This window comes from Trifolium pratense, linkage group LG2 (assembly GCF_020283565.1).
Source record: "Trifolium pratense cultivar HEN17-A07 linkage group LG2, ARS_RC_1.1, whole genome shotgun sequence".
NCBI classification, from domain to species: domain Eukaryota; kingdom Viridiplantae; phylum Streptophyta; class Magnoliopsida; order Fabales; family Fabaceae; genus Trifolium; species Trifolium pratense.
The window spans coordinates 69,380,819-69,516,693 of NC_060060.1; the positions used below are offsets into that span (position 1 = coordinate 69,380,819).

A 135,875-nucleotide genomic window follows, 5' to 3' on the forward strand; every position below is an offset into this window, starting at 1 on the left:
TAGTATAGTGTTGCAGTTGTATCAATCGTTAGATTTAGAAATAAGTTTACTCTTTCTAAATATAATGGTCATAAAGCTGCATTCTCTTTCAAAATCTAACAATTCCTAGAGTTGCAGCATCATACTGAAGTGGTAGATGGTCCAAGTTTCATAGAATTTGTTGGGGTCATTTTATTTTTGTTTTTTAATTGTGATACTATATAATTTCATCAAATTAAGCTAAATTAGTTATAACTTTTGGAGACAATAAATGATGTGATTACTCGGTGTTTACACTGATTTTTGGTAAACAACCGCTAGTTTAAATTAATTACTTGAGAGATCAACTAGTAAATCTCGGGACAATTGTTCATGCATTTTGTTAAAGGAAACTTGGAAGTTTATCTTTAAAGACATCCTTATTTTATACAAGAACAATATGTTTAATTTATGAAACATATGTTAAATGTAATTAAAGCAAGTTCACTCGAACGAGGGAACTAATGAAAAGCAGAATTCGTAAATACTTTGAAAAGTAAAGACTTATGAAAAGTAAATTTGCATTTAGAATGTAAAAGTTACAAAGAAAATGTAAAGGTTCACCGATTCATACATCTTTCTCGAGTAACTCGTTTCTCGCCTTAACATGGATACTTTGAGTGTTTGAGATTTTGTGTAAATGAATTGTGACCCTTACTTCGACTATACATACTTCTATTTATAGAAAACTAAGCAACGTCTACCCTAACGTTAAACTACTAAACTTCAGCCACGCGTCCTTTTGCATTTGAAATGAACCAAGGCCTTTAAACCGTTGTAACCGTCGAAGTCGAATCACACTTAAATGATAAAGAATGCTCTAAGTCCACAATTCCTGACTACTTCGATTTATTGACTTCTATCGAAAGATTCTTCAGTCTCGAGCCATGAAGCTTTTCCATTAGAACTCTCTTGTTCTTGAAGACATTACCCTTAACCTTCATTTAAACGATAAGAGAAAGAATCTCTCTTGTTTTTGAAGACATTAAAAACTAAGGCTACTTAAAACCATTTCAACAGGTTTTTATAGCAACAAATGTCTTTGGAACTGAAGATTATAACATATTTTACCTTGAGCTAAAATATGGGATAACAAATTGCCCCCAAAAATGCCTATTTCGATTTGAATGACTCGAATGAAATAAGAGATTGGCATTTTTCAAAGTACCTCTATTTCCAAACGCCATCCCTTTTATTTCGATTTGATGATGTCATGGCATTTAAGAAAATAACCGTTTCACTTCTTACAAAACTGTCACGTTCTGCGTCCTTTTGAGTAGTGGGACACGCGTCAGCCTGAGAAGTTGAATCGGAACAGACAAAAAGCGCTTTTTCAGCATTTATTCCTTTTTTAATTAAATTTTGTCTTAATCCAAGATCGCCTATAAATAGAGCTCTGTCACTTCAGTTGAAACTTTTCCAACTTCTTCCAAAGCTTCTCACGCTCCAGAAATCTCTCAAAATCTTTTCTCCCAATCTTGAAACACCAAAGATTCAAAACAAATCTGAACTTACCGGATCTTTGATTACCTTCTTCAGTTCGTATCTTTCAAGATCTCAGATCTACATCTTTTCATCCGTTTTCCCAAGAACTTTCATGGCGTCTTCATCTAACAAGTTTCAAGTCCCTTTTGCTGGAAAATGGAGCGATTTCTCCGTTGCTGATGATGGAACGAAGTATGTTCCGGAACCCAAAGGTAGCAAAGAACATCGAGAAATCTGGGAAAGTCAGGTAATGATTCCCTTTGCTATTGATAAAAATGTTTATGCTTTTGGTGGTCCGATTCCAGATGATATGAACTTGACTAGGGAAGTAGATGAGATATTTCCATGTCTCGAAACTTGCGAACCCAGAATCTTTGACAACAAACCCTATAACTTTGAATATATGCTGACAAATTATAAACCCTTTCGATCCCATCCTTATTACGGAAATAACCTTTACCTTACTTGGCTTGATCGAATAGAACAATCCTTTGGTAAATTCTGGAAAGATTACGGAATCTTCGAGTTAATACAGTTTTCTAGGATAGGACCCAAATACCAACCTGAAATGCTCATTGCTGCGATGCATTTCTTTGAAAAATCTACCAACACCTTTCATTTCAAAAGTGGTATGATGACACCTACCCTGTTCGATGTGTCTGCTATCACAGGGTTAAGACCCACTGGCAAAACTTACAGCCCTGATGACGTTAGTGATAACATCACTTTGAACTACAAAGAAAACGCCTTCTCTGCCTATATCCTCAAACATTCAGGACCTGAGAATGAAGAAGTCTCAGATGAGGAACATGTGGCCTTTCTTACTCTATGGCTATCCCATTATGTATTTTGCTCTCGATCTCTCCAAATTGCTAGGAAATTTATACCCATGGCTGTGCAAATACATGAAGGATGCCATTTTGCATTAGGACGCCTTCTGCTGGCAACCCTGTATGAGTCGATTGGGGAAGTTTGTGATAACCTAAAAGGTTTAGTTCCTGCCAAATTGAAATCGAAGAAAGCCGCCACAGATGGATGTTTTCAAGCTGCTGGGCCAATGTGGCTATTACAATTGTGGTTAAATGCCACCTTTGAAAAAGAGCTTGGTTTGTTTATTCCCACTGAACATCATGCTTCGATAGCTAAAAGGAAAGTCGAAGGCACCCGCTTGATAAGGCTCCAACCTAATCCCCTTGAACAAAACTCTCAACAGCTTTTCATGAAGTACATGAAAATTTTCTTAGCCATCGACCAATTCAAGCCTGAGCACGCTCCATTTGTGAAGAGAACCATTGGTCCCTCCTGGTTCGTCAAAGAGATACCAGTGTTGAATCCTAATGCTGAGGAGGAAATAAATGAAACCTGGACAGCATACTTAGATCCTACCATCCTGTCAATTCGAATTGGTACTCTATCCTCTGAATATGCATTAATTGGGTATCAACCGAATTTGGTCTCTAGACAGTTTGGCTTTTCGCAGCTTCGACCAAAGAGCATGTATATAAGAAAGAAGAATATTGTGCTTGGGACTACTGTGACTTCCACTTTGTATGAAAGGTATCTGAAGATTAGTCGTGATAATGTTTATGGCTTCGAGCCATTTGACTTCAACCTTTCTTACTACTGTACACAAGAGTTTGCCAACTGGTGGAGGCGATATTTCGACAGCAAACACCTAGGAGATGCAGTGCTTATCTCGAGGTTGGAGAGTGGGTTTACTCGACCTCAGATAAAGAGAATCGAACAGCAAGTCAAGACTACAGGTAACTTGTCTTTATATATGCACTTTCTTTTACCAAATATTCTCATATTGTTTCGATTTAACCTTTTGCTTATGTTCCCTAGTTACCAAGAAACAAGCTGCAGAAACTGTTAAGACAGTTAAAGAACAAATAACACCAAAGGCAGTTGAAACAACTGGAGAGCCTTCTAAGGTACTTACTGAATCGAAACTTGTTTTCCTTTGAAAATTCTAAGTTAAATCTTTATTTTTCTAACCCACTTCTTCTAGGCACGTAAAAGACCAACCAACGTCCCTTCCACTGAGACTGGCCCATCGAAGAAGCCAAAACCCAACATGATAGTCGTCAGTGACGAAGAAGAGGTATAAGTTTTTCTAACTTATTTTCAAAGTTCCTCCCAACTCAAATCCATTAATTCAAATGTTTCCTGTCTCGAATCCTATCCGCAGGAAGAAGAAGAAGAACAAAGTTTCCAGAGAAAGAGGAGCCAGCCTCCTGTGATTATTGAAACAAATATCCCAGAAACTACTTCTGATGATCTTTCTACTGAAGAGAAGGAAAAGAAGATGAAAGAAAAGAAAGAAAAGAAGGAAAGGAAAGCAAAGAGGAAAGAGGAAAAGAAGAAAGAAGGAAAGAAAAGTTCAGAGGATCGAACCCGGGATAAAAAACATAAAAAGTCAAAGTCCTCAAGTGATCCCTCTGCAACCAACCTTAAAACTCCTTCGATCTCGAGTGAACAACAAGAGCCTACCCCTGAAGCTGAAGTTCAAGAAGATGTTGCTATGCCTGATGCTACACTCAATGAATCGGACAACATGCCCCAGCAAGACATCAATCCAGAGGTACTTGAATTACTTGCATTTTCTCATTTATAATAAATAAAGTCATATTCCCTCATATTCGATTCTGCTTTGTAGGACATTATGTCGAACAGGTCTAGTGGTGATACCTTTAAAGATAGTGAGACCACTATTTCTGAAAAACTCATACCAGAGCCTATTCAAGACCAACCAGAGCATCCTAAATCTGCAGAAACTGATGCCAAGACCTCCCCTTTCAAAGAATGGAACGAAAATCCAACAGTCGAGGTCGATGCTGATGAAACTTCCTCAGAGGAAGAAGATTTTGATTCTGAAGCCATAAAGGAAGCAGAGGCTGGTGGATCAGAATTGCTACCTGAAACCTCGACATCGAAACTGTCAGCCAGCCTAGGGCTCGCTGAAGAAGAATTCATTTCCTTGCAAATTCATGATCCTGAAGCTGCTCTAAAACTTCTGATTTCTAAAACGACTACTGATCCTATGAGTTCGAGTGGACCCAGCAATTCGACTGCTTCAGATTCAGAAATCAATTCTTCGGTTCGACAAGACTCTCTGATTTCGAAGCTATATACTGACTTCATCAATGGAGACATCTTGGCATCAGTTGAGGAACACCCTGCTAATGCTTTCAAGCATAAGTCTTTTTTGAACAAGTTGCATAATCCTCAAACTGATCTCGAAACCTTGGGAAAAGTCATCCAGCTCGAATCGATCCTGGACCAGTTTGCTACTACAGTGCAAAACCTGAAACGCAACTCTCAGAAACTTGTTGGTCAGCAGGCTGCTTATGATGCATTATTTGAGAAGGCCATGGCTGCTCAATCGAAAGTTGACCAAATGAAAGCACAAGTTCAGCAACCAGGCCTTGGGATTCAAGAATGTACCAACAATATTTCCAAGTGGGAGGCAGAAATAGATTCTCTTCGAGCCGAGATTGCTGATCGAGAGAAAAAGATTCTTGAAGAGAAAGCAAAGCGTACAAAGATTGAAGAAGCTGTTGCTGCTACCACTCAAGAATCTATCCGCGAAGCTGCGAAGGAAGGTATTTCTCACTTCAGTGCTGCCACTGTGATCAAAGAAGAGATCAAATCTCTCGAAGATGCAATCAAGATCCAGACTGTCGAAGTTGGCCTTATTAAGGACCATTATGCTGATTTCAAATCTAAGTGTTTGTCTTAGATTTTCTTTTGATGTTTTTCTTTTTAATTCTCGAACAATTATCTGGTTTTGTTTTTATTTGGTTTGTAACCTTGACAATTGCCTCTTATGGCACTTTTACTTTGTTTATGCCATTTCAATTTCGTTTCGAATATTTATTCTGTGCTAATATTAACTTCTAAAAGCGTTGGTTTATATTTTTTCAAATACTTACCATTTATATTCAATGTTCGCTTTTCTGGAGTTAATTCTTCTATTTCATACGCACCATTCGAAAATACTTGTATTATTTTAAAAGGTCCTTCCCAATTTGGAGACCATTTGCCTAAAACTCTATCTTTTTTGTCCATAGGCAAAATAACTTTCCAAACTAAATTCCCCACGTCAAAGGTTTTTGATTTAACCTTCTTATTATAGGCCTTTGCTACTCTTTCTTTTTGTCTACTTAAAGTATCAAGTGCTCTTAGCCTTTCTTCATCTAAATCAACCAATTCATCAAACATCAGACTCCAATAGTGATCAGTTGGTATCTCCATTTGCCTTTGAATTCTGATAGATTGCAAATAAATTTCTACTGGTAACACAGCATCATGACCATATGTTAATCGAAATGGAGTAGAATTTGTTGATTCTTTAGGGGAATTTCTATATGCCCACAAGACCTGATTTAAAGTCTTGTTCCAATTTCTTGGCTTTTGAGCAATATGTTTTCTAATTAATCCAATAATAATTTTATTGGCAGCTTCTACTTGACCATTTGCTTGTGCATAATAAGGTGTCGAAGTCAAAAGTTTAAACCCTGTTTGCCTGGCGAATTCTTGCATCTTTCGACCAGTAAACACTGAACCTTGATCAGTTGTGATGGTTTCAGGAATTCCAAACCTATAAATAATGTGGTTTTGGATAAAACTTATAACTTCTTCTTGATCAACGTTGGGCAGGGGTATAGCTTCGATCCATTTGGTAAAATAATCAACACCAACTATTATGTATTTTTGATTTTTTGATGATGCTGGTTTTATTTCACCAATTAAATCTAATGCCCAACCTCTAAATGGCCAAGGTTTTATTATCGAATGTAATTCACTTGCAGGTACATGTTGGATTCCTGCATGTTTTTGACATTCTTGACAACCTTTAGCAAAATCTATGCAATCTTTTAACATAGATGGCCAGTACATGCCTTGTCGAACTAAAAGCCATTTCATCTTATGGCCTGATTGATGAGAACCACAAGCCCCACTATGAACATCAGATATTGCTATGTAGGCCTCATTCTCACTAAGGCATTTCAACAGTACTCCTTCGAGGGTCTTTTTAAACAATTCATTACCAATGATCACATAATTTGATGCCCTATATTTGATCTTTCGAGGAGCACTCCCGATTGGATTTTCCAAATATTCTACAATTGGTTTTCTCCAATCACCATCTATTAAATTGTCAATGACCAAAATTTGGAGTTCATCATAATTCATTTCTTTATCAGAATTATTTATGTCATTTGGTGACATCTCTGCCCCCTCAAGTTTTGGTATTGACAATTCCAATTGCATTGGCTCATTAGAAATCAATTTTTCTTTGATTTCTGTTAATTGTTCTAGCTTTTCTTTGGACACTTTGTATCCTGAAGCAATCTGGGCTAAGTCATTTGCTTCTTGATTTTCTATTCGAGGAACATGTTCTATGTCAATCGAATCGAAACGTTTTAGTAACGCATTTGCTATGACAAAATAACGAATCAAATGCTCTTTGATACATTTGTACTCTTTTGTCAGTTGTTTCAAAACTAGTTCTGAATCACCTTTTATTTTAATGTCTTTTTCCCCCAGGCTTAATAATATTTCTAATCCTGCTATCAAAGCCTCATATTCAGCTTCATTGTTCGAACAAATACCATTAATCCTGTATTTGAACTTAGTAGGAATTTTTTGTGGGGAAATTATCAAAATACCTATTCCAGTACCATGTTGATGTCTAGACCCATCGAAATACAAAGTCAATGGTTCTAGAGCAATGTAATTTTGAGGTGATTCGATTGCTGAATGGTCAACAATGAAGTCAGCCACTATTTGGCCTTTAATTGCTTTCAAAGGCTTGTATGAAAGTGAATATTCAGAAAGAGCTAAAGCCCATCTCCCAATTCGACTATGTAAAATTGGTTTTAGAAACATATGTTTAATAACATCATAATGAGAATAAACATAAACATCAATAGGCTTTATATAATGCTTCAATTTCATACAAGAAAAGTACAAACAAAGACAAAGCTTTTCAATACTACTATATCTAGTTTCAACATCATTAAGGACTCTACTTAGATAATAAATGGCCTTTTCTTCGCCATTTTCGTCCTCTTGGGCTAACATACTACCTAATGTGGTATCAGATGCTGAAATATACAACTTCATAAACTTATTTCTAATTGGTGGCATCAGAGTTGGAGGATTAGACAAATATCTTTTGATTGCATCGAATGCTTCTTGCTGATCCTGCCCCCAAGTAAAAACATCCTCTTTCTTGAGTCGAAGCAATGGTGAAAAAGCTTGAGCTTTACCACTTAGATTCGAAATGAATCTTCTCATAAAGTTGATTTTTCCCAACAAGGATTGAAGTTGCTTTTTGTTTGTTGGAGGGTTAGTCTCCAAAATCGCTTTTGTCTTGTTTTGGTTTATCTCAATGCCTTTTTTATGCACCACAAACCCAAGGAAATCTCCTGCATGCACACAAAAAGCACATTTCAATGGATTCATTTTCAATCCATATTTTCTCATTCTTTCGAATGACTTTTTCAAGCAAACCAAATGATCATTTTGTGATGACGATTTAACAATAATGTCATCAATATATACTTGCATAAAAGTATCTATAAAATCATGGAAAATTGAGTTCATTGCTCTTTGGTATGTGGCTCCAGCATTTTTCAATCCAAACGGCATTACGACCCATTCATAGGTACCCAAAGCCCCTGGGCATCGAAAAGCTGTTTTTGCCACATCTTCCTCGGCGATAAAAATTTGGTTATATCCAGAATACCCATCTAACATGCTAAGATATTCGAAACCTGCTGCTGAATCTATTAACATTTCTGCTACAGGCATCGAATATTCATCTTTAGGGGTAGCATTATTTAAGTCCCTAAAATCTATACATATTCTAAGAGAACCATTTTTCTTAATGACAGGAACTATATTTGCTAACCATTCGACATACCTGGCAGTCCGGATGAACTTGCTTCTCAGCAGCCTTTCAATTTCCTCCTTGATCTTAGATAGGATTTCTGGTGCGAATCTTCTTGGTGATTGTTTAACTGGTTTCTTGTCTGGTCGAATGGGTAATCTATGTTCGACCAAATTTCTGTCTAAACCTGGCATTTCATTGTAATCCCAAGCAAAACAATCTTTGAACTCTTTAAGGAGTTCGACCAGTTTATCACGCAAGTCCTTTGGGATATTGGCACTTATGTACGTTGGTCTTTTGATAGAGCCATCTCTAATATCTATTTCTTCCAAAGGATCTTGGGCCTGCATCTTTTGACTGGAACTGGAAGGATCTTTCTCAAATCCTAATGGTTCTTCATCATAGATGCAGTCCATTTTTTGAGTCATTGGCAATAATTTGCCATTTTCACAGTTGTTGGCTTCGATAGCCATATTTTCTTGCAGCATTGTGGCTTCTAAAGCCATCTTTATCTTGTTTTCGGCCATATAAGCCGAAATCTTGGCCCAGGCATTGGGCTTAGTCATCGTAGTATTCTTCAAGGTCCCACCCAGTTGGGCGGACTTTGCCTTCATCCACATGTGGACCTTCGTCTATCTCCTCTCTCTCCCAAATGAATCCATGAGTTGGATCCAATTTGACAGAATGGTAGACATTATCAGCAGGGGCATAGGCATATCCCTGTTCAGTGCATGGCGATATATTCGCCAATTTCTTATCAAATGAATGCTTGGTTATGTGGTGTGTTTCAGCCCTAACATAACTTTGATCAGCTTCGATATTTTCTACCACACCATCATCTCTCCAAATACTCACTCTCTGATGGAGGGTCGAAGGCACTGCTCCAACACCATGTATCCACTCCCTTCCTAGAAGCAGATTATAATTGGCCTTCGATGCTACAACCAAAAACAAAGTTGGCCTAACAGTGCTGCCAACTGCCACATCGACTTGAATTGCCCCCAGCGAGAAACCAGTCTCACCTTCGTAATTCGAAAGAACGATGTTGTGAGGGTGCAAGTCAGTAGAGAATTTACCAATCTTGGTAATCATGAATTCTGGCATCAGGTTTACTGCTGCTCCTCCATCAATCAACACTTTGTTGACCCCCACATTGTTTACTTTGGCCTGAATAAAGAGGGGTTTCAAATGATTCTTCATTCCCTCAGTTGGCCTCTCAAAATTGGCCATCTGTTCCTCTAAGCAGCCATTATTCATTACATAATAACACATTGGCTTGTGTAAAGCCAATTCAGACTCATCGAATTCATCCTCCCCTTCAGTCACTTCTGACCACACGTCATATTCAGCGGGAAGGATCGAAACCACGTTCACTAGCACATCGAACTCGGGATCTGAATCGAGGAGATCCTCATCTTCCATGTTCTCTCCTTCAAACTCATTCTCAACCTTTTGATCATCCTCTGGTTGAGTCAATCTTTCTTTCAGAGGCCTTCTAGCCACTTCGACAACCTGTTTTCCTTTGTTGTCTTCAGTCTTTTGAACCTCTTGAAGGGAAAGCCTTTGTTGGCGCTGATGCCTACGCCATTGTGTGCGGGTCATGGGATTCTTTCCCTTGTAATTGTTTCTGTAAGCATACTTCTTCGAATCAACAGAATGACTCGAACTTCCCTTGTCAACAGAATTTCTGACAAAGTTTGATGCATGACCATGAACCCATTTGTTCATTGGTGATTTGTTGGATGGCACAAAAGTATTTGGGTTGCCCAACTTTTGATGTATTGGTTTAGCATGCGCCATGTTCTGTTTTTTCATTGGCCTTGAGTTTGGCCAATTCTCTTTGTTTCTTCTGAATGGTATAAACTTGTTAAGGCCCTCAGTAGCCTTCTTGTCGAATACAGCACTGCACCTTGGGCAAAGCATCACCTCGGACTTGTTAAGCTTACACCTTTGTAGAAAATCAATCAGTTCCTCTTCAGCCCCAGGATATACTACTTTCATTTTCTCATAGTACTCATTCTCTGGAATAGAAACTAATTGAGCGCCTCCTGATAAGTCTATGGCATCGATCATCAAGCATTCGACCGGTTCCACATAGGAAGCATCCGATATTTGTAGTGGATCTTCGTCAATTTTCATCTTTTGTCCGGATTTCTCTCCAAACTTCAGCCTTCCATCTTTCAAAGCCTTTTGAACCAGATCCCTGAAAAGAACACATTGTGAGGTTTTATGACCCAAAAAATTATGAAATTTGCAGAAACCTCTTTTCTTTTGTTGTTCAAGGGGAGGCACTTTCAATCCCTTTGGAACAACAATTTGGCCATCAGTAACCAACAAATCGAATATTTCATCACATTTAGTTATATCAAACGAATAAGTTTTAGCGACAAATTTATCATTCTTGGGTTCGACAGGATTTTTTCCATTCGAAGGTTTTAGTAATTTGCAGACATAGGGAGGGCCAGGTTTTAATTCGGCCACATTAATTTCATTATCCTCTATGTCTCCATAGTTTATTACATATTCCTCATCATCATCATCTATAGTTTCAACATAAGCAATCTTTTCTCTCTTCTGAAACTTCGATGATCTAGCCTTCTCAGCCTTAAGGCGTTCGACCTGTCTTACCCTATCTGCTAATTGTGCCATGTCTCTTAGATGTTGTGTATCTAATTTCTTTCGAATTGAATAATCTAGGCCTCCAGCAGCCATTTCGACTAACTCGTGTTCAGGCACTTGAGTAAAACATCTGGCCTTAAGTAGCCTAAATCGATTCAAATAATCATCTATGGACTCTGGTGTCTTCCTCCTCACACTGGCCAATTCCTTCAAACTAATCTTAGATTGGCCCATATAAAACTGTTCATGGAAAGCCCTTTCCAATTGAGTCCAATGCTGAATCGAACGGGGGGGGAAGAGTTGTGAACCAAGTGAAAGCATTTTTTGTAAGGGAATTTGGGAAATATTTCAACCTTAAATTTTCGTTATCTGCCAAATTTCCTGCCTCGGCAAAAAATCTTGCCACATGTTCCACTGTTGACTCAGTTGTGTCCCCAGCAAACTTTGTGAATTTGGGGATCTTCCATCCCCTTGGCAATTCAGTTTGTAACACGTATTCAGATAATGGGGAAATAAAGTTAGGCCTATGTAGGCCAACATTGAAACCGTTTTGAGTTAAAATAATTTCGACTAAATTTGCCAAGTTATCTTGTTGCGCAAAATTATTTCTTTGCACATTTCGAATCACTTCGTCAGCATTCTGATTTCGATTAACCAAAATTACTTCAGGCTCTGGCACATGGTGCACCACTGGAGCCGGCGGTTCCTCTTGTACCACTTGTGGTACTTGATTGTTTGGAACTTCATTGTTCACATGAAACCCTTGGTTCTGAACCTGTGTTTGGTTTCGAATGGGCTGAAGGTTTTGGTTAGGCATTGTAGGAGTACCAAAGAAATCTGCAATCCGCCCCATCTGATGGGCTAGCAACTGATAATTATTATTTGTATTGTTGATTAAAGGGTTCAAAATAGTCCCCAATTGTGAAGTCAGAGTATTAACCATTTCATGATTACTCTCGTCCATTTGTTGTCGAAAGGACATCATAGTTACATTGGTTAAATTTTGTAAGGCAATATCTCTGGTCCTATTTCCCACAACAGAGGCTGCTGGGGAAGGCATGGTACTCCTGTCAGGATTTGGGTTAGAATTATGTAAGCCTGCCATCAAAGAGTCTGGCATTCCTAATCATGATTGGTTCAACAAAAACGATCGAATGAGGCTCCTTACATCTTCAGCACCAGGCTGACTGCCCCCTATACCATGTGATACTAACGAAGATATCGACCCAGATACAGTCGAACTCGTTGAGGGCATTGTTACCCCTATATTCCCAAAACTGACTGCAGGAACGCTCGAAGCAGATGTTCCAGAGCCTTGGGCCATGACAGTAGCGTTACTAATTGACGCTTGTGTTGGCTGTCCTTCAGGATTTGGGACATTGTTGTTATTGTTTTGATTATTATTTGGTGGTCTAACCATTTTTGATTTAAATTTAACACTAGTTAAATTTGGTAAAGATTTACCACTTCTCAAATGCATACAAAATCAAAACACAACCTATAAACACTAACTGCCTTAATACTTGTACAAGGATTTTTAGAAAATAAACTTCTTTTAACGATGTAAATTGCACAAAACAACCCGTCCCACCGGGCGTGCCAATTTGTTTACACTGATTTTTGGTAAACAACCGCTAGTTTAAATTAATTACTTGAGAGATCAACTAGTAAATCTCGGGACAATTGTTCATGCATTTTGTTAAAGGAAACTTGGAAGTTTATCTTTAAAGACATCCTTATTTTATACAAGAACAATATGTTTAATTTCTGAAACATATGTTAAATGTAATTAAAGCAAGTTCACTCGAACGAGGGAACTAATGAAAAGCAGAATTCGTAAATACTTTGAAAAGTAAAGACTTATGAAAAGTAAATTTGCATTTAGAATGTAAAAGTTACAAAGAAAATGTAAAGGTTCACCGATTCATACATCTTTCTCGAGTAACTCGTTTCTCGCCTTAACATGGATACTTTGAGTGTTTGAGATTTTGTGTAAATGAATTGTGACCCTTACTTCGACTATACATACTTCTATTTATAGAAAACTAAGCAACGTCTACCCTAACGTTAAACTACTAAACTTCAGCCACGCGTCCTTTTGCATTTGAAATGAACCAAGGCCTTTAAACCGTTGTAACCGTCGAAGTCGAATCACACTTAAATGATAAAGAATGCTCTAAGTCCACAATTCCTGACTACTTCGATTTATTGACTTCTATCGAAAGATTCTTCAGTCTCGAGCCATGAAGCTTTTCCATTAGAACTCTCTTGTTCTTGAAGACATTACCCTTAACCTTCATTTAAACGATAAGAGAAAGAATCTCTCTTGTTTTTGAAGACATTAAAAACTAAGGCTACTTAAAACCATTTCAACAGGTTTTTATAGCAACAAATGTCTTTGGAACTGAAGATTATAACATATTTTACCTTGAGCTAAAATATGGGATAACACTCGGATAATTTCTACTCCCTCCGTTCTAAAATATAAGCAAAAATAAATAAAAAAAAACTTGTATTTGGTAAAAAATTGGACTAAATACATTTATTTTGGTTGATCAATTTTTACTTATATTTTGGAATGAAGGGAGTATGAGATTAGGCTATACATGCAAGAGATTGATAATAAGACAAGAACTTCAAATTCTACAGGATTAGTTGTTTAGTACTAGAAACATTGACGAAGCCAAATTCAAAAATCTCCTTGGGGAATCATATTTCTTTATTGCATGTATCTATCCCCAAATTAAGCACGACCGGTCTATCTAAACCTTTAGAATTTGTTTGGGAAGCACAAAAGATAATAAAGAGAAAGAGAAATTTTTTCACCATCTCCAATGGTAGTACTTATATTTTTAAGTATTAGTACCGTACTCCCATTGGAGCAAAAACAAAATTGTACCTAATAGGTACTAATTCTACAATAAGACATAGTACCTAAATAATTTTTGTGGGACCCATTTAAAATGATGTTGAGTTATTGGATAGATGTGCTACTAGTGGGGCCAATTTAGAACTTTTGAAGAGGTTTTGGGTTGGAGGGAATGAGTACTTATTATGTACTATTATTAAAAAAATTATAAATAAATTATGTGTACATGTGAGGCTACTTAAATACTAAAAAATAAGTAGCTCTATTGTGGATGCTCTTATCTTATTGAATGGCTTTTGGATGTGGAGTTAAAATTAAGAGGACATGAGGTGGGTATTTATGTAAATTTGTTTTTGGATGTAACTTTACTGACCCCACACATTTCGGAAGTACACGTCTAAAATTATTGATTTGTTCAAAAATACATATTTGGACAAAACTATTTTTTGACTTTTTATAGACGTGTATATCTAAAGTGATTTGAGGTAGGAAAAGTTCTTACCTAGTTCTTTTATTTGTATCATGACATTAAAATGTTTGAACTATTAATGTGTGTTGTAGCCTGTTGCAAAACATATCTATGGTACATTGAGAAATTCAAGTGTTGTCTTGTCATATCTAACTTGATTCGCCCCGTAGAGCCTATGGCTATATTTGGATTAGTGGTATCTGATGAAATGGAATGGAGTGAAATGACCTAAAGTTAAATTCCATTGTTTGGATATGTAAAAAATGAATGGAGCGGAATGGAACATGATGGAATCCATTCCATCCCATACCCCTCATTCCTTCAATTTTCCATTCCCCCCAATTTGGGGTGTATGCAATGGAATGAAACCTTATTTTTATATTATTACTACTTTACCCTTATTCTCTTATTTCATTTCATTGAACCGTATGTTCTTTTCCATTTGTTTACATGTCTGTGTACCTTCATTGCGAAAGACGTTCCTGCATGCCTGTATCTTTAATTGGTAGTGTTTTATTTTAAGAAGGCATGTTGCTTCAATTTGGCAGCAATAGTGACGCAGGTGTTTTTGTGCATTGTGAGTGCTTTTAATAATATTTTATTTGATTATGTTGCAATGGATTTTTGTTTTTAATTTATAAATGGGGGGCAAATGTGAATTTTAAAAATTAGGCTCTGTTTTAAAATGAAAGGAGTGCACTACGAGTACTTATTTTTATGATATGTTTTTTATAAGATTATTATGAGAATTTTAAGGGGGTTGTATTGGATTATGATTTCATAGGATTTTAAAAGACTTTTTTATCATAAAAAAATCTTGTGGTATTCAATCAAGACTTTTAGAAAAGTTAAATAAATCTTGTGCTATTCAATTAAGACAATTAAGATTTTTTTTTCAGGGCAACAAAATATGTTGGTATTCAATTGAGATTTCTTACCACTTTTAAAATGTCTATTGGTATTCAAAAGTCTATGGATTTTGATGGATTCTTCTTTGCAATGGATTTTGATGGACTTTTTAGTTGAAAATACACACAAAACACTCCTCCAACAATCTCACCCAAACCCATGAGACTTTTTATAATATTTCAAGACTTTTTTTTTTCCTATCTACAGAATAGAACATTATCAATATTCTGATTTTCTTTTCACCATCAACTCTCGTTCAATCTCTTTCAAATTTCTTCATGGTGATTTCTTTTGAATGACAATGGACATGCATACAAGTGTACTCAATATTGTTTATATATATTATTGCCCATCGATTTTAATTTTTTCAATTCTTTGTTGTTTTCTTTCTTATACATTATGAATCTATGATCGATTTTAATTTTTTCAATTTATTGTTGTTTTTTTCTTTCTTTCTTTCTTTCTTTTTTTCTTATATATTATGAATCTATGATCCATTCATAATTTTTTTTTCCCTGTATCTCCAAATCAAAGGAAGGGATGTACTTGTTTTTTTCACGTTAATTATCATTCAACTGGTTTTTTTCACGTTAATTTTTTTTTTTCATTCCCTTCTTTTTCTTTTTCACCAAGAATGGAAAGTTTTTTTCAATATTAAAAATTCATAAAGTCAGTTGAAATCTTAAAAATCTGTATTATAAAATCCATTAAAGTCTTTTAAAATCCAAATTGGAAAATCCTGATTGTAAAAAAGTCTTTTAAAAAGTCTTAAAAGTTTATACAATCCTATAAAATCTTTTAAAATCTTCAAGATTTTTTTTGTTAAAATTGTCCGTCAAAATCCTAATCCAATACACCCCCCTAAAACTTAGCTTGAGTTGCGGATGATATATTCGTTTCCATAATATTTTATTTGTGTTATTTTTTATAATGATTAATTTTTTATACATTTATTATAAGAGTTTAATTGATATGCACTGACGGTGTAAAATAGTTTTACACGATCGTCCAATAAATAACCATCATTTTGCTATGTCATGTCAAGAAAGTGGGGTGAAGTGGGGTGATGTGGCGAAAAACATGGTTGGTATTGGTTGACTGTGTAAAATTATTTTACATCGTCGGTGCATATCAATTAAATCCATATTATAATGATCAATGTTTTAAACAAGGGTAAAATTGGAATAAAATCGTTATAATTCATTCCATTCCGTTACTTTCCAAACGATGGAGTGGTACTTCTGTTTCATTCCATCACCAAATATCCAAATAATGGAGCGGAATTTGTGTTCCATTCCGTCCCACTCCACTCCATTCCATTCCATTCCGCTCCGTTATGTACCATATCAATCCAAACATAGCCTATGGCTTTGGCTAACCATCCGGTGAAAGGCTTTTATTTTACAATGACTGGTGGACCTGAGGTAACTATGAAGTTTTATCTTATAGCTTCCTCTATCGTTCTCTTATTCCATGAAATATCATTTTTGACCCTCTGAATAAAGTTCTGAACGTATATTTCAAATTCTTTTAGCGTGTTTTAACGGAACGTGTCATTGTGTACTATTCTGAAAACTAAAAAAAAGTTGGAATTTACGTTCCGAACTTTATTTCCATAGGCAAAAATAGAATTTCAGGAGATAAGAAAATGATAGGAGCTAAATAGAAAATTTTGGTAACTATTATCTTTATATTTCCGATATAAATACTCATTTTAAAGTTTTGCACACGTATTAGTAAATAATAAAGATTGATAAGTTAAGTTAATTTTTTACCCTTACTTTATTAAGAAATAGAAAATTCATTCATTTAATATTTTAGTTTTTGTAAGGGTACAAATGGTAAAATGTCATTAATTGTACATTTGTTTCTTAAAAGGACCAAGATTTCAGAGAAAACTAAAAAAGTAAAAGGACAAAAGATTTTAGACGGAAGGTGTAATTTTGATACAAGCATTTGTCGATCACTAAAATTATAGTTAATCGGTTGGTTTTTTTTTTTGTTGAAGGAATCGGTTGGTTATAATTAGCTGATAATGAAAGGTTATCATATTGACATTATATCGAAATTATATCACATACTACGTATTAAACTTTTCATAACTACTTTAAAAAAAGGAATACAAGTATAAGGAATAGTAAATCCCACATTGGTTAAGATTGGACTAAATGGAATTATATAATATGCCAAATGCTAGTTATTTTAAATTGAAGCACCTTTTCCATTTATTATGTTTATAAAAAAAAATGTTAGTTAGCTTTAGTGATTTTACAAATATACAATTTTTTGTAAATATGTTTCCATAACAAGATATGATCCTCTTTGGTTGCAGAGTATAAAAATTGCAGTTATGAGCTATACAAAAACATTAAGAATTACTTTGAAAACACAGAAAGGCTTTATTGATGAACATAACACTAGTGAAGAAAACTCTTTATAGAAAACTTCTTAGTCGGTTAGCCTTGCCACTTGACTTAAGAACATGAGGGGTGGCAATTTTGTAAATAAGTTAAACCTTTTTAGGTCGGTTCCATTTTCAACAGACTTAATAAAGATTAAACAATAATATTAAATTCAAACAAAATTCATTAATTTGCAAAACCTTCTTGTTAAGTCAGACGTCTCTCAATTGACTTAAGAACCCTTTTTGTTAAGTCAGGTAGCGCTCAACTGACTTAAAAAATCCTGTTTGTTAAGTCTAACCTCCTTCACTTGACCTAAGAAGTATCATTTATTTTTGGGTAAATAGGGTTTTACCCCCTGCAAAATAAGCCAATTTTGCATTACCCCCTGCAAAAAACAAAACTTGGGATTACCCCCTGCAATATTAAGATTCTCTCTTTTTACCCTCTGCTTGACAACTTGGCATAGAATCTTTATTTTTTATGAGATGACATGCATATGTAGCATTTAATTTTTTTTTAAATTTTTTTTAAATTTGCACATGTCATTTTTATTATTAAATAAACTAAAAATTAAAAAAATAATAATAAATTCTTTTCTAATTTCCTCTTCATCCCTACCACAATAACTTTAATCATTCAACAAGAACAACAACATCAACACCACCAAGAACAACAACATCAACAAAATCATCAACACCACCAAGAACAACAACAACATCAACAAAATCATCAACACCACCAAGAACAACAATCCAAAAAGAACCCAATTTTTTTTCTTCCAAAAATCAATCTCGGTAAACCCAGAAACATAATCATAAATTTCTTTTGTTCTTCTATTCTTCATCCCTTTGCAACAACCCAATTTCTTCCTAACCCAAAAACATAATTCTTCTTCCCAATTCTTCATCCCATCAATTCAATCCCTAACCCATAAATTCAAAAACTCAGTTTCTGCCTTTATAGAAAATGCGGTTCCTAGTTCCTGCCTTTGTTCTTCATCAATCATTTGTTTCGACGAATTCGGCGGAGTGATTCGGCGGATTTCTAGGTTTTATTTTAGAGAAAAAGGATTCTGGGATTCTAAGTTTGTGTTAGAGAAAAAATAATTTTGGGTTTTGAGAAGAAGAATGAGAAGGAGAAAGATTTGAGTTATGTTACAGGAAAAGATTGTGAGTTTTTTTTTTTTTTTTTTTGTTAGAAGCAATGGATTAACATATCTTTTTGAATTAACATATTTTATTTTTAATAATTTTTTTTTGACACAATATTTTTTATTTTTTTAAAAACTAATTAAGTGGAATTTTTAAAATTTTTGTCACCAATTTATTTAATAATAAAAATGACATGTGCAAAATAAAAATGAAATAAATGCCACATATGCATGCCACCTCATAAAAAATAAAGATTCTATGCCAAGTTGTCAAGCAGGGGGTAAAAAGAGAGAATCTTCATATTGTAGGGGGGTAATCCCAAGTTTTTTTTTGTAGGGGTAATGCAAAATTGACTTATTTTGCAGGGGGTAAAACCCTATTTACCCTTTATTTTTTATAAATTAAATTATAATGGGTTTCACACGAGAATCAAACTCAGCCATTTAACATAAAAAAAAACTCTAATCTATTTTTTTAAAGAAAAATCTTAATCTTTTAAAAAAAAACTAACAATGATAAAAATTAACAAATTAAATTCCAATTTGTTATATGAGGGAATCGAACTTGAGACTCTTTGAAAAACAATTTTATATCAAAGTAAATATGTCAAAAGTAAAATAAATAATTAAATCATCAATGAATAAAAAAAAAAAAAACGCATCTCTTATAAAAACACAAAAAAAAACAAAAAAAAAAAAAACGCATCATCAACTAAAAAAAAAAGCATCATTCATTCATTCATAGATATCAAAAAAACGCAAATCCTTCTTATTCTCAAACTCAAATCACGCAAAACCCTCTCTCACTGCAAACTCAATCTTCACTATAAACCCTTCTCTCACTGCAAATCCTTCTTCACAGCAAATCTCTTCGTCAAACACTCTTCACGAACCCAGAAATCTCTTCGTCGAGTCCTTCACACAAAACCCAGAATTCGTACTGTTCTCACCAACCCTTCATTGCAAATTTGAAACCCTAAATTTCTGGAAGGTGCTACTCATTCATATGTATGTAATTTGTAAACCCTAACTTTTTTTTGTTTTGTTGTGATATTTCAATTTCTGTTTCTGTTGCTATTTCTGTTTTATTATTATTTTCCTGCAATGTTATCTGGTATCTGCTACTTCACATAGCAGATTTTTTGCCCCCAACGGTCAACACTATCCATCTGCAAATTATTCTGCTATTGATATCATTGTTATCATCACAGTTTGCCTATAATCAGTGGCGACTCCAGGATTGTTAGGGAGCCTGGGCAAATTTTTGGAGGGAATTTTATCAACCCATATTTCGAATATAGAAATATTTAAACTCTGTTTTTCAATATTTAATTTTGGAAGAAATTTTTAAACAAGAAATAACATGCAAGAGTATAGTCATGTTTCCAATATAATTAAGGCTCAACTAAATAAGAGACTACAATGAAAACTGAATCCACATCGACGTATATAATTATATTAAACTACTTATTTATACAATCAAAACAACTTAACAAATTTTAAAATTCAAAACACCATCAAGTCATCAAACAAATATTATAGATTGAGAAGGTTTTAGGTTGTTAAAAATTAGAATTAATTGCATATTTGATCTGTTATGTTTATTTTAGGTTTCAATTTGGTCCCTTATTTTTTAAAAGTTTCAAGTTGGTCATTTTCCTCAAATTTTAGTTTAAATCGTCGACTTTTCTAATGAATTTGTGTACGTAGACCACTTAGGAGAGTACTATGTGAATGTTTTAGAAAAATTAACTCAAAATTTAACAAAAAGTTAGAAAAAATTAACTCAAAATTTAACGAAAACGACCAACTTATGTTGAGATCAATAACATAAGGAACCAACTTGAAACTTTTAAAAAATAAGGGACCAAATTGAAACCTAAAATAAACATTAGAGACTAAATATGTTTCGTACGGTACCTTTACGAAATGCGTTTCTTTCTTTTATTTTTATTTTTTCTTGTTTCTTATTATTACAAAAAAAAAAAAAAAAAAAAAAGGCAGCCCAGGCATGTGCCGGGCTTGCCAGACGGCATAATCGCCACTGCCTATAATTCAACTTTGATGTTTGGTAATTGGCTCTTTTAGTTAGTTCACAAGAAAGGGATTGGGGCCTTTAGTTTACCCTCCTCACACTTCACCAAAATAAGAAGTCTCTTATCACATTGTGAATTATAAGTTTCTAAGTTTCCATTAATTACTATCATTAGGAAGATGTGCTACTAAATTTTTTGCCTTGGTTGTATTGGCCATATTTAGAATGAATGTCTTTTTAAAATTACATAATTGTCTTTATTTCAGCCACTTGCAATATATCATGCTCCTCAACTTGTTGGAATTACAACCTCGAATCTCGAAGTCAGTGATAAGTTGAAAATTCATTACCTTGGTAAACTGATAACCTTCAAATTCTCTATATGCATATTTATTTTGTAGCATAGTTTATTCCTAACAAATTTGGATTATTTGCAATAGTCATACTTCTTAGGTTAGGTGGCTTTATATTCTCAAGAGGTACACTTTCAATAGATGTAATGATGTTTTTATTTTTCAAGTTATGTAACCTTATTATATAGTTTTTTTCCCTTTTGATTTCTTCCTGAATTGAAACTGATAATATTAAGAAATGATGGATGTGTGCATAGAAGGCAATGACAGATGTCAACTGTTGTGACATATGCATTGCTGCCATTATCTTAGTTCCAATATCAATTATTAGAAGTTATTTATTTTGTTTATCATGTCACATGACAGGTATTTCCTGTTGCTCAAAAGGAAATTTGTGGATTCAATCCTTTTACAAGTATGAACTCTCTCCCATCTCTGGTCTTGAACTTGTTTGAGCGAGCTTGAATACCCACTTTTTCCTTTATTCCTCATATCTCTTCCTTTATTCCTCGTATCTCTTCCTTTTCAACAAACAAATCGCCGCCTCCCCCAACTCCTAGGGTTCCGTTTTCCATCAACCCAATTCCACTTTTCTTCTTTCTCCGTCCAATTCAACCCAATATAAGGTATATACTATTTTTTGCTATAATTTCAATATCGATGTTCAATATATACTATACTACTATTTCAATCCATTAATTTTGCAATTATTATTATTGTTATTTTTCTTGAATGTGAATCAATGGCTATTTTGGTTTAAAAGTTTTTATTCTAGGTTATAGTTAATTGATCTCTGATCATTATCATGGTTCTAAATTGCGGTTACCGTTACCGTGATATTGCTTACAGTTGCAATTGTGGTTGCAATGTAGTTAGTTGTAGAGACCTCTAAAACGCTTATATTGTAGCCTCAATTTAATCAATGCAAGTTTTTTTTGTGCAATTTTTTCATGGAAGGTATGATGAAAGGAAATTCCAAGGGAAAATATGGATCTTCTTCTTCTTCTTCTCAAAAATCCACGAAAGAGAAGGAGAAACATCTGGTGGATAAGATTCAAGGGATTTTCACCAATCTTCAGTCTGCAAGAAAGGAAAGCAGAGCTAATGACATTGTGATCTGTGAGGAGCAGATGCATCAGTTGCTTCGAGAGTGGAAGGCGGAACTGGAGTCTCCAGCTACTTCCTTAGCTGTATGTCTTTCCATTGTTATGCATAGCTCGATTAATATTTCTGCATGTTTTTTTCTCGTCTTGCAAAAAGATTTCAATTATATATATATTTTATTTGTATTATAAACTTTGGCATTCTATAGGATGGGAGCTTTGGTTCGTTTACCGGGGAACTAGCCCAACTGTTGCAAGAAATTGAGGAGAAAGATGATGCAACAAGTTCATTTACAAGCCCCGTGCCACTGAAGACTGGTCTCCATCAAAATAACATTAGTGATGGCAATTATCCATTTTTTCTGGAGGTGAGTGTCTGTCACTTGTTCCGGGGACTCCTATGTGTGTGTGTGTGGCATGTTAACCTGTGTGGTTCTATATTTGAAGCAAAACTTTACCTTAATTAGTTTTGTTTATCATGCTTCTCAGTTGTATGCTTTTGTTATAGTTCTTTACATTTTTAATAGGGTGCTTTTATTTGTTCTTTTTGGCATAATTGAGTAAGTCGACTCTTAAACAGTTTGATCAACTTACCTGTTATATGCTCCAACCGTACTATAGTTTTTTTTTTTCCTTTCTTTCTTTGTGCTAGATAGTAAATAATTAAACATAAAATTAATTTAAGTTATTTAATAAAGTATAGCATAAGGGAAGACTACCAATCTGTATGTGGTGATAAACCCATGACAGTGTAGTGAGGACATAGGAAAATTGTTAGAAGGGAGTGAAGGAAAATTGATACGATAAAAGCAGCGGAATTTTAAAATTTTCCTTTTGTGATCCTTACGAATGGTCATGAATTGTGTTTAGAGTTTTACCTTTTGGTTCGAAAACTCCCTTTAAATCACGAACGGCTATCGAACACTTCGAATCATGAACAAGGTCACGAACAAGAACCTCGAACCGTCACGAACAAGGTCACCACCAAGTCACCAACGAATTTGATCACAAGCGTTAAAGGTATAACGCCTCTAGCCAGTCCACACGAACAACAACCTTCAATGGAGTGCTAGCTCCAATGATTTGAAGGGTTAGGAGAAAGGAGGCACAAAATAAGGATTAGGGTTTTTCACAAAAACTCTAGAAAGGTGATTAGGGTTTCTCAAGAGAGGAGAGAACAAAGGCTCATGAGAATGAGTAACAAAAGTGTGTAACTTTTCTCCTTACCACAAGGGTTCTATTTATAGAACCACTTGCCATGGCAAAATTACACTAAAGCCCTTTTAACTAAATGGGCTATAGTGGGCGCCATTCTCATGTAAATATGTCTAGTACATATTTGCACCCCCTTCTTGCTACATCATACCATATGTTGTAATGCTCATTTTAATTACCATAATACCCTTATCATATTTCCTTATTTCTCCAAGGTGCACCGTACCTTACGGTGTTCCAATCTCACTAGATTGTTCTTATGTGTGTGACCCTGTAGGTTTCCGTAACATTGACAATTATAATAAATCACTATTTATTACAATAAACAGTGAGCGGTATCTAGCAACACATCACTGCTACTCAAGTTACGAGAAATTAACATGTGATCTAAACATAACCTCTTGTGATAATATCAGTGTGTATAATTACCCCTTTGCCCTTTATGTCTATATTGAACACAAAACATACTTGGTGTCATCTTTGTCCAGTTCAATATTGGGCCCATGACATTTATCCTGTTATGCAGGATTGGCAAATTCCATCTAGGTCACTACTGTCCCTCAGCATGCTTTGTGAAGTACCCATCAACTGCCTTTATGGTTATCCTGTTACGGATAACGTTAGATCAGCAACAAAGTACTTGACTCCACATCTAGGGTACAAAGTGGTTTCAGGTCTAAGGGCGGTTTACACCATTATCACCATGAGAGTAACTTATGACACTTTGCATAACTTTGCATGTAGTACTCTCATAGCGGGTCAATCCAGTATAAATATTACTCCTAATATTTATACCTACGTCAAGACTTGATAACTCCTTATCCCATGATCCATGAGATGTGATCATCAGTCTATCTTCATAATAGTCTTTATGCTTTTAAGGTTATCCCCTTTACCTTAAAGCTCGACTACGGATACTTTAAGAATAGTGTCCTTATGTTTAATATTATCTCATGATTAAGTCACACTTAATTATTAAACGGACTTTCTATTCTAGGGACTTCATTATTTTGCAACCTTACAAATATAATAAAGAAATGCCATATTTATATTCAAACTCCTAAAGCAAATACTATGAAAATAGATTGGCTCTTAGGGCTTACTCCAACAATCTCCCACTAGCACTAAAGCCAATCTAGGTTTCTCTTAATACCTATAGACTTAGTATGCCCATCACGCTTCAACTGCGCAAGAGGCTTTGTTAGTGGATAAGGAACTATTTCCTATGTTGGTATCTTACGTATCTTTCAACGTTCTATTTCGATCTCTATCGAAATATATAAGTGTCTAAGTATATTCATGAATCGTCGGTGAGATCTATTTTCAAGTGTTCTTGCAAGATTAAACTATTACCATCACTAATGTGATTAATGTGACTTGTAACACCGGAAACATATCTTTAGCTCAATCATGAGCCAAACGATCCAATCTTAAATACTCAACTTATTTAACTGAAACAAACATATTACGAAGCTTATCTTATAGCTTTCAATGCTTGTATTCAGCCATGATATACAATACATTGGTATGGAAACTTCCTTCATTATAACTTCCTTATAATGATCCTTCCCATACCTATCTATTTCAAGAAATAGGCCTTAGTTCCTTTAAGGTCCTTAGGGATATTCTTGAAGGTAAGTTAGTGTCAAACACTAATTTCAATTTTGGTACATAGGTTATTCCTAACTCTTTAGGAATTCTTGCCTAAGTGTTTCATCAAGAGTTATTTTCTTAGTCATGTCTCACATGTATAAGAAAAATGTCTTGATGATTAATATGATATCAGATATTATCACTCCCACTAAAACTTTGTATGCACAAGATTTATATTTGTCCTTCATTTGTTTTCCACAAAACTTTCAAAAGGAACAAATATTCAAATTTATTCGATCTAATCAAAGTTAGATAGGTTTGTCCTTGTTAATTTGTTTTCATAAAACTTCATAAAAGGAACAAACAATAATTTAATTTTCTGAGAACTCTATCTAATCAAAATTAGATAGCTACAAGTTATATACCTTTCTAGCATCATTTGGATCAACAAAACCCTTACGTATATGTCCAACGCATATATATGAGGTCATTCCAATTAAGGAATGCAACTTTGTTATCCATCTACCAAAACATGTAGTACAACATTTAGCAGAAGCAATCAAATATTATAAGGTATTCTTAATACCATCCATATCAGTGTTCAAAAAGAATACTCACTTTCATCGTATGAGTCTTACTCATCTTGAAGACATAACCATTATCTACATAAGGTTAGTGTATATGGATTCTGTATGAGATTTCATGGCATTTAGCCACTTCTCATAATCTAGATCGTCTTACGACCTTTTAGAAAGTCAAAGACTCATCTTCCATGAGAATCATATCACATTGCTGAGTCATGATAAAACCATACCTTGTAGCCATATGTGATATGTTAGACTTATCTTGGATTTGTGCAACTTTAAAACAATGGTTCTTCAACAACCTTGAGGAACCGGTTTGCATTCCCTTTTAAATAAATATGTTTTGTGGTACTTGAATTTATTCAAGTTCTATATCACTCCCACTGTCTCTTTTAGAGACACACTCCCACTAGAGGAATGTTTCAAACCTAGCAACAAAACAACCTTTTGTCCTTAAGAGTGATATAGGACCAATATCCCTTTCTTTAGGATATTTCCACTTATTCATTCATTCATTTGGAATTAGATTTATCTAATAAATTTTAATCCAAAATTCTCATAAAGACAAACTTGGTACTCTTACCTCCATATCGCATATGGTGTCTTTATGATCATTTTAAAAGGGAACTAATTGTGGGTGAAGATTAATTATAAGTAAAGAGATTTATAGAAAGAGTCAATATATAATTAAACTATCCTTAAATCATGTCAAACATGATGTGATAAAATAGTTATTATAGTCTTTTAATTAAGTATTTACTGATATGACTCATTCATATAACTTAAATACTTTTGTCGAGTTCTATTTTCTTCATTGTTGAATTTCTTTGACAAATTCAAAGATTTCTAATTGGTGTCATACACCTACCAACATCTAATGATTTTAATCATCAATGTTAATGAAGTAAAATAAACTCAATATACAAAATATGTTTAGTGGTCGACATACATCTCATGTATATTGTTCAAATAGGTCATGCGTTATTTTATTGACACATCGAATATTTGTACTAAACAACAATGCTCTTGATATATTTAAGGTCCAAATCATATTTGGCTCTTATCACGATTGTTATAGATATCCCTATCAAGACCATGGAACCCTAGTCCATTACTTGACTTGGAGTAATAGTATAGAAAACTTTGCTTAAATGATAGGACCATTACTTGTCTTATCATTTAAGGCTACAATTCATATATTGTCAATACAAGATATACAATTGCTACTTCTATTACTAGATGGAATTCAATAACAATTATTGTGTTCCATTTCAAACTCGATTTTAAGTCATTGCATAAGCTCTCATTATCAATGAAACAATTTTCATTCTAGATATGGGTTGACTTAAAATTATAGCCAATGTTCTAATTCTTTAAGCATCTCTATTTTCGAAAAATTGAGATTCAACATCTTGTATCATATACTTTTGATGTAGAAATAGAAATTTTGACTTTCTATAACAATATGTGCATTATTGAAGTCTCACTTCATACTTTTGGTTTGACTCTTCCAAGAACTATTTACGTCATTTTTATTTAATGGTCTAACCATAGCTGTTCTACTTTGACAACCATTTTGTACTATTCAAATAAGAGGAATATAAATCTTATTTATATTATATCTCAAATCTTTGATAGTGCAAATTAATTCTCATTTAACTCAACAAATTCCGGTAGATATTCAAAACAATTTTGTCTATATCTATTCCATTATAATTTGTTAGATTGATCCTATGACCAACTTTGATCCATTGAGAAATTTATCATACTCTAAAGTTCTTTCAAAAGGATCTTACTTGAGATTAAATGATCACATCATTTATTATATATTCTATATCTAGACGTCAACTTGATGCTTCTAACAAGTATCCCTTTTCAATCAAGTTATGGTAGGTTGTTTACAGTTTATAGTTCAAGACTTATAGTTTTCTCGCATTTGAGAACAATTCTCAATTTGTACCAATACAGAAACTCCTTTCTGAAAATCTTGTCCTTCATAAGGACAACTTAATATGTATTGTATTTCGAAATTCTAATTACAAAGATATGTAAGATATTATGACTAAATCATATTTAATTTGGTCTTTAATTAAATACGCTCTCTCACTATTTTACTCAAAACAAATGACCCTCGACATTTGATTCGGAAAATCCCGTTGGAAGATTTTCTAGTGAGAATGAGATCCATATTTCACTTCGTTTTAAGTCAGCGTTGGGCTGATTACACAAAACTTAGTTATTTAGGTAGGAAACTCTTTTCCAATTGTATCTCATACAACTCTCATATCCTTTCTATTGGGTGAATAACACTTATTCTAATCCATCACATGGAATGACCCAATACTTGCTTCTAAAGTCATATAATCTTATTATATTTTCTTTAGTTAAGTTAGACCCATTAAATAGCGATCGGATAAATAAATTACCTCACCGCAACTTATCAATATTGACAATGCACTTCGCGTTGGCAAAACCTACATTGATCGATATTGATCTTGAAGGGCGCTATTCGTTGGAAAGCAATAAAACTTAATATTAATTCCTTTGAGGGCTTTTATAATTAATTTGATCTCACCTTACCACGGCTTACATACAATGACGTCACTCCATTCATAACATGCATCAACATACATAATATAATAAAATGAAACAGTTATGGCCCATAGCGCATTTGTTCTCCCAAGCCAATGAGAGAACCTAATCTAACCTAAAACGATCTATACTTCTCCAAGCATGATCTTCAAGGTTGACCTCCATTGTTCTTCTTCTTCATAATATTACATAATAATATAAAAGAATACTCGTTTTACATACGAGGGAGTGGATGAGAAGAGAATATAGAGAATAGAGATAAGGCGCGACACGCAGGCCGTATTTAAAAACCAAATGCAATAAAATAAATAAACTAAGGCCATAACCGATCATCAAATATAATAATAACAAACAAACTTTATTATTATTAAAGTCTCATAATTAATTAAATCCGGCGATTGATCAAATCAGGTAAGTTTGATTCAAATATTTAATTCACAATTAAATATTTCGAATCAAAATTTGCTAAAATAAATAACATTATTTTAAAGTAGAATTAAATCTTTTGACAATTCTCCAAATATGGAAAATTATTTAATCAAAACCTTTTGAATAAAATATTTCCAAAATTGGTAATATTATCTTTTAAAACAATTTTAAAAGATATTTCTAGAGATTTGAAACGATTTCATAATTAAATATATTTGTCAAATATGGAAAATTATTTAATCAAAACCCTTTTGAATAAAATATTTCCAAAATTGATAATATTATCTTTTAAAACAATTTTAAAAGATATTTCTAGAATTTTGAAACGATTTCAAAATTAAATATATTTATCATCTACTTTTCGCATCAACACTTGATACGTTTTGCAAATCCTAATTTTAATGACACAACATTTGTGCAACCCTTTCATGCCGTCAAAATTCCTTATGACCAAATTCAATCCAATTGATCAACATGTCATTGTTTCACCATACAAATGTCGGATTCCGAAACAAATGAACACGGCTCGCTTTAATTGAATAACTTTCATAATAATTTTAACGAAATTACTAACGGTATATCACATACACCATTTTGTATTACGGTTACTTATATCATATATAAGTTTATGGCCGTTCTTGATTGTGTAACCTTAGGACAATTAACATATCGCATGCTTCACCATACAAGTGTCGGATTCCGAAGCCGTTTCAATGTTAATTACCCAATTCATACACAAAACTTACATCACATGTAAGTATTGACCGTTCTTGTTCGTGTAACCTTAGGACAATCAACATATCGCATGCTCCACCATACAAGTGTCGGATTCCGGAGCCGTTTCAATGTTAATCATCCAATTTATACACAAACAACCGTCAAATTTTAATTACTCGATTTTAATCTTTTATTAACTGTTTTAATCATATTAAAACTGAATTCATGAATTTAAACAAACATCAATTCATGGTTTCGTAAGTGGCTCTGATACCACTGAAGGAAAATTGATACGATAAAAGCAGCGGAATTTTAAAATTTTCCTTTTGTGATCCTTACGAATGGTCATGAATTGTGTTTAGAGTTTTACCTTTTGGTTCGAAAACTCCCTTTAAATCACGAACGGCTATCGAACACTTCGAATCATGAACAAGGTCACGAACAAGAACCTCGAACCGTCACGAACAAGGTCACCACCAAGTCACCAACGAATTTGATCACAAGCGTTAAAGGTATAACGCCTCTAGCCAGTCCACACGAACAACAACCTTCAATGGAGTGCTAGCTCCAATGATTTGAAGGGTTAGGAGAAAGGAGGCACAAAATAAGGATTAGGGTTTTTCACAAAAACTCTAGAAAGGTGATTAGGGTTTCTCAAGAGAGGAGAGAACAAAGGCTCATGAGAATGAGTAACAAAAGTGTGTAACTTTTCTCCTTACCACAAGGGTTCTATTTATAGAACCACTTGCCATGGCAAAATTACACTAAAGCCCTTTTAACTAAATGGGCTATAGTGGGCGCCATTCTCATGTAAATATGTCTAGTACATATTTGCACCCCCTTCTTGCTACATCATACCATATGTTGTAATGCTCATTTTAATTACCATAATACCCTTATCATATTTCCTTATTTCTCCAAGGTGCACCGTACCTTACGGTGTTCCAATCTCACTAGATTGTTCTTATGTGTGTGACCCTGTAGGTTTCCGTAACATTGACAATTATAATAAATCACTATTTATTACAATAAACAGTGAGCGGTATCTAGCAACACATCACTGCTACTCAAGTTACGAGAAATTAACATGTGATCTAAACATAACCTCTTGTGATAATATCAGTGTGTATAATTACCCCTTTGCCCTTTATGTCTATATTGAACACAAAACATACTTGGTGTCATCTTTGTCCAGTTCAATATTGGGCCCATGACATTTATCCTGTTATGCAGGATTGGCAAATTCCATCTAGGTCACTACTGTCCCTCAGCATGCTTTGTGAAGTACCCATCAACTGCCTTTATGGTTATCCTGTTACGGATAACGTTAGATCAGCAACAAAGTACTTGACTCCACATCTAGGGTACAAAGTGGTTTCAGGTCTAAGGGCGGTTTACACCATTATCACCATGAGAGTAACTTATGACACTTTGCATAACTTTGCATGTAGTACTCTCATAGCGGGTCAATCCAGTATAAATATTACTCCTAATATTTATACCTACGTCAAGACTTGATAACTCCTTATCCCATGATCCATGAGATGTGATCATCAGTCTATCTTCATAATAGTCTTTATGCTTTTAAGGTTATCCCCTTTACCTTAAAGCTCGACTACGGATACTTTAAGAATAGTGTCCTTATGTTTAATATTATCTCATGATTAAGTCACACTTAATTATTAAACGGACTTTCTATTCTAGGGACTTCATTATTTTGCAACCTTACAAATATAATAAAGAAATGCCATATTTATATTCAAACTCCTAAAGCAAATACTATGAAAATAGATTGGCTCTTAGGGCTTACTCCAACAGGGAGGGGGGAACTGTAACATAATTAATTAACAGGTGGCACTTTGGGATTGGAAAGTGAGATGTAAGTGAGGTAAGCTGGCTGGCTTGAGGGAGGGGTCTTATCTATTTTCTGTTTTATCATTTCATTGTTCTATTTTTCTCTTTTCCTTTTCCAATATATATCAGAAACTAGTCTCTAGTTGTACGCTTCTTTCTGATTGTAAGCACCAATTTCCTTTTGAGATATCCATGGTTTAATACTTTAATATGTAGATCCAATTCCTATCAAATTGGTATCAGATCTTCAATCTTGGAGCTATGGTACATCATGAGGTGGTTATAAAGGGGAGTGTGGGGGACCAAATTATTTGGGAAAAAGTTGGGAGAGTTGGCTGGTTTGAGGGAGGAGTCTCTGGTTGTATGTTTGTTTCTGATTGTAAGCTGTACAATTTCCATTTGAGATATCTTTAGTTTGATATATAAATCTAATTCCTATCATGTGGTGTGTGGTCTTTTAGTTTGTTCCGGAAAACCTAATTGGTAGCACATTTTTTAACCTTGTTTACGAGGGAATTACCATATACCTACCCACCAAAGTCCCAAAATTGATCACTTGCGCTCTGCCCAAGTCATATGATCACTTGATGTAGGTTACATTCAACTTTGTTCTGATTTTTCAGTTCACATTGATTCCAACTTGTTGAAATTCATTTGTAGAGGTAAAATTACCAAAAGAGAACTCTTATTTTCACATTCAACTTTTGGTTAACTACTTCTTGACTTGATTAACACTTTAGTGGTTAGTTGTTCCTAAAATGGAAATATTTGAATATAGAACTTAGGGACCATATACTTCGATAGATTCCTGTTTTCATTTTCTTTGAAAATAAGCATTAGAGAATGCATTCTTCAAATTTTTTAAAATGCATTTTTTATAACTGATTCAGCTTTTTTCAAACTTTGAAAAATGTGAAAGAACTACTTTCACTGTTCCCAAAAATATATTCTCTGTAGTTAGCCATCTCGCTAGCACAATTATTCACTGCAGTAGCCTTTCATTCATGGCATGATTAAATGAAAATTGATAAAGTTTTTAGGAAGCAAACAATTGGCAGTAGCCTTTCATTGCATGTAGAAATAGTATATTTGAATTGAATGTTTCTATCTGTTTAATCTTTTTTCTTTCTGCTCTACTCATTAATCATATGTTTTCTTGCTTTTCTTTAAGAGATAACAATTGGCAGTTATATTCTTGCAGAATTGTTTTGAGAATAACCAGACACTAGATCATACTTTTAAAGGCTCTGCTTCATCTCTGTTCAACAGTCCTTTAAATAACTCAGACATGGCTCAGTTGGATTTTCATCAATTCGGTTTAAATCAAGATATGGATCACAACGCTGTAGGTCACAACTCTGATTTGATTGGTCGGTTTAATTTGTATCAGGACCAAAGCCTCGGGCACAACACAGAAATAAAAAACTCAGAGTCAACTCAATTTAGTTTTGAAGAAGGCATTGATTGTTCTCAATTTTTCGGAGATAATGACACCACAACATTTGGAGACAATCTTATACCTAACATTCTTCCAAATATCTGCCCTCCACCTTCTGCTTTCCTATCCCCAAAATGTGCACTGTGGGACTGTATCAGACCTGCTCAAAAACAGTGCCAGGGCTACTGTTGTAGTTCTCATGAGCATTTGGCAATTAGTGAAGGTCTCCCTGGAATGACTCCAATTTTGCGACCTGGTGGCATTGATGTAAAAGATGGTCCTTTGTTTGCTGCTGTTCTTGCAAAGACAATGGGAAAAGAAGTAGGCATCCCTAAGTGTGAAGGTGCTGCTTCAACGAAAGCCCCCTGGAATGCTTCAGGTTAGCATGCAAGTTTGTTACCTTTTTGTATATCGCCGATTATTATATTATTGGTAAGGTTTAAAATTTAAATTGTTAGTTTTTTTTTTTTTTTTTTTTTTTCAGAGTTCTTTGACATTTCTTTTCTTGAGGGTGAAACTGTTAGGGAGTGGCTGTTCTTTGACAAGCCTAGAAGGGCGTTCGACAGTGGAACTAGGAAACAGAGATCACTCCCTGATTACCATGGGCGTGGTTGGCATGAATCAAGGAAGCAGGTGATGAAGGAACACGGTGGACAAAAGAGATCCTATTACATGGACCCCCAACCTCCTAATCGTGATTGGCATTTGTACGAGTATGAGATCAATAGCCACGATGGTTGTGCATTATACAGACTAGAATTAAAGCTTGTAGATAAAAAGAAAAGTCCCAAGGGAAAAGTGTCTAAGGATTCTCTTAATGATTTGGAAAACAAGATGGGAAAGCTAACAGCTGCTCCATTGCCAGACAATGGAAAATCTATCGAGGGAAAAACTGATGCCAAGTCTGAGAATGTTGGCCTGCCTGCCTGAAAATTAATAAATACTTTGTGGGATGATTTTTGGCAATGACTGACCAACATGTACATATTTGAGGAATGAGGATAGACTTAATCTTTTGGAAATTTCTAACATTTTCTGAATCAAGGTAATGACAGATTCTTGTGGTGGTAGTTGTTCATATTCAATTCTTCGTTAAAAAAAAAAGAAAAAGGTGTTCATATTCTTGTATCCTGAGTATGTGTATGTTTGGATTCACTTTTAGGAGAGTTAAACCTGACTCGTTAAACGTGACTTACTGAAGAGTTAAAATTACTTTGGTGTGTTTGGGATTCTCAATTAGAATGGATCTTTTCTTTAAAGTTGATTGACTTAAAACCAGAGCGTCCCGTGGTTACCGACTTACCGCAGACATAATTTTTAAACTTAAATTTATTGTTCAAGTGACTTTGACACGAACACATTCAAACATAAATAATTTACCTTAACATTCACCTATCAACTAAATTATCCATATTCTGCTCTAAGCTCATCTAATCTTCTATGCATAATAAACTACTTTGTACCATGTAGAGTCAAATTTCACGAGTAAAAGAAAGACTTAAATAAAGTTTTGATCTCATAATTTATCAATTGTGCGATTTTGTCCAATCTAATTTTAAATGTGCGATTTTGACCCTTGAAATTACCCCGTTCTAATTTATTAGCTGCAGTCAAAATCGCACATTTAAAATTAGAGGGATCACTTCTTCAAAAAAAATTAAAGGGGTCAAAATCGCACAATTGTTAAACTAAGAGAGTTAATTAACACTAGATTTAAGAAAGAAAAAAAAAAACTCAAATTTCCAATGTTAGATGGATGGTGGTTATAACCACCAACCTGTGTATGCATGCAAACCCCCAAATTGAATCAGCCTTCCCATGCATTGGTTTAAAAAGAAATACAAAATTATTTCATATTATATACCATTAGGGACCATCTATCTATCCCTGGCCAGGTGTATCTAACTATCAAATATTCCATTAGGGACCATATGCATGGTTGAAAGTATGGTAGTCGCATGACATGAGTGTTAATATTTTTTTTTTTGAAGCAACATGAGTGTTAATATGTTTGATTATAAATACACAAGACAAACTTCTTCCATCACACCACCACAATAAAGGATATCCATAACTCTTGCATATATCTTCTCTGTATTTTAGCAAATAAATAACTCTTTTCTCTCTTGTTCTTTTCATCATCATGGTTTCATCATTTTCTTTGCACATAGCAATGTATCCATGGTTTGCAATGGGTCACCAAACTGCATTCATTCACCTAGCAAACAAGTTAGCCAAAAAAGGCCACAAAATCACTTTTTTCACACCAAAAAAAGCACAATCCAAATTAGAACCATTCAATCTCCACCCTCAATCCATCAAATTTATCACCATCAAAGTTCCACATGTTGAAGGTCTTCCTCCCAATGCAGAAACAACAGCTGATGTTCCTTACCCTTTACAACCAAACCTCATGACAGCAATGGATCTAACAAAACCCGACATTGAAACTCATCTCATAAATCTTAAACCTCACATTGTCTTCTATGATTTCGTACATTGGATTCCATTAGTAACTAAGCCTTTAGGCATCAAAGCTCTTCATTATTGCATTATTAGTACAGTCACAGTTGGTTACACTCTAACACCAGCTAGATATTCTAAAGGAAACAATATATCTGAATTTGATCTCATGGAACCTCCTTCAGGTTACCCTGATTCATCTATCAAGCTTCATAGTCATGAAGCAAAAGCCTTTGCTGCTAAAAGGAAAGAATCTTTTGGTAGCAATGTTCTTTACTATGATAGACAAGCCATTGCATTGAATGAAGCTGATGCATTAGGATACAGAACATGCAGAGAAATTGAAGGACCTTTTATTGATTACATTCAGAAACAGTTTAATAAACTGGTTCTTACTTCAGGACCGGTTATACTTGAAAACCCAAATTCTGTTTTGGATGAAAAATGGGCTAATTGGCTTGGTGGATTCAAAACAGATTCAGTTGTTTATTGTTGTTTTGGAAGTGAATGTATTTTAAGGCCAAATCTATTTCAAGAATTAATGTTTGGTCTTGAGTTAACCGGTATGCCATTTTTTGCAGCATTGAAACCTCCTTTTGGTTTTACAACAATTGAAGAAGCATTACCAGAAGGGTTTTTAGAAAGGGTTGAAGGAAGAGGTGTTGTTTATGGTGGTTGGGTTCAACAACAGTTGATTATGGAACACCCTTCTGTTGGATGTTTCATTACACACTGTGGTTCAGGTTCTTTGTCTGAGGCATTGGTGAATAAATGTCAATTGGTTTTGTTGCCAAATGTTGGTGATCAGATATTGAATGCTAGAATGATGGGAAATAATTTGAAAGTTGGTGTGGAAGTTGAGAAATGTGAAGATGGATTGTATACTAAGGATAGTGTTTGTAAAGCTGTTAGTATTGTGATGGATGATGAGAATGAAATTAGTAAGGAAGTAAAGGCTAATCATGAAAAGATTAGAGAGATGTTGCTTAATGAAGATCTCGAGTCATCTTATATTGATGATTTCTGCAAGAAGCTTCAAGAGATTGTTTTGGAAAATAATTGATTTATCTTTATGGAGTATAACATGGTCAATACCATCGTTTCAGTTTGGGAGTCAGTTTGTATGGATTTTGTCTCTCTTTTGATAGGTATGCTTGTATGTTCGGGTTTTTGATTGAATTGTCACCTTTTGAAACTAAAAATCCCAAATTGCCACTCTCTGAAAAATATTTCCCAAAATGCCACACTTTAAAAATTTCATATAGTTGTGCGGCACTTTAATGTTGCCCGGGTGCTGGTACGGTACCGTACGTCATTTTTAGAAAAACTAAGGTATCGGTATGTCCCTATAATTTTTTTTTTTAAATATAACTATATATATATATATATATATATATATATATATATATCAAATAATATAGTTATATTGTTAAAACAAATAATTAAACATAAAAAATATCATACCACATTTTAAATGTAATTTAAATTGTTTGAAATATCAAAATATGAAATTAAAAATCAATTAGCTCAAAAAGAGTCAATTATTTCCCTCTTCATCATCACTAAAAAGAGTGACCTCTAGTTAGGTTCACCGCGAGAAAGACTAGCAATTTCAAGAATATCAACTATATATTAAATAAATCTCATTCATCTCTACGAATATCCCACATTTTTGTTGCATTTTCATTATAAGTATTAATATTCTCCTTCTTAAGAGAAGACGAAGATTGGTATGAATAAAAACTAGATCTTCATCTCTCTTTGAATTTAGTCTATTCCTTTTCAATTAATGAGTGAATAATTCCGGAGGCTACTTTGTTATTGTTTTTTAGCAATAGTTGCTACTTTATATAATAAACAAATAAAAAACGTAAATCTTCCTATAAAAAAAAACTAATAATAAAAGAAAAAGGAGAAAAAAAAAACCGTGTTTTTTTGGATTGGTGTACCACGCATACCATAGGTGTACCACGCGTGTACCCATTGCAAAAAAATAAAAAATAAAATTAGGTACGGCGTCGGTACGTACCGGGGGAGTACCATACGTGTACCGGTACCCGATACGTACCCGGTACCGGTACTCGGTCTAAAATGGAGTACCCATGCAACATAGCGGTATTCTATTTCTATACTACTTTTTTTTTTTTTTTTTTTTTTTTTTTTTTTTTTTTATAATTTTTTTCCTACAAGCCACACCATGTGGCGGTATGGTGTTTAATTTTTTTTGGGTCATAACGATGTTGTTTTTTGTTACAAAATATATACACTCTACTATGACAAAGGGACATGTGCTTATACGTTTTTCTTTTACACGATATATCATATATGTATAAGTTTTTTCAAGGTAATTAAAACCAGACCGGACCGATCGGTTCAACCACAAAATAGACGGAAAACCGGCGGTTTAAGCGGTTTTGCCGGTTGGAGCGCATTTTTGTTATTTTCATCAGACGCAGTAAAAAGAAAACAAATGAGAACCAACACTCGGCTTCAATCTTCTTTTCATTTATGTTTCTTCACACACCAGAGAGAAACTCTCTTTCGTAATGTTCAAACAGAATTTAAATAAGAAGGATATAGAATTGGAAAGTTTGATTCAGATCAAGAACAAAGAATGAAAAGAAAGAAACACATTCAGATGAGAGGAGAGGTGAAGCTTGAGTGGTTTCTCTGATTCTTTATTAAGAGTGGCGGCTCTCTCTATTTTTTCTAGAAAAGATCAACAATATTAGGTTTAGTTTGTTATAGTATAAATGGGCGGGTCCGATTACTGTGCATAAGCCATCCTTATGCACGGTGCATAAGTCTGCTTCGTGCACCCCCTCCTTTGTCATACACCCCCATTCCAAAACCCATCTCCAAAAAAGCCCAACTCCAAGTTACATTTTTTTTTTGATAAGCAACTCCAATAAAACGCATCTCCAAAATCCATTTCCTTTGAAACCATTTTCATCATCATCGACATCGTAACTCTCTTCACCGTCGCCATCATCATCACCCTCGCCATTAACGCCGTCATCAACCTCACCATTAACGCCGTCGTCACCCTCGCCATTAACGCCGTCATCACCCAACATCACTTCATCCGTCGCCGTTGCCATTAACGCCGTTCATCATCAACATCATTTCATCATCTTCACCGTCGCCAACATTTGAACGAACCAAACACAAAATGGTGAAAAGAAAACAGGTTATAGCTATATTTTTACTTTGATTTTGGGAATTAAGTTTTATTTTGGTTTTATCATTTTCTAATTTCACAAGATTAAAACCATTGGATGTACTAAATGGTTTCCTAATTTGTGTATTACTGTTTAATTTGTTTCGATTGCGATTGTTTTGGTGGGTTGCTTTAGATATTAAAAAATGTTGTTGATTTAGGTGATTAGTTTGTGTAATTATGTCTGTTTTGTTGGAAATGTATTTCCATTAGAAACATGGTGATTGGATAGAAATTTTTAGCAGATTATAAACAGGGACTGTAATTACAAGACATATGTAACTAGATTATTACTCATATGTTGGATTTTTGGCTCTCTGTCATCCGTCATCGATAACATTGTTGTGAATTTGGACCATTGAATTGGATGAAGTTATATTTTAGGTTCTATTATAAATAAGCTTTGGTAAAGTTTGAACATAAATGGTTTGATTTTTGTTCAATGGTTTAGATCAAATGGCTGCTTGAATGCACGATTCTTCCCCCTTACAAGGAATCTAGATTTTACCCTGTTTCCAATAGAAGTTGCATGTTGAGTATGTTCTATAAGGATGTTTTAAATGTTAGGAAGTTAGTGGCTACTCCATAGATTTGGTTTGTGAAAGTAATTGCAGATCCAAAATCTCCAGTGAACTCTCCAAATATTCACACATAATTTTTTCTGGGTTTGACAATATTGTGATTTTGCTGAATAGAAAGAAGGTTGTCTTAGGAATCTAATCCAAAATCTCATGTGTCATCATACTGATACGGTAATAGCCTCTGCAAATTTTATATCTGTAGAGTACTTTTTAGTAGTGATGCATCATGGGAACATACGCTGCAACATGACTTTAGGTTGTAAATTGCATATGGCAAAACTGATATTTGGTTCGTTCAAAACTGAGATTTTTCAGTAAAAAATTGAGAATTTTGTTTAAGAGATTTTGTCGAGGTTTTGTAAATTTTCTGGCTGTGCCACTAGGTTGTACCCAAGGTTTTAAATTGCGGTCCGCATCCGCAATTGCTGATGCGGTAGCTACCGCAACCGCATCGCACCGCAATTATATATGTTTTTTTGCTGAGTTCCAGAACCCGCTGCAACTCATTATATATGTTTGGACATTTAATACACTGTTGGATTTTGATTAAGATTTATTCTCTCTTTTATTGGGTAGTTTATACACTGAAACCATTCCTCTTGGTAAATGGTTTCAGTTTATAACTTGCTGAAACCATAAAACCATACTTATGGTTTCAATGTTACATTTCTCTTTTTGTTATCTTCTTTTTGATAAATTGTGATAGTTTAACTGCTAGATGGTACATTTTCACCTGTTCTGCAAGTTTGTTGAATGGTTTCAATGTCTTATGGTTAATTAGGTTTTACTCTATTGACTTTGTATCATAATTTGTGTTTGTCTGCTCACTTCTGTTCCTTTTTTTATATGTGCTTTGAAACAGATCATGACACCAGCACTCATTGGTAATCCAGGAAGTCACTATGTGTGCTTTGTTGTTAATTTCAAAAGCTGCACATTCCAATTCTGGAATAGCATTAATGGAGAGAGGTTCCTTGTGAAGTCAGGAGAACCAACCACTTACAAGAAGATGTTTGATGTCTGGTTTAAGGAAGTCGAGGCATTTGTCATAGAATTGTATAAGCATTGGAAAATGACAATTCCTTTCGACTTCAGCAAATTTAAGTGGGAAACTCCCAAAATGCCAAGTCAACCAGACAAAGACAATTGTGGAGTTTTCTGCATAAAGTTCCTAGCTGAATGGGAAGGTGACAGTAAGACCTCAATGGACTCTTTCAAAAATTGGAACAAACTCAAAAAGCAAGACAAAGTGGCAAAGCTAATGGATTTGAGGATTGAAATATGCTCCACACTTTTAACTCACAGCAGCAATTCAAAAGTGGAATATGTGGTAAACCAAGCAGCTTCTTACTATGAAGAAATGGCTCAAAAGCTGCAACATGATGTCTAGGTTCTGACTAGGATGAAACTTTTTTATGTATTCATTGTTGAGTCTCTGACATGTGAGTTGGTGTATGAAGAATTGGTGGTTCATGTCTTAATTCCCAATTTGGTGGAGAAGGCATATTTGTTATTTATTATGAGTTATGTCATTTTGATATTATTGAGCATGACTATTATACACCAAAAAGGAAGAATCTGACTTTCACATTGTTGAAAATCAGTAATCTATCATTTTCATTTTACTTGTAGTTTGAATAAAGATGAGCACTCATATTAACTGAAACCATTACTCTTGATAAATGGTTTCAGTAAGTTATACACTGAAACCATTACTCTTGATAAATGGTTTCAGTTACATTTTAATCTTTCTCAACTTAATTATAAATGCATTTGAACAACATTAACTATTAAGCAAACCCATTTGAAAATTATCTCAATTTAATTTTGAAAAAACCTTTCGTCACTTTCGAAATTTAATATTTTATGTTAAATGGTTTCAGTTACATATACACTTTTGATAAAAGGTTCAATACATTTAGAGCTGTCAAAATGGGCTAGCCCGAATGGGCCGGCCCGCCAAGCCCAAAAAAATTAAAATAAAATTTAAAATAACTAAATAAAATATAAATATAAATAATTTGTTTTGGATGATTTGAAATTAGTTTGTAATATAAATTATAAAACACCTACTTAAGTAGCAGGAGTAAAAATATGGCACCCAAGAAACTCGTAGATAGCGGATGAGTAAAAATAGGACGCGCGAGTACGTAGGGGATGAATAAAAATTGGGCGCACAAGAAACTCGTACATAGCGGATGAGTAAAAATAGGGCGCGCGAGAAAGTCGTTGGTAGCGGATGAGTAAAAATATGACGCGCGAGAAACTCGTAAGTAGTGGATGCGTAAAAATAGGGCGCGAGAAACTCATACGTAGTGGATGAATAAAAATAGGGTGCGCGAGAAACTCGTAGTAGCGGATGGGTAAAATTAGGGCGCGCGAGAAAGTCCTAGGTAGCGGATGAGTAAAAATATGACGCACGAGAATTATTAATGCTATTTATATAGTTGAGTTTGAGCACTAAAAAAAAAAAAATTTTAAAAATAAACCGGGCCGACCCGAAAGGCTGACTACCTGTACCGGGCCGAGCTCGGGCACTAATTTTGGTAGCCCGTTTTTTATCCGGGCAGCGTAAGTCTTGATTACCGATACAGTAAGTCATTTCATTATGAGTTCAGAATTTTTTTTAAAAAAGTATATTCTCATAGTTTAAAATATTCAGATTGTAAGTGTTAAGCACTGTTCAAGGATTTAAAAAAGTGGGATTGAGTCCCACATCGTAAAGAAAAATGAACAGTTTTAAAAGAAACTTCCACCAGTGGATGTTATGTTGTTTTTGTGTCAATTTTCGAAATTTAAAGGATCTGCATTTGGTTAGATTTTATTAAGTAATTTATAGATTAGTAAGATATATTAGGATAGATTTTCGAAGTTCTAATTGAATGTCATCTAAGCAATTTATTAAAAAACTCTAATTGAATGCCACTTAAACAATTTGTACATTGAAACCATTATGCTTGATAAATGGTTTCAGTACGTTATACACTGAAACCATTAGTCTTGTTAAATGGTTTCAGTTACATATACACTTTTGACAAAAGGTTCAGGAACTTCCATTAGTTGAAACCTACTTAAGGATGGTCTCCCAACATGAGAAAGATAAGCATGGTCTTCGAATCAACCCATTTAAAGGACGTGCATTTGAATCCAACACATCAAAAAACTCTTGATTTTTGAAAAATGAACAATTTTAAAAGCAACTTCCACCAGTGGATGTTATGTTGTTTTTGTGTCAATTTTCGAAATTTAAAGGATCTGCATTTGGTTATATTTTATTAAGTAATTTATAGATTAGTAAGATATATTAGGATAGATTTTCGAAGTTCTAATTGAATGTCATCTAAGCAATTTTTTTAAAAACTCTAATTGAATGCCACTTAAACAATTTGTACATTGAAACCATTATGCTTGATAAATGGTTTCAGTACGTTATACACTGAAACCATTAGTCTTGTTAAATGGTTTCAGTTACATATACACTTTTGACAAAAGGTTCAGGAACTTCCATTAGTTGAAACCTACTTAAGGATGGTCTCCCAACATGAGAAAGATAAGCATGGTCTTAGAATCAACCCATTTGAAGGACGTGCATTTGAATCCAACACATCAAAAAACTCTTGATTTTGGTTTTCATACTTATGATTTTCAATATTATAACCTTGATTTTGAATATTATTAACCTAGATGGATTTGTACACTGAAACCATTACTCTTGTTAAATGGTTTCAGTAAGTTATACACTGAAACCATTATGCTTGATAAATGGTTTCAGTACGTTATACACTGAAACCATTAGTCTTGTTAAATGGTTTCAGTTACATATACACTTTTGATAAAAGGTTCATAAACTTCCATTAGTCTTCCATCAGTCTTGTTAAAAGTGCAAGAGGAAAGTAACAAATGGCTAAATATGTTGGAACAAAATTGATTTAAAAATGTTTGCCCCTAAATCTATAAAGGTTTTGATGATAACAAAGTATTAATAAACAATTGGAAGGACTAAAAATTTATTTTAAGTGCGCAGATACAAACATCAGATAAGCTCTGAGTAAAGTTCAGAGGATGTGAATTCAGAAGTTCACAAGCGCTCAGAAGATGTTGGACTTCAGAAGTTACAACCTTCAGAGGATGAAGTCTTCAGAACTTCTTGACTGACTACTAAGCTTCATCAAAGTCTGAAGATCTCTTTGAAAGCTGTAAAGATTCCCTTTGCTAGTCAACTCTTCTACCAATGAAGAAAAGGACCTTTCAAGCCTGATCAGTTCAGCTACCTCTGTTTTGTCTGTCCTATCTTGAGAACGTGGGTCTTCAGTTTTGTTAGCTGAATAAGGAAAGTCCACTCTGCAGTAGTCAAAGTACCTGAAACTCTTTCTTAGTTTTGGATACAACCAAACTGCTTCAAGACAGACTGCTTGAAGACAAAAGGTTATCAACTCCAACGGTCCTTTTTGCAACGACTCTTTTCTAGTGGTATATATACTAGAAGATTCAGCTACAACATAGAAAAACATTTATCAAGAATTGAACGTGCGCTGAACAAACTCTGAACGCTGCGATATACAAGCTCTGAACCTTTCTCAAGTGTTTTTGCACTTTAGCCAAATACTCTGTAATATTTGTATTTGCTCTCTTTAGGTTCATCTAAGAGTATTTGTATATTTTTATATACTTTACTATTTACTTGAGGAAACTTAAGCTTGTGTGCTTAAGTGTGAAACTTAAGCTTGTGTGCTTAAGTGTGAAGTCTTAAGCTTGTGTGCTTGAGCATTGTTGAGAAGTCTCTTGCTTGTGTGCTTGAGCAGGTGTAATCTTGTGTGATTATAGTGAAATCCCTTGGAAGTGCAAGGGGACTGGACTACTCTCGTTTTGTGAGAGGAACCAGTATAAACTGCTTGTGTGACTTCTCTCTCTCTCTCTTGTTATTATTTGTGTTATTTATCCGCTGCGAACGTAGTTGAGTTAAGAACTTGAAAAAGTTTTAACTTAGCTAAAACACAATTCAACCCCCCCCTTCTTGTGTTTTCACACCTTCAATTGGTATCAGAGCTCTGGTCTGTTACTTTCACTTAACAGTGAGACAGTAAAGATCTTGTGAGAACACTATGTCTGGAGGAGACGATAGTAGCACTAGAACTGGTGAGGCCAGTGGTGCTGGTGGTGGTCCTAGAAATGCTTTTGGTTATGACTACTTAAGTAATGAATCACTTGAACATAGTGGCAATAGAAAAGCCCCTATATTCAATGGTGATGCATCATTATTTGAGTGGTGGAAGGAAAGACTGTATAGCAATATTACTGCTATTGATCATGAGTTGTGGGATTTGGTTGAGCTGGGAGTAACTTTTGAAAACTTAAATGAACATGGAAGGTTGTCCATTGAGCATAGAAAGTTACTCACACCAGCTAACTTAAAAACCTACACTAAGCATCATAGAGTAAAGGATATTGTTGTTGGTGCTATTAGACATGAAGACTATGTCAGAATAGAGGACAAGTCTACTGCTAAATCTATCTTTGATTCTATGTGTGCTACCTATGATGGTAATGAAAAGGTTCAAGAGGCTAAAGCTAGTCTTTTGATAAGGCAATATGAACTATTCACTATGCAACAAGATGAAAACATTGAGACTATGTTTACAAGGTTTCAAATCCTTGTATCTGGTCTTAAAGCTCTTAAGAGAAGTTATTCCACCTATGACCATGTTCAGAAGATTCTGAGAAGTCTTCCTATTGCTTGGAGACCCAAGGTCACTGCAATAGAGGAAGCTCAAAATCTCAAGACTCTGAGTCTTGAAGCTCTGATAAGCAATCTCAGAAGCCATGAGATGGTTCTGGATGCTGACTCAGAAACTAAGAAGAAGTCTAAGTCAGTGGCTTTACAGTCAACTAAGACTACTTCTAAGGCTCTTAAGACTCAGCTTCTTGATATTGAAGAAGAATCTTCTGCTGATGGTCAAGAGGATGAGATGAATGAGGATGAGTTTGCTTTATTCACCAAGTTTCAGCAATGGAACAGATTTAACAAAAGAAATTTCAGAGGTAACAGCTCCAGAAATTTTGTCAGCAAAAAGGATGATCAGAAGAACTGCTTCAACTGTAAGAAGCCAGGACACTTTATTGCTGATTGTCCAGAAATGTCTGCTAAAGACAAAAGCAAAAGATACAGCTCAAAGAAGCAACAATTCAAGAGCAAATTGAAAAAGAGTCTGATGGCTACTTTTGAAGAGCTATCATCTGAGGAAGAAGTTGAGGAAGAAGAAGAGGCAAATCTAGCCCTGATGGCTTCAGCTGACTCAGATGTAGACTCAGACGATGAATCAGAATCAGATTCAGAAGTAACTGATGAGGTATTTTCTGATTGCTCTAAATCTCAACTTATAACTGCACTTAACAAGGTCATTGAGAAACATCTCAGAGTGTTAAGTAAACAAAAAGTTTTACAAGAAAAGCTTAACACTCTGACTGAGCAAGCAGAACATTTTCAAGGTCTATATCAAGAAACTCTGAATAGAGTAGATGACTTTGAAAAGGGTTGTGCTGTTTGTCACAAACCTATTGATGAGCAGGAAATAGCTCTTCAACAGTTTGTGCATCTCAACCTTGGAAAGAGCAAAGCTGCTAATAGAATTTATAATGTTTTAAGACATAGAGGAGAAGGACTTGGCTATGAATATGGTAGAACATATTCAAAGCTGAAGACCTTTGCCAAAAAGGTTGGAAAATCTTGGGTTTATTATGTTGTTCCTCCAAGTGAAGAGGGAAAGAATCCTGGTGTTGTTGAAAATGACAATGATGATCTGAGTGATTTAGAAGCTGACAGCTCAGAGGAACCAAGTGCCTCAGGATCTGGAAAGAAAAGTTCAGAAGATAGAAGTTTTTCAGAACCTGAGAACATTAGTTCAGAAGTTCTGAAAGCTTCAACATCTGAGACTTCAAATTCTGGATTCAAAGGAACTTCAGTACCTGAAGCTAGTCAACCTAAAAGATCAGAAGTTTTTAAAAAGAAAAATTCAAACTACAAATCTCAGATGAAGTACAAGACTAAGATTATTTATGATTCTAGAGTCAGTAGATATAATCAATCAGAACATGGGATTGATGATAAATACAAACCCTGGAATCATAAACAATCCAAATCTTGGAACAATAACAGATTTCAAACAAAGAAAAGATTTCAAAAAGGTTATTATTCCAAACCAAGGTCTTTCTCTAACACTAGACAACATAATAAGCATGTTTGGACTAACAAGCGTGGACCCAGAAGATGGGTACCAAAAGCTGAAATTATGTATCATTCAGATTTACCAACTAGGAAAGGATATGTCCTACCTAAAGTATGGAAACAAGTCCTATGCAAAGGAAGAAGGGCTTATGTCCTTGACCAATGGCTGACAAGTTCTCAAGATAACAATCAGAACTTGATAAATGAAGAGGAAGAATATTGGGATGACCTTATCATTAACTGTGATAAAGAGTTCCACCGTAGTGATTAAAGTTGTTTCTCATACAGCCTGTCACTCAAAGAAGTATCATGAATCATTCATGGTATCTGGATAGTGGGTGTTCAAGGCACATGACTGGTGATAAACAACTATTTTCTAAGCTGACTATGAAAGAAGGAGGATCTGTTGGCTTTGGAGGTAATCAAAAAGGAAAGATAATAGGTACAGGTACAGTAGGTAATTCTTCCCTATCTATTAATGATGTTTGGTTAGTTGATGGACTTAAGCATAATCTATTGAGCATAAGTCAATTTTGCGACAATGGTTATGTAGTTGTCTTTAATAAGGAATCATGTACTGTGTCTAAACAATCTGACAACACCATGATATTCAAAGGTCTGAGAAAGAACAATGTTTATAAAATTAATCTTTCTGATTTGAATGAACAAAAAGTGATGTGTCTTTTGACCTTGAGTGAAGAAAAATGGATCTGGCATAAGAGGTTAGGCCATGCTAACTGGAGGTTAATCTCTAAGCTTAGTAAGCTTGACCTTGTCAGAGGTTTACCCAAAATCAAATATCACTCAAACACACTTTGTGGTTCATGTCAAAAAGGAAAGATTACAAAATCTTCTTTTAAACCTAAGAACATTGTCTCTACCTCAAGACCATTGGAACTTCTTCACATTGATCTTTTTGGACCAGTTAACACTGCTTCAATCAATGGAAAGAAGTATGGATTAGTGATTGTTGATGACTACAGTAGATGGACTTGGGTAAAATTCCTAAGAACAAAAGATGAAGCTTATGATGAGTTTAGCATCTTCTGCAAACAAATTCAAAATGAAAAAGGCTACACTATTTTAAAAGTTAGAAGTGATCATGGTGGAGAATTTGAAAATGAACCTTTTGAAAACTTTTGTGAAAAATATGGCATTTTGCATGAATTCTCTTCTCCCAGAACTCCTCAACAAAATGGGGTTGTAGAAAGGAAGAATAGAACTCTGCAAGAAATGGCCAGAACCATGATGCATGAAACAAATGTAGCAAAGTTTTTATGGGCAGAAGCTGTAAACACAGCATGTTATGTTCAAAATAGAATCTATATCAGATCTAAGTTGAACAAAACTGCTTATGAATTGTTCAAAGGAAGAAAACCTGATATTTCTTATTTTCATCAGTTTGGATGTACGTGTTACATCTTAAATAACAAAGTCCATCTAAAGAAATTTGATGCTAGAGGTTATAAGGGTATCTTTATAGGATATTCTGAACGCTCAAAAGCATACAGACTGTATATTTCTGAAACACATACTGTGGAAGAAAGTATGCATGTCAAATTTGATGACAAAGAGCCTGACCAAGTGTCAGAGCTTGTGGAAGGTTTGTCCAGATTTCAGGTATCAGAGGATCAATATTCAGATATTCCAAACTACTCAGAACATCCATTCTCTGAAGTACCTCTGAACACAATAGTTCCTACAGACTCTGAACAACCAAGAACTGAAGCATCTGCTGAACCTGATGTTGATGAGTCTGAAGATGATGAGCCCCCAAGAAATACTTTCAAATACAAATCATCACATCCAGAGGAACTGATATTAGGCAACAAGGATAGTCCAAGGAAGACAAGATCTCAACTGAGAAATGAGGAATCATTAGTTGGTCTTATCTCAATGATGGAACCTTCAAAGATTGATGAAGCTCTGAAGGATGATGCTTGGATTGTAGCAATGCAAGAAGAGCTGAATCAATTTCAAAGGAATGATGTGTGGACTCTAGTGCCTAAGCCTACACACAAGAACATTATTGGAACAAAATGGGTATTCAGAAACAAGCTGAATGAACAAGGTGAAGTGGTAAGGAACAAGGCTAGATTGGTTGCACAAGGTTATAGTCAACAAGAGGGGATTGACTATACTGAAACCTTTGCACCAGTTGCTAGACTTGAAGCAATCAGGTTACTTCTATCTTATGCTGTTAATCATGGAATAACCTTGTATCAGATGGATGTTAAAAGTGCCTTCTTAAATGGTTTTATTTCTGAAGAAGTGTATGTTAAACAACCTCCTGGTTTTGAAGATGTCTCAAACCCAGAACATGTTTTTAAACTAAAGAAATCACTGTATGGTCTGAAACAAGCTCCCAGAGCTTGGTATGATAGACTCAGTAATTTCCTTCTTGAAAAGGGGTTTGAGAAAGGAAAGGTTGATTGCACACTCTTTAGAAAAACAACCAAAGAAGACATTTTAATCATTCAAATTTATGTTGATGATATTATTTTTGGTTCAACTAATGCTGCTTTGTGCAAGAATTTTTCTAAGACAATGCAGGATGAATTTGAAATGAGCATGATGGGAGAGTTGAAGTTCTTTCTTGGAATTCAAATCAATCAGAAGAAGGAAGGAACTTATGTTCATCAATCAAAATACACTAAAGAACTTCTGAAGAAATTCAATCTAGATGACTGCAAGATAATGAATACTCCTATGCATCCAACTACCAACATGGGCAAGTCAGATGATGAAGGAAAAGTAGATCAAAAGGTCTACAGAGGTATGATTGGTTCCTTACTCTATCTGACAGCCTCTAGACCAGATATTTTATTCAGTGTATGCTTATGTGCAAGATTCCAGTCAGATCCTAGAGAATCTCATCTTACAGCTGTAAAGAGAATCTTTAGATATCTGAAAGGAACAACTAATCTTGGACTTCTCTATAAGAAATCCAATGATTATGTGCTAAATGGATTCTGTGATGCTGACTATGCTGGAGATAAAATTGAAAGAAAATCCACAAGTGGCAATTGTCAATTTGTTGGTGAAAACCTTATCTCCTGGGCTAGTAAGAGACAAACTACTATAGCTTTGTCTACAGCAGAAGCAGAATACATTTCAGCAGCTAAGTGTTGTACACAACTACTCTGGTTAAAATATCAGTTAGAAGATTATCAGGTAAGCAGTAACAATATTCCTTTATATTGTGATAATACTGCAGCCATTCACTTATCTAAAAATCCTATTCTACACTCTAGAGCCAAACATATTGAAATCAAACACCATTTTATCAGAGATTATGTTCAGAGAGGCATTATAGATATTAAGTTTGTTGATACTGAAAATCAATGGGCTGACATATTTACTAAAGCCTTATCTGTTGAAAGATTTGATTTTATAAAGAAACATCTGAACATGTTTTCAATCTCTGAATGAAAAATTGTTTTTGGCAATTAAAGTGTAAGAGGTTATGTATATCAGAACTTATGATTCAGAACATCTGAAACACAAGCTCTGAAGTACTTAACTCTGATAGAGAATTTTAAATAACTCAGAGGCTCTGAACTATTTAAGTGGGAAACGTTTAGTATTCACTGCTGAACAGTTGTCCATTAAAATAGCAGTTACCGAGTAAACTTTTGCACGTGGTCTACGTGTGTCAGGTAGTGGGTGGTTAATGATGATTTTTGGTATTCAACTTTCTGTCAATTAGCGTAACTTCCCAAATTTGCTATTTTCGTGTTAACTGTGTGCATTTAAATAAAACTTACACAATACACTTGCACACTATTCACTTTCACAACCTACACTTTCATATTCTCTCTAAACCTCCAACAAACTTTCTTTCTCTCTCGTTAGTTTTCCAAACCTTACCCTAATCTCCAACAATGGCTGGTACTTCATCTTCTTCGTCAAAAAGGATTCCTCCGTTTATTTTCAAGAACCTTCAGATTGTTGGGAACGAGATGGAATTCCCAGAATCTGAACTCACGTTTCTGTCAGAAAAGATAGTTGATTTCGACGGTTTAAAAGCTAATGGTTTCGACGTTAAGCCGTACTTTATCACTCAGGGATGGGATAAGTATTTCGACATGCTCAATGGTCCCATTTATCCAGATTTGTTGAAGAAATTTTGGATGAAAGCAAAAGTGTTTGATAAGCATGAAGCTAAGAAGGAAGAGCTTGCAGCAATAGAAAGGAATCCTAGTCTGAAGGGTAAAACTAGGAAGGAAATGGGTTTGCTGGATTATACAGGTGTACAGATTAGGTCAAATATCTGTGGGATGAACATGGCACTCTCGCCTATCCACTTCAATGCTCTTCTTGGTCTACCTAACTCTGGGATAGAGTTAGATGTGTTTGAAAAGGATACAAGATACAGGGATGATCTTCTGCATCTCATTTGCACAGACTTCTCCTTAAAAGGGAAAGTAAAGGGTTTGACTGATGAATGTAGAGTTCTTTTCAAGATCATCTTAGCAGCTATCAGTCCAAGAGTTGGAGGGACTGATACAATCTCCTGGACTCATCGTCATCTGCTGTATTTCCTTCTGACTGGAAAGAAGGTTAATCTTGGAGATTACTTTTTTGAACGTATTTGTGAAGCCATTTTTGCAAGTAAATCTCAGAGGAAAACTACTATAGTTTATCCTAGGCTGTTGTCAAACCTTCTGCATCAAGGTCATGTTGTTCAGAACTTGAGGAAATTCCACCCAGAATTGGTTCAGAAGAAGTTTTATCCAGAGATTCTGAACGCTAACTTTCTGTCCAAGATGCGTTTGATTGCATCTAAACCTGTTGCTCCCCCACAAGAGTTCACTGTTAGGCTTGAGGATCGTCTGTATGTCGAAGGCTACCCAGTTATATCTGAAGCTGATGCTGAGCATGTAATTCAGGATTACTTGGAAGTGCTCAGACAAGAAGGTTTTGTTGTTGATAGGAGTATGGTTCCTCCTGCTCCTGTAAATCTGTATAACCCTAAGAGGAAACCAAAGAGAAAGGCTGAAGCTCAAGCTGATCTTCCTAAGCCAGATCTTCTGGTTCAGAAGAAGATTAAGGTAGAAAAAGCTATGGTTGAGCAAAGGACTAAGAGAAAGCATGAAGAATCTGCTACCAAGGCTGCTGAAGGAGCTTCAAAAGAGCCTATTGTTATTGAGGAAGATAGTTCAGACAGTTCATCTGAAGGATCTACGTCAGAAGATGAGACTGAATCTGATGAGAGACTCTTGCTGCTCGTTTGAGGAAAAGACCTGCTCCTATTTCCAAAGATAAAGGTAAATCTACTAAGTATGTCTTCAATGAAAATGAGATTGGAATAGGTTACACCAAACCTCTCAGAACTATTTTACCAACCTCTGATATTCCAACCTCTGATAATCCTCTTTCTGAACTCGAAAAACATCTGAGTCCTGACCCTCTAAATAATCACCCTCCTTCTCATGAAACTCAACACAAATCTAGCTCAATCCCTGAACCTAAATCTCCTGAACCATCTCCTGAACATATTTATCCTGAATCAACTTCTGACATCTCATCACCTGAACCAACCCCTGAACACCATCCTAACCCAAGTGCTGAACATGCTTCTCCCGAGCGTATTCACACTTGTGCTCCCAAGCCCTCAGATGCAGAAGTTGTGGTTATTAACAACCCTGCTACTGAAACACCTACTCTCTCTACCATTCCCAATCCTTCACCCCCATCATCCAACCCTTTTAGTAATCTATCCACTCAATTTCATGAAGATTTGCTTAGACTATCTACAATAAAGGACAGGTTCTTAGTTTGTCCTTCTGATGTGGACCTAGAAGTTTCAAGCATTAAGGCAAGGATTTGCAATGCTTTGGATGTTGCTGCTGCAAAGATTAAGGCCGTTGTTAGTAAGAGGGATCTGGATGGTATAAGCTTCATGAGGAACAGTTTGGCTAGGGCTGAGTTGAAAAGGTTAACGCCGTTCAATCATGAAGAGCATGAGCGTGCTAAGCTTGCTGCTATAGCTGGTGCTGTGAGGCGTCTGTCTGCATTCAAGGATTGCTGGGTTGATTCTACTCTTTTGCAAAGTCTTGAGGATCAACGGATTGAGTATGAACGACTTGCTGAAGCTGCTGCCAGGCTTGCTGAAGAAACTTCTGAGTTAAACCAAGAGGATGCTACAGATGATGTGCTTGCTTCTCAGGATCAAGAGGATGTGCTGATGATAGACTATCCAGAGGAAGGTGAACCCTCTGATAAAGGAAAGGAACCTTTGGTTGAAGAGCAAGCGCCTGTGATTGAAGATCAAGCTCCTGTTATGGCGGATCAGTTGCAAATATTTCAAGAAGCCCTGAGGGAACAGCAAGAAGGTTTAGAGCGTCAAAGAGCTGCTCAAGAGACATTGGAAACCAAGGTGGATGGTTTAGTTTCCAATGTGGGTTCCTTGAATGATAAATTCGACCAACTCTTAGCCTTTCTTAAGAAACCCTAGGATTCTATGCACCTGTTCTTAAGTTTTCTTTATTCTCTGTTTATCCTCTGAACAATTTTCTTTTTAAGCTATGTTTGATTTGATTATGTGGTTTGTTATATGTTTTGTTTGTTTTGCTTGTGCTATTTTTTTTAAATAAGACCATAAGAAAACAAGATGCTTTTTAAAACGAAAATTTTTATTAATGCTCTAACCATGTTGAGTACATTGGTAAAAAGAAAAAGAAAAAGACAACCTAATCCTAATCAGATGGATAAAACTCAGAAGAAATCTCTGATTTCTCCTCAGCCTCCTCTGATGAAATTTCAATGGGATCTGGGTTCTGCTCTTGTTCTTCTTCTTCTTGTTCCTCTTCTGGAACATAGCTAGCCAAGAACTCAACATAGTCAGCATCATCTTCATTCTCTTCAGCTTCAGAATCTGATGAGATGATTATTATCTCAGCATCTTGTGGTTTCTTGTTGTCTTCTTTCTTCTTCTCATCGTCTTCGCGTTTTTCGCCTTCTTTCTTTCTCTTAAACTCTGCGATGCGTAAACTAAATCTTTTCATTATTCCTGATTTCTCTTGCTTCACTTGTTTACTCTTGTTTTTACGTGAAGAAGGCATGTTAACTCGTTCACCTTTTTATAAACCTTTGAGCGCGTTGGTTTTCGTTTTTGAAATTAATTCACCTTTGTAACAACCTCTCTTCTTTCTTTGACTGTCTTGGTTTTATCAACTTTTTTTTGATAATGACAAAAGGGGGAGTAGTTACGCATTAATTGATAAGTTCCAAAACTGAAACCACACCTTTTATCTCGCTTTTATCTGTTAAATTAAAAGTTGTTTCTTTTAAGTTGTTTTACGTATTTTAATGCGGAGACTAAGTTAGTTGAAACTAAAATAAATTTCATAAGTAAGGATAAGTTAAGAGTGCAATTTTAACTTAGCCTTATGAGACTTAGGGGGAGAGCTTGCAAACCTCTCACTCTGAAGAAAGATATGAAACTTGTTTTATTTCTAACCATCTTAATCTTATACTAAATTAAAATATCATGGATAAAACATAAAGTTCAGACTTTATGGAGTATCAATCTTAGGGGGAGCTTGCAAACCTCATAAACCTAAGAGAAACATGATAAGTTAATTTAACAACAATTGTCAATTAATACTTATGTTTGTCATCATCAAAAAGGGGGAGATTGTTGGAACAAAATTGATTTAAAAATGTTTGCCCCTAAATCTATAAAGGTTTTGATGATAACAAAGTATTAATAAACAATTGGAAGGACTAAAAATTTATTTTAAGTGCGCAGATACAAACATCAGATAAGCTCTGAGTAAAGTTCAGAGGATGTGAATTCAGAAGTTCACAAGCGCTCAGAAGATGTTGGACTTCAGAAGTTACAACCTTCAGAGGATGAAGTCTTCAGAACTTCTTGACTGACTACTAAGCTTCATCAAAGTCTGAAGATCTCTTTGAAAGCTGTAAAGATTCCCTTTGCTAGTCAACTCTTCTACCAATGAAGAAAAGGACCTTTCAAGCCTGATCAGTTCAGCTACCTCTGTTTTGTCTGTCCTATCTTGAGAACGTGGGTCTTCAGTTTTGTTAGCTGAATAAGGAAAGTCCACTCTGCAGTAGTCAAAGTACCTGAAACTCTTTCTTAGTTTTGGATACAACCAAACTGCTTCAAGACAGACTGCTTGAAGACAAAAGGTTATCAACTCCAACGGTCCTTTTTGCAACGACTCTTTTCTAGTGGTATATATACTAGAAGATTCAGCTACAACATAGAAAAACATTTATCAAGAATTGAACGTGCGCTGAACAAACTCTGAACGCTGCGATATACAAGCTCTGAACCTTTCTCAAGTGTTTTTGCACTTTAGCCAAATACTCTGTAATATTTGTATTTGCTCTCTTTAGGTTCATCTAAGAGTATTTGTATATTTTTATATACTTTACTATTTACTTGAGGAAACTTAAGCTTGTGTGCTTAAGTGTGAAACTTAAGCTTGTGTGCTTAAGTGTGAAGTCTTAAGCTTGTGTGCTTGAGCATTGTTGAGAAGTCTCTTGCTTGTGTGCTTGAGCAGGTGTAATCTTGTGTGATTATAGTGAAATCCCTTGGAAGTGCAAGGGGACTGGACTACTCTCGTTTTGTGAGAGGAACCAGTATAAACTGCTTGTGTGACATCTCTCTCTCTCTCTCTTGTTATTATTTGTGTTATTTATCCGCTGCGAACGTAGTTGAGTTAAGAACTTGAAAAAGTTTTAACTTAGCTAAAACACAATTCAACCCCCCCCTTCTTGTGTTTTCACACCTTCAAAATATAATCATAATAATGGACCAAATATAAAAATGTTATTATATTATCAATTTACCAATCAAAGATAATGAATTATCCAAAAATACACAACCATGTCTCACATCCTTTACAAGTTTGATTTTAAAGCTCAAATAGACATACAACCAGTCTTGTTATTATATTACTGCTGCTCTTGCATTTCTCCTGCTGCACTTTTTTTCTTTAAAGCTTCCTCATCTTCTCTCTTTTGTTTCTTGCGTTCCATAATGAATTTCTGCCTTTCTCTAGCTTTTTCATAATCACTTTTAAGTCGCTTCTTTGACTTAATTGGATTTGGTCTTTCTTTGAACTTTGGTGCAGTGGACTTCCCGGAAGATGGTTCACCAACAACAACAATTGCTTTTGAAGACTTAGATGGCGTCACTGACGACGGGTTTGTACCAATACCTTTAGAAAAAAGTAACTCCTCTGTCTTTTTCCTAGCTTCAAGAACACCATCAAGAAAAATTTGAGAAGCCTCCTCATCTTTGTAACACCCCGGACTAACTACCCTTAAAAACGTGATCTTAAAAACTTTTTAAAGATAAGTAGCCGGAGCGCTACGGAAAAACATTTTATAAAACGATCGTGCACACGACACGAAACGTCGCAGCGGAAAACATAACATAAAGGATTTTCAAAGCAATGAACAAAATAGTTCGAAAGATAATTCATCTACATAAAACATAAGTTAAGATGTTCGCATCGATATACGACGGAATACAAACGATCCCCGACTCGATGTTACAACATACCAGAGCACTAATATACATCACAAATACACAATCAGATAGTTTCACGTCGTTTCGGACAACACAAAGAACTCACATAACACATAACACATAATTGCACATTTACTCAAATGCGACTAATGCCAAACATTCAATGTCATGCCAACCTAGACACGACTAATGCATGTGGTACCATCTTCTTTATCAAGGAACTTACCATTGATATCCTTCTTTATTGGACAAGTCCAATATCCTTCTTTATCAGACAAGTCTGATATCCCTAAATAATGCATGAATTTATGAATGCCATGCATTTACCAAACATATGATAATCACGTAGCACGAAGCTACAGCTCACTACATGGATAACATAATCCATTAAACTTCTTTATCAGACAAACTGATATTCTTCTTTATCGGACAACCCGATATACAAAAATACATATACTTCTTTGACATTTTATATAAATGCCATTACACAACACAATTATTAAACATATAATAATTCCAAACCAAAACGAAACCAAATACATGGATACACACACTTTACAAACATTAACAAAAATTGCTGTCACAGAGCTGTTCGCTGAGCGAAGCCGTAGCGAACCCGTAGCGAACACGTAGCGAACACGTAGCGAACACGTAGCGAACACGTTCGCTGTAGCGAACAGGTAGCGAACTACATCAGAGGGTTACAGGTACATGGCGAACAGATAGCGAACCCGTAGCGAACTTATTCGCTAAGCGAATCCGTAGCGAATCCGTAGCGAACTTATTCGCTAAGCGAATCCGTAGCGAATCCGTAGCGAACTACACCAGAAAATATCTGTTCTTGAGTTTCTAAGGCGGTTTAACACTCAAATCCATCCAAAATACATTATAACATGTTATAAATGCATAACAAGTGATCAATCATGTATATACCATACATATATACATGTATTAACATTCAAAAACACCAAAACACATCACACATACAAAATCATGTCAATTTCTTGCAAAATAAGCAAAGTTGCATAAACATGCAAAACCATCATCAAACATATACATATTCCCTCCTAGATGTTCATTAAGCATACTAAGATGAAAAGACATGTTTATGATAAAGAAATTTCACCCAAACCCCAAAGAAATTGGATGAGAGAGTTCAGGAATGGAGGCTAGACACCTCCCCTCTCTTGGATCACCCAAGCTTATGCTTAACCACTCTCACCTTAGATTGAATGACGATTCTTGGCCTCTAAATCTCTTCTCCTTGCTCGTGTTCTTCTAGCCAAAACCCTAGCTTAGCTTGTTCTTGCTTCTAAGCTTACAACTTCTAACTTCTCATGAAAAACAAGTTATGAGACTATTCCTTAGTTTGACTTGCTACTTATACCACTCTCCAATGGATCATGAACCAAGCCCAATGGCTTAGGCCCATTAAGCCCTATCACACGCCCAAGCCCACTAACACGACAAAGGTTTCGCTCACAAACTTATGTTCGCGATAAATAATTATAGGTCGCGTAAATAAATATTTAACACTAACCCAAAATATATGCAAATATATAAAATATCGATTTACTAAAAATCGGGTCGTTACAACTCTACCCCCCTTAAAAGAATTTCGCCCTCGAAATTACCTAAGAGATAAAACAGAGAACGAACCCTCAACGCGGCATCTTCGGTTTCTTGCATACCGGACTCTTGTGACCTTCCTCGCCACAATTGAAACAAAACACTTTCACCCGACAAGCATCGGCCTTGTGCCCAAACTGTCCACAACTGAAACACTTGTCGCTTTTCCTCGGGCAATCATATGACATATGACCCCGCTCTCCACATTTGTAACAACTTCCACTTCCTTGCTTCTTCTTTCCATTTCCATTACCCTTGTTCTCATACGGTTTACCACGATCCAAACCTTTTCCTTTCCTATCATTCAGAGCCTTATAGTAGTTGGTCTTAGCTTTGCTATCTTCATCACAAATCCTTGCCTTGGTCATAAGGGTCGGAAAATCCCTGATTTCAGAAAATCCAATCAAAAGCTTGATATCCGGACGAAGTCCACTCTCAAACTTGACACACTTATCCTCTTCGGCTTCCACCGTGTTGTAGTGTGGACTAAACACACACAAAGCTTCAAACTTAGCCGTATACTCGGCGACCGATAAATTTCCTTGCTTGAGCTCCATGAACTCGATCACTTTCTTATTCTTCACATCAGCCGGAAAGTACTTCCTTAAAAATTCCCTTTTGAAAGTTTCCCAAACGATAGCAACACCGCCCACTCCTATCCTGAGTCTCACATTCCTCCACCAAACGATTGCCTCCTCTCTAAGGGCATAAGTTCCCAAAGAAGTCTTGTTCTCCTCAGAACAACCCATTGCTTCAAAGATGATCTCAACCTCATCTAACCACTTGATAGCCCCCTCCGGGTTATAGCCACCGGTAAACAGAGTCGGTTTATGCGACATAAACCTTTCCAATCTTTTCTCACTATCCCTTCCCGGGTCATTATCCCTTACCACCAATGTAGTCAAAGCAGTCAAAGCTTGTGCAATCTGAGCGTTGGTCCTAGCAGCAGCCATGATTCCTGAACGAATCACAACTCGACGTTAGAATGTATTAACAGTGTACCCAACACATGCTTCATACAAGAGAAAGAAAATCCTAATGGCTCACATGAACCAACCTGCTCTGATACCAACTATTGTAACACCCCGGACTAACTACCCTTAAAAACGTGATCTTAAAAACTTTTTAAAGATAAGTAGCCGGAGCGCTACGGAAAAACATTTTATAAAACGATCGTGCACACGACACGAAACGTCGCAGCGGAAAACATAACATAAAGGATTTTCAAAGCAATGAACAAAATAGTTCGAAAGATAATTCATCTACATAAAACATAAGTTAAGATGTTCGCATCGATATACGACGGAATACAAACGATCCCCGACTCGATGTTACAACATACCAGAGCACTAATATACATCACAAATACACAATCAGATAGTTTCACGTCGTTTCGGACAACACAAAGAACTCACATAACACATAACACATAATTGCACATTTACTCAAATGCGACTAATGCCAAACATTCAATGTCATGCCAACCTAGACACGACTAATGCATGTGGTACCATCTTCTTTATCAAGGAACTTACCATTGATATCCTTCTTTATTGGACAAGTCCAATATCCTTCTTTATCAGACAAGTCTGATATCCCTAAATAATGCATGAATTTATGAATGCCATGCATTTACCAAACATATGATAATCACGTAGCACGAAGCTACAGCTCACTACATGGATAACATAATCCATTAAACTTCTTTATCAGACAAACTGATATTCTTCTTTATCGGACAACCCGATATACAAAAATACATATACTTCTTTGACATTTTATATAAATGCCATTACACAACACAATTATTAAACATATAATAATTCCAAACCAAAACGAAACCAAATACATGGATACACACACTTTACAAACATTAACAAAAATTGCTGTCACAGAGCTGTTCGCTGAGCGAAGCCGTAGCGAACCCGTAGCGAACACGTAGCGAACACGTAGCGAACACGTAGCGAACACGTTCGCTGTAGCGAACAGGTAGCGAACTACATCAGAGGGTTACAGGTACATGGCGAACAGATAGCGAACCCGTAGCGAACTTATTCGCTAAGCGAATCCGTAGCGAACTTATTCGCTAAGCGAATCCGTAGCGAATCCGTAGCGAACTACACCAGAAAATATCTGTTCTTGAGTTTCTAAGGCGGTTTAACACTCAAATCCATCCAAAATACATTATAACATGTTATAAATGCATAACAAGTGATCAATCATGTATATACCATACATATATACATGTATTAACATTCAAAAACACCAAAACACATCACACATACAAAATCATGTCAATTTCTTGCAAAATAAGCAAAGTTGCATAAACATGCAAAACCATCATCAAACATATACATATTCCCTCCTAGATGTTCATTAAGCATACTAAGATGAAAAGACATGTTTATGATAAAGAAATTTCACCCAAACCCCAAAGAAATTGGATGAGAGAGTTCAGGAATGGAGGCTAGACACCTCCCCTCTCTTGGATCACCCAAGCTTATGCTTAACCACTCTCACCTTAGATTGAATGACGATTCTTGGCCTCTAAATCTCTTCTCCTTGCTCGTGTTCTTCTAGCCAAAACCCTAGCTTAGCTTGTTCTTGCTTCTAAGCTTACAACTTCTAACTTCTCATGAAAAACAAGTTATGAGACTATTCCTTAGTTTGACTTGCTACTTATACCACTCTCCAATGGATCATGAACCAAGCCCAATGGCTTAGGCCCATTAAGCCCTATCACACGCCCAAGCCCACTAACACGACAAAGGTTTCGCTCACAAACTTATGTTCGCGATAAATAATTATAGGTCGCGTAAATAAATATTTAACACTAACCCAAAATATATGCAAATATATAAAATATCGATTTACTAAAAATCGGGTCGTTACAATCTTCACAAACACGCGTAGAAAGCTGAACTGTAACAGTACAAATTTGTTGATATCATTGTGCTTGGGTGGTGTCTTCAGTGCCAACAGTGATGGAAGATTTCAGCTTATCGACAGACGGACGCACATCTCTAGTCCAACGCTTCAAAACATATTGTGCAGGTATTGTCTTCAAACAATGATATTGCACAGAACCACCCAAGAACTCCAAGATTTTGAAAACATGTCGACATAAGAATCCCCTGTTCTCAAACATACGACATGTGCAACTAAAACTTTTGCTTCTAATGTCAACTGTGACAACCCTCCCATCAAGTCGATCAAGATCTTCAAAACTCGGGATAATTTCTTAAAATTCATCAGAATTTGAAGCCCCGCCATTATCATTATGAGCATCATCATCATTATGATCATCTACTTCATCAGGATCATCAACCTTTTCAATTGTGAACACTTTGAAAAACTTATTTAACTCAGACCCTTTTGATGTGTCCTCCTGATAATAGTATTTGAAGGAAAGGTCATACTGCCTGTGGATAAATGCAAAAGAAGCTGGTGTGTACTTCTTTACAACGGACCGCATCAGTTGACTGCTGGGGTAATTATTTCTTGTTCTAGTGTTAGCAGCCTTGAAGTCCAAATCAGCATGATTATCCCTCATCCTCTGAACCATAACGTTGAAATGACTAAAGAATTGAACAAGTGAATAGTCTGGCTGCAAAAATCCACGAAGAAAAGCATTGAAAGACTCACTTAACTGAGTCGTCTTCAGACCAGCTGTAAAATGTGACTTGACCCAAGCTGAAGACCAGTGCATACTGAAGTGGAAGAAATAGTCACAAGAAAGGGGGGGTTTGAATTGTGACCCTTTTAAAAATTTAATCCTGCACTACATAATTGATCTCAAGTGTATACTTGGATAAATGTTAGTTAAATATAAAACAACTTGTTTAGAGAATGTTCTCTGCTGTGTTCGGAGAACGTTCTCTGCTATGTTTGGAGAATGTTCTCTGCTGTGTGAGAATTCAAAGTGAATGTAAATTAAGTGGTTTGTGTGATGTGTGTTTACAGAAAATAAATAGTTAAAGGTAAGAGAGATTCACACACAAAATTTATACTGGTTCACCCGAATCCTGGGCTAGTCCAGTCCCCACGCCTGTGAGTTTTCCACTATAATCTAGATCCAGATTACAGAAACTTCCCTTTGATCTAAGCCCAGATCAAAGACCCTTTATGATCTAAAACCAAGATCACAAAGTATCCAGCTATATCCAGCTGATCTACCTTTACAAGGTAACCTCAATCAATTATACCCAATTGACTTGAGAAAATCCAAATGATTTATGAATGGTTTCTTGGATCTAAGCTTTTAATCACACCTAACCGGTTGTGAAGCTTACAAATGAATTACACTCAAAATACTCATGAAATATAGATCCTATTTTTCTAGAGAGCTTGGAGTATGAGTGAAAAAGAAGAGACAAAGATACAACCACTTAAAAGTGAGTTGTGTAGCAAAGTGGTCTCTTGAGATATTTACTTTGTTGAAACTCAAAGGTTAGTTTGAGAAGGAAATAAAAACACTCAATATACCAGAAGTATAGATGAGAATGAAGATCTTTGAGTGTGAGTGATAAAAGAAGAGTTTTTATGACTTGTTGACAAAAACAAGTATTGATGATTTGTAGCTTGAACTCTTACTCTTCTTGTGCAACCAACCATGCTATTTATAGATGGAGATGTCCCTTTGTAGTTTGAACATCAATTATAACCGTTGAGAGTATAGAAATAGCTGTTGTGAGAGAAACAAAACAGTCCATGTGAATCTGTCCTTTAGATGCTTCAGGAGATCATTCTTCTGATGGTCTCTGACTGTCACATTGTACTTGATGGCAGAAATATTCTTTAGCCAACTGTCAATGAGTTGTTTCTGAGTATATATCCGTTGCAAACATATTCCCCATGTGTGGAAATCAGATTGGGATGCCTTTGGATAAGATTGCCACATAAGTGTAAAAATCTGGGAGACCATTCTTCCGATGGTCTCTGACTGTGACATAGTACTAGATGGCAGAGATATTCGTTTTGCCAACTGTAAATGAGTTGTTTCTGACATATATCCGTTGTAAATATATTCCCCATGTGTGGAAATAAGATTGGGATGCTTTGGATAAGATTGCCACATAAGTGCAAAAATCTGGGAGACCATTCTCCAGAATTCTGAAGATCATTCTCTGTACTGGTGTAGATAATCCCCATGTGCTTAAAGAGCTGTTGCAAGTTGGTGCAAGTTGTCAAACAACTGTAAACACTCAACAAAAGCATAGAGTAGCAACTGTTCAGTTGTCCTTCAAAGGACACATGAATAGTAAAGGAATTATTCTTTTATGGGAGAATGTAGCAACCCATGTCATAGACTTGTACTTGGATCAGATGTGAAGCTTCCTTGCAAGCTGTATGTACTCTTTGTTGCTGCATTTTCATTGGTCTAAATAACAACACCAGTTGTCCATGAGGGAATCATAAACCTTGGCAAGAGATATGTTCATGTAACTCCTTGAATATGACAACAAGAGAATGTTCTCTAGTCATAATTCATTCGTTGCCTTATTTGATTTATTCCACTGCTATGATCCTTGGAATAACTCTCATATAAAAGTTCATTCTTGTCTTGTACCAAGTTGACTTATGAAAAGTGATTATCCTTGAACACGCAAACTTGGGAGACCGTTCTGAGAACGTTCTACTGACTTATAATTCAACCTTTGAAATGATTTCTTCTTCAAAGTTGATTCTTGTAATTGTGCTGAACTGATATGAATGCTCTTTGAGGAAAATAAACATGTTCATGATGAGAACATTGTTTCATAAGAGTTGATAATATTTCTTTTCTTTATGAGAAGATAATATCTTCTTTGGTCAATCAACTTTGAATTCTTTTGTTGTTGCAAAACTTCACACAATTCCTCTTTGATGTTTTGCACATGTCGTTGCTTGTTCAATGAGTATCTTTAGGATTATTTAGTGGAAGCGTGAGTGTACTCATCATTGAGAATGATTAAACTTTTATGCATTGTGCATAAGCTCTTTTGAAAACCTTGTGGAAGATCATTCTCAAAACATTGTCATCTTGACAAGCTTTGGTAGGATGATACTTTGAGTAGCTTTTGACGATCTTTCGTACATGCATCATTCCTTTTGACATAAATTGCAATTGTAATTCTTCAAAGCATGTAGTACAAAACTCAATGTAAGTTTTGTCACACAACATCAAACATATTCTTTTGTAGCTCATGAAGCAGGTTTTTCCATCTTGATTCTTCAACTACTACAATCTCCATAATCTTCCTTGAATATTTAATTCCCATTGCAAACCTTGTGGTGAAGATGAAGACTATTAACCATGAAGTTCACTTTCTTGCTTGAACGTTCAATGAATCCTCGTATGATTCAAACAACAGTCTTTAAAAATCTTTATGAAGCTTGTGATACTACTGTTGTAATTATCTGATGATACTCCAATTCTTTCATTGTTTGAGTATATAAAATGCACTTGTTGATGTGAGTGGCTTCTAGCTCGTCCACTTTTGTCATTATCTGTCTTTGAACAAAAACTCAAGTGCAACCATCAGTAGATCACCATTCATAAAACTTAACATTTACTCCATAAGGTTTGTTGTCATTAAAACACATATCAAAAAGGATTTTGCTTCAACACATACGATTCCTATGAGTCTGGATAAGCCATGTCCAATATGAAATAGGCCTTCCATCAAAACAATTTTTCATCATCCGATCCCAATTATAGTCAAAATCTGATTCGTCTTCTACATTTAAAATCAAATTAGTTACCTCATCAAAAAAGGAACTGTTCGCACGAGTACCAAGATTTTTCTTTGCATTCTCTGACATGTGCCACGAACAAAGACCATGGAAAACACCTTGAAAAATATTCGGAACTGACTTCAACAACGCAGTAGCCTGGTCTGTATATATCGTCTGTGGTTTCTTATTAGACATGCACTTCAAGAATGTGGTAAATAACCAATCAAAAGTAGCAGCTGTCTCATCATACAGTAAGGCAGCACCAAATAAGACACTCTTGCGATGATTGTCAAAACCAAGAAAGGCGGCTGCAAAAATAAATGAACCAAATCAAAACAAATAAAGCAATCATAAGTAAGTTATATACTGAAACCATTTACCAATATTAATGGTTTCAGTGTATATTTGTTTCTATCATATGTAGCTAGTCATGTGTGTATTTGTTTCAATTAGAAAGAACTACAATCTAATTGTTTACAAAAGACATTATAATTGAATCAAAATCAAGATCAAAAGCAAAATCAAAATTATACACAACTAGCTAGCTATGTATGGTTGGTAGGGGGATATACAAAACACCTAAAAAAAAGAGAAATATAACATTGAAACCATAAGTATGGTTTTATGGTTTCAACAAGTTATAAACTGAAACCATTTACCAAGAGTAATGGTTTCAGTGTATAAACTACTGAAAGTCAAACATCAGATATATTCCAGTTTTAAATAAACCAAATCAACTCAGTACTAATTTAAAAGCAAAAAATACTAACCTAATGGACGATATTGATTGTTTGTTCGGTACGTTGTATCGAAACTGATGACATCGCCAAATAAAGAATAATCCAGTTGCATAATTCCATCTGCCCAAAAAATGCTAGCTATGTCTTCTGCAGCATCAACTTGCATATCATAATAAAAAGATGGTTTCGACATAGCTTCATTCCTAAAAAACTCTTGAATTACAGTTGCTTCACCCCTCATCATCTCCTTTGAACGAATTGTCATCAAATAATTCTTTAAGTCCGAAAACCGAAATGGGAGATTCCCCGTGCCTCAAACTCCTTAACCCATGACTTCATAAGACGTCCTCATCGACATTCCAGCTTTAGAATTAATTAAAGCAAGCTGTCCTTGAACTTCATTTACTTCTCGGAATGATCTGAGGTAACAGTGATGCTCTTTTCTATGTAGTGGATAACAGTGTGTCCCTTCCCATCTATATATCTTATAAACATTCAATGCTTCATCCAACTTCAGATATATTCCAGCTTTACAACCAATCCTTTCCTCCGGTCTCTCTTTCACTTTTTCAAATTCAATAACAACCGGACTGTCTGATCTTGGCTTGTTGTTCGGATTAAGCAAACTTCCTTTCTTAAAACCTTCTTTGTTACAAACATAACGTATGTAATGTATCTTATCCGACTTCTTATTCTTTGAATTATTCTTCGACTTCAACATACTCCTGATTGAAAATCCAGTTTTATATGCATACTGACCATAGAAATCTTCAACCTCTTTAATAGAATGAAATACTAAAGTGTCCCATGATTTCTTAATGTCAGGGTGGCAACATTGAGAACTATCAGATGAAGTCAATGGTTCACTTCCAGATGCTCCAGTCGAATGAATATCACCAATTCCAGATGAAGTGGACGTTAAATCCATTTAAAACACAATTGAATCAAAACCTATACAAAAACACAATCGAATCAATAAAAATCAAAATCAAGAACACATTCACTATACAAAAACCTAAAAAAAGAGAAATATAACATTGAAACCATAAGTATGGTTTTATGGTTTCAGTAAGTTATACACTGAAACCATTTACCAATATTAATGGTTTCAGTGTATATTTGTTTCTATCATATGTAGCTAGTCATGTGTATATTTATTTCAATTAGAAAGAACTACAATCTAATTGTTTACAAAAGACATTATAATCTAAAGTATGATAACATTCTTCAAGATTTTTTAGCAAATGATGCGAAAAGGGGTAGTGACACCAGTTCACATAACACCGTCTGAATTTTCCAACTATAAAAGCGACTAATCCCAAGATTGGATAACGATAAAATAACAAGAGCAATGAATGGAACTTGAGCAAATTTGCATTCACAAACCAGCATAACTGTCAAGGTGGCCCTGTCTGAATTCAGGTATGGTACCTGAACTATTTTCTTCTAACAAAGAAAACTGACCACAGTTTCTGCAAGGTTGTGAAAGCAATGATTCTGCTACTACTGGCCAAATGAAGATACATAAAGGGAAACACACACACATAGATCAAATAATGTTATTCTCAAAATTAATATAATCACCCACAATTGACATTCCCTTGGCCAGTTACAAATTGTAGTGGATTCTAATCATCATATATTCTCAGAGATACACAAGCATGCCACAAACAGTCACATAGAGCCAGTGAGCCACTTAATATATTTTTTAACCAGTTACTAAGGTGTTTTTATCCTTCTAGTGCAACCTAACGATAGACACATACGACACAAGCCATCAACATCAAGTTGCAGCAGGATTAAAACTGGAAAGCGCTAACAAAGCTATCCATTTTTCTTAATGTAAATATCTTTCTATAATATCAACAAACAAAAAAAAGTTACATTATATCATCTTAGTTCATGCCAACTTCCAATCATGTATGTTTAGCATTTTCTTACAAAAAATGAACACAGAGGTATCCATATATATTTAACTCAACTAATTATAGGCATAGTAATGAGGTATCCATTGACATAGTGGTACCAATTCTGTGTGGTTCTCCTAGTACTTATCTGATATTCAAGAACAATTTCAAGTAAAGACTAAAAAAGAGTGAACCAACCTTCACTTAATCAAGAAGAGTTACCACATAAATCTTCTAAAATCCAAACATTTGACAACTTTGCAAAATATGTAGTTGCCTTGGCCTTTGAGAACCTATAAAACCACAAACTTTGCAACCTGAAAAACAAAAACATAATCATTTTGATTAGAGTATCGTCAAATATCAAATATGGTCTTAAAAGTTTAACAAAGCTACTCCAATTTTTATGAAAACAAGAATAAGAACCAAACCAGAAGTATATGCTAGAATAATGTCAATGTCAAAAGCATGCATTGAATTAGAGTATTTTCATGTGAAAGAGAATGCACTGATAAGAAAAACGCACAAAACATCATTGAGTTGCAGTCTTACTTTAGTTGCTAATCAGAATACCAAAATTTTCAATGTGGAACTAAATTTGGGAACTCGCATAAGATTTTGAAAAGTTTTGCATCATCAAATTACAGTATAATACACAAAATCAATGAAATCAATGTTAATTATTTCAACAAACAGCAGATTGAATTAGGTTAGTTATGAATCGTGATAATTGATTAATCTATATAAATTGAATTTGCAAGTAAGAAAACCGAAGAAACGAAGAATTGCAGTTTGGAAAAAGTAGGAATCTAGTACCATTTGATTACGGCGAGATTACTGTGATAGGAATTAAGTATAGTTTAATAGTTTATTTTAAATAAATAGTTTATATTATGTCATTTTACTTTATTGCCCTTGTGGTTGTATTTAAAGGCATTGTGCCTCATTTGAAACTTAATCAATCAATATTCAACAAATTATCTTCTTCTCTAAAAACCTTTCTCATTCAATATTATGCTTTGCATAATCTCTCTTTGGTACCGGATTCTATTCTAGATAATTGGAATCTCTACTCTTGAGACTTGATTCTACCGGCTTGTCCCTAGAATCTAATTTATCCGGTTACAATTGGTATCAGAGCCTTGGATTCAGCGCATCATGGGTCCAAAATACAAGAGTGTGAAAATTTTGAGTGCTGTGGAAGTAGAAGAGAAGATGGAAATGGGTTTATGTTTTGTATGCAATGAACCATTTACTGTAGATCATGCATTGAAGCATAAAGGCATACGATACAAAGTTATAGAGATGGATGAAGAAGTCGAAAGGGATTTGTCTGAGAAATTTCAACCTGAAGCTTCCTCAGAGGACAATAATCTTCAAATCGATTGTCACAAAGAAAGTGTTGCGCATGATGATGACACGTCGAAAGTAGCGGTGAACGTTGTCGACGACGAGTTTGCACACTTCCATCAATCTCAATTTGTAGATGTCATTTCTATTGAGCCAGCCCCGATAATTGTCGATGAACAAGAGGAAATGGTTCTTCCGGCCATTGACATATCAACTAGCTCTGCAATTTCTTTTCCCTGCTACGACATCCTTAGTAGTGCCAAATTCTCACCTCGTCAGGTTAGTGTTGATCCCGTATCTGATACCATAGAGACTTCCCACTTCATGCCATTCAACCAACCACTGTCACACTCTGTTCTCCTTACGGGCAGAGATTTCCAACCTCTGAGCCACATTTGTGAGCTCCCACCGCCACCGAAACCACCCGACAGGGTTGTCACTCCAATGTCGTCCCTCAATTTGTCTTTGTTGGTCACCACCGGAAAGCACTTTTCAATCTTACAAACATCCCTCCAACTGTTTGATGAAATGCCAAAGTGCCACATAACTTCTCTAACTTCTCTACCAACTGTTTGGAGTGCAATCATCAACAGGTGCATGAATAATGATCAGTTTGTTGCTTTTGATTTGTTCAAAGACATGCATAGGATGCCTACTACCCCTAGTGATTTTCAAGAGTATTTTGATGACAAGCACATGCTTTGTGCCGCTTGGTTGCTGGAAATGCTTAATCTATATGAAAGTAATTATGAAAATTGTGCTGAAAATGATCCTATAAAGAATTTTCTAATTGAAGAAATTAAGGTTTTGAAAGAGGTTAAGTGGATTGGTCTTCCAAATTTCATGCTGCAAGCTGCATTTATTTCTTTACTCCAGAGAAAGCTTCAAGTGTCCACTCAAAGAGCATGTGAGAAACTGATTGCTAAACAGAAGAATTCAATCCAACATGTGATGGAGGCTGTTGAGTGTGGAAAAACAAAGGTAACTGGACCATTACTAGATGGATTATGCATCAAGGTTCCAGAAGTGCTGCCACCTGAACCACAACTTGCTGACACTTGCAGTTATTGCAGTGAATTTTTTTATGATGGTCCTAGTTCTGTTTTCGCAAATATTCACTGTTATTTTGATGATAGTGCAGGGGTCAGAATATTTGGTTTTGTTTCTAAAGGTGGTGTGTATAGTTCTGATTTGGAGGGTTTGGTTAGAGTTTCGAATTATCCACTCATGAAGGTGATAAGTATTCCAATACATGAAAATGTTCTCAATTTGAGCTCTGAAGTTTCTCTTACAGTAGATTCCATGCATGACAATTTTTATGAAATACTTAATCTAGCCTTTTTGCACATTATTGGGTGGCCAAACTTTGAAGCTCTAGTTATGAGTGTTGCTACTATTGTTCATGAACACGAAGCCTATCATTACCATCCTTGGTTTTTATGGAAGATGGATAAATTTATTCACTTTGTCAATTGGGATGTATGTGTAAAGGCAACTCTTACTAATGATGAACCACTTCTTGATATTGAAAATGTCTATTTTGCATCTGCCACTACCCAAAGCTTTCTGCAAGCCCGTCAAAGAAGAAAATATGTGGCTGTTTTGCATAGGAAAATGATTCACAAGGGAAATGTTCGAAATGCTAAAGTTTTAATCAAATGGAAAGCCTTGCCTCTTAAACACGGCACTTGTGATTGTTCATCCTTGAGGACAAGGATGTTTGAAGGGGAGGGTATTGTGATAGGAATTAAGTATAGTTTAATAGTTTATTTTAAATAAATAGTTTATATTATGTCATTTTACTTTATTGCCCTTGTGGTTGTATTTAAAGGCATTGTGCCTCATTTGAAACTTAATCAATCAATATTCAACAAATTATCTTCTTCTCTAAAAACCTTTCTCATTCAATATTATGCTTTGCATAATCTCTCTTTGGTACCGGATTCTATTCTAGATAATTGGAATCTCTACTCTTGAGACTTGATTCTACCGGCTTGTCCCTAGAATCTAATTTATCCGGTTACAATTACGGCGAACGACGGCGAGATTACGAACGGAGAAGACGACGGTGAGATTCAGAGAGAATCGCGATGTTGAGACCTTGAGAGAGCTTGAGACTGTGATCCTGTGTGGCTCAGGGTCAGATGTGAGACCTTCAGATCAATACACGTGTCATCACTATAATCATGATCGGATGACTGTCACCACCTTATGCACTGTGCATAAAAATACCCTTATGGATATGAACTTTTGCCTAAATGGGCTTGAGCCTCCATTAAGTAAGTATAATACCAAATCAAATAAAAGGAATAAGACTCACACTATCAATAACAATATAAGAAAGTTGATGACCATGGAAAAATCAAATTTGCACATGCTTGATAAACTGCCATGTGTCATAAATGGGGGTATTTGATGTCCAAAAATTTACTAACTGAACTAAGACAAAGTTCAACCAAACCATATTTAAGTCTAACTGAGCCGGTTACTTGGTTTTGTGAGACAAAAGATAACTTTTTGTTGAGCCCAAGGTGAGCCATGGTTTCAAATCAACTCATTTAGTTACTTAGTTTTCAACCACTTTTTTAGAAAAATCTACATGCGACTTCAAAAAGTTGTAAATAGCTGTCAAAACTATTGGGGGCAAATTCTCAATTTCAAATTTCAAATTTCAAATTAAACTATATTTATATATCACTCAATACTCTCCATTGTTGGTGTAAGCCCTAGAGGCCAATTATTTATAATTGCATGATACTTGTATTGGATATTTTACTTATTAAATAAAGGCTTTTCTTTATTATGTTTATGTGTTAAATAATAATAGAGTCCCTAGAATAGTAAGTTCATTGTATGGAACGTTAAGTATGACTTAATCGTGAGATTCCATTACATATAAGAACACTATTCTTAAACATATCCATAGTCAAGCTTTATTGTGAAATGGGATAACGTTAAAGCATAAAGACTATTATGTTGGTAGACTGATGATCATATCTCACTGATCATGGATAATAAGTTATCAAGTCTTCACATAGATATAAATGTTAAGGGTAACTTTATATCGGATTGACCCACCATGAGAATACTACATAGAGTGTTATGAAATGTCATAAGTTTTCTCATAGTGATAAAAGGTGTATTCCACCCTTCGACCTGAAACCACTATGTACCCTAGATGCAGGAGTGTAATACCTTGTTGCCATTCAAACGTTATCCGTAACTGGATAATTATAAAGTTGGTTGATGGGTATCTCACGAATCATGCTGAGGGACATGAGTGACCTAGATGGAATTTGTCCCTCCTACATAACGGGAGATATGTCTATGGGCCCAATATTGAACTAGACAAGGATGACATACTATGCCTTGTGTTCAATATAGACATGAGGACAAAAGGGTAATTGTGCACAAGATATTTATCACGAAAAGGTTAGTCAGATCACGTGACATTCCTGTGACTTGGGTAACAGTGATGTGTTGCTAGATACCGCTCACTGTTTATAATATTACGATTAATATTATTGCCAACGTCATAAGAACCTACAGGGTCACACACATAAGGACAGTTAAGAAGGGAAAAATAAGTAAGACTTATTGCGGGGGTGCAGTTAGTGACAAACGGTTATTGGGCTTGAGAAGCCCAATTTCGTGTAAACTAAAGACCTCATAAGAAACTCTATAAATAGAGCCTTATGAGGTTCAGAAGTTACGTTTTAGAAACCCTAACTGAATTTAGAGAAATTCTGAATTTCTCTAAACCCTAAACCGCACAAAATTCCCTCAGCCTTCATCCAAGAACAGCTAGCACTGTGAGATCGAAGGTTCCTGTTCGTGTGGACTAAGTGGAGGTGCTGCAAGTGCGGTGCTTGTGATCACGAAAGGCGGCCACAAATTTGTTCTTCAAAGGTAATATTCTAGACCTGATCATGCTCATTCACAAGAATCCATTGATGGGAAATTTTAATTTTAAAATTCCGCTGCGTTTATAAAAGTGTTTATGAAACGATTTCCCAACATCCATATCATTCATTTACCTTTTAAATCTTCATCTTCTTTCTTTGTTTTTATTCTTTCTTTTTCTCTTCACTGCATTTTTTTCTATAAATTGATTTTTTGTTTGTTTTGCAGAAAAATAAATTGAATTCATCTCTATCTAACAACAGCAGCAGCAATGCAGGTAAACTCATTTTTTCTCATACTCATTTCAAATTTCTCCTCTTCTCTCCTCTTTTATTTGTTCTTGATTTTTCTTACTTCAAATGCATAATCTAAACTTGAATGAATATTTTTTCTTTGTTGGAAAGTTGAAAGCATTTCACTCATCACAACAAACAAGAACACGGGAAAGTAAAATATTATAACACTTTTCATGGTTGAACAAATTCTACACAAGATTCATGAACAAATTCTACTTCAAGGTATAATCTTCACACAATTTTATATATTACTTTTTCATCAAAATAATTGTATTAATCTATAAATAATTATAAATACTTTTCATATTCATAAGTTCCTTATCAATAACAACTTTTAATCTATTTTTTTCTTAATTTCAACTACACTATTTTGGAGGTCAAATGAAAAAGCAAATCAATAGATGAAAGAGAAAAAAATGAAATCAACCGATGAAAGAAAAAAACACATGAGAACAAACATGACAATCATACCAACAGTAGCAAAAGAACAATTATTACATCATCTTCTTCATGAAAAGAACCAAAAAAAATGCAATCAACATTAGAAAAAGAACAATTATTACTTCATCTTCTTCATGAAAAGAACCAAAAAAAATGCAATCAGATCCAAAAAAAATACAATTATTACTTCATCTTCTTCATGAAAAGAACAACAAAAATACAATCAGATCCAAAAAATAATACATACAAACACAAAAACGAACCAAAAAAAAAGAAGTGTTGATACACATATCCAAAAAAAAATTCTATTTGTGTCAAAAATATGATAAACAGAGGAAAACAACATGTTTTTTGTGAAAGGAGAAAAAAAAATGATGATCAGAAGCATGATAAAGAACATTGGCAGTGACTTTTAGTAAGAATAAATAAATTCTTTTATCAATTTATTTAGATCAAGAAAATGTAAACATATACATACCTACTGTAACACCCCGAACTAAACTACCCTTAAAACGTAATTTTTTAAAAACTTTTAAAAGTAAATAGTCGAAGCGTTACGGAAAAACATTTTCAACATTCATGCACATAACATGAGAATCTACAGCGGAAAACGTTTAGGATTTTCATATATACAAAAGCATCAAAAGATATTTAATTTACATAAACCTCAAGTAAAAAGATACCACGTCGATATACGACGAAATTCAAACGTTCACCCCGACATGATGTTACAAATACCAGAGCACTAATTATACAACTCAACCAAAAGAAAACTAATACTAAAGACAGCCTATACTAAGCTCCTCACCAAAAGTGCTCCCAAAGGGAACGATCGGCAAACTATACCACGTAACGGATCCTTAAACCTGATAACCTGGACGCCCAACGGTTCAACACATAACACAAAACAGAGAGTTAGATAAACATAACCAAAATACAAATGCGAGTAGTGTACTCCACATTTCACAACCTGTCATGCAAATCTAACTCACGCGCATGCATCTCAAAACATCAATTACCAATTATACACAAATACACCAAAACATAGATACACAGATCACATACCACAAATTCACTAGTTTCACGTCTTCGCGGACAACACATAACAATTATCACATTAACCCTAATGCAATCTAATGCCAAATATTCAATGTCATGCCAACTTAGACACGACTAATGCATGTGGTACCATCTTCTTTATCAGAGTATCATACCTCTGATATCCTTCTTTATTAAGGTAACACAATACCCTAATATCCAAACATAATTATTAAACACATAATAATTAATTCCATCACATAAACATCAAAATGAATCATCACATAAACATCATCCATAATCATCATAAGTAGTATTCACCTACAACATTCATCCATCATACATCGGCACAAAAGTAGTAACGGTTACAAGCCCATACTTGCTCCCGAAACCATCAAAGCAAACAAAACGGAAAACCAACTTTCCTTTCATTTTCAACTTAAGAAATTTGCATTTTTCAAAGGGGTAAATCGATTTCCTCATAAGGTAAATCGATTTACCTATTAAATTTTTAGAAAAACGTTAAGTCAGGGAGTAGGGAAATCGATTCCCATAGCTTGGTAAATCGATTTCCCCCTGCTAAGGCAAGGCAAAATCATCGCTAGGCTCACAATGAGCTTCACCAAGGCAAGGTTTTGGGCTTCACCAAGCCAAACCAAAACATTAACAATCAATTCAAGCATGTTCCAAGCACTTTAACACAAATCAATTCATGCATCAATAATCACTAATTAACATGTTCATGATCAATTTTCTCAATAATCCCTAAACATCAAATTCATGACTAAACATAAGCAATTCATACTTTTGATCCACAAAACCATTCATTCATCAAGCTATACAAATCATAAACATGTTTTAATCATAGTTTTCATTCAACCTCCACAATCTCACAAAACCCTAAAATAAAATGGATGGAGAAAGTTTGGGAAAGGAGATATCGACAATCTCCCCTTTCTCTGATCATCCCCGATTATGGTTACTAACTCTCTTACCCCGAAAAAATGATCGAATCCTAGCTCTTGGTCTCTTCTCAAATTTCGTGATGCTCTCCCTCTTCTCCAAACCCTAGCTTTGCTTGTTCTTGCAAGTTTATGACAAATGAAGACTTGAAACTATTCATGGTCATATATAGGATGTTGAATTAAGTCATGGCCACTAGATTATTCTTGCTCACCACTCAAAAGGATCTAGGCCACTCGATCAATGCTTGCTCACCAAGCCTAATTGCCATAAGTCATGATCTAATCTAATCCACTTTATTGCTCTTGCCCTAAAAGTCAACAAAGACAACTCAAGGCCCAATACTATTCCTTCCCTTGGCCCAATTTCGCCCCCCATAAGCCCTAACTCATAATCTCGCGCTCACTAACTTACGCTCGCGCCAAATAATTATACGTCGCGTAATAAAATATTTACGCTTACCCCAACACATATATAAAAATATATAAAGTAACGATTTACTAAAATCGGGTCGTTACAACTCTACCCCCTTAAAGAATTTTCGTCCTCGAAAATTACCTAGAAATACTCGGGAACGAACACTTCATCTGGCCACCCACGGCTTCCGGCATACAGGACTCTTGTGACCTTCCTCGCCACAATTGAAACAAAATACCTTCTCACGACAAGCATCTGCCTTGTGCCCGATCTTTCCACAACTAAAGCACTTGTTGCCTTTCCTCGGGCAATCATAAGACTTATGACCCCTCTCTCCACACTTGTAACATTGCCCGTTACCTTGCTTCCTCTTTCCACTACTGTTACCCTTGTTGTCATAAGGCTTCGCATGGTCCTGTCCTTTTCTCTTGTCGTTCAAAGCCTTGTAATAGCTTGACTTAGCCTTTCTGTCCTCATCACAAATTCTAGCCTTAGTCTTCAGAGTTGGAAAATCCCGGATTTCTGAAAATCCAATGAGTTTCTTGACGTCAGGACGCAACCCACTTTCAAATTTGACAAACTTATCTTCTTCGGCTTCCACCGTGTTGTAGTGCGGACTAAACACGCACAATGCCTCAAACTTGGCTGAATATTCAGCGACCGACAAGTTTCCCTGCTTGAGCTCCATAAACTCAATTACCTTCTTGTTCTTCACATCAGCTGGAAAATAATTCTTCAAAAACTCCCGTTTGAATACCTCCCATCCAATAGCAACACCTTCCACTCCTATTCTCAGCTTCACATTCTTCCACCAAATGTTTGCTTCCTCCCTGAGCACATACGTCCCCAAGATGGTCTTGTTCTCTTCGGTACATCCCATAGCTTCAAAGATAATTTCCACTTCATCCATCCACTTAATAGCTCCCTCCGAATTGTACCCTCCGGTAAACAAAGTTGGTTTATGTGACATAAACCTTTCCAATCTCTTCTCACTATCCCTTCCAGGATCATTATCCCTTGCCACTAAAGTAGTCAATGTAGCTAAAACCTGTGCGATCTGAGCGTTGGTCCTTGCAGCAGCCATGATTCCTGAACGAACCACAACTCGACGTTAGAATGTATTAACAGCGTACCCAACACATGCTTCATACGGGGAAAAGAAAATCCTAATTGGTTCACATGAACCGACCTGCTCTGATACCACTATTGTAACACCCCGAACTAAACTACCCTTAAAACGTAATTTTTTAAAAACTTTTAAAAGTAAATAGTCGAAGCGTTACGGAAAAACATTTTCAACATTCATGCACATAACATGAGAATCTACAGCGGAAAACGTTTAGGATTTTCATATATACAAAAGCATCAAAAGATATTTAATTTACATAAACCTCAAGTAAAAAGATACCACGTCGATATACGACGAAATTCAAACGTTCACCCCGACATGATGTTACAAATACCAGAGCACTAATTATACAACTCAACCAAAAGAAAACTAATACTAAAGGCAGCCTATACTAAGCTCCTCACCAAAAGTGCTCCCAAAGCGAACGATTGGCAAACTATACCACGTAACGAATCCTTAAACCTGATAACCTGGACGCCCAACGGTTCAACACATAACACAAAACAGAGAGTTAGATAAACATAACCAAAATACAAATGCGAGTAGTGTACTCCACATTTCACAACCTGTCATGCAAATCTAACTCACGCGCATGCATCTCAAAACATCAATTACCAATTATACACAAATACACCAAAACATAGATACACAGATCACATACCACAAATTCACTAGTTTCACGTCTTCGCGGACAACACATAACAATTATCACATTAACCCTAATGCAATCTAATGCCAAATATTCAATGTCATGCCAACTTAGACACGACTAATGCATGTGGTACCATCTTCTTTATCAGAGTATCATACCTCCGATATCCTTCTTTATTAAGGTAACACAATACCCTAATATCCAAACATAATTATTAAACACATAATAATTAATTCCATCACATAAACATCAAAATGAATCATCACATAAACATCATCCATAATCATCATAAGTAGTATTCACCTACAACATTCCTTGCACAAAAGTAGTAACGGTTACAAGCCCATACTTGCTCCCGAAACCATCAAAGCAAACAAAACGGAAAACCAACTTTCCTTTCATTTTCAACTTAAGAAATTTGCATTTTTCAAAGGGGTAAATCGATTTCCTCATAAGGTAAATCGATTTACCTATTAAATTTTTAGAAAAACGTTAAGTCAGGGAGTAGGGAAATCGATTCCCATAGCTTGGTAAATCGATTTCCCCCTGCTAAGGCAAGGCAAAATCATCGCTAGGCTCACAGTGAGCTTCACCAAGGCAAGGTTTTGGGCTTCACCAAGCCAAACCAAAACATTAACAATCAATTCAAGCATGTTCCAAGCACTTTAACACAAATCAATTCATGCATCAATAATCACTAATTAACATGTTCATGATCAATTTTCTCAATAAAACCTTGAAAGAATAGAAAGATGGTCGTCGCAACCATTTTCGGGTTCGGGAGTCGATTATGTGAGGGGAAGGTATTAGCACCCCTCACATCCGTTGTACCCAACGGGAACCGTTAATTAGTTTAGCGTTTGGTTTAGGTGTTAGTTTTATGTTTGTTTTTTTATTATTAAATGTGAATTAAAAAGAATTGTTTGATTTTTAATAAAAGGAAAGAAAAAGAAGAAAAAAAAAGATTTTTTTTTTATTAGCGTACTTGACAAGAGTGGTCCCTTGCTCCTACGTATCCCCAGGTGCGATGGAGAAATCAAAGCTACACGTAGTTCTTTGGTAGAAAATTCTTGTGTGTTGGTTGATTTTATTTATGAAAATAATTTAGCCGCGCTTTAGCGAAAAAGGTTTGTTTGATTAAAAAGGTAGGACCCATATGTAGGCGATGGAACTCGTTCGAAGAAAAGAAAAGGAAAAAAAAACATTAAGCGCACTTGGGCGCGAAAAAAGAATGAAATTTGATGGGTTAAAATTGATTTTAAATAGAGTATGAATATTCGACCGAAAGCGAGATGTCTACCTCGTTCCCGAACATTCGAGGAAGCGTCGGATGTCTACCCAATTTTTCCATTTTTTACTCGCAAAAGAGTTTTATTATTTTATATCTATTTTTATTTTGAGTTTGAATTAAATAAAATAGAGCAAATTACTAGTATTCACGGGGGTGCAGAAAGTGAACAAGAATGGTGCAAATAGCAGCAAAATAAAGGGGATTGATCTCTGCCGTCTGATCAATCAGACGGTCTTGATGAGACTTTGCTGAGGGATGTTCCTGGCCATTTGATGGAGATCAACGGCCTGAAACAGGAACTCGGCGGTGTGCGTGCGCGCGCTGGATCCCAGCCTATATATACACAAACCAACCGATTTTCTCTGTTTTTCGCAAATTTCCTCTTTCTTCTCTCAAATTCTATACGGCCTCTCTTCCTTTCTGTGTGCTCTCTCACCCTTATTCTTTCAAATTCCCAAATCAGTTTATCTCAATTAAATTAACAACAATCAATACAAACCTCTATTTTCTAAATCAACAAAAAAACATGGAAGTAAAATATTATGAAAAGGAAAGAAAGAATGGTCACCGGCGGCAAAAGAGGAGCTCTGGCGCAGGGAGAGAGCAAATTCGCAGCGGAGGAAGTGGTGATGAGTGGGGGCGGATTCGACGGCAGTAAAAGTGACTCGGTGGTTCGCCGTATTTGCAGCGGCAACGAGAGCTCCTTTTCTTTATTATTCTGCTCCTTCTATGTTTCTTTTCCCTTTCAATTTGATTTTGTTTCTATTCTTCTTTGCTTTGATTTTTCTTCTTTTTGATGTTATTGTTTTTTGACAGTGGGTTTTTGATTTTATGGGTGGTTTGTATTGGTGGTGATATGTTGAAGATGGTGGCTGATGTGTGATTGGTAATGATGGTGTTGGTGGATGGTGGAGAGAAGGCGCAGTAACGGTGTTGCGGCCGTTGTTATTGTTTTTTCTCTCTCCCTTTTCTTGTTGTATATAAGCAAAAGAATTAGGTTTAGACTTTAATGTTGATTGTTCTGAATTAGGAATGTTTTGATGATGATTTGGAATTGTTGGGAGAATTGATTTTTTTGAAACTTGAATCCAGGAGAAATCAAGGAGATGTTGAAATTTAGAGTTGGCAAACAAAGGGAATACGCGTATCCCATATTCTTTCTTTTCTTGATTTATTTTATTTTTATAATTTATTTTATTTTTATAATTTTTTTATTCTTTTATGACCTAATTACAAAAGACAAAATAAAACTAAAAAAAAAAAATAATTACAAAATACATAAAAAGACTCAAGTGGGACTCGTACTCTCAACCTCATACTCATAATTACTTGGAAGACTCTTTTCGTTGCCCAACAAGCTAACACACACATTTGAAAGAAGAGTGCATAAAAAATAATTAAAAGGAACGTCAAAATTTGGGGTATGACAGCTGCCCCTATTTTGTGAATATATGCCTTGACAGGAACAATGTTGTTTTTGATGATTGACAAAAGAAGTTTAAGAATGACAAAGAATGCAAAAAGCGGAAAAGTGGAGTAAACTTTCAAGACTTGGATTATAGAATTATTGGATTGTAATCCATCTATTTTTAGGATCTTTATGTGAGTAGTAGAAAAAGCTTTCTTGAAAATATATCACACACTCACAATAATTTTCATTTAAATAAAATTTTGCATGAAAATATTTTTGCATGAAAAGTCATAATTTATTAGTAAAATTGCATAATTGTTTTTTTCATTTAAATCATGATTTCGCGTGATCTCTTACTAAAAAGTCATAACTGATTTTATTGTGACTTAATCAATTAGCTCATAATATTGTTTCAACGTGTCTTAATTCTTAGCAAATGCTAATTGAGAGATAATTGATATATTTCCTGAATTGTTTCTAACGGCTACTTTACACTTAATTATACCAACGGCTATTTGTTCTTAAGGCAGCTCACTTTCATTTGTCCAATATAAATAGGTGTCTTACGATAGCTCATAATAAGGACTGAATTTTGCATAATATTATATCAAAAATAATACTCATCACTCTCATTATTTTACACTTGCTAATATATTATCTTGAGAGCTTTTTTATACTACATAGTTTACTTTGTAGTACTTGTGCTTCAATTTGTGATATCTACACACTTGGTGTAATATCATTGTAATTTCTTTTGTATTGGGTGTGATCCCAAGGTTTTCAAGAGAGGTGATATCTCTTGGTTTAGAGGCTTTTGCACAAGGGAGGTGACATCCCATTGTTTGTGTTGAGAGTTCTCGGTTGTAAAGGTTATTAGCTTATCCTGTTATAAAAGCTTGGTTTAGTGAAATCTCAAGGTGCTTTCCTTGGGGATTGGAGTAGGCCCTTTGTTTTTGGCCGAACCAGGATAATTTCTTTGTGTTTTTCTTCTTACCATTTCATCTCTTTTACTTCTCGCTACAAGTTATTTTTATTTGGTTAAAAACTTTTAAGTGCTTATTTTTAATCGGTTTTTCGAATACACAATTCACCCCCCCTCTTGTGTTGTTTGGAGTCACTTGACCAACAAGTGGCATCAGAGCTTGGACTCTTGTTTAAAGACTAATCGTCTCAAGAGCCAAGATGACTTCAAACAATTTTTATGGGGAAATTTCCATAAATAGACCACCACCCTTCAATGGTGAATGGTATGGTTATTGGAAAGAAAAAATGAAAATTTTTCTTCAAGGTATAGACCTTGATATATGGGATGCCGTGGAAAATGGTCCTTTTATTCCCACTCGTTTAGTTAATAATGTAGTGGTGAATAAACCAAGAAATCTTTGGACCAAAAAGGAAAAAGAAAAGGTACAATACAATTTGAAGGCTAAAACAATCATAAGTATTGCTTTAAGCATGGATGAGTTTTACCGAGTTTCAAATTGTAGTACCGCCAAGGAAATGTGGGACACCCTTCAAGTGACCCATGAGGGAACTCCCGAGGTCAAGAGGGCAAGAATGAACACATTAACTCGTGACTATGAACTATTTAGGATGAAATCGGAAGAAAATATAAAAGATATGCAAACACGATTCATCCACATAGTTAATCATCTCCGAGCACTTGGAAAAACTTTCAATAATGAGGATTTAATTAACAAAGTTCTTGGATGTCTAAATCGGAGTTGGCAACCCAAAGTGACTGCCATTTCAGAATCTAGAGATTTAGCATCTATGGACTTGGCTACTCTTTTTGGAAAACTGCAGGAACACGAGATGCAACTAAATCGACTCATAGAAAATGAAGAAGGAGAAAAGAAAAAGAAAGGGCATGCTTTAGCCGCAACTACCAAAAATAGTGACTTTGAAGGTGGTGACAGTTCTGATGAAGATGACGTGAACATGGCTTTAATGTTTCAAAATTTCAAAAAGTTCATGCGACACCAAGCTAAACCAAAACAATTTCGAAATTCTCAAAAGAAAAGTGATGAAGGAACCTCTTTCAATCCAACATGCTATAAGTGTGGTAAGAAAGGTCATATAAAATCTGAGTGTCTGCTATATCAAAAGAAACATGAGAAATTAGATAGAAGACCACAAATAGAATCTAAAGGGAGAAGGGCTTACATTTCAATGGACGATAACGACACGGATTCATCCGACAAACCAGATAATGAGGAAGCAAATCTATGTCTCATGGTTAATCAAGAAGAAGAGGTAAATTCATTTGAATCTGAGCCCAACTTTACTTATGATGAGTTGCTTTTTATTTGTGAAGAATTAAACAAAGAGTCTAGTAAATTTAAAAAAATTGTTTCTACTTCTAAGAAAACTATTTCCACTCTTGAATCAAAAATTGAAGTTTTAAATAAGGAAATAGATATTCTTAAAGAGAAACAAGTTTTTGTAAGTAATGTCTCTACTTACACCCCTTGTGAAAACAACAAAGAAAATATTGAATGTAATGAATGCAATATATTGAAAGATAAAGTTGAAGATTTGAATAATGTTCTTGCAAAATTCACAATGGGTAGAGACAAACTAGACATCATTTTGGGCAATCAAAAGGCAAGTTATAATAAAGTCGGTTTGGGTTATCAACCAAAAAGACACACTTTACCTTTTAAAAGAAATTTTAGCTCAAACAAGACTTCTAGTAAACCTTTTGTTAAATGTTTCTATTGCAACAAAAATGGTCATACTTCATCTATTTGTAATTTGAGAAAGAACCAATATTTAAATAATAGGTGGGAAGGAATCTCAAATGGCACTTTGCCTAAAGCTAACTCTAAAGGACCCAAAATGATTTGGGTACCAAAAGCCAAAAATTGATTTTGTGTTGTAGGTGTGCTTGGAGTCCAATAACTCAAATATTATATTTTTAATGGCTATTCAAAGCACATGAAATGGGAGAAAAATGAGTTGTCCCTATCATCACCAAAAAGTGGCTATGTATCGCAAGGCGATGTTATTGAAAGTTCTCCAAAAAGAAATTGCAAATTCAAGAGAAGCAAAACTGGTTTACTCTTTTCACTTTATTATTTTTTATGATTTATTTTTTCTGAATATATGCCTTGCCATGATTATTTCTTTCCCGCTTTTTGATAATGCCAAAAGGGGGAGAGTTGTGTGATTTGCATGTTTCAGGGGGAGTAGTTTGTAGATGTTTGCATATAGAAAGGGGGAGAATAATTTGCGCTTATCTCTGATATATATTTTATTATTAATTATTGTTATTCTAACCCTCCATTGAGCAAATCCCACCATGAGATGTTTGTCATCATCAAAAAGGGGGAGAATGTGAATATATGCCTTGACAGGAACAATGTTGTTTTTGATGATTGACAAAAGAAGTTTAAGAATGACAAAGAATGCAAAAAGCGGAAAAGTGGAGTAAACTTTCAAGACTTGGATTATAGAATTATTGGATTGTAATCCATCTATTTTTAGGATCTTTATGTGAGTAGTAGAAAAAGCTTTCTTGAAAATATATCACACACTCACAATAATTTTCATTTAAATAAAATTTTGCATGAAAATATTTTTGCATGAAAAGTCATAATTTATTAGTAAAATTGCATAATTGTTTTTTTCATTTAAATCATGATTTCGCGTGATCTCTTACTAAAAAGTCATAACTGATTTTATTGTGACTTAATCAATTAGCTCATAATATTGTTTCAACGTGTCTTAATTCTTAGCAAATGCTAATTGAGAGATAATTGATATATTTCCTGAATTGTTTCTAACGGCTACTTTACACTTAATTATACCAACGGCTATTTGTTCTTAAGGCAGCTCACTTTCATTTGTCCAATATAAATAGGTGTCTTACGATAGCTCATAATAAGGACTGAATTTTGCATAATATTATATCAAAAATAATACTCATCACTCTCATTATTTTACACTTGCTAATATATTATCTTGAGAGGTTTTTTATACTACATAGTTTACTTTGTAGTACTTGTGCTTCAATTTGTGATATCTACACACTTGGTGTAATATCATTGTAATTTCTTTTGTATTGGGTGTGATCCCAAGGTTTTCAAGAGAGGTGATATCTCTTGGTTTAGAGGCTTTTGCACAAGGGAGGTGACATCCCATTGTTTGTGTTGAGAGTTCTCGGTTGTAAAGGTTATTAGCTTATCCTGTTATAAAAGCTTGGTTTAGTGAAATCTCAAGGTGCTTTCCTTGGGGATTGGAGTAGGCCCTTTGTTTTTGGCCGAACCAGGATAATTTCTTTGTGTTTTTCTTCTTACCATTTCATCTCTTTTACTTCTCGCTACAAGTTATTTTTATTTGGTTAAAAACTTTTAAGTGCTTATTTTTAATCGGTTTTTCGAATACACAATTCACCCCCCCTCTTGTGTTGTTTGGAGTCACTTGACCAACATATTTAAATATCTTTAATCGCTTTAGTGATAAAAGATAGTTAAATACAAGAAGACCCCGAATTTTGTCTGGGAAAGTGAATGAAGATGGGACTCTAGATCATTAGCAAGGATGGAACTCTAAATTACCAATCAATGGGAACGAGACTCTAAATTAACAGTCAACGGAGATGAGCTTCTAAATTGCCAGCGAGAATAAGACTCTAAGTTGCTAGCCAAACGAGGATAGGACTCTAAACTGTCAGCGGGGTTGAGACTCTAAGTTGCTATCCGGACAAGAAGGAGACTCGAATTTACAAAATATGGATGAGACTCAGAAAATTACCAAATAAGGATGAAACTCCGAAAACACCAAAATATGGATGGAACTCCGAAAAACCAATAGTGTGGGGCTCTAGAAAAACCAAATAGTGTGAGCCTTCCGAAAATTTCAAATATGGATGGGACTCCGAAAATTTCAAATATGGACGGGACTCCGAAAAAACCAAATAGTGTGGGACTCTGAAAAAAACCAAATAGTGTGGGCCTCCGAAAAAACCAAATAGTGTGGGCCTCCGAAAATTTCAAATATGGACGGGACTCCGAAAATATCAAATAGAATGGGACTCCGAAAAAACCAAATAGTGTGGGCCTCCAAAAAAACTAAATAGTGTGGGCCTCCGAAAATTTCAAATATGGATGGGACTTCGAAAAAGGACTGATCATGGTTGGTCATATCTAGCCGCTTAGGCTAAAGATAGACCCTTAAGGGTAAGGTGACCTTATTCAACCGCTTATGTTGAAAGTCGATTCACTATGAAATATATGATCCTATTCAGCCGTTTATGCCGAAGGTAGGTGCTATGGATAATTTGATTTTATTCAGTCGCCTGCACTGAAAGTCAATTCACTGAGAGAAGCGATCTTATTCAGCCGCTTATGCTAAAGGTAGATCCCTAAGAACACAATAATCTTATTCAGCCGTTTATGCTGAAAGTCAGTCCACTATGGATGGTTGAACATATCCAGCCGCTTATGCCGGAAGTCAATTCACTGAGAAGGGTAATCCTATTCGGCCACTTATGCTGAAGGTATATCCCTAAGTGAAATTCCTGGTACACAGTGGACAGGTGTTGATCAAGGTGTATCAACACTTGTCTGTTGTAGACAGATGTTATTACCGGTGCGCCAACACTTGTCTATAAACAGAGCAAATAACATAAAACAATACAAACAGTAAAGTAAATAACACACAAGAGTTGTTAACCCAGTTCAGCCTAAAGCCTACTCTGGGGGATACCAATCCAGGAATGAAGTCCACTATCAGTAGTATTACTTCGAAGCTAAACTCACCCGTTTACAACTTCTCACTTAATCACTACCCAATGGCACTTCTACCTAGGAACTCCTAGATATGAGACCCCGTCCCAATTCCCACCTTAACAACACAGACAACGTTGTTATAAACTTCAACGATTACAACAGGTGGAGACACACTCCTAAGAAACTAGGATTCACTCTTGCTTAAAAGCCTGCGAGCAAACCACACAACACACTAGAACAATCTCCGTACTTCAAAGCTTAGGAGAAGTTCGCACTTACAACTCAATAACACTCAGGTCCTAAGCTTGCATCAATGAGACACAAGAAAGGCTCACAAATAACACTCTAAAATCCCTAAAACTCACGCTTTGTAATAACACGATTTTAGATGCTTGAAACCTTATGCTTGCCTTCGTATTTATAGTAGTAGAACGACTTGGGCTTCAAGACAAAATTAGGGCTTCTAGAATTGCGGCAGCAGTGATATATTTCTGAAAATAATAGTTATATTTTTGAAACGCAAAAATATATTTTCCAAAAATATAATTCCTTTGGAAAATAAAACTAGGGTTTCGGCTGCCTCCTAAAACACATTAAACACGTGCGCCTTCCTCTGTAAGAAACCATAAAACAATTCTTCAATCAAATCTTCAAAAGATTGAGTAGAAAATAATAACCGCTAGCTGGCGCGCACAGATACACAGACAGGTGTTGTTCCAAAGTGTACCAACATTTGTCACAACACTTGGGGTCAGCACATATGTCTCAACACTTGGGTAAAATATGTTTTTGCAAAATGTAGCCAACATACAAAAACCCAACAATCTCCCCCTTTGGCAAATTTTGGCTAAAACAACATTAGACCAGTATATAGAGAGACACAGTATTACCTTTCCTTCGAGTCAACATGATCACACAACTAGGAAAGAAAGTAACACATAATACAACTACTTCCAAGAGGATTAAATAGCATCAGAGGCAATGCAACAACGGAATAAAAACTACTAGCCTCATGGAACAACACAGGGGAGAAATAAACTCCCATAGTAGATGCTAAGAAGTAGGAGAAATAAACTCCTAAAAGTGTAAAGCGCATTTCTTCAGCATAAGAACATCAGGGAAAAATAAATTCTCATAAATATCTGAGAAAAATAAATTCTCAGTCATAGTGGATAGTGGACTCAATAATCAGGTGCCATAACACTTGGCACAACATTTGTCATCAAATACATTCAGGCGATCAAGAGATAATATCACTCACACTCCCCCTGAATTCATGCATACGAACATCAGATAGCGAAAGAATATTCACTACTCCCCCTCAACACATGCATATTACTCACACTCCCCCTCAATACGAGCATACGAACATTAGCACAGAAACAGTCACCAGGTGTGAGAACATCTGTCTATACACTTGTCACACACACACACACACTACTCCCCCTTTTTAGCCACAATTTAGACAAACACCATGCATAGGAAAACATAGAGTACCAGACAGGAGAATATCAGAGTGCAATTATTACAGACCATAAAGCACACACAGGTGCTAGAAATCCAGGGCCTTGCCCATAAAAGGAACAAAAAGGAATACCAAAAGTACATCAGAAATAAATAAGAAAACATCAGAAATCATATGGAAGAACTTTCATCAGAGTCCTCCATCACATCCTCAGTGTCATCATCAGAGCCACTAGTTCCTTCACCTTCTTGTCCATCAGGCTCACCCTCAGCAGTCTCAGCAGCTTCCTCAGCCTTGAGGGCCTCAATCACACGATCTATTTTCAGTTTCCTGGCTTCAAGAGCTTTGCTTGCTTCAGTCAGATCTGCAATCATCTGCTTCCTAGTGAGTACCCCAGCTTGGACAGATGTGCCAACACCTGCTGCAACATTTGTCCCTTCAAGCAGCCTCTGCTCAATAACCAACACCCCTTTCCTTTTACAAGGAACATCAGTGCTTCTCAGAATATCTGGGTGTTGCTCAAGGATGATGTTACATAACAGTGTGGGAAGAGCAACTGGCTTCTCAACAACATATGTCAGGGCATGGCTTAAGGTTTCTTGAAAGAAATATGACCCATAATCAAATTTTGCTTTTGTACCCACAACATAAATGAACTTTCCTAAATTTCTGGCCACATCACCTGAATGGGTTGTAGGCACCCAATTGTGTGCAGCAATCCTATTCAAAACAGCATAAAATGGAGAGAGAGAAGTTGCAGCCAACTTAGCCTTGCTTGGCCATACCTTTATCCTGCCACCTGTGAGGACCTTGTGTAACACCCAAACCCCTTAACGCGAATTTATTAAATATAAATGAATAAAACACTTAAGAAAATCTAGGCGTCACATGTTAATAATACAAACCACGGCATAATTAAAATGATGCTAGTACAGCGGAATTAAAAACGAATAATTATCATAGTGCATATCATACAATAGTCATAATTGTTCACACAATATCCCTAGGCTCTAGGCCATATCAACAAAGGATATTATGTTTACAACCCAAAAGATAGGATTAGCAAAGTTAAATATGCCATCACGGGCTTAATACAATTCAAACGAATAACCCGACCCGGTAAATACCTAATCAGAGCAATTCTATACAACCCATTCAAAAGATATATAAAATATATCTAAGGAGTAGTCTACGCTAAACTCCTCACCAAAAAGCGCACTACCACGAGCACGAGCAAGCCCTCTAACTCTGATCGGGATCCTCAACCTGAGAATCTGAACCCCCAACGGTCCAGCACATAACACAAAGCATGAGAGTTAGATCACATAATCAAAATACAAGTGCAAGTAAATTGATACTTAAACACTTCTTCAATAACGTAAGCATGCCTCACAAATATACATATATATATATATATATATATATACATACACATATATTCACATCTATAATCCAATCAGAAGTTCTCAAAACACATAATCAAATACCAACTATCAAGTATCAATTATCAAATACCACAATTAGCCAAACATGTGTCACATATCATTTATCATAAAATGCACACATAGCCTAATGCGACTCTAATGCTTCAACTTCATGAATATCACCCTAGACATTTCTAATGCATGTGGTACCATCTTCTTTATTAGAGTATGTCACCTCTAATATCCTTCTTTATCGGATAAATATAATCCGATATACTTCTTTATTGGAATATCCAATATCCTATTTAATTCATGAATGCATGTATATGTTTTTCATGAATTCACTCACAATTATATAGCATAAAGCTCTTCCTTTACTATGTGGAACACTATCCAACATACTTCATCATTAAGATTTAACAAAACCTTAATATCCTTCATTTATACTTCATACACATTTAACAATCATTTAACGATTAACAATGAGCATTATAAGCATCAACATGCATCAACAATCATGTAAGGATACCCTTAAACCATGTTACAAGTGTCTAATTACACTTACAAACATTAACAAAAAGTTGCAGGTCCAGTACTGTTCGCTAAGCGAAGGGTAGTGATCGTGAGACGCGACAATGACCGCAAGTATACAGTCGTGTCGTGTAGTTTTAAAAGATATCGAACCCAAGGGACCAATAATCGACCTACCGTATTCTAGTGTTGCTTTGTAAATCTAAGGCTAATGATTTAAAGGGTTATGATTAATTGAATAACTAAAATAAGAGAAATAAATATTTTTTAGATTTTTAATATGTAAATAAAATATTGCTAGGACGTGCTATTAGTTGCTTCAGAGGGTTCAATGCTTAATTCGCGCTAGACAAAATTACTACCACATCTAATTGTCGTATTTTAATAAAATCGATGCTCCAGGCGAAAGCCGTTCTCACTTCCAGCTCTCACAACTCTCATCATGAAATTAATAAAATACTTTACAAAGTAGTTGCATTACTTCTAGATTTTAGTGGTGTAAACAATTAAATTTTCAAAACTATATTGTTTTAAAAATACAATTCAGATAGTATTATAAATTATAAAGGTGGTGCTTAACTCTCGTCCTCACACCCGCTAATAAAATACTCTTTGAAAAACAATATAATTTAATTAACTCTAATCCCAACTCTCGTTGCGAATTAGATTTAATGTTCAGTTTTTACTATCTAGTAGAAATCTCACGCTCTCGCTCTATTGATTTTTACTTTAATTAATTCTCACTCTCGTGACGAATTATAATCAACGCTTAATTAAAAACTGCTTAAGAAAATAAAACCGTTTGTCAGTTTTCAAGAATTATATTTGATTTAAAAACACTAATCTCAGCTCTCGCAAATCTTGACTAGCGTTATACTTAGATAAAATAAATGCTCAGCTCTCACACACTCACTTACCTATTTAAGTACCTTTGAAAACCAATATAAAACTCATTAATCCTAAATAGCTCTCGCGGACTTTAGAACTAACGGTCAGTTTTAACTATCCGACCCTAAACCTCAACTCTCGTCAATGTTGGTTTATTGCCTTTAAAACAATCCTCACTCTCGTGACGAATTATTTGAAAACGTATTTATTTAAAACTGGTGGTTGAAAACTATTAAGCACGAATTAACTACCGAACCCCTATTGGCTACTAACTACACATCCTAGCAACGCTAAATTTAGCTAGACATAACTAAAACTAAAGACATATAAATAAAATAAGCAAATAAATAAAAAGACATAATAAAAATAAAAACAGAAATTAAAAGCATAAAATAAAAGCAATAAAATAAAGACAAGAAATAAATAAGACCATAAAATAAAATAAGAACCTGAATTAAAAAGAAATCTTGAGAACAGAATCCGACAGCGTAACGGTAGGAAAATAAAAAAAACTTATTTTATTCTCAACGGAGAATAAAATAATACTAAACTCTCAACTTTAGAGAAGAAAACCTTGTGGTACTAAGCCTAGTTCTCAATTCTCCAAGTCAAGTGTTATGTTTTTGAGTGAAGAGAACTAGCCTATTTATACTAAAATACAAGGAGGAAAAGACAGAATTTGGCCGATGTGGGACTTGTAGAAATTCTTCGCGTAGCCGTTTGATTAACTGGATGGCCATGATTTGAAGGAAGTGGCGAGGGCCACTTGGATGCAGCTGGCGGGCGCCATTAGGGCCTTGTTGGCGGTCGCCACTTTGGCTTGGCTGGCGAGCATCTTGTGGGCTGCACATGTGTGGCCCAATTGGCTACACATGTGTGGCCTTTTGTTCATTTTTGCTCCTTTTCGGTCCGTTTTCGCTCCTTTCTTCAACTCGTACACATTTTATCTGTTTATTTAAAATATGAGAAATAAGTAACTATTTATATAATAAAACTTCGGAATCGAAATAAAAACATATAAAATATAATAGTAAATTAACTAAATAAATAGCATATTTTTAGGTGTATCAAACTCCCCTAAACTTGAACCATTGCTTGTCCTCAAGCAATTTAGCTTGCATATAGAAAACATTTGAAATGCGAAGCAACTCACACACACAGACTTAGAGAAAAATAACATCACGAGTACTCATACGTGGTCAGAAATCCAGATCGGCTAAGATTAATTAGTTAGGTTCTTTACACATTCAAGAAGGGTATTTCAACGACACACAAAGTTCTCCCTCTTATACATATCAAATTCGGATCATGCCGTTGTACTAAAATCTAAATCTTCTCCTTTGTTTCATCCTTTTTCATTCTAGACAGTCACATTAAGACCCTTTATCTATGTCACACACATGGTAAGAAAGCCGGTTAGCGTCTTTATTCATCTTTTTCAACCTGCAATTAGCTTGATGATACAAATTTGACGATACAAATTTTGTATTAGCAACCATATAAATATTTTCCAAGGTTTAACCGTATTACCACAGTATGACCTTATATATATATTTTTTCTTTAAGGTTTAACCGTATTACCACAGTATGACCTTAAGAATTTGCTTAGATGATTCGCTTATATTCATCGACAAACCTACTTAATGTGTGACTTCATAGATGGTGTCCGACTGGATAGATAAACTACTAAAGGATTCCACAAATTTGAATCAGGAGATTTTGGTACAATGGTTATTCAAATTGATATCTATACTAGGGAGACTTCTGGGTGTTGGAAAAATACCGATTTTGTTGTGAAATTCCCTAATTTCCTTAACTTAGCCTCTCGTCTTTTCTTAACCTATATACTTTCTAAGTGAGCTATTGTCCTAAGTCTTTGGAAAAAAATTTAATTTGGCTCAAGAAAAAGGAAAAATTTAAAATTTACCCGAAAATAGTGCTATTATTTTATTTGCGAAAAGGGAAATTGTACTAAAAATAAAATAACTGAGAAATAAAATAAGGATGGTAGAATACTCCCCTAAACTTAAATTCAACTGTGTCCTCACTGTTGAGACGCAAGTGTAGCTTTGGAGCACAAAACCTGTGGTAAATCATGGGGGAGGTTGTTGATAATTTTGGAAATTATTGAACTGAAGCCTTAAACCGCCTAGCTCTTGGATGACATTGTCGAGCTGTTGTTGACGGTGCTCTTCTGAGCTCTCCCATCTATGATAATAGCCCTGCATCTCATGTTGGTTTTGAAGAATTTCGTCTTGCTGGGCTTGCATGAATGTCATTCGTTCCATCATCTCCTCTTGTTGTTGATGCATGGCATAGAATAATCCATCGCGCTCTTGATTTAATGCATTTTGGGCGCGTATCTCATGGAGTACATCATCGATGGAGCTTTGCCTTGATGAGGAGGAACTTCCTGCAAAAGTGTTAGAAAAATGTGTAGTGTGTGCAGGTGGAACAATGCTTGCGCCCCCACCAGCGGCAACATTTGGAGAAATGTGCGTGGGAGCTCTATTAGTCGTAGAATGATTAGTATAGCAAAGATTTCTCGGGTCACGTACATCCGTTAGCCATTGGTTAGGAAGGGTGATATTATTAAAAACACGATTTTGAATCATTAAATCATATCTACCATCTTCTCTTAACCGTACTAGGTTCATACTCCTTATCATATCTTCATCGATTAACCGAGGTGGAGTGTGTTCTAAATTTCTTAATTGAGGTCCTAGTCCTATGGCTTTAGCTATGGTCGTGATTAGCCCTCCAAAAATTATCGCTCCGCCCCGACTTGTAGTAACTTGTGAAAGCATATGTGAAAATAAAAACGGGACGGTGTTAATTTTCATTTTTCTAATTGCAGCAAACATGTAAAACATTTCTTTGGAGTTGACTTTGTTAAAAGAAGCTCGGCCAAAGATGGTATGTGCCAATAAGTGGCGGAAATAGCGTAGGGCCGGATTATGGATGGATGAGGCCTTATTTCCTTCATGACTATTAATTTGTTTACCGGTGATAGTCATCCAAAAGTGGCTAAAATTATTTTGCCACTCTTCATTATCATGGACTTCACATGTTACACTTGGTCCATGGGGGAAACGCAAAAGGTCAGCCATATCGTTAAAAGAAAATTCATACTCATTATTAAACATTCTAAAATAAACAGCGCCATGCGAACTCCTAGTTTCACGAACAGTGTTAACAATTAAAGAGCTTAGAAATTCTAGCGTTAGTTGAGTATAAACAGGATTTTGTTGAGATAGGAAGTGTCGAAGATATAGATTATCAAGCAAATAATTTACACTATCTAACAATCCTAATTTTCCTAAGAGAGAATTATCGGCATACCTTGTAGCTTGTATTTCCCTCCTTTGCAAATCCTCGTAGATTTGAGATTGATTTGAACTTCTTCTAAAAACTAACTCATAAACCATTTTGTTTTGGAAATAGATAGAAATTTTATGCTTTAGGAAAAATGTTGTAGAAATGGTGAGTTTAGTTTATGTTGAAAGGCATGTATTTATAACTTGAAAAAGAATCTCCTTATGAAACACAAGGTCCTACCAATTAATTTTTCATTGATTGTTTTGAAAGGTGGAAAGGAAATTGTGTAAGGGAATCAAAATTTGCATGCCATGAACTTCCAAAAACATTTCCCTATGGAATCTATAGCATGGTCACGCCATGCTTCTTGTAAGAGTGTGGGAAAATGCATTTTGTTTGCTTTAAAAAAAAAAAAGCTTTTTGACCAAAGACTACTCTTTTGATTGAATGCATATTTGACCAAATAAATAAACATTTATAAGTGCATATACTAATTGACTAATAGACAGTTACGAAAATAAATGAAAATTACGAATAAAAAATAATTTCGGAATGATGACTAAAATAAATACTTAAATAAAATACTTAATAATATATTGATAATGAAAAATGAAATGTTTGAATGGAAATATGCTGAAATAAAATGTCACATGAAAGCAGTAAAATAGATAGTCTTCTCCTCCCCAACCTTATTAAAAGTAGTGTTCTCAATGGTTGGTTGGAGAAAATAACGTAGTAAAAATATAATGCGATCACTAGCCACGTAGAGCTTTTAGAGCGTCATGTATGGAGGCAAATTCTTTGGCGCATCTCTCGAACTGCCCAATAGTCAGGTCCAAGAAAGTGTTGAGATCCGATCGCAATGTAGCAACTGTGTCATTGATTTCGGCTATAGCAGCTGTATGATCAACCGGGGCAGGTGGTTGGTTGGTGGATTCAGCAGGGTGGGTGGGGGATAATGGTCCGGGCGTATAGTAAAATGGTGGAGTTTGGGGGTCATGTTCATCTTCATCTTCCAAATCATATAGCCAATTGGCTTTGTTGTAAACGCTAGTTCTTTCCATATTTGGAAGAGTAAATTGGTAAACTGGTTTATTGTTGATGACTAGTGTATAAGGGGTGGGTCCCAAGTTATGTATAAGGCCACGATTGAAACAAAAGTTTATGTTAAGGTAGCGGAATCCACTTGCTAGTGGTGTACCATAGGGTATGAGCTGGCCTAAGTAGTCATCAAGGCCAATGGCTCTAGCTAAAAGGGTAACAAAACCACCAATGCAGATGCGGCGGTTTGGTGTTTCAATAAGCTTTTGGAGGTTGGCTAGAACAAATGGCGCAAGGTTCACCGGACGACCTTGGAAAGCACAGAACATTATGAATAATTCGTCTTTAGAAACAGTAGTGTCATTCTCTTGCTTTCCAAAGATTGTGTGAGCTAAAACCATGTGAAAGTAGCGTATGGCGGGGTTATGGATTTTTTGGTTGGTTCGGTCCGCCGGGTCAGAGTCGGGTTCTCCAGAAATACTTCCCCAAAAATTGCATAATTCGTAATCCATGAATCCATCTTCTTGGGTTTTCACTACAGCGTCTAGGCCAGTGGGTACCTTCATAAATTCAGCAATGCTACGGTGTGTGTAGGTATAGTCAGCACCAAAAAGTCTAAACTTAGTTTGACCCCGATGGATGGAAAATCCACGGTTAGGGGAGTTTTTGAAAGAGCTTAAGAACTCGATGGTTAAGTTACGGTAAGTGGGGAGGGCCGAAAGGTTCAAAGCATCCCACCCCAATTGGTTGATCATAAAATTGACACTCTCAGCGATACCCAAAGAAATCATAGTGCTTTGGTGAGGGAAATTCTGGAACGACATCTCTCTTTCGAACAGGTCCTCGAAACGTTGTCGCTGGATTTCACTCTCGATACGAACAATTTGGTTATCGCAATACGCCATTTTAAAATTTTTTAGATCTGAATTTTGCATAGTAGTCATACGGGTTAGTGATAAATTAAAGAAAAAGATAGCAATAATAATAAGGAAAACGATAAAAGTTGTGGGTTGCCTCCCACGTAGCGCTTTTGTTTAACGTCGTTGGCTCGACTTTCTTGGTTCTAAGTTTTGGGCTGTATTTCATGTAATTCTAACTTAGAATAATAATCCGAGCTACTTGGGCAGAAATAGTGCTTAAGACGTTGTCCATTAACAATAAATATTTCATTAGATTTGTTCTTTATTTCGACAGCGCCGTTTTGGAAAACTTTAGTTATTTCATAAGGTCCGGACCAACGGGAACGGAGTTTTCCAGGGAACAGTTTTAACCTAGAGTTAAAAAGAAGCACTAATTCTCCTACCTTAAATTCTTTTTTATGTATGCGCTTGTCATGCCATTTCCTAGTTCTATCTTTATAAATTTTAGCATTCTCATAAGCGCTTATTCTGAGTTCTTCAAGTTCGTGAAGATCAAGGATTCTTTTCTTCCCCGCCGCCGTGTAATCCATATTTAGTGCCTTAATAGCCCAAAAGGCTTTATGTTCAAGTTCTATAGGCAGATGACATGATTTTCCATAAACTAGATTAAATGGTGTAGTTCCTATAGGGGTTTTATATGCTGTCCTATAGGCCCACAGAGCCTCGGGGAGTTTATAAGACCAATCCTTCCTAGTAGCAACAGTTTTTTCTAAAATTTTTTTGATTTCTCTATTTGAGACTTCTACTTGCCCACTAGTTTGTGGGTGATAAGGGGTTGCTATTCGGTGTTTTATCCCATATTTAATTAATAATTTTTCAAAGATTTTAGATATGAAATGGGAGCCACCATCGCTAATAACGAGACGGGGCGTACCGAACCTAGGGAAGATTATATTTTTAAACATTTTAATAACTACTTGGGTGTCATTTGTAGGAGAGGCTAAAGCCTCGATCCATTTTGAAACATAATCGACAGCGACAAGTATATATCTATTTCCACCAGAAGATGGGAAGGGTCCCATGAAATCTATTCCCCATACATCGAAAATCTCTACCTCTAAAATTCCTTTTTGTGGCATCTCATCGCGTCTAGATATGTTGCCGGTGCGTTGGCAGCGGTCGCAATTTTTAACAGCGATATGGACGTCTTTCCATAGGGTAGGCCAAAAGAAACCAGATTGTAAGATTTTGGCACATGTCTTTGAAGTGCTAGCATGCCCTCCAAAAGGGGCAGAATGACATTGGGTAATTATATCTTTCATTTCTTCTTCGGGGACGCAACGACGAAAGATTCCGTCAGGGCCTCTTTTAAAGAGTAAGGGTTCGTCCCAATAATAGTTTTTTAAGTCATGAAAGAATTTCTTCTTTTGTTGGTAGGTTAAGCCCGGAGGAAGGACTCTTGCTGATAAGTAGTTTACGAAGTCAGCATACCATGGTAAGGCATTTTTGACGGAGCAGACTTCTTTCTTTAGTTGTGTAGTATTGGATAGTTTTAAGGATAATTTAGCCGAGATAGTTTCAAATTGAGCCACGAGTTGTTCGTAAGGGAAATCGTCATTGATGGGTACTGACTCAGGCTCAATGCCCTCTATTCTAGATAGGTGATCGGCTACTACATTTTCAGTTCCTTTTTTGTCTAAGATTACTAGGTCAAATTCTTGTAAAAGTAAAATCCATCTTAGAAGCCTAGGTTTAGCATCCTTCTTATTTAATAGGTACCTAATAGCAGCATGGTCTGTGTAAACAATTATTTTAGATCCTATTAGGTAGGATCGAAACTTATCTATCGCGAATACGACAGCTAAGAGCTCCTTTTCAGTGGTGGCGTAGTTCATTTGCGCAGGATCTAAAGTTCTACTTGCGTAATAGATCGCATGAAGCTTCTTATCTTTTCGTTGTCCTAAAACTGCGCCTATAGCGAAATCGCTAGCGTCGCACATGATTTCGAAGGGTAAACTCCAATCAGGTGGTTTGATAATTGGTGCGGATATGAGGGCTGCTTTAATTTGTTCGAACGCTTTTAAGCATCCGTCGTTAAAGATAAACTCAGCATCTTTCAACAATAAGCCAGTCAGAGGCTTGGTGATTTTAGAGAAGTCTTTAATGAATCGCCGGTAGAAACCGGCATGTCCTAAGAAACTACGTACTTCTCTTACTGTTTTTGGGGGTGGAAGGTTTTCTATGACTTGAATTTTTGCTTTATCTACTTCAATCCCCTTATCGGACACTACGTGTCCAAGAACTATTCCTTGTCGGACCATAAAGTGGCACTTTTCCCAATTAAGCACAAGATTCACCTTTACACATCTTTCAAGTACTTTTTCTAGGTTCGACAGACAACTTTCATAGCTTTGCCCACAAACGGAGAAGTCATCCATAAAGACTTCCATGATATCATTTATAAAATCTGCAAAGATCGCCATCATGCATCTTTGAAAAGTTGCGGGAGCATTGCATAGTCCGAAAGGCATTCGTCGGTAAGCAAAGGTTCCGTAAGGACACGTGAAAGTGGTTTTCTCTTGGTCATCGGGATGAATAGGGATTTGGAAGAATCCTGAATAACCATCTAGGTAGCAGAAATACGAGTGTTTAGCCAATCGCTCAAGCATTTGATCAATAAAGGGTAAAGGAAAATGGTCTTTTCGAGTGGCTTTGTTTAATTTCCTATAATCTATGCACATTCTATGGCCAGTTACAACTCTTTGTGCTATAGATTCCCCTTTTGCATTTGTTACAACTGTAACTCCCCCTTTCTTTGGTACGACATGTACTGGGCTGACCCATTTACTATCAGATATGGGATATATGATTCCTACTTCTAGAAGCTTTTCTACTTCTTTCTTAACTACCTCACTTAGAACTGGATTGATCCTTCTTTGGGGTTCTCTAGAGGTTTTTCCGTCTTCCTCTAGCGTAATACGATGCATACATATTGAAGGACTAATTCCTTTTAGGTCAGTGATGTTATACCCTAAGGCAGTTGGGTATTTTCTTAGAATGTTTAGAAGTTTTTCAGTTTCTAACTTCCCTAAATCCGCACTGACTATTACTGGTCGTTTGAGGTCTTTATCTAGGAATTCATACCTTAAATTTTCGGGTAGAACTTTGAGTTCTAAAGTTGTCTTGTCAAGGTGAGGTGTAGGATCTTTAGATTCGGCTGGGTCGTCTTCATTGTCTTTATGAGTTTGAGGATCAGAGGTTTTTAGAATTTCAGAATACTTAGTTTGATCCTTTTCCACTTCTTTTCTACATTCCTCAATGACGTCTAGCATGTAGCATTCATCGTCTATTGCTGGTGCTTTCATGAATTGAGTTAAGATAAACTCAACTTTTTCTTCACCCACTTCAAAAGTGAGCTTTCCTCTCTTTACGTCTATTATGGCACCGGCAGTTGCTAAGAATGGCCTTCCTAAAAGGATAGGTGTATTGGAATCCTCCCTTATGTCCATAACTATGAAATCGGTTGGGATAAAGAATTGTCCTACACGTACGGGCACATTTTCTAAAATACCTAGAGGGTATTTGACGGAACGGTCAGCAAATTGTACGGACATTTTTGTTGGTCTTAATTCTCCCATTTTCAGTTTTTCACATAAGGCTACGGGCATTAAACTGATACTGGCTCCTAGATCACATAGGGCTCTATCTATTACGTACTTTCCAATGACACAGGGTATGGAGAAACTTCCTGGGTCTTTTAACTTAGGGGGCATTTCGTTTTGTAATATGGCGCTACACTCGGCAGTGAGCATGACGGTCTCATCGTCCTCGATCTTTCTTTTGTTAGTCAAGATGTCTTTAAGGAATTTAGCATATGAGGGCATTTGTGTGATAGCTTCCGTAAAAGGAATTGTAATGTTTAGTTTTTGCAGAAGTTCTACAAATTTCTTAAATTGCCCTACATTTTTGGATTGTACCAATCTTTGAGGATACGGGATAGGTGGTTTATATGGTGGTGGAGGAACGTAAGGTTTCTCCTTCTCTTTGGTTTCCTCTCCACTATCCTCTTTTTCTTTTGGTTCACTCTCCTCGGTTAGTTTATTAGAACCTTGTTGCACGGCTGGGTCATCAAGTTTTGAATTTGTTGGTTCATCTAGTTGTTTTCCACTTCTTAGTATAACAGCATTGGCTTGTCCTCTCGGATTTTGTTGTGGTTGACCAGGAAATGTTCCTGCAGGAGCAGAGGTAGATGCTTGTTGTTGTGCCACTTGTGCTATTTGTGTCTCTAACATCTTATTGTGAGTGGTCAAGGCATCCAGCTTGCTTGTTATTTGCTTAATTTGTTCACTAGTTTGAAGGTTGGTTTGAGCTTGGGTAGTTATGAAGTTTTCCATTAATAGTTCAAGGTTAGACTTCCTAGGAACATTTTGAGCAGGTTTTTGGAATCCTGGTGGTGAAGGAGTAGGTGCTTGGCCAGGTGCATATAGAGCGTTGTTACTTTTGTACGAAAGGTATGGATGATTCCTCGGACCATGGTTGTATGGATTTCCTTGAGTATAGTTCACTTGGTCTGGGGAGACTTCCGTTAGAAGTTGACATTCAGCGATAGCATGACCTTGAACTCCGCACAACTCACAATTTTGTGTTGTTGCTGCCACGGTGGCTTTGGGTGCGGTGGTTAGAGTTTCTATCTTTTGAGTCAAGGCATCCAGCTTGGCGTTGATGTGGTCCATGTTGCTGATTTCGTGCATTCCACCTTTCGTTTGAGTTTTCTCTACTGGTGCTCTCTCGCTTCCCCATTGATAGTGATTTTGAGCCATGCTCTCGATAAGCTGATAGGCTTCATTGTAGGCCTTATCCATTAATGCGCCACCAGCTGCGGCGTCTATGGTCAATCTTGTGTTGTACAAGAGACCATTGTAAAAGGTATGGATGATCAACCATTCTTCGAGCCCATGATGAGGACATATCCTAATCATTTCTTTATATCTTTCCCATGCTTCGAAGAGAGATTCGTTGTCTCTTTGTCTAAATCCATTGATTTGGGCTCTTAACATAGCAGTTTTGCTAGGCGGGAAATATCTTGCTAAAAAGACTTTCTTCAACTCGTCCCATGTTGCGACTGAGTTGGATGGTAGAGACTGGAGCCAGGCTCTAGCTTTATCTCTTAACGAGAATGGGAATAAGCGAAGTCTTATAGCTTCGGGACTGACACCATTTGCCTTCACGGTATCCGCGTATTGCAAGAATATGGACAAATGTAAATTGGGGTCGTCCGTGGGGTTTCCGGAGAATTGGTTTTGTTGTACGGCCGACAACAATGAAGGTTTAAGCTCAAAGTTATTTGCTTCAATAGCGGGGGCAGCGATGCTATTGTGAGGTTCAGCTTGCGAAGGAATAGCGTATGACTTAAGTGGACGGTTTTGTGGTCCTTCAGCCATATCTGGTTCGTTAACTATATCGGGAAGAGGAATCTCTAATTGATTCTCTAAATTTCTACGTCTTAGAAGACGTTCGGGTTCGCTAACTAGTTGCACCAATCTTTCGCCTCTAGAGCGAGTGCTTGGCATGCAACAAACGAACTAATCGGGGTAAAATAAAAATAAAATAAAATTGCCTTAGTCTCTACGGTGTAACGCTGGAGTTACGATATCGACTAAATTGGTCCCCGGCAACGGCGCCAAAAACTTGATCGTGAGACGCGACAATGACCGCAAGTATACAGTCGTGTCGTGTAGTTTTAAAAGATATCGAACCCAAGGGACCAATAATCGACCTACCGTATTCTAGTGTTGCTTTGTAAATCTAAGGCTAATGATTTAAAGGGTTATGATTAATTGAATAACTAAAATAAGAGAAATAAATATTTTTTAGATTTTTAATATGTAAATAAAATATTGCTAGGACGTGCTATTAGTTGCTTCAGAGGGTTCAATGCTTAATTCGCGCTAGACAAAATTACTACCACATCTAATTGTCGTATTTTAATAAAATCGATGCTCCAGGCGAAAGCCGTTCTCACTTCCAGCTCTCACAACTCTCATCATGAAATTAATAAAATACTTTACAAAGTAGTTGCATTACTTCTAGATTTTAGTGGTGTAAACAATTAAATTTTCAAAACTATATTGTTTTAAAAATACAATTCAGATAGTATTATAAATTATAAAGGTGGTGCTTAACTCTCGTCCTCACACCCGCTAATAAAATACTCTTTGAAAAACAATATAATTTAATTAACTCTAATCCCAACTCTCGTTGCGAATTAGATTTAATGTTCAGTTTTTACTATCTAGTAGAAATCTCACGCTCTCGCTCTATTGATTTTTACTTTAATTAATTCTCACTCTCGTGACGAATTATAATCAACGCTTAATTAAAAACTGCTTAAGAAAATAAAACCGTTTGTCAGTTTTCAAGAATTATATTTGATTTAAAAACACTAATCTCAGCTCTCGCAAATCTTGACTAGCGTTATACTTAGATAAAATAAATGCTCAGCTCTCACACACTCACTTACCTATTTAAGTACCTTTGAAAACCAATATAAAACTCATTAATCCTAAATAGCTCTCGCGGACTTTAGAACTAACGGTCAGTTTTAACTATCCGACCCTAAACCTCAACTCTCGTCAATGTTGGTTTATTGCCTTTAAAACAATCCTCACTCTCGTGACGAATTATTTGAAAACGTATTTATTTAAAACTGGTGGTTGAAAACTATTAAGAACGAATTAACTACCGAACCCCTATTGGCTACTAACTACACATCCTAGCAACGCTAAATTTAGCTAGACATAACTAAAACTAAAGACATATAAATAAAATAAGCAAATAAATAAAAAGACATAATAAAAATAAAAACAGAAATTAAAAGCATAAAATAAAAGCAATAAAATAAAGACAAGAAATAAATAAGACCATAAAATAAAATAAGAACCTGAATTAAAAAGAAATCTTGAGAACAGAATCCGACAGCGTAACGGTAGGAAAATAAAAAAAACTTATTTTATTCTCAACGGAGAATAAAATAATACTAAACTCTCAACTTTAGAGAAGAAAACCTTGTGGTACTAAGCCTAGTTCTCAATTCTCCAAGTCAAGTGTTATGTTTTTGAGTGAAGAGAACTAGCCTATTTATACTAAAATACAAGGAGGAAAAGACAGAATTTGGCCGATGTGGGACTTGTAGAAATTCTTCGCGTAGCCGTTTGATTAACTGGATGGCCATGATTTGAAGGAAGTGGCGAGGGCCACTTGGATGCAGCTGGCGGGCGCCATTAGGGCCTTGTTGGCGGTCGCCACTTTGGCTTGGCTGGCGAGCATCTTGTGGGCTGCACATGTGTGGCCCAATTGGCGGCACATGTGTGGCCTTTTGTTCATTTTTGCTCCTTTTCGGTCCGTTTTCGCTCCTTTCTTCAACTCGTACACATTTTATCTGTTTATTTAAAATATGAGAAATAAGTAACTATTTATATAATAAAACTTCGGAATCGAAATAAAAACATATAAAATATAATAGTAAATTAACTAAATAAATAGCATATTTTTAGGTGTATCAGGTAGCGAGCCTCGGCGAACGTTACCAGAGGAAGGCTAACTCATAGCGAGCTTCAGCGAACCTCAGCGAACTATTCGCTGAGCGAAAGCTTAGCGAGCCTACGCGAACCTCACCAGAGAGACACCTACTCGTGGCGAGCTACAGCGAGCTGTTCGCCACGCGTTCGCTGAGCGAAGGCCTAGCGAGTGCCTCCTGTCAGGACAGTTCAAAACTTGCGATTTTTACACCCAATCACCAAAAAATTCCATTTTTCATGTTATAAATCCCAAAAGAGTTTGTATTCACTCATAACAAACATAGATAAACACAAAAGGACAGTCCATTTCTCAGATCTACCTCATAAACATCGAAAAAGTAAAGATTGACACTTTTTCATCAAAACTCTCAAGAACACAAAGTTCTTGAGTTTAATCTGTTATAAAACTCGTTTTTATCCACTATTTTCGTTCATTAATCATGTTAAAAGCATGTTAAACATATTAAGAACCTTAGGAACGATTTTCATCAAGAAAATCCATTCCAAGCTAAAACGAAAAATGGGGTGGAGGAAGTTCGGGTGAGGAGAAATCGACATTCTCCCCTTCCTCGGGTCACCCACGATTAAGGAATCTACTCTCATACCTGGATTCGAAGAAAACTCGATGAATGATCTTGAATCTCTCTCTTTTCTTCTTGCCCTAGCTCCCAAGCTTTCCAACTCTCTCAAGAACACAAAACTATGAGAAATGAAATGTTTCTCTCTTCCCTCATGGCCATATGGGCGCCCCCCTCACACATACAAGGCCCATTGGGCCTCAAGCCCAAATGGCTCGGCCCAATAACACATTAACTCTCACTACTCGCTTAATAACTAAGGTACTCGATAAATAACTCTAGTTATTAACTTAATTAAAATGCCACGTTAAATAAAATATTTTAACACATAAAAATAATAATTTGAAAATTGGGTCGTTACAACTCTACCCTCCTTAAAGAATTTTCGCCCTCGAAAATTACCTGGAAATAACTCTGGATACGAACTCATCATCTTGCTCTCCAATTCCCAAGTCGCATTCTCACCAGCGGGTCCTCCCCATACCACCTTCACCGAGGCGATATCTTTGTTTCTCAACCTCTTCACTTCTCTTCCTTCAATCCTCAAAGGCACAGTCTCGACCGTTAAGTCATCCCTCACTTGAACATCATCTGACTCAATCACATGTGACGGGTCTCTTACATACTTCCTCAATTGTGACACGTGAAACACAACGTGCAAATTCGCCAATGATGGCGGTAAAGCAATCCTATACGCCACTTTCCCCACTCTTTTCAAAATCTGATAAGGACCAATAAACTTCGACGTCAACTTCCTCAACTTCAAAGCACGTCCAATTCCGGTAGTCGATGTAACTCTTAAGAAAACATGATCACCTTCTTGAAATTCAATGTCTTTCCTCCTCTTGTCATGATAACTCTTTTGACGACTCTGCGACGCTTTCATTTTCTCTCGAATCATTCTAATCTTTTTCGTAGTCTCTTGCACAATCTCCGGACCAAGAATCACACTCTCTCCGGATTCAAACCAACAAAGCGGTGTCCTACACCTCCTCCCATACAAAGCCTCAAAAGGTGCCATTCCAATACTCGAATGAAAACTATTGTTGTACGTGAACTCGATCAATGGTAAACACGAATCCCAACTTACTCCTTGCTCCAAAACACAAGCTCTCAACAAATCTTCCAAAGATTGTATTGTCATTTCCGATTGGCCATCCGTTTAAGGATGATAAGCCGAACTCAACCTCAACTTAGTCCCTAAAGCCTCTTGTAAACTTTCCCAAAATCTCGAAGTGAATCTCAGATCTCGATCCGAAACAATACCCGACGGAATACCATGCAACTTCACAATTTGCTCCACATAAATCTCGGCCAACTTAGGCACCAAGGTACCTTTCTTAATAGCAATAAAATGCGCACACTTCGTCAAACGGTCTACTACCACCCAAATCACTTCATAACCTTTAGTAGTCTTGGGTAAACCTCCCACAAAATCCATCGCAATACTATCCCACTTCCATTCCGGTATAAACAAAGGTTGCAACAAACCAGACGGTTTCTGATGCTCAATCTTCGACTTCTGACAAACTAGGCAAGCATAAACAAACTCAGAAATTTGCCTCTTCATTCCTGGCCACCAAAATAACTTCTTCAAATCTTGATACATCTTGGTTATTCCAGGATGAATACTCATTCCACTCCTATGACCTTCTTCCAAAATCATCTTCTTCATCTCTGGCACATCGGGAACACATACTCTTCCATGAAATCTCACGACTCCATTCTCGTCAACTTTGAAATTAGCTTCTTTTCCTTCCTCAACTACTATTGCCAACTTCTCCATTAACTTCTTATCCGTCTTTTGACATTCTTTGATATTCTCTAGAAAAGGATTCGTCAACTTCAACATTCCCAACTTCACACTCTTAGGAGTCACTTCACACACTAGACTCAAATCTTGGAATTCTTCAATCAACCCTAACTCTTTCACCATTAGTGATGACATGTGCAATGATTTCCTACTCAACGCATCGGCCACCACATTAGCTTTTCCGGGGTGATAACTCAAATCAAAGTCATAATCCTTCAAAAATTCGAGCCATCTTCTTTGTCTCATATTCAACTCCTTTTGATCGAATAGATACTTCAAACTCTTGTGATCACTAAAGACTTCAAACTTTGATCCATACAAGTAACGCCTCCATACCTTCAATGAAAACACAACTGCGGCTAACTCAAGATCGTGTGTCGGATAGTTCCTCTCGTGAACCTTCAGTTGTCTCGACGCATACGCTACCACTTGACCTTTCTGCATAAGTACACCTCCTAGTCCCATCTTCGAAGCATCACAATACACGACGACAGATTCCTTAACATCCGGTAAAATCAACACAGGCGCGGTAGTCAACCTCTCCTTAAGCTCTTGAAAACTTTCTTCACACTTCACATCCCAAACAAACGCTTGATCCTTCCGAGTCAACTGCGTCAAAGGCAAAGCCAACTTCGAAAATCCTTCAATGAACCTCCTATAATAACCAGCCAATCCAAGAAAACTTCTTATCTCAGAAACAGACTCCGGCGTTCCCCATTGTAATACGGCATCAACTTTCGCTGGGTCAACCGCTATTCCTCCACTTGAAATCACATGACCAAGAAAACTTACTTCTTTCAACCAAAATTCACACTTCGACAATTTGGCATACAACTTCTTCTCCTTCAAAACTTGTAAAATAATCCGTAAATGCTCCTTATGTTCCTCTTCGGACTTTGAGTAAACTAAAATATCATCGATGAATACCACAACGAACTTATCCAAGAATGAATGAAAAATCCTATTCATGTACTCCATAAAAACACCAGGTGCATTGGTCACACCAAAAGGCATCACCGAATATTCATAATGACCATACCTCGTCCTAAAAGCAGTCTTTGGTATATCCTCCGTTTTCACTCTAATCTGATGGTATCCGGATCTCAAATCAATCTTACTAAACACGCAAGCTCCAACCAATTGATCCATTAAATCATCTATCCTCGGAAGTGGATACTTGTTCTTGATCGTCACTTTGTTCAACTGTCGGTAGTCAATACACAACCTCATACTCCCTTCTTTCTTCTTAACCAACAACACAGGTGCACCCCACGACGATACACTAGGTCGAATAAACTTCTTCTCAAGTAGTTCTTCTAGTTGCTTCTTCAACTCATTCAATTCTGACGCTGACATTCGATACGGTGCCATAGATATCGGACTAGTACCAGGTACCAAATCGATCGTAAACTCTACTTCTCTTTTCGGCGGTACATCTGACACGTCTTCCGGAAATACATCGGGAAATTCACAAACAACCGGTAACTCTTCCACCTTAACTTCACCTTCCATCTTCAAGGATGCAAACAACGCATACACCTCTACAGGTTCCTTCAACGATTCTACTACTTCCTTCTTACTCATCAAATGCAAACTCTCCTCCGGTTTAGGAAACACAACAGTCTTCTCGCAACAATTGATATGGACTCGATTAAATATCAACCAATTCATACCAAAGATAACATCTATTCCACTAAGTTGGATACACACTAGGTCCATTCCAAAGTGTCTACCAAACACGGTTACGGGACAGTCACGACATACTAGACGGGTAATTACAGAACCATTAGCAGGGGTTTCTATTTCCATACGACCAGACATTTCAGACACAGGTATACTAAGACGCTTCATGCAATCAACGGATATAAAAGAATGTGTTGCTCCCGTATCAATAATCGCAATTAAAGGAGTGTTATAGATGAAACACGTACCTCTAATGAGATTATCCCCTTGATCCGCATCATCTCCACTCAAAGCAAACACCTTTCCCATAGTCTTCTTCGGCTTCTTGCACATAGGACTCTTGTGACCCTCTTCACCACAATTGAAGCAAGTCACCTTCACTTGACAAACATCCGACTTGTGTCCTAGCCTCCCACAATTGAAACACTTGTCCACCTTCTTTGGGCACTCATAAGACTTATGACCCAACTCACCACACTTGTAGCATTGTCCACCACCTCTCTTCTTTCCACCACTAGTCTCAACAACTTTCTTCCCCTTGTCACCATAAGGCTTCCCACGGTCTTGACCTTTTCCTATTTTGTCACTCATGGCCTTGTAGTAGTTAGTCTTGGCCTTTCCATCATCATCATAAATACGGCACTTATCCACCAAAGTTGCAAAGTCTCGGATTTGAGAAAATCCGATAAGATGCTTGATGTCCGGGCGCAACCCACTTTCAAACTTGACACACTTGTCATTCTCAGCTTCCACGGTGTTGTAGTGTGGACTAAACGCACATAGCTCCTCAAACTTCACGGAATACTCTGCCACAGACATGTTCCCTTGTTTGAGCTCCATGAACTCCACCACTTTCTTGTTCCTAATATCAGCCGGAAAGTACTTCCTCAAGAACTCTCCCTTGAACATCTCCCAAGTGATTACCACACCACCAATTCCCATCCTCAGCTTAGCATTCTTCCACCACTTGTTAGCTTCCTCACGAAGTACATAAGTACCCAAGGTCAACTTACTCTCCTCAGTACATCTCATGGCCTCAAAGACAATCTCAACTTCCTCTATCCACTTGACAGCAGCCTCCGGAGCATAGCCTCCAATGAAAAGCTTCGGATTATGCTTCATGAACCTCTCTAACCTCATCTCATCTTCCCTCCCGGGTTGATGATCTCTAGCCACGATGTTGGTCAAAGTAGCTATCGCATCTGCCATCTGATTGTTAGCCCTTCCAGCCATGATCCTGAACAACCAACCAATCCAAGAACAGACTTAGAAAGGTAATATCAACAGTGTTATCTCTACACAAGTTGAATATATGGGCAACTAATCCTAATTGGTTCCACATGAACCGACCTTGCTCTGATACCACTATTGTAACACCCAAACCCCTTAACGCGAATTTATTAAATATAAATGAATAAAACACTTAAGAAAATCTAGGCGTCACATGTTAATAATACAAACCACAACATAATTAAAATCATGCTAGTACAGCGGAATTAAAAACGAATAATTATCATAGTGCATATCATACAATAGTCATAATTGTTCAGACAATATCCCTAGGCTCTAGGCCATATCAACAAAGGATATTATGTTTACAACCCAAAAGATAGGATTAGCAAAGTTAAATATGCCATCACGGGCTTAATACAATTCAAACGAATAACCCGACCCGGTAAATACCTAATCAGAGCAATTCTATACAACCCATTCAAAAGATATATAAAATATATCTAAGGAGTAGTCTACGCTAAACTCCTCACCAAAAAGCGCACTACCACGAGCACGAGCAAGCCCTCTAACTCTGATCGGGATCCTCAACCTGAGAATCTGAACCCCCAGCGGTCCAGCACATAACACAAAGCATGAGAGTTAGATCACATAATCAAAATACAAGTGCAAGTAAATTGATACTTAAACACTTCTTCAATAACGTAAGCATGCCTCACAAATATACATATATATATATATACATACACATATATTCACATCTATAATCCAATCAGAAGTTCTCAAAACACATAATCAAATACCAACTATCAAGTATCAATTATCAAATACCACAATTAGCCAAACATGTGTCACATATCATTTATCATAAAATGCACACATAGCCTAATGCGACTCTAATGCTTCAACTTCATGAATGTCACCCTAGACATTTCTAATGCATGTGGTACCATCTTCTTTATTAGAGTATCTCACCTCTAATATCCTTCTTTATCGGATAAATATAATCCGATATACTTCTTTATTGGAATATCCAATATCCTATTTAATTCATGAATGCATGTATATGTTTTTCATGAATTCACTCACAATTATATAGCATAAAGCTCTTCCTTTACTATGTGGAACACTATCCAACATACTTCATCATTAAGATTTAACAAAACCTTAATATCCTTCATTTATACTTCATACACATTTAACAATCATTTAACGATTAACAATGAGCATTATAAGCATCAACATGCATCAACAATCATGTAAGGATACCCTTAAACCATGTTACAAGTGTCTAATTACACTTACAAACATTAACAAAAAGTTGCAGGTCCAGTACTGTTCGCTAAGCGAAGGGTAGCGAGCCTCGGCGAACGTTACCAGAGGAAGGCTAACTCATAGCGAGCTTCAGCGAACCTCAGCGAACTATTCGCTGAGCGAAAGCTTAGCGAGCCTACGCGAACCTCACCAGAGAGACACCTACTCATGGCGAGCTGCAGCGAGCCGTGGCGAGCTGTTCGCCACGCGTTCGCTGAGCGAAGGCCTAGCGAGTGAAGGGATTTAAGAGGAGTTTTTCAAAATTTTAATCCTCTTAACGGAACAATCCCGATGAACGGATCTTTATTAAACCATTAATCACAAATCAAAGAACACAAAACCACAAGTTTATGTGTTTACCTCTTGAAGTGCAGAACCTTTGAGGTAGAAACTGTTTCTGATCACGAGTAAAGCAAAGTAGCGATGCATCTACTCAGTCCACACGAACAGACCTTCTGCGATGACCGGTGCTAGCCAATTCCACCAGAGATTAAGAGAGAATAGGGTTTAGAGAGCGGCGGTTAGGTTTCACTTTGTGAATTAGGTTAAAACTTACAAAACTTCATCACAAGGGTTCTATTTATAGAACCACGTGTGTGGTCATAAAGCCAAGCACTGCACCGTACCTTACGGTGGACCGCATTTCTCTATTTTTCATAAATTAAATAATAAGTCATACTTAATTATTTAATTACTAATAAGTCCTGCTTATTATTTTATAAATAAGTCTTACTTATTTATTTCTCTCATCTATCTGTCCTTTGTGTGTAACCCTATAGGTTCTCGTAACGTTGGCAATAATATTAAATCACATATTTAATATTATAAACAGTGAGCGGTATCTAGCAACACATCACTGCTACCCAAGTGACGAGAATGTCATGTGATCTGACGAAACCTTTATGTGATAACGATCGTGTGTATAATTACCCCTTTGCCCTTATATCTATATTGAACATAAGGCATAGATCGTGTCACCCTTGTATGGTTCAATATCTTATTTCTTGATCCCAGAATATACTGAGCAACGTATAAGCTCAATATCTCATATTGACTTAGTTCGGCGTGGCCACGCATTTTATCAGTCATATTCCATCAAGAGGCCTACAGATATTGCTCCTGTTATGTAGGAGGGGCAAATTCCATCTAGGTCACTCATGTCCCTCAGCATGATTTATGGAGCACCCATCAACCGACTTTATAGTCATCCTGTTACAGACAATGTTTGAACGGCAACTAAGTACTCTACTCCACATCTAGGGTCCATAATGGTTTCAGGTCGAAGGGTGGTATACACCATTTTCACTATGAGAATAACTTATGACACTTTTCATAACATACTATGTAGTATTCTCATGGCGGGTCAATCCAATATAAATATTACTCCTAATATTTATATCTATGTGAAGACTTGATATCTCATATCCATGACTCGTGAGATGAAGTCATCAATCTACTCACATAATAGTCTCTATGTTTTATTGTTATCCCACATCACAATAAAACTTGACTATGGATACTTTAAGAATAATGTCCTTATGTTTAATGGAGTCTCACTATTAAGTCACACTTAATGTTCCATTTATTAGACTAGCTATTCTAGGGACTTTATTAGTTTGAAACAAACATAATAAAGAAATGCCTTATTATATATATTAAATATATAAATCAAAGTCATCATACAAAAGACGATTCTATCAAAATAGATTGGCTTTTAGGGCTTACTCCAACAATCTCCCACTAGCACTAAAGCCAATCAGATATTAACTCAACATCTATTGGACTAGTGTCATCATCAAGCATCTCCTATGCAAGATTTTCTATTAGTGGATAAGGAACTCTTTCCTATGTTGGTACCCAATACATCTTCCAATTTACACATTTGATCTTCTATCAAAAGGAAATAAAGTGTCAAAACTTGTATTTGAATCGTTGGTGAGATATGGTTTTCCGTTGCTTGCAAGATTAAACCATTACCATCTTTAATGAGGTCATGGGAATCTGCAACGTAAGGAAAAACAATTTTCTTCCTCATCTTATGAGACAAACGATTCAAATCATATATTTGACCTTTGTAATAGATATTTCAATCTTCTGAAGCTTGTAAGCTTACAGAGTTGACATCCGAGCATAAAGTTTATTCCAGACTACAATCTGGGTATACTGTTCTTCGATTTGGAAAATCAGTATCATTGTAACTCATTTACAATGATCCTTTCCAGATCCAATCAAGAAGCCATCCTTAGTCCTTTTAAGATATCCATGGATATTCTTGATGGTGATCTAATGACAATCACTAGAAATAATTTGGTACATGTTGTTTATGCTAATAGCATATAGTACATCTGGTCTAGTACATATCATGATGTACATGATCAATCCAATTGCCAAAGTATTTGGATACTCCTCATGCATCCCTTTCTCATCTAATGAGGTTGGATATTGTCTTTGAGACAAAATACATCATGTGATGTATGCAATAATTTCAATAAAATTAGGCACACGAGGTGTCTGTACACTTCATCAAATATGTATGTAGGCTAAGGTTGAGATATGTCAACAATCTATCTCTATAGATTTTGATTCCTATCTTTTAGGAAGTCTCACCTTAGTATTTCATCAAGAAATAATTACCTAATCATGTCTTACATGTGTAGTGTATGAAAAATGTCTTGATGATCAGTATGTCATGTCATCCACATATAATACCAGATTAATTTAAATACTCCCACTGACTTTCTTGTGTGCACAAGAGTTCCTTTATTAATCTTAGTTTTCATAAAACTTGATCAATAAAACTGATAATTCAACTTTGAGAAATTTGAACAAATTCATAAATGAATTTTGTAATTTATATACTTTTCTAGCATCCTTTAGATTAACGAAACCCTATCCATATGTCGAATACATATGTAAGGTCATTCCAATTAAGGAATGCAACCTCGTTATCCATCTGCCAGAACTCGTAGTAAAACATACAATAATTGCAAGTGGAATCAAATGAGTTTAAGCACTATGATTGAAATAAAGGTTTCATCATAATTGCATCATGATTTGTATGAAACCATTCACATTCAATCACACCTTAAGTGTATTCACAATACCATCCATGTGAGTCTTTACAACAAGACTCATATTTATCCTATGAGTCTTACTCAATTGGATGACAAAACAATATCCATATATGTTTTGTGTACATGGACTCTTTATAAGTCACATTCTCATCTTCCATGAGCATCATATATCACCTTGTCGAGTCATGGTAAAACCGTGACTCTCAACTGTGTGATATGACATATCCGACTTATATAGGTCTTGTGCTACTCGAACTGGTGATCCAACAACAACTCTTGTTGAACCGATTCATGTTCCATTCTCAAAAACATGTGTTTTGTGGTACTCGAATTTACTCAAGTTCTACATCACTCCCACTATCTCTTCTAGAGACACATTCCTTCTAAAGGAATATTTTAATTCTAGTAACAAAACAACTTTTGTCCTAGAGAGTGTTGTAGAATTAGTATTTCTAAGTTTCTTTAGGATCCCTCCACAAATACACATTAATCCAAGTTGGAATTATGTTTATCTTATAAACTGTGCAATCCCAAACTACCATAAAGTCAAACTAGGTACTTTTACCTCATATCAAATATGGTGTCTTTATGATTTCTTTTATTGGAACTTTTGTGGGTAAAGAATAACTCTAATTAAAATAATTTTTCGAAAGAGTCGTCGGAGATAAAAGAACTATCTTATTTGTAATCATGTCAAACATGATGTAATATAAATAGTTATTACTATACTCCTTATCTAAGTATTTACCATTACGACTTGTTTGTATGGTCTTAATACTTTTTCAAAATTATTCATTTACTTCATAAATTCTTTGAACAAATTCAAAGAATCATATTTTGTGTCAACCACACATATTCACATCTACTAAGCTAATTAGTAACGTAAATGAAGTAAAAGAAATAAAATTATATCTAGCAAATAATTAGTTCAGTGGTTCATATACATCTCATATGTATATATTTCAAATAGATCAAATGTCACTTTACCTTAGTTGGTAATTGACATACTGAACTATTTTCAAAAGTGGAACTCACATCCTTCAAATGATATAAATCAAATGAGTCCAAAATTCCTATCTATGGAATCTAGAAATGTGTGACTCACTTATTAATACTAAACAATATTTCTACTAATATGCATAAGGTTCAAATCTTATTTGATTCCTTTTCATGATTGTTATATATAAGGTTATCAAGTTGATGGAACTCAATTCCATTACTTGATTAGAACACTAGAATAAAAAACATTATTTGGATAATGAAACAACACTTGTCTATTATTCAAACAAGCAGTTCTTTTTCTTGTCAATACAAGGTTTAGGTCCAATGTTTCTATTATTAAATGAAACATAATAACAATTATTTGGTTCCATGTCAAACTCAACTTCTACGATCAATGAAACTATTTCATTCTAAACGTAGGTTGACTTTATCTATGGTCAAATTTTCACTTCTTTAAAACAACTTCATATTTCAACAAATATGAAATTAACAACTGATATCATATACCTAAGATAAAAAGTGGATAATTTAACTTTCTATAACAAGGTCTATGAAGAAGTCTTATTTCTTTCTTCAACTTTAACTCTTTCAAAATCATTAGTAGTTTTTCTCGTATTTGAGAGAACAATTCTCAATACATGTACCAATTCAGAAACTCCTTTCTGAACTATTTATCCTTCGTAAGGACATTTTACAGTAAAATATAAAATATATGCCAAATATATCTAACTACGAAAATAAGAATATTTGTATCATGATTAAAACATATTTAACTAGGTCTTTAATTAAATATGCTCCCACTATTTTACTCAAACCAAATGACCCTCGACATTTGATTCGGAAAATCCCGTGGGATGATTTTCTAGTGGGAATGAGATCCATATTTTACTATGTTCTAAGTCAGCGTTGGACTGATTACACAAAACATAGTTATTTTAGGTAGGAAACTCCTTTCCAATTGTATCTCATACAACTCTCATATCCTTTCTGTTGGGTGAATAACACTTATTCTAATCCATCATATGGAGTAACCCAACACTTGCTTCTAAAATCATATAATCATATTATATTTCTTTTAGTTAAGTTAGACCCAATGAATAGCAATCGGGTAAACTGGTTACCTCACCGCAACTTATCAATATAGACAATGCACTTTACGTTGGCAAAACCTACATTGATCGATATTGATCTTGAAGGGTGCTAAATGTTGGAAAGCTTTCAACTTAATATTTCTTTTAAGGGATTTTAATTAAATTTAATCTCACTGTATTTTGTATCTCATACAAAACGTGTTTCAATTTACATGACACTCATGTAAATATACGTTTAACAATTATATAAAATATTCAAGACATATATAATTAAAACATTCATCTCATGCATCACATACATAAATAAACTAAGGTAGTATATAGTTATGGCCTGTAACACCCTAACCCATACTACCCTTAAAAACGTAATTTTAAAAACTTTTCAACAAGTGTAAAGGCAGAGTGCCACGCGGTAATTAAAACACAAGCATACACACAGAGCGTCATGAAATTTAACATGAAAAACAACAGCGGATTCAATCAAACCAAGCATGCATATATATACATATATATATACACATAAGCCATATTCATCCCTAAGGATGTCACTTATACAAGAACTAGCATATCAAAAGGTAACACCGATATACGATGAAATCCAAGCGTAATCCCCGACTCGATGTTACATTACCAGAGCATTTACTATTTACAAACTCTAGTCAAAAGCTAGTACTAAGAGGAGTAATCTATGCTAAGTCTCCTCACCAAAAGGTACTTCAACACCACGCTAAAACAGCAGTCTAAACGTCGGCACAATCCTCAGCCTGAATATCTGAACCCCCAAAGGTCCAGCAAATAACACAAAGCAGAGAGTTAGAAAACATAATCGCATATCATACGAGCATAAGAAAGGTCTTGCACTTTCGAACTACATCATACATATTCTAACTCACGCCAAAACATCGCACTAAACGATTATCAATTAATAAGGTTCAACACAATTCAACCAAATAATGTCACCTACCATTTATCAAATATATGCGCATTTACCCTAAGGTATCTAATGCCAATTAATTCACTGTCATGCCATCCCTAGACATAACTAAATGCATGTGGTACCAAGGTGTCTCACCAACGGTGGACCAAGAACAGTTTTATATCATGCTGGATATGTCGGAACTTACCGAACCATCTTATCTCCCTTGGATAAGCCAACACAGTTTTATATCCTGTTGGATAGCAACTTCGGACTCATGGATTCATCTAATCCGATCCTCGGCTTCATTATGGACACATAATCCATTTTCGTTATTGGAACCCAAGTTTCCAATGTTCACATACAATCATGAATGCATGTATGCATACACATATCAACCATATGATATTCTCTAGCTCGAAGCTACTCTTTTATGAATGCGGGAACACAATCCTAACACATTCACTTAACATTGCAATTTAATGCCAAAACATCACATTGCTCATTTTAAGCTACAACTTATTGCATACACGTTTATCAATCATATAACGATTAACAATAAGCATTAACAGTATCAACATGTATCAACAATCATGTAAGGATACCCCTAAACCATGTTACAAGTGCCTAAATACACTTACCACCAATAACAGAAGTTGCAGGTTCAGTACTGTTCGTTAAGCGAAGCCGTAGCGAACAGGTAGCGAACTTATTCGCTAAGCGAAGCTCAGTTCGCTGTAGCGAACTACATCAGAGGATTACAGGTACATGGCGAACAGGTAGCGAGCTTGTGGCGAACAGGTTCGCTGTAGCGAACTCCTGGTCGCTTAGCGAACTACACCAGAAAGAAAATCTGTTCTTGAGTTTTCTAAGGCGGTTTAACATTGAATCAACTCAAAAATTCATCCAAACATGTTATAAATTCTTATAAACAGTCATTCCAAACATATATGGTATCAAGGAACATTAATCATCCCTTCCAAACATCCAAATACCTCTAACAATCAAAATCATGCCAATTTCTTGGGTTTTAAGAAACTTTCATAAACTTTTTCAACATGATCCAAACACATACATATTTTTCATGAAATCAAGCTAGTGATTAACACATACAAAGTGATGATGAAGAACATCACACTCACATACAAAAGCTTAATCAAAAGTCTAAAAGAAATTGAGTGGGAGAGTTCGGGAATGGAGACATAGACAATCTCCCCTCTCCTTGCCACTCAAGAATCATGAATTCTAATCTCTTACCTTAAGTTTGGTGATGATCCAAGCCTTCTCTTGCTCAAGCTTTCTCTCTTGATCAAACCCTAGCTTAGCTCTATCTTGCTTCTAAGACAAAAGATCATGAAATGAGCTAAGTCTCATGACAAGTTTTCCTTAAATACCTCTCCCTAAAAGTCATGAACAAAGCCCAATTGGCTTAGGCCCAATGCCTCTCACGCCCATCAAGCCCAAAACAAAGGTTCTCGCGTCTAATAACTTGCGCTCGGCTAAATAATTATTCGCCGCTCACTAAAATAATAAAAGCCAATTGATAAATAAATTATCATTAATAAAATATACGAATACGAAAAATGGGTCGTTACAATCCTACCCCCCTTAAAAGAATTTCGCCCTCGAAATTACCTAGAAACAGATCGGGATAAGAATCTCTCATCTTGCTTTCTAGCTCCCACGTCGCATTCTCACCAGCCGGTCCTCCCCACACGACTTTCACGGATGCAATCTCTTTGTTTCTCAACCTCTTCACTTCTCTTCCTTCGATTCTCAAAGGCACAGTCTCGATGGTCAAGTCATCCCTCACTTGAACATCGTCTGATTCAATCACGTGTGTCGGATCAGACACATACTTGCGCAACTGTGATACATGAAAAACATCGTGCAAATTCGCCAATGATGGCGGTAATGCAATCCTATACGCAACTTTCCCAACTCGCTTCAAAATCTCAAACGGTCCAATAAACCTCGACGTCAACTTCCTTGACTTCAACGCACGTCCTACTCCAGTAGTCGATGTAACTCGTAGGAATACATGATCCCCTTCTTGGAATTCAATGTCCTTCCTCCTCTTATCATGATAACTCTTTTGTCGACTCTGAGATGCTTTCATCTTCTCACGAATCATCCGAATCTTCTCTGTTGTTTCTTGTACAATCTCTGGTCCAAGAATTGCACCTTCTCCAGTTTCATACCAACACAGAGGTGTCCTACACCTTCTCCCATACAAAGCCTCAAACGGTGCCATTCCGATACTAGAATGGTAACTGTTGTTGTATGTAAACTCTACCAACGGCAAACAAGAATCCCAATTCACGTTTTGCTCCAAAACACAAGCCCTCAACAAATCCTCTAAGGATTGTATCGTCCTCTCCGACTGACTATCTGTCTGAGGATGATAAGCTGAACTCAACCTCAACTTCGTTCCTAAAGCTTCTTGCAAGCTTTCCCAAAATCTAGAAGTAAATCTCGGATCCCTATCCGAAATAATACTTGTTGGAATACCATGTAGCTTCACAATCTGCTCCACATAAATCTCGGCCAACTTAGGCACCAAAGTACCTTTCCTGATAGCAATGAAGTGAGCACACTTCGTCAGACGATCTACCACTACCCAAATCACCTCGTTACTTTTCTTGGTCTTCGGTAAACCTCCCACAAAATCCATTGCAATGCTATCCCATTTCCATTCGGGTATAAACATTGGTTGCAACAAACCAAACGGCTTCTGATGTTCAATCTTCGATTTCTGACAAGTTAAGCATGAATAAACAAATTCAGAAATTTGCCTCTTCATTCCCGGCCACCAAAATAACTTCCTCAAAACCTGATACATCTTGGTTACTCCAGGATGAATACTCAAACCACTTCTGTGACCTTCTTCCATGATCATTCTCTTTAATTCGGGTACATCCAGTACACAAACTCTTCCTTGAAATCTCATGACTCCACTTTCGTCAATCTTGATATTGGTCTCCTTGCCTTCATTGATGAGTACCATCTTCTCCATCAATCTCTTATCCGATTTCTGACTGTTGGGTTTCTGTATGATTGGCTACATTTTGCAAAAACATATTTTAGCCAAGTGTTGAGACAAGTGTGCTGACCCCAAGTGTTGTGACAAATGTTGTGACACTTTGGAACAACACCTGACTCTGTTCTGCGCGCGCCAGCTGGATGTTTTTATTTTCTACTCAATCTTTTGAAGATCTGATTGAAGAATTATTTCAAGGTTTCTTACAGAGGAAGACGCACGTGTTTAATGTGTTTCATGAGGCAGCCAAACCCTAGTTTTATTTTCCAAAGGAATTATATTTTTGGAAAATATATTTTTGCGGTTTCAAAAATATAACTATTATTTTCAGAAATATATCACAGCTGCCGTAATTCTAGAAGCCCTAATTTTGTCTTGAAGCCCAAGTCATTCAACTACTATAAATACGAAGGCAAGCATATGGTTTCAAGCATCTAAAATCGTGTTTTACAAAGCGTGTGTTTTAGGGATTTTAGAGTGTTAATTGTGAGCCTTTCTTGTGTCTCGTTGATGCAAGCTTAGGACCTGAGTGTTATTGAGTTGTAAGTGTGAACTTCTCCTAAGCTTTGAAGTACGGAGATTGTTCTATTGTGTTGTGTGGTTTACTCGCAAGCTTTTAAGCAAGAGTGAATCCTAGTTTCTTAGGAGTGTGTCTCCACCTGTTGTGTTTGTGTAATTGAATAGCAGCGCTGTCTGTGTTGCTAAGGTGGGAATTGGGACGGGGTCTCATATCTAGGAGTTCCTAGGTAGAAGGGTCATTGGGTAGTGATTAAGTGAGAAGTTGTAAACGGGTGAGTTTAGCTTCGAAGTAATACTGCTGATAGTGGACTTCATTCCTGGATTGGTATCCCCCAGAGTAGGCTTTAGGCTGAACTGGGTTAACAACTCTCGTGTGTTATTTACTTTACTGTTTGTATTGTTTTATGTTATTTGCTCTGTTTATAAGACAAGTGTTGGCGCACCAGTGACAACATCTGTCTACAACAGACAAGTGTTGCTACACCTTGAGCAACACCTGTCCACTGCGTGCCAGGAATTTCAATTGGCATCAGAGCAGGCACCCTGTTCTGAATTTTAGGGTGAGCTCCAAGGAAATCGTTTCTGGCAAGGATGGACAAAGAAGGAGGTTTTGTTACCAGACCACCTCTTTTGGTTGGCGCTTTAAACTATGACTACTGGAAGTCCCGCATGATGGCCTTCCTAAAACAAATTGATAGCAAGACATGGAAGGCAATTCTGAGAGGATGGACTCCACCTGTGAAGATGGACAAAGATGGTAAACCAACTCTTGAGTTGAAATCTGCTGAAGAATGGTCCAAAGAAGAGGATGAGCTTGCTCTTGCAAACTCAAAAGCATTATATGCACTATATAATGGTGTTGACAAGCACATATTCAGACTCATCAAAAAGTGTGTCTGTGCTAAAGAAGCTTGGACAATTCTTGAAACTGTTCATGAAGGTACTTCTAAAGTGAAGCTAAGCTACAACTCCTAACAACTAAGTTTGAGAATCTTAGAATGAATGATGATGAAACCATTCAGGATTTTCACATGACCATACTTGATTTTGACAATCAATTTGATGCCTTGGGTGAAAAGATACCTGAAGAAAAGCTGGTAAGAAAAATGCTCAGGTCTCTACCTAAGAAGTTTGACATGAAAGTCACAACTATAGAAGAAGCAAAGGATATCACAGATATGAAGCTAGATGAACTGGTTGGTTCACTACAAACCTATGAGGTAGCTACAAATGAAAAGATGGATAAGAAAAACAAAAGTATTGCTTTTGTTTCAAATGCTGAGGAAGAAGATCAACTGAGTGACACAGAGTCTGAACAAAGCATCTCTGATGCAATGGTTCTTTTGGGAAAACAATTTAATAAGGTGCTAAAGAGAATGGACAAACGCTCCAAGACAGGTGCAGCTGACATTGGTCGCAACACTTACAGGAATTTCAGAAAACCTGTAACAGATGAGAAATCAGCTCCAAATAAAGGTGTTCAATGCCATGAATGTGAGGGGTTTGGTCACATTAGAAGTGAATGTGGAACCTTTCTGAAGAAACAAAAGAAGGGGTTAACTGTAACTTGGTCAGATGAAGATTCTGAAGGAGAAGCCGATACTGCAAAAGCTATACATGTTTTGACAAGTGTTTGCACATCTGACACTGAATCATGTGAAGAAGAACTAACCTTTGATGAACTTGCTGAATCATATAAAAAGCTGTGTCTAAAGAGTGCAGAAGTCTGCAGAGTCTCTGAAGAGCAAAAAGAAACAATCACTAAGTTGCAAACTGAGAGAGCTGCTAATCTGTCAAGAATCTCTGAATTTAGTACTAAATGGGAAGATAGCTTAAAGATCATTGAGGAACAGAAGGCAACTATCTTCAACTTAGAAGCAGACAAGATCAAACAACTGACTGAGATAGCCCATCTGAATGAAGAGGTAACTGAATTAAACTCTCATCTTGAGAATTTAAAAAAGCATGTTCTTAGGCTATTCAAAGGAAGTGATCTAGATGAAATCCTGGAAACTTTGCCTGCTCCTAGTAGATCCAAAACAGGCATTGGGTATGAATACAAAAATGTTAATAGGATTATGGATTACAACAAAGAAGGGAAATATATGCCTGAGATAAGTAAACAACCTTCTCCAAAAATGCATGACAGGATGTCGCCACACCTGGCTCCTAGACAGCAGAGACAAGTGTCACCACATGTGGCACCACATCAGCAAAGATGGCAGGGACCTAGATTTATACCTAGACCTAGAAGCAGGTACCACTCATGGAGATGTCACCACTGTGGAAGAAAGGGGCACATAAGGCCTTACTGCTACAAATTGTATGGTTATCCAAGTGAAGTTCCTCAAGAGTCTGATCCATCCATTACTAAAACAAGGATGGAATGGAAGCAAAAAGATGATGCAATCAATACCAAGGAGTATACAGCTGAAAGCAGTGGGAAAAGTTTGATTGCCCATACGTCTCTCAGAGCCTCATCAAAAGAAGATTGGTACTTTGATAGTGGTTGTTCTAGACACATGACTGGTGTTGAAAAATATTTAAAGGAAGTAAAATCCTATGTCACAAGTTTTGTGACATTTGGAGATGGAGCAAAGGGGGAAATCAAAGGTATTGGAAGACTGATTGACCATGGTCTACCAAAACTTGAAAATGTTCTCCTTGTAAAAGGACTAACTGCCAATCTAATCAGTATAAGCCAACTATGTGATCAAGGCATGAAAATCAACTTTACAAAAAATGAATGTCTGGTCAGCAATAATGAAGGAGACATCCTTATGAGGGGTGTTAGATCAAAAGACAACTGCTACTTGTGGGTCCCTCTTGAAGAAGCTAATGTATCTACATGTCTCTTAACTAAAAATGAAGAGGTTAAGCTGTGGCATCAAAAATTAGGACACCTTAACCTGAAGAGCATGAAGAGAGTCATATCAGAAGAAGCTGTCAGAGGACTACCAAGCTTACAGATACAGGAAGGCAATATCTGTGGTGAATGTCAGATTGGGAAGCAAACCAAAGTGTCGCACCAAAAGTTGCAACACTTGTCCACCTCTAGAGTTCTTGAGTTACTACATATGGATCTGATGGGGCCCATACAAGTTGAAAGTCTTGGAGGTAAGAAATATGTTCTTGTTATTGTTGATGACTTCTCTAGATATACTTGGGTAAATTTCATTAGGGAAAAATCTGAGACTTTTGAAGAATTCAAAAATCTTTGTTTGCAACTTCAAAAGGAGAAAGACTGTGGTATTGTAAGAATCAGAAGTGACCATGGTAAGGAGTTTGAAAACTCTAAATTTGCTGATTTTTGTGCTGCTGAAGGAATAATTCATGAATTTTCTTCACCAATTACACCTCAACAAAATGGTGTGGTTGAAAGAAAGAATAGAACCTTACAGGAATCTGCTAGAGCTTGTCCAATAAAGACGGATATCGAACTATATTTGTTCGATAAAGACGAATATTAGAGGTGAGATACTCTAATAAAGACGATGGTACCACATGCATTAGAGGTGTCTAGAGGACATAGCATGAATGTGAAGCATTAGATTGCATTAGGGATTATGTGTGCATTTTATGATAAATGATGTTTGACACATACTTGGTAATTGTTGATTGTTAATCCGTATGTGAGGAGCAGAGTCCGTCATGACTATAAAATGAACAACGCAGGGTCCGTCATGACCATAATCTGAACAATGTATTTGTGGTGATAGATTACATTAGGAACTTTATGTATATTCCTATTTGTAACTGAGTTATGTGATATTTGTGGATGTTTTGGTATTGTCCGAGACGACGTGAAACTATATGTTTGGTGTATTTTGTGGATGATTGATTATGTGATAAATGAAGTATATGCATGATATATGAATATGCATGAATGATGGTGATGTATATGTATAATGTATGATTATGCATGTTGTTATGAAGAAGTGTTTAAGTACCATTTACTTACACTTGTATATTTTGAGTATGTTGTCTAACTCTCTTTTATGTGTTATGTGCTGGACCGTTGGGGGTCCAGATTGACAGGTTTTTATGGTGTTCGATGTCGAGTCGTCGGTGAAGCTCCGCTCTGATTGTGACACGGGAAATTGGGGTTTTATATGTATATAGAGTCTCCTTATCTAGGTTGTTTTGTATAACTAATAAATACATTAGTTGATTTAAGATTTGTATAAATAAGTATTTTTACTAATTAACTACATTAGTACTATTTTGATTGAAGAATGTAATACTCGAACCACAACTTTTATAATATCAAACATTACTTTCCGTTGCGTATTTTGAAAAAGATTTTACTAAAGATAGAAATATATAAATAATGGGTTTGGGTGTTACAATTGGTATCAGAGCCCCGTTGTCTTCGGACTGTGTGGGTTATGTGTCGATCAGAGCAGGTCTGTGCAGTCAGACCAAGTGAGTATTGTGTGTCAGTCGTGTTGGTCTAACAATTTTGTTGTGTTTGTTTTGTGAAATCACTTATATTGTTCATTTAGGAACTATGAGTGGTGTGAATTGGATTAGTTGATCCATTCTTTTGTTGAGTAATTGTATGAGTGCTATGCTTCTATGTTTATAATAGTTGTATATGCTTAGAGTTTAACCTTTGTGTAGTTTAAACTTGGTTGATTGATGCTTATTTGCTAATTGTTGACGATCCGGCATGATATAAAACTGCATGTGACGATCCGGCATGATATAAAACTGCATGTGGTAATGATTTGAAATAGTTTTAAAAGAAAAACTAATGTTATTTCTTGATGATGAAGATTTTGGTGAAAATATAGAGTTATTTTCTTTTGAATAAGTGGAAATTAAATTTTCAAGATAGTGAGAAGAGTAGGATGTTAATGAATCCTAGTGTGTGTTTGTTATATGTTTGTTTATAACATGTGCTAGATGATTACTAGGCATTTGAATTGTTATGCGTTTTATGAGTAAAAACATGAAGATCTCATAATCCTATGTTGTAATTGTGATGCATGATTCTAATTGTGCTTTCAAGTCTATAATGATGTTATATGCTTGATGTTTTGAATTTTGTGGATTAGTGAGTCGAGAAAATGAGAGTTTAGTGAGCGTAAGTTCAAAACCGTAGCAGAGCACCCAGATTTTTGGATGTGCTCGCTAGGCGAAGAATGAACCTCGCTGAGTCTCGCTAAGTCTTGCTAAATCCTGTGAATGTTTTTGACTTGTCTCGCCGGGAGCTCGCTAGCTTTTGCTAAGCGAGGGAGCCAGACAAGAATTTTATTTTTGTTGAAATCTTGTCCTAAGTTGATTGAATGTGAAATTCTTGTCTTCTTGTGTTTGTTAGGACTAGAATAAATGTGAATATGAATTATTGCTATGCAATGTTCATTTTTCTTGTGTTGTTTTGATTTCCTAACTTTGAGAAGTGAGGGAAGTATAGGTTACTTGGATGCTTGCATGATTTTGTGTAGGTGTTTAGGTATCGTGGGTTAGGTTTTGTCCTTTGTATGCGACATGCGTGTAAACGATGTCGATACTAGTTTCTTCTTAGGAAGAATATGTTTAGAGACGATAGAACCGTTAGGTGTGAGCACCAGAAGTTCTAGTGGAAGAGTACGAGTGAGTTTGAGATAAGTGGGGGAGAAGGTTATATCCCTCCGAGATGTTTCGAACGTGAGAAGATTGGATGAGTAGAGATGTTCTTGAAGCGGAATATTCGGGAGTTGGTGATGTTGTTCGAAGTGGAACGAATGGGAACAACAAGTTGTGAGAAACTACTAGAAGAGAAGTTGTTGGACCAAGTGTTTCGTCGTGGGGCATTAGTGAGATTGGTTAAGTGAGATGAAGAGTATTCGGAACGGTTGGAGATCGTGTGTTGCACTAAAAGTATGAAGGCGTGTTTTGTGAACCAAAGTTGAAGTACCTATTCGATTAGTAGGAGTCGAATATGTAGAAAGGGAAGTGATTAAGATTCTTGAGAAGATTGGAGAACTTGGGAAATAGATGTTAAGATTAGTGGACCGTTGGTGTTAACTAATCGAGGAAAGGAAATAGGTTTTAAAGTAGATGAGATTGGAATTGAGAAATATCATAATATGATTGGTATGCTTGTTGAATCGTTGGAAGTAAGGATTGTATGAATAATCGAGTTTATTCGAAGATGGAAGTAGGATAACGATTCGAAAGATTTTGTGAGAGGCTTGTCGAAGAAAGAGTAATTGGATTTGGATAATAACCGGACAATTGGTGTCACATGTTGAATGAGAACGTAGAGTCTTGGAGGTTGAGATGAAGCTAAGTGAGTAGTAACGTCTTAGAATGATTGGAAATAAGAAAGTTAGCTGTTGAAGAACGTGCAGAGAATGAGTATATGAGGTCATGTGGAAGTGACTTGTGTTAGGTGAGAGTTTGCGAAAAGGATTACCGCACATGTGAGTAGATGTTGTGTTTGAGCACATAGAGTGAGGAGTTGAAGGCGATGCCTAAGGTAAGTGTCGGAGAGCAATTGGTAGAATTTTAGTAAAAAAAAATGAGAATTATGGAGTTGTGGAAGTATTCCACGGAAGTATCTTTCGGAGAGTTTGATTGTTTGTACCTGTTTTGGGGGCAACGTTGTGAGGTCGTAGAATGTGAGTCTATGGATGTTTCGTGCGAAGTTGACGTTTTAGCAGTTTGATAAGAATGGTTTATGCCGATATCATGATTGTTGACTATCTATCGACAAATTGAGGAACTGGCCGTCCTTGATCTCTTGTTGATAAATAGACAAAAATTGTGTTGGATGGGATAAACTAATTTTGTCAAACTTGGTAATGTGTAGTGTTTTGAGCGTTTCGTTGGAGGGTCGGATACAGGAGTGATCCGGAGTTGTTTTAGTTGCGTAATTTTCGAGGGCGAAAATCTTTTAAGTAGGGGAGAGTTGTAACGACCCAATTTTCATATTATTATTTTTATGTGTTAAAATATTTTATTTAACGTGGCATTTTAATTAAGTTAATAACTTGAGTTATTTATCGAGTACTTTAGTTATTAGGCGAGTAGAGTGAGTTAACGTGTAATTGGGCCAAGCCAATTGGGCTTGAGGCCCAATGGGCCTTGTGCGTGTGTGGGAGGCGCCATATGGCCATGAGAGGAAGTGAGAAACAATTCATTTTTCTCATGTTCTTGTGAGATAGAGAGGAAGAAGAGGAGAGCTTGGGAGCTAGGGCAAAGGGAGAGCTAGGGATTCGGGATCTTCGTCGTGTTTTCTTCGAATCCAGGTAAGAGAGTAGATTTCATATTCGTGGGTGACTCGAGAAAGGGGAGAATGTCGATTTCTCCTCACCCGAACTTCCTCCACCCCATTTTCGTTTTAGTGTGAATGGATTTTCTTAATGGAAATCGATTCTAAGGTTCATAACATGTTTAACATGCTTTTATCATGATGTATGAACGAATTTATTGGATAAAAATGAGAATTTGTTGATGTTTGAGCAAGAACATTGATATTTATGAGTTTTTGAGTAAAAGTGTAGAATCACTACTTTTTGATGTGTTTTGTTGTAGATCGGTGAAATGAACTGACCTTTTATGTTTATATACATGTTATATGCTTGAAAACAAACTTATTTGGGATTTGGAACATCAAAAATGGGATTTTTGGGTGGATTTATGCTCAAACCCGAAATCAGAGCTCCTGTGGCTGGCATGCTGGCTGGGCCAGCCTTGCAGCGAGGCCTGGCTTTCTCTGGCTGAAGCCAGTAAGCCTCTGGTTCCAGCTAGTTTTTCTGGCTTTCTCTGGCTGAAGCCAGTAAGCCTCGGGTTCCTGCTAGTTTTTCTGGCTTTCTCTGGCTGAAGCCACCATGACAGACTAGAACTTGTTGATGTTTCTAAGTACAATTAAAGGTTTATAACATTGATTAATTGTATTATTGATGATCGTTGATGATTTCTTGATGATAGTTGTTGATTATATTTGTGGAATATGATTGTGTTGATGATGTTTGTTTAAATGTCAAAAGAAGTATATTAAGGTGTTAATCAACTTAATAAAGAAGGATATCGAATTATGTTATTCGATAAAGACGTATATTAAGGTATAGTGTTATCTTAATAAAGACGGAATGTTGGATAGTGTTCCACATTTATAAATGACGAGCTTAATGCTAATTAAAATGATTGTGAGTGAATTCATGAAAAACATATACATGCATTCATGAATTGTTGTTGTATATTGGCTTGTCCAATAAAGACGGATATCGAACTATATTTGTTCGATAAAGACGAATATTAGAGGTGAGATACTCTAATAAAGACGATGGTACCACATGCATTAGAGGTGTCTAGAGGACATAGCATGAATGTGAAGCATTAGATTGCATTAGGGATTATGTGTGCATTTTATGATAAATGATGTTTGACACATACTTGGTAATTGTTGATTGTTAATCCGTATGTGAGGAGCAGAGTCCGTCATGACTATAAAATGAACAACACAGGGTCCGTCATGACCATAATCTGAACAATGTATTTGTGGTGATAGATTACATTAGGAACTTTATGTATATTCCTATTTGTAACTGAGTTATGTGATATTTGTGGATGTTTTGGTATTGTCCGAGACGACGTGAAACTATATGTTTGGTGTATTTTGTGGATGATTGATTATGTGATAAATGAAGTATATGCATGATATATGAATATGCATGAATGATGGTGATGTATATGTATAATGTATGATTATGCATGTTGTTATGAAGAAGTGTTTAAGTACCATTTACTTACACTTGTATATTCGGCGGTACATCTGACACGTCTTCTGGAAATACATCGGGAAATTCACAAACAACCGGTAACTCTTCCACCTTAACTTCACCTTCCATCTTCAAGGATGCAAACAACGCATACACCTCTACAGGTTCCTTCAACGACTCTACTACTTCCTTCTTACTCATCAAATGCAAACTCTCCTCCGGTTTAGGAAATACAACGGTCTTCTCGCAACAATTGATATGGACTCGATTAAATATCAACCAGTTCATACCAAAGATAACATCTATTCCACTAAGTTGGATACACACTAGGTCCATTCCAAAGTGTCTACCAAACACGGTTACGGGACAGTCACGACATACGAGACGGGTAGTTACAGAACCATTAGCAGGAGTTTCTATTTCCATACGACCAGACATTTCAGACACAGGTATACTAAGACGCTTCATGCAATCAACGGATATAAAAGAATGTGTTGCTCCCGTATCAATAATCGCAATTAAAGGAGTGTTATAGATGAAACACGTACCTCTAATGAGATTATCCCCCTGATCCGCATCATCTCCACTCAAAGCAAACACCTTTCCCATAGTCTTCTTCGGCTTCTTGCACATAGGACTCATGTGACCCTCTTCGCCACAATTGAAGCAAGTCACCTTCACTTGACACACATCCGACTTGTGTCCCAATCTCCCACAATTAAAACACTTGTCCACCTTCTTTGAGCACTCATAAGACTTATGACCCAACTCACCACACTTGTAGCATTGTCCACCACCTCTCTTCTTTCCCCCACTATTCTCAACAACTTTCTTCCCCTTGTCACCATAAGGCTTCCCACGGTCTTGACCTCTTCCTCTTTTGTCACTCATGGCCTTGTAGTAATTAGTCTTGGCCTTTCCATCATCATCACAAATACGGCACTTATCCACCAAAGTTGCAAAGTCTCGGATTTGAGAGAATCCGATAAGATGCTTGATGTCCGGGCGCAACCCACTTTCAAACTTGACACACTTAGCCTCCTCAGCGTCCACGGTGTTGTAGTGTGGACTAAACGCACACAACTCCTCAAACTTCACGGAATACTCCGCTACAGACATGTTCCCTTGCTTGAGCTCCATGAACTCCACCACTTTCTTGTTCCTAATATCAGCCGGAAAGTACTTCCTCAAGAACTCTCCCTTGAACATCTCCCAAGTGATTACCACACCACCAATTCCCATCCTCAGCTTAGCATTCTTCCACCACTTGTTAGCTTCTTCACGAAGTACATAAGTACCCAAGGTCAACTTACTTTCCTCGGTACACCTCATAGCCTCAAAAACAATCTCAACTTCCTCTACCCACTTGACAGCAGCATCTGGAGCATAGCCTCCAGTGAAAAGTGTCGGATTATGCCTCATGAATCTCTCTAACCTCATCTCATCTTCCCTCCCGGGTTGATGATCTCTAGCCACGATGTTGGTCAAAGTAGCTATCGCATCTGCCATCTGATTGTTAGCCCTTCCAGCCATGATCCTGAACAACCAACCAATCCAAGAACAGACTTAGAAAGGTAATATCAACAGTGTTATCTCTACACAAGTTGAATATATGGGCAACTAATCCTAATTGGTTCCACATGAACCGACCTGCTCTGATACCACTATTGTAACACCCAACCCCTTAACGCGTATTTATTAGATATAAATAAATAAAACACTTAAGAAAATCTAGGCGTCACATGTTAATAATACAAACCACGGCATAATTAAAAAAATCATGCTAGCACAGCGGAATTAAAAGCGAATAATTATCATAATGTATATCATACAACAGTCATAATTGTTCACACAATATCCTTAGGCTCTAGGCCATATCAACAAAGGATATTATGTTTACAACCCAAAAGATTAGGAATAGCAAAGTTAAATATGCCATCACGGGCTCAAATACAAATCAAGCGAATAACCCGACCCGGTAAAACCTAATCAGAGCAATTCTATACAACCCATCAAAAAGATATATATAACATATATCTAAGGAGTAGTCTACGCTAACTCCTCACCAAAAAGTGTGCTACACCAAGCACGAGCAACGCCCTCTAACTCTGATCGGAATCCTCAACCTGAGAATCTGAACCCCCAACGGTCCAGCACATAACACAAAGCATGAGAGTTAGATCACATAATCAAAATATAAGTGTAAGCAAAAGGTACTTAAACACTCCTTCAACAACAACAACAACAACAACAAGCATATTCATAATTTATAAACATGCATCACCATGAACTACTCAATTACAAGTTCTAAACATGTATAATCAAGTACCAAATAATCAATCTACAATTCATTACACTTAGCCAAATTATATGTCACATATCACTTATCAAGTAATGCACACACATATAACCTAATGCAACTCTAATGCTTCAACTTCATGAATGTCAATCCTAGACATTACTAATGCATGTGGTACCATCTTCTTTATTAGAGTATCTCACCTCTAATATCCTTCTTTATCAAACAAATATAGTTCGATATCCTTCTTTATTGGACAAGCCAATATCCCTAAATATTCATGATGCATGCACTCAAAACTCATGAATATATTCATCAACAACTATGGCATATAACCCATCAACAATAACGTGGAACACTATCCAACGTTCGTCTTTATTAAGATAACACTATACCTTAATATCCTTCTTTATCGAATAACATAATTCGATATACTTCTTTATTAGAATAACATACTTCTAATATCCTTCTTTATTAAGTTGATTAACACCTTAATATACTTCATTTATTCTTCATACATGATTAACAATCATTATAAGCATCAACAAGCATCAACAATCATCAACAATCATCAACAATCATGTAAGAATAAGCCACTGATTGAAAATACATGCAAAGGAAGACAGCAGATGAAAAATTGGCGAAAACTGCAGGATTTACGCCTGGGGCGGAAATATTTACGCCTGGGGCGGAACTTTACGTTTGGGGCGGAAGAATTTACGTTTTAGGCGGAAAAAATACTGAAAGGCTGGCTGCTCACTGATCTGCCGTTTCAGGCGGAAATTATGGACAGCCTCTCATTGCAACGATCATAACTTGGGCTACGAAAGTCCAATGGAGACGCACATATACTCGTTGGAAAGCTAACAAACAGGGCTACAACTTTTATGTTGACCACAAAAACCAGTTCACAACGAAAAGAGGTCAAAATTGCACGTAAAGGTTCAGACCTCATAGATAACAATTTTCTACATTTCTCATTTCAAACTCTAAACTCTCAAAACTCTCACATAAGTCATTTTTCATGTTATAAACCCCAAATAAGTTCATATTCAAGTGCAACAAGCATATCTAAACACAAAAGGACAGTTCATTTCTCAGATCTACGCCATAAACATCGAAAAAGTAAAGATTGACACTTTTTCATCAAAACTCTCAAGAACACAAAGTTCTTGAGTTTAATCCATTAGAAAGCTCGTTTTAACCATTATTTCCGTTCATTAATCATGTTACAAGCATGTTAAACATATTAAGAACCTTAGGAACGATTTCCATCAAGAAAATCCATTCCAATCTAAAACGAAAATGGGGTGGAGGAAGTTCGGGTAAGGAGAAATCGACATTCTCCCCTTCCTCGAATCACCCACGACTATGAAACCTACTCTCATACCTGGATTCGAAGAAAACTCGACGAAGATCTCGAATCTCTAGCTTTTCTTCTTGCCCTAGCTCCACAAACTCTCTTCTCTTCTCAAGAACACAAAACTATGAGAAAAATGAAATGTTCTCTCCCTTGCCTCATGGCCATATGGCGCCACCCTCACCTCTCACAAGGCCCATTGGGCCTCAAGCCCAATTGGCTTGGCCCAATAACACACTAACGCTCACTATCGCTTAATAACTAAAGTACTCGATAAATACTCAAGTTATTAACTTAATTAAAATTCTACGTTAATAAAATACTTTAACACATAAAAATTATTAATTTGAAAATTGGGTCGTTACAGAATCTCTCCTCCAAGCTCTTGCCCTAGCTCTCCTCTTGCTCTCCCTTCTCTCTACTTCTCCAAGAACAACAAAAAGTGAGACTTTCTCTCACTACAAGGGCTAAATAGCGCCCCCCCTCTATAGCTCACAAGGCCCAATGGGCCTCAAGCCCAATAACTTGGCCCAACTCGCGATAACTCTCACTAACTCGCGCGTTAACTAAAACCATCGATAAATAACTTAAAGTTACTATCTTACTTAAAAACCACGTCACCAAATAATTAAACACTTAAATAGTGAATAATAAATTTGGGTCGTTACAAGTAGTGTCGAGGTTATAAGACGTAAACTAAGAGTTTGCTGGAGGTCTTAGTGTAAGACGTAAATCCAAGGGTTTGCTGGAGGTCTTAGTGACTAGAACTATTAGTGGATTTCCTTCCTGGATTGGTATCCCCCAGAGTAGGTAGTTGGCTGAACTGGGTTAACAATTACTTGTGCAATTTATTATTTTCTGTCAGTTTTACATGTTACGTCAGATGTGCCAACAATAAGTACAACATCATTCATAAAAAAGCAGTTGTTGGGACATCTGTGGTAACATCATTCTAGTGATACCAGAATTTCAGGTTTTATTCGGTTTTTAAATAAACAATGCATAAATACTTGTAATATAAAAAATATATTTTATCTGAAACTATTAGAAAAGAAAATTAAGCAAACAACTAATTATATATATAGGATACTTGGTGGACGGTTTAGAAAGCCATATTTTCAGAATTGCAAGAGGAAATCAAAGAGTATAATTATGCAAAAGAAAAAGAACCAATAAAAATTTTAGGATTGTTGCCGTTATGACAATCGAGTTTTAACCATGGGATTTTATATGGATTTGGAGTAACTACAAGATATATAAAATAATTTAAAACCAATATATATTGGTTAATGTAATATATCATACTAATAAAAAGAAAAATAAGTATTAAAATATATGTATACGGTTTGGTTCGGTTTAAATCAGTTTTGAGAAATCAATCCAAAATCCGATCCGGCGGTTTTTACAAAAGGGCATCCAAATGCATCCAAAATTATTCGATTTTTTGCGGTTTTCGATTTTTTGGATCGGTTTTCGGTTTTTAATTGGATTGGTTTGGATTTGAGCACCCCTATTTGGGACAATGTTTTATTTTTATTTTTATTTTTATTACCACCAGTTTAATATGGTTCGGAGGTCAGTTCGTGGTTTCAGCCTCCTCCCAATAGCAGTTGCGGGCGATCCATCCAACTGTGACAAAAATAAAAACAATTGTGTGTGTGCCTTTGAGAGATACTGCCTTTTCATTCCTTCAATAAACCACCGCCCCAAAACTTTCTTCTATAGTGAAATCTGTTAAGATTTCCATGGTTTGGAGAAAATGGAGAAAACTTTAGAAAGTCTTCAAGATAGTAAAAATCATAAGGATTCATATTTGATAAAAGATGATGAAAATAGTACAATGATGGCTCTTATATAGAGCAATTTAGGGGTTAACTAACTAACTAACCACCTAATAACAAACTATAACAAACTCATATAAACTCTAACTAACTAATAGAAACTACTAACTAATCACCATTATTCTTAACATCCTCCCTCAAACTCAACATTGGAAAATTTTCCAATTTGAGTTTGAATCACAATGAAAATACAAACTAAAATTCTATTGCATCAAACATGAGACCCACGTCCAATAGGAATCCAACCATGCGATCCAGGGCTCAAACATGAAAAGAATCCAAGCTTCATCATTCTCCTAAACCTTAATAGCAGTAACAAGGTTTTGGCATATCTCAGTAACCTCACAAAATAAACTGCAACAGTAGCAATTCATGGCAGCTTGTGCACAATTCTTAGCCAACAAAATAAACCAAAGAAGTAGTAGGGGCATTCCATCATAATATGAATTTGCCTCTAGAACAAGCTTGAGATCATTACAAAATAATCAACAAACTCTAACCAAGAGCCCTTCATTCCAATAATATCTCTAATGTCCTCAAGCAATGAAACAGAGAGTTTGAGGCTTCAAATTAAATTGCCAATCACTAAAATCTGCTGCTCCAAATTGAATTCCTCTCAAACACATCTAACAATCCAACACCAGTAAGCTAAAGTCCACATTGGAAAGTAGTAAATTCAAACAAATTTTACTCTACAATTGGTGCTGCCACTTGTATGCAACCAAAAGTATCAATAACAGTGATACAAAAGCCAAACCTTCAACAACCATTTGATTGACCAAAAACATTCAGAACCTGATAACGCTTCAACTCTATAAACCTTCAGAACAAAACTTGAACAATGTTGTAGAACTAACTTCTATATTGTAATAGCCTCCCTCAAACTCATAGTAAGAGAATCCTTGGTATGAGTTTGAAAAAAAAAACCAAGCGCCAAACAGAACCAAAACTGATTAATCAACTTCAACAAATATCATCAACTATTTTAATTCTTAGAGCTGCTCCCAAAAAAATTCCAAAACATGGATGAAATTTCAAACTCAAGACTACAATAAAATCCAATTACGGATGATAGATGCAAAAGTTTGAAGTTGTATCAGAAGGTATACCAGAGGCCAGATTGAGTTCTGAAGCAAACTTGAGTTCAGAAGCAAACTTGAGTTCAGAAGCCAGTTTGAGTTCAGAGTCAATGAAGGACGATGGAGATTCTGAATCACTGACCTGTGTGTGCTTTTCTTCTGAAGTGAGGATAGTAGTTAGAGACTTTAACTGTGATCGGTGACGATTCCCGCCGGGATCGAAAACAAGGACGATGAATTCAACGGAAAATTCAACAACGAACACGATGAACAAACCAAAGGTTGACGGTGAGACGAATATCATCGCACCATAAAGTAGCTTTACAGAGAGAGGCGTAACCACACTGCCGGGATCAAAAACAGTGTCGAGAATACCATAGAGATCGAGATGCTCAAAGTGATTTGCAGCAGAAACGGGAAAAATTGAATTGCGAGATTCCAATACCTCTACAATGATGGCAAGACTGTGTTCGATTGATTCCAATCTTGGCGAAACCAGATCTTGTTCGATGAAGACGTCGACGAAACGATCAATTGCAGAAAAAGAAATTTCAGATAACAACTTATGATTCGATGTTTGTGGCTTGAATTTCTGCAATTTTTCTTCTACCTTCGCCTCTTGATTCAACAGATCCAGATTCTTCAATTTCTCATTTTCTTCTGAAGCGGAAAACGCGGATTCGATGCTGCAGCTTGAATCAACGAGAATACATGTTATTTTCCCGATCTTGACAGTGCAGTCTTTGATCTCTGGTTTCACAAACTCAATCGATTTGATCGAAACAATTTCCGAATGAAAATTACCACACCTGGTAGATGAAACAAGAACAGAGGTAGATGGTGATGAAATCTCCCCCTCTGCCTCTGGAATTGAATCACTCAAAAGTTCTTGAACATGAATTGAAGATTCTTGTGGTGATTTTCGAAGTGGTGGAAGTGGCAAGAATTTCTTCTCCATCTTCGATTTCTTCCACAAGTGACAATAAATGGAGTGAACCATTAGAAATGAAGGTGGATCAAAAAGTACAGTGTAAATTTCTTTGTGGTAAGCAATGGAGGGATTCTCCGGTATCGGTACAATGGCGGAAGCGGGACGGATTCTCGATGATCGAAACCGAGGCGATGATACCATGTTAAGATTTCCATGGTTTGGAGAAAATGGAGAAAACTTTAGAAAGTCTTCAAGATAGTAAAAATCATAAGGATTCATATTTGATAAAAGATGATGAAAATAGTACAATGATGGCTCTTATATAGAGCAATTTAGGGGTTAACTAACTAACTAACCACCTAATAACAAACTATAACAAACTCATATAAACTCTAACTAACTAATAGAAACTACTAACTAATCACCATTATTCTTAACAAAATCAACCGTCAACACACATGACCTGAAGCACAAGTGTGATTTTTTGCTATGGTTTGTGATCGTGTCTGATAAGAAGATGTGACTGCGCCGGCGTTGTGCTCTTCATTGTGGTGATGGAGGTTGAGTAATATGAAATTCCAATTTGTATGTTCTACGAGTGGTGTTGAGTTGAGACCTCAAAAACTACCTTTTGAGGTAACCAGGTCTGTTTTTTTTTTGTCCGTGTGTCACAGCTAGTCAATTTTTCGGGCTCTATTTTTTCGTCGTTGGCCGCTCAGAACCTGCAAGCTTCGCTCTGTTAGTACTTAGTGCAATTGGTTTTCCTTTTTCCTCTTTCTGTGTCTGAGCTTTGCTCCTTCTTTATAAATGGGTATATACCCCTTGTACTTGTTACATGTTGCTTTAATAAAATATTGCAAAAACAAAATGAAACTTCTTATTTACGAAATATCTTTTTTGAAACACATCAAATAATGTCGATGGCTAATACAGTCTGTC

General features: G+C 36.1%; 7 protein-coding genes and 2 pseudogenes across 13 annotated transcripts; 5 read left to right on the plus strand and 4 right to left on the minus strand.

Moving 5' to 3' along the window:
* Positions 1–8,962: 8,962 nt before the first annotated feature.
* Positions 8,963–12,099, minus strand: LOC123905321 (annotated as a pseudogene).
* Positions 12,100–19,520: 7,421 nt separating this feature from the next.
* On the plus strand, positions 19,521–33,997 carry LOC123906443 (transcription factor VOZ1-like). Of its 6 annotated transcripts, XM_045956350.1 has the most exons (8): positions 19,528–19,833; positions 21,127–21,214; positions 21,580–21,628; positions 21,774–21,839; positions 22,171–22,403; positions 22,526–22,684; positions 32,502–33,117; positions 33,223–33,997. In XM_045956350.1, the coding sequence occupies exons 5-8, from the start codon at positions 22,173–22,175 to the stop codon at positions 33,666–33,668; spliced, it is 1,452 nt and encodes a 483-aa protein (XP_045812306.1). In that variant the 5' UTR covers positions 19,528–19,833; positions 21,127–21,214; positions 21,580–21,628; positions 21,774–21,839; positions 22,171–22,172; the 3' UTR covers positions 33,669–33,997. The 6 variants fall into 6 exon arrangements, with proteins under 6 accessions (XP_045812305.1, XP_045812306.1, XP_045812308.1 ...); XM_045956349.1 differs by having other exon boundaries at positions 19,521–19,833; positions 21,580–21,839; XM_045956352.1 differs by having other exon boundaries at positions 19,528–19,816; positions 21,580–21,839.
* A 776-nt stretch (positions 33,998–34,773) lies between these two features.
* On the plus strand, positions 34,774–36,428 carry LOC123906444 (UDP-glycosyltransferase 79B30-like). 2 transcript variants are annotated; one of them, XM_045956354.1, is made up of 2 exons: positions 34,774–36,001; positions 36,091–36,228. In XM_045956354.1, exons 1-2 carry the CDS (start codon positions 34,882–34,884, stop codon positions 36,093–36,095), a joined length of 1,125 nt encoding a protein of 374 aa, XP_045812310.1. In that variant the 5' UTR covers positions 34,774–34,881; the 3' UTR covers positions 36,096–36,228. The 2 variants fall into 2 exon arrangements, with proteins under 2 accessions (XP_045812310.1, XP_045812309.1); XM_045956353.1 differs by having other exon boundaries at positions 34,774–36,428.
* A 1,655-nt stretch (positions 36,429–38,083) lies between these two features.
* On the plus strand, positions 38,084–40,540 carry LOC123906445. The gene is made up of 2 exons (XM_045956355.1): positions 38,084–38,391; positions 39,865–40,540. The coding sequence occupies exons 1-2, from the start codon at positions 38,374–38,376 to the stop codon at positions 40,390–40,392; spliced, it is 546 nt and encodes a 181-aa protein (XP_045812311.1). The 5' UTR covers positions 38,084–38,373; the 3' UTR covers positions 40,393–40,540.
* A 23,409-nt stretch (positions 40,541–63,949) lies between these two features.
* On the minus strand, positions 63,950–67,568 carry LOC123906447 (protein FAR1-RELATED SEQUENCE 5-like). Its single transcript, XM_045956356.1, has 4 exons — positions 67,542–67,568; positions 66,924–67,042; positions 64,849–65,769; positions 63,950–64,386 (listed from the first exon to the last, which is right to left on the minus strand). Exons 3-4 carry the CDS (start codon positions 65,081–65,083, stop codon positions 63,965–63,967), a joined length of 657 nt encoding a protein of 218 aa, XP_045812312.1. The 5' UTR covers positions 65,084–65,769; positions 66,924–67,042; positions 67,542–67,568; the 3' UTR covers positions 63,950–63,964.
* Positions 65,141–65,746, minus strand: LOC123905322. The gene has a single exon (XM_045954930.1). It carries the CDS (start codon positions 65,744–65,746, stop codon positions 65,141–65,143), a length of 606 nt encoding a protein of 201 aa, XP_045810886.1.
* A 5,701-nt stretch (positions 67,569–73,269) lies between the features above and the next one.
* LOC123906448 lies at positions 73,270–79,376 on the minus strand. Its single transcript, XM_045956357.1, has 3 exons — positions 78,774–79,376; positions 75,275–76,732; positions 73,270–73,589 (listed from the first exon to the last, which is right to left on the minus strand). The coding sequence occupies exon 2, from the start codon at positions 76,215–76,217 to the stop codon at positions 75,300–75,302; it is 918 nt and encodes a 305-aa protein (XP_045812313.1). The 5' UTR covers positions 76,218–76,732; positions 78,774–79,376; the 3' UTR covers positions 73,270–73,589; positions 75,275–75,299.
* A 1,422-nt stretch (positions 79,377–80,798) lies between these two features.
* On the plus strand, positions 80,799–82,487 carry LOC123905323. Its single transcript, XM_045954931.1, has one exon. It carries the CDS (start codon positions 80,799–80,801, stop codon positions 82,485–82,487), a length of 1,689 nt encoding a protein of 562 aa, XP_045810887.1.
* Positions 82,488–99,828: 17,341 nt separating this feature from the next.
* Positions 99,829–99,927, plus strand: LOC123912005 (annotated as a pseudogene).
* The last annotated feature ends 35,948 nt before the right edge of the window (positions 99,928–135,875 follow it).

Excerpts from the sequence above, each read along its gene's own strand:
- LOC123906443 (XM_045956348.1), top strand. The coding sequence starts at position 22,164 with ATGGAAGGTATGATGAAAGGAAATTCCAAGGGAAAATATGGATCTTCT. Across the intron at positions 22,404-22,525 it reads CTCCAGCTACTTCCTTAGCT|GATGGGAGCTTTGGTTCGTT; the intron begins GTATGTCTTTCC and ends GGCATTCTATAG. Across the intron at positions 22,685-32,501 it reads ATTATCCATTTTTTCTGGAG|AATTGTTTTGAGAATAACCA; the intron begins GTGAGTGTCTGT and ends ATATTCTTGCAG.
- LOC123906444 (XM_045956353.1), top strand. The coding sequence starts at position 34,882 with ATGGTTTCATCATTTTCTTTGCACATAGCAATGTATCCATGGTTTGCA.
- LOC123906447 (XM_045956356.1), bottom strand. The coding sequence starts at position 65,083 with ATGACAATTCGTTCAAAGGAGATGATGAGGGGTGAAGCAACTGTAATT. Across the intron at positions 64,387-64,848 it reads CAATCAATATCGTCCATTAG|CCGCCTTTCTTGGTTTTGAC; the intron begins GTTAGTATTTTT and ends TTATTTTTGCAG.
- LOC123905322 (XM_045954930.1), bottom strand. The coding sequence starts at position 65,746 with ATGGATTTAACGTCCACTTCATCTGGAATTGGTGATATTCATTCGACT.
- LOC123906448 (XM_045956357.1), bottom strand. The coding sequence starts at position 76,217 with ATGGCTGCTGCAAGGACCAACGCTCAGATCGCACAGGTTTTAGCTACA.
- LOC123905323 (XM_045954931.1), top strand. The coding sequence starts at position 80,799 with ATGACTTCAAACAATTTTTATGGGGAAATTTCCATAAATAGACCACCA.